Source organism: Pelodiscus sinensis, chromosome 31 (assembly GCF_049634645.1).
Source record: "Pelodiscus sinensis isolate JC-2024 chromosome 31, ASM4963464v1, whole genome shotgun sequence".
Taxonomy (NCBI): domain Eukaryota; kingdom Metazoa; phylum Chordata; order Testudines; family Trionychidae; genus Pelodiscus; species Pelodiscus sinensis.
In genome coordinates, this window is record NC_134741.1 from 313,882 (window position 1) to 446,815 (window position 132,934).

The following is a 132,934-nucleotide window of genomic DNA, read 5'->3' on the forward strand; positions in this document are numbered from 1 at the left end:
CACTGCAGCTGCTACAGGAAGCAAAAATTATCAGTCACAGCAACACTTGGGATCTCCAGTGTCAATCAGGATCCCACTGTGCTATCCAGGTGCTTATATGGAGCTGAGCATCTTCCCTATTGAATGTATATATCCTTCCATAGCCCCGTAGGACATACTATAATGCCTATTGCAGGGTATATCTACACTAGCCCCCTAGTTCAAACTAGGGAGGCTAATGTAGGCATTCGAAATTGTAAATGAAGCCCGGGATTAAAATATCCCGGGCTTCATTTGCATCTTCCCGGGCGCCACCATTTCTAAATGTCCCTTAGTCTGAACTCTGTGCCCATGGCTACACGTGGCACTGAGTAGGTAGTTTGAATTAGGAACGAGGTGTACCGGTAGTTCGAATTAGAGATCCCAATTTGAACTACCTATTCCATGCCGCGTGTAGTCGCAGGCACGGAGTTCAGACTAAGGGACTTTTAAAAATGGCGGGCTTCATTTGCAGCTTCAAATGCCTACATTAGCCTCCCTAGTTCGAACTGGGGGGCTAGTGTAGACATACCCGCAGAGACAGTGACTTGATGAAGATCACACAGGAAGTCTGTGTCAGGGCAAAAATTGAACACAGGTCTCCTGCCTTTCAAGCCAGACATTTATATAGGAAGAAAAAGTCCCTGCCCAAAGACATTTCACCCTAAAAAGACAAGACAGAGGAAGTGATTATCTCCATTGCACAGAGAGGCAAGAGAGCCCCAGAGAGAACAAAGCCAAACTTTTCAAATGGAACCCAGACCCTGTGCCTGGTTGCAAGAAGAGCTCTTCCCATGTTTATCTACTATGGAGCTGCCTCCACAGAATGCCCATAATGTATGAACTGCCTTATCAACCCTCCCTCAGCCCCAGCACCCAGCCCCTCTGGCTGACAGGAACCAGAATGTCACAGATCAACCACAGCCAGGAAAGGACTGTGGAAACCACACACTGGCACAAAGGGTACCCTACAGACATTAACAGCAGCTGCACCCAACCCCACAATTCTGGTACCTGCCAGGGCCCTTCCACTGACACCCTTGGCCAAGGCACAACAGGACAAGTTGGTGAGGAAACACACTGAAACCTTGGCTGTGGGAAGAACACCATTTGTTGTGGCCCTGAACTTGCTTACCCTGGGAGGGGGCATGGAGAGGACAGTCTCTCACACAGGAGCCAGGAATATTGGAGCTGATACTCCTGACATTGGGGGCAGGAGACAATGAGGGACCCTCAACCAAACCCAGCTCAGCTGTTCCAAAACCCATCAAGCTTCTGATGCCTGTGGAAGAAAACATTGTCTTCACTCTGAGTTTGTAAGCAACAAGTAGCTAGAGGCAGTTTTATTACGAGCTGCAGCAAGGGAAATACTGGTTCGGACAGGGGGGGAAGCTCTTCTCTTTCTCCGAAGCAGATCTTCGAATATATGCAATTATGAAGCAGTTTATATACTGTCTATTAGATATAATAACAATAACAATTAGTCTCTTTGGGTACGTCTACACTACAGCGCTAATTCGAACTAACTTAGTTCGAATTAGTTAATTCGAAATAAGCTAATTCGAACTAGCGCATCTAGAACTAAAAACTAGTTCAAATTAGCATTTTGCTAATTCGAACTAGCGCGTCCACACTGATTGGACGCAGGGGGGCATTTAAGGGCAGCTGAAACTGGTTCTGGCAGGGCATCAGCTCAGTAGTTGCTTTGTGTGGCTGCTGTCTGAGGCTATCTGAGGCTCGAGCTTAAAGGGACCCCCCTGGACAGCCGGTTCTCAGCTTTTCCTGCTTGCTTGCCAACCTCGCCGAGGGACAGCAAAGCGTTGGTCTCTGTGCCCGTCTGTGTCGGTGCTTCCCTTCGGGGGGGCTGCCACAGGTGGCAACATGGAGCCATGGCTCGCCCTGCACCTTCTGGTGCACGATCTGGACTTGCTGCTGCAAGCCTGCCAGCAATGGCTCGAGGCTGTCTGGCACCACCTGGTGAACGTCAGCCCCCTGCCTCTCCGCCTGGCTGCCCTGGGGGCCGTGGAGGAGCCGTGGCGGCGCCCCGGCACCGGCGTGCCCCGCCGCGTCTGGCGTCTGGACACCAGCACCGACTGGTGGGACTGCATCGTCCTGGAGCGCTGGGAGGACCGACAGTGGACCCAGAACTTCAGGATGAGGAGGGACACCTTCCTGGAGCTCTGCGAGTGGCTCGCACCTGCCCTGCGCAGAAGGGACACTCGCATGAGGCCCGCCATCCCCCTCCAGAAGCGGGTGGCCGTCGCCCTCTGGAAGCTCTCCACGCCGGACAGCTACCGATCCGTCGGGAACCAGTTCGGCATGGGGAGATCCACCGTCAGAGCGGTGCTCATGCAGGTACGGCGCTCGTCGGCCACCGAGCCGGGGGGGAGGGGGACTGCGAGAAGGGGATGGGCTGCCCCAGGGACAAAGGGGGGGTGGGAGGAGGCGAAAGCGCCCCGCACCGGAGGGGTCAGGCTGTCCCGGCCGTACTACACGCCGCCAGGGGGATTGCTTCCGGGAGTGGGGCGCGGGCCACTGCCAGGGCACGCACGCTCCCAGCCACCCGGGCGCCCCAGTGATTGGCGCTTTGCTGTGTCTCTCTCCGCAGGTGGTCAAGGCCATCAACCGGGTGCTGCTCTGCAGGGTGGTCCGCCTCGCTGACCCGGATGCCGTCATCTGGGGATTCGGCGCCCTCGGCTTCCCCAACTGCGGGGGGGCCATCGATGGGACGCACATCCCCATCCGTGCCCCGGAACACCAGGCATCCCGGTATGTCAACAGAAAGGGGTACTTCTCCGTGATCCTGCAGGCCGTGTGTGACCACCGGGGCCAGTTCACGGACATTAATGTGGGCTGGTCCGGCAAAGCACACAACGCCCGGGTGTACCGCAACTCCTCCGTGTGCCAGCGGCTGCAGGCCGGGACCTTCTTCCCCGACCGCCACATCAGGGTCGGGGACGTGGACATGCCCGTGTGCCTGGTGGGGAATGCCGCCTACCCACTGCAGCCCTGGCTCATGAAGCCCTACATGGGGCACCTCAATCCCTCCCGCCAGGCCTTCAATACCAGGCTGACCAAGGCCCGCATCGTGGTGGAGTGGGCCTTCGGGTGACTGAAAGCCCGCTTTCGATGCCTCCTCACCCGTCTGGACCTGGCTGAGCACAACATCCCTCCCGTGGTGGCAGCATGTTGTGTGCTCCACAATTTGTGTGAGCGAAAGGGGGAGGCTTTCCTGCCAGCCTGGATGCCTGAGGCTGACCGCATGGCTGGCCACTACGGTCAGCCCCGCACCGCCGCCATCCGGGAAGCCCAGCAGGGGGCCGTCCGGATCCGGGAAGCCCTGTGGGAGAGCTTCCTGGTGGAGGAGGAGGAGGACTGACCTCTCCCTGCATGCCCCACTGGGGCCTTCTTCCACCCTACCCCCCTTCCCCTTTCCCCTCCCTATCTACTGTAAAATAAAGACACCTGTTTTTGAAACAAAAACATCTGTTTATTTAACATAACTGGGTGCGGAAAGGGAGGAATGAGGGTTGGAGAGGGGAGGGGGAAACCTGGGACGAGGGAGCTGGAAGGGAAGGGGAAGAAAGGGAGGAAGGGAAAGTAAAGCTCAGGGGTGGGAGTCCGGCTGCATCTCCCGTCTCGCCACACTGCGGGTCCGGGGCCGTCGGTGGGAAATGGTTGTGGAGGGGGGTGCAGGAGGGACAGGGGGTGTGGAGGAAGCAGGAGCGGGAGCAGGGGAAGGAGGAAATGGGAAGTGGTCCAGCAGGCTCTGGAGGTGGCCTCGCAGGGCACGGCCCTGCTCTTCCAGGGCCTCCAGACTCCTCCGGCGCAGCCTCAGGTCCTCCTGGACCCAGTGGTCCTGGAGATGGAGCTGTCGATCCAGGAACGGGAGGTGCCGCCTCTGGTAGTCCTCCTGGTTCCTGGCTGTCCTGCTTGCCCGGGCGCAGGCGGCTGCTGCAGGCGGTGTGGTGTGCCCTGCAGGCCCAGGTGCTGCAGCTGTGGTGCAAGAAGACCAGCGGTCAATTACCCCAGGGGCCCAGGTGTGTGAAACTCAGCTCCCCTCTGCAAGGCCAGAGCCCCTGCAGGATCCCCAGCTGCTGCTCCTTGGTGGGCAAGGCCCAGGCACACGGTCCCGGGGCTCCCTCTCGCCCCAGCCCCCCGTACACATAAGGGGAACACGAGGGTACTCACAGGTGGACGCCTCCCCGGCCTCAGACGACGCAGGCGAGCGGTTCTGTGGCGTGCCTCGGGGGTCCCGGCTCCCGGGCAGGCTGGCGGCAGGCTCCTGGCTCTCAGAGCCCTCTTCCTCCTCCTCCATCACCAGGAGTGGTCCCTCTGCCCCGGGGTCAATCACGTCCCGGGGGGCAGGGACGGCATGAGCCCCCAGGAGGCGGTCCAGGGCATGGAAGTGGGGGCAGGCCTCCGGGTCGGCCCCTGGCAGGCAGGCCCGGGAGTAGGACTGCCGCAAGTCCTTAATTTTGCAGCGGACCTGCTCCCGGCTGCGCTGGTGGCCCCTGGCGGCCAGGCTGGCAGCCATGCGGCCATAGACGGCCGTGTTCCGGTGGCTAGTGCGGAGATCGTGGACATTGGAGGCTTCCCCCCAAACCTCGATGAGGTCCACGATCTCTGCACTTGACCAGGCGGGTGCCCGCCTTTTGCGCCCCAGGGCAGGCTCCTTGGAGCCACCAGGCTGGTCCTGGGGAGCAGTGGAGGGCTGGGAGTCCTCGGGTGGCTGGCTCATCGTGTGGCAGGTGCAGGCTGTGCAGGCACGGGTGCTGGCAGCCTTGCAACTGGCACAAACTGTGTAGTCAGCCCGTGGCCCTTCAAGGGCTCCGGGGCCGGGAGGGGGGCAATAGAGTTTCCCTGGTGTTGGCCAGAGTGGCCACCAGGGAAACCTGGGAAGCCTTAGCCTCCCACTAGTTCGAATTAAGGGTCTACACAGCCCTTAATTCGAACTAGCTAGTTCGAACTAGGCTTAATCCTCGTAAAATGTGGTTTACCTAGTTCGAACTAAGCGCTCCGTTAGTTCGAATTAAGTTCGAACTAACGGAGCGCTAGTGTAGCGCCTAGGAAAGTTAGTTCGAACTAACGGACGTTAGTTCGAACTAACTTTGTAGTGTAGGCATACCCCTACTTATTACAAACACTAATGGCTAACAGTTATTTAGTTCTACTTAGATGCTCTTTATCTCAAGGTCCTTGCCAGAGTCAGCATTCTATCTTTATCTCCATATGGAGGCGAGAGGCAAAGACAGCGTCTAATTACAGATCTTGCGTTGTCAGGCCACAGACTTAGCCTGACTTGCTCTCTTGTTAACAAGACCAAGATGGCTGCACACAAATTCTCTTATTCCCTTTTCCTGCCTCCACAATCTCCTTTTTTGTGCTTACAGCACAACTACTTTTCTAAACTTTTATTTTCATTAAACATTACATAATTAGTACAAACATAAAAGCTATTTCTATTACTACATCTTTTACAACAACAATCAAATATGAAACTTTTAATAAGCAAAAGCAATATAATCATTACTATCTTTAATATAATTTTATGATGGGGCTGTTCTATAATTTTAGTAACATAACACAACATATCATAATTAGTAACTAAATTAGGGAGGGCAGGTACATGCTAATGGTCTATGAGCACAGAGTCTAGATCAGAGGGAGAAACTTAAACTACTCTCACAAGTTTCTCCTTGGCAATATACAGTACTTCACTTCTTTTACTAAGGTCAGTTCTTAATGTCTTTTTGTAGTCAGAAATCTTTGGGCTTTGGCGGTGTCAGAGGAGCGGACTTTTCTTCTTTTTTTTTGAAACAGTCGTGGTTCAGCATGATGCAGGGGAGAGGTTACTAGCACATCACTTTGTAATATTTTGGTTCTTCTGGTGTCTAGCAGGTAGGAAAGCAGGACTAGAAGAGAGAGGCTTATCAGCAATCGGGATAAGATCATTTTGAGATGGAGGGATCTTTTTGCAGTGAGAAGCATTGGCTAACAATCAGTTCTTGGCACTTCACAGCGGTGTTAGTGGTTAGCAAAACTTGGTTAAGGTTTTTCTAGAGCGGTCTTTCGCTGATGGACATAAGAGTCTCTATTCTCTGAGCTAAAAGCTAGCTAGCTCTTTTGGAACTAAGGTTATTTTTTAGGAATAAAGCAAACTGTAAAAACAATCTTGCGCGGTTGTTTGGTACCGGCTTTATCAAAGTGAGGCCCTTTGGAATGTGGTTGCCAGGGGAACCAGGGTCACAGCAACTGCTGTAGCGCATGCTTCTCAGGCTGACCTAATGATTTGAGTTTGTCAATTCTCAGCAAGATACTATGGACTGCTTCAGTTTACTCTTATAGTTCCTTTCTCTTGACTTTGGGGTTCTCTTTAACCTACTAGGTTAAATACAATTTAAGGGGTTTTAATGTACTCTGGAAGTACAAGTACAGCACTAGCACTGTTATAAATGTTATAATCAAAACTTCTCACATAATTTGACAAACACTATTCAACTTTATCTTTAAGATATTTCATTGCTTTACTGGCGCTGCTCATGATTATAGGTTTGACTTCTACTGCTTGGTTGAGTGCTGCAGAGGTAGGTGTTTGGCATGGTCCACGGTGTTTCCCTATCTGTGTGTACCTCAGACGGCTAGCTTTGATATATCTTTGGGCATTGGCTACTAATTCCTCGATCTTTGCTTGCAGGGCTAGTAAACATTTTTCTAGGTACTTACTTCTGCTGTTCTACTCAGGATCTTATGTTAGATTACTTATCACTGCCGAAGTGCAATAGAGCCGCATTCCATTAACGGTCAGGATCGACCGGTGAGGGGCTGTTATGCACACAAATGGATATGTAGAGGGGCAGGATGGAGTGATCTGTCTGGGTAGTCAAACACCAGTAGGTACCGTTCATTTGGACCAGCTCAATGTTTTTGTTTCTCTGAGACAACCACATCTACAATGGGACAGGAATCCTTATCCAGCGGCTGCGTCTAGACTGGCAAGTTTTTCCGCAAAATCAGCTGCTTTTGCAGAAAAACTTGCCAGCTGTCTACACTGGCCACTTGAATTTCCACAAGAACACTGACTTCCTACTGTCTGAAATCAGTGCTTCTTGCAGAAATATTATGCTGCTCCTATTCGGGTAAAAGTCCTTTTGCGCAAAGCTTTTGCGCAAAAGGGCCAGTGTAGACAGCTCAGATTTGTTACAAGCATTTGCAGAAAATCATGCCAGTCTAGACGTAGCCAGCCAGCTCACAGCCTCATAATTCTCCTGCATCACATCCCAGTAGAGGGCTCTCTGACCTGGGTCCAGCAGAGCCCATTCCTCCTATGAGAAATACACAGCCATTTCCTTTTCCTGGCTCTGCAGGCCATAAGCGGAGCTGGAGCAAGACATGGATGTTCTGCAGCCTTTCATGGGGAGAAGGGCAATTGGAGACATTTCAAAAGGGGCTTTAATACCTTCTGTACCCCCCATTCACCCCAGATCTGTCCCTGGTGCTAGACTCTGCCATTTTGGGCAAATGCTTGAGTCTAGATATTCCATAAATAGCACACATAAGATAGATACAAAATCCACATTCACTTATCTTAATACTTGGCTTAAGTTTCAACATTACTGCACCTGTAACAATGAGATTCAATTTTGAGCACCATGTCCGATAACAAGCCGCATGTTCACCTACCCGAACATGGATGTAGGTGTCTAAATTTAGGCTGCTGTATTTAACACAAGAGTCTTCATCCATTTATTTGCAGCACAGATCTTGGTTCTCTCAGCTGAAAGAGACTTTGTAACCTCTCTCCACAACAGAGATTAAGCAAAGTTAATACAACTATTCAGATACTTATTATTATTAATCATGTGTGCTGAGTGTTTGCAGGATGAGATCCTAAAATTCATGGGATCAGAAGATATCCTTTGTCATACAGTCTGACCGCCTCTGTGGCACAAGCCATTATACTTAACCCAGTTACCCAGGCACAAAGCTTTATTTCCCCAAAGCATGTTTTCTAGAAAGTTGCCCAGTGTTGATTTGAAGACATTAATAGATGGAGAATCCACCACTTTCTTTGGCCATTTGATTCAGTGGATAATCATCTCCCCTACCAAACATTTGTGCCTCCTTTCTAGCCTGAAATTGTCTGTCTTCAGCTTTCAGTTATTGGCTCTCTGAGCTGTATCCCCTCGACCAGAGAAGGGCAATAATTTTTGATGGGGAGGAGGGGGCACTTCAAAATTTTGTAAAGTGCTTGAGGACTGCACTCTTCCATGACATTAATGGAGGAAATTCAGGGTCTGGGATGGAGGCTAGGTGCAGAAGGGAGCTCAGGGTAAGGAATTGGGATGCAGGAGGCAGTTGTGACCTGGGGCACTGAACCACCAACTACTCATTAGATTATTTAAAGTAATTTTAATTTAGAGAAGTGCCTGAACGGACAAACAAGGGACTGTGGGTTTCTGACTACTGAGAGTTCTTGCACATATGGATACAGGATGGGAGCAGAGGGTTTGGGTATGTGGAGTGGGGGGCAGAGGGTTGGGAGGGGAAGGAAGAGGTTGAGGTTCCAGAGGCAAGCTCTGGCCAAGAGACTTACCGGAGTGACTCCTAGCCAGCAGCCAAGCACATTTCTCAGGCAGGCAGGGAGCTGGACCTGCCCTTGCACAGGCTGCAGGACCTGTGCATGTGTAAATAACTATGAATTGGAAGGGAAAGGCGTGGTGCTTCACTTCTGGCCAGAAACTGGCCAATGGGATTGTGCTGGGGGGTGGTAGCAGTGCCTGAAGATTTTCCCCTTCCCCTCCAGACTCCCAGTTTTTAAATAGAAATGGCCCAGCAGTCGCTTTTCTGAGCAGCATGCAGATGGGGCAAGAGAAGCAGACAGCCTGCCTGGGGCTCCCCAAGCACCTGCAGGCCAGATCCAGTTTACTGGCCATATTTAGCCCAGGGCTGCACTAGACTGAAGAGCCCTTGGGGATCCAGCAGTTTCTCGCCATGCACAGACTGATACAGTGGAAGCCAGTCAGCTCTCAGCCTTTCAACCTTTTTATTGTTTGAAACCAAGCCCATGTTGAAACAGACTGAGCAGTGAAATCTGAGATCGAAGGTGTTGTACATTGTGTGCTTCAACTTCCAGAGGTGTAGCAAAGTGGGGGCAGGGAGGGACAGTTGCCCCTGGGCACCACGCTAGGGGGGTGCCAGGCCGGAGTAAGAGCAGAACGCATGCTGTGCAGGCCCACCTGATGCTAGATCAGTTTAGCCATGTGCTGCTGCCGCCTGGAACACACTAAGAGCAGAGGCAGCTGGCAGGAGCTACCTCTTTTAAAAGTAAGATAAACTTACCGGACTGGTTCCTCCGGTCCCTGACACTGCTGGAGGGAGATTTGGTTGGGGGGGAAGGGGCAGCGGTGCTGGCTGGGCTTGCGTGCCTGGCTCTGGCATCAGCTGGTAGAAAACCTGCCAATCTCCAGTGGCAGCCCCTGGTCGGGCAGGCCAGGGCCAGGGGGCAGGAGCAGGGGATGGGGGGCTAGAGGTGTATAAGGGCAGGCAATGGCAGGGGGAGAGTGCAAAGAGGGGTGGGTCTTGGGAGGAAGAGGTAGCTCAGGAGCATTTTTGGGGGAAGAAACAGTGTGTGGGTGGGGCCTTGGAGCAAGAACAGCAGGGTGGGGGATCACAGGTCTGGGTGCTTGTGCCCCACAACCCCACTTTTTGGGCACTTCTGTGATTCTGAGCTAGGAGAGCTGGGCCCGCCCCGGAGCAGTGCCCAGCCAAGGCAAGGGACAGCACATGTTAAGGACCCACAGTAAAGTGATGGCTTGGCTGGCGGGTAAGCGAGAAGAGCTTTGTAATTTATGAACTCTGCCTGCAATTGCTGGGAGCTGAGGTGTGGGGAGCCCCGTGCCAGTGACCCGTCACCTGGCACCTGGTTCCCTGCCCACTGACTTTCAGCCACTCACCTGCTTGTCACTGGACCACCTCACTTGATTTCGTATGGACACAACGTGCTGTCAAGCAACTGATGGCGCCATCCGCCCACTGGAACGGTACCAAGCCCACATGACCAAGGCTAGTCTAATCCTCACCAGCCCTTACTCAGCCCATTGGTAGCACTCAGAGGGCTTTCCCAAGGAGGCCAGCATTATTTCCATTTTACAGCTGGGGAAACTGAGGCACAGTGGGGGCTGTGACATGCCTGAGGTCACACACCAGGCTGGACTAGAAGCTCAGTTTCCAGTGGTTCAGGGGCTGTCTACACAGACAGCGAAGATGTGACCGCAGCACAGCCCCCGTAGCGTGCCTGGCTCACTGTAATCTGACGGGGGGGGGGACAACTGTAGGGTGGGGTGGGAAGCTTCAGCAATCACACCCTGACTAGCTTGCGCTGCGATCAAGCTGCCCCTGCTCAAAGGAGACAGTTCTGGGAGCTGCCCACCAGCCCATGGTGCAGCCCAACTAATGGCAATGAGAGAGAGAGACTGATACCCAGCAGCCGCCCCCTACCCCTGCTTCTCCCATCTGCTCAGCCCCATCCCCAGGCTTCCTGAGCCCTGTGGGAGGAATGCTTCGGACCTAGTCAATTCACTTAGGGTTAGCCTTTTTTTGAAAAAACTTCACCTGCGATTAGACTACAGCTGCGTTCTTTCGAAATTAAATCGAAAGAACGCGGCTTTTCTTTCGACAGCGGTAAACCTCATTGCATGAGGAAGAACGCCTTTTTCGATGGAGATCCGTCAAAAATAAGTGTGTGTGGATGCGGGGAGGCCATTTTTTCGAAAATAATGGCCTCCAGGAAGAAGCCCTGGTGGACAATCTGGGGCATGCCTTGCATGTCTCTGGTTCCTGTCTGTAGCCATTTGTTAAAGGGACAGGCACCCTCACAGCCACTTGTGGCAGCAAAGCAACCAGAGCACACGGCTGGTTAAGTGCAGCATGTCCCAACCCCAAGACCCTCCTGGCCCTTCTAGAGAGCCTTCTGGGGATCCAACCAGGGGCTCCAAACGCCGGGCACCGTCATGGTTTGGGCCAGAGCTCAAGACCCTTCTCGAGCTCTGGGGAGAGGAGGAGGCCTTACAAGCCCTAAAAAGCAGGTGGCGAAATGCGGACATTTATGGCCGCATGGCAGAGGCCCTGGCCCAGAAAGGACACTACCCCCGCACCCAGGACCAGGTGCACTCCAAAGTTAAGGAGCTGCGCCAAGGATATGTGAAGGCCAGGGAGGATAGCTCCCGTTCTGGGGCAGCCCCCCATTCCTGCCCCTATTATTCTGAGCTGGACCAGATCCAGGGTGGTGGTGAGGCACGCACACCACGGCGTCTCGTGCAGTCAGGCTTGGGGGACCCTGAGGTGGACGCGCCAGAGCAGGACCCAGAGCAGTCTGGAGACGGGGACATGGTGCCAGAGGAGGACAGTGAGGAGACGGCGACCCTCACCCTGGAGCCAGTCACACAGACCCCAGAGGCCTCCCAGGTGTCATCTGACACCGGAGATGAAGCAGCAGGTGAGTGCAGTGAGGTTGTGTAACACCCGGGGAAGGGGTGGAGGGGGGTGCACAGCGGGTGATGCACAAGGGAAACCTGTAATGCTCAGGCTGATGCCCAGGTCACACACGGTGTTACCTTCAGAATGTCTGATTCCCCTGTCTCAAGGAGAGGGCATGCCCTTTTGGACAGCTGTTGCACACATGACTGATAGTGATAGAAATGTAGCCGTGTTACTCTGATCTGAGGAAGTGGGTCTGGCCCACGAACGCTGATCCCCTAATAAACCATCCTGTTAGTATTTTAAGTGCTACGTAGTCCAGTTTTTTATGACTGATTGTGTCTTCCTCTTTTCCTCCACAGCCGGACCAGCCGTGCAAGAGAGCCACAGCACTCCAGCCCCACCTCCATCTCGGGGACATGGGAGCCGCAGACACAGGCATGTGTATGTGGACATCCTGAGGCAGCATGTGGAGGCCGTGCAGGAGCTCAACACCATCCTGCGAGAGAGGGCGGAGGCAGAGGATCAGTGGCATGACCGGCTGATGGAGGAGCTGGTCCAGCAGCGCACGTCCCTGTGTGCCACTCTCAGGGAGGTCTGCGGCTTGCCTGCTCCTGTGCCTGGTCCTGCTCTTCCAGCACCCCATGACCCCGCCCCACCCAACCCCCCCTTCCACATCAGCATCCCTTTCCCCCCTTGGACCTCCCTCTTCCCCAGCTCCCCCAGTTCCCCAGCCCCTCTCTCCCCCTTGCCCTCCTCTCCCCCAGGCCTCCCAGTCCCAAGAGCACCTACCCTCTGTTATCCAGCCAACCAACAGGCGCACCACCCAATCCCGTGGCCATGGTGGACCCCGAACACGAGGCTCAAGCAGGAGACTGAGCTCAGGCAAGCACCGTGCAACCTGATCCCCTTCCTCCTCCAGGTTTCAAGCACCCCCATTACCCCAGTTAAATGACAAGGAATGTGTTAAACAAAATGTTTATTGTACATAGTTTGGCATGAAAGTATATTTTCTACATAAAAAATGAACAAAAGCTTTTTTATTTTTGCAACAGTTATACTATTTTCCAGTGAGTGATATTTACAAAAATTAAACCAAACTTATTCTTTTGAGACAAACCCTGGTGTTTATTATTTCTCCAAACAGGGTCAGGAGATGGGTTGTGGAGGGAAGCTTCTATTGGGCCAGGGCCCAGTCCCCAGGCAGAAGCCCCTCAGTAGAGTCAGTGGCCTCCAATTGAGAATTGCTCCCGTAGGGCTTCCCATATGAAAACAGCAGACCGGTGAGCCTGGCGGATGGCAGCTTTCCAGGGCTGGGCAAAGTGCCTCTCCTGACCATCAGCACCTGTACCCCACACTGGTAGGAAGGCCTCCCCTTTCCTCTTCACCAGGTTATGGAGAACACAACACGTGGCCACCACCTCAGGGATGTTGCGCTCCCCCATGTCTAGGCGTGTGAGCAAGCACCGGAATCTCCCTTTTAAATGTCCGAATGCACATTCCACCTGGTTGTGAGCCCGGTTAAGGTGAGCATTAAACTGCTTCTTGCTCGCATCCAGGTGGCCGGTGTAAGGCTTCATCAGCCACGGCATCAGGGGGTAGGCGGCATCAGCCACTATGCACACCGGCATGTGCACATCCCCAACCGCAAAGTTGTGATGCGGGAAAAATGTTCCTGCCTGAAGCCTCCGGTAGAGGTACGAGTTCCTGAAGATGCGGGCATCATGTGCCCGCCCTGACCACCCAACACAAATGTCAGAAAACTGGCCACGATGGTCAACCAGGGCCTGGAGGACCATAGAAAAGTAGCCCTTTCTGTTAATGAATTGGGCTGCTCGATGGGGCGGTGCACGGATTGGAATGTGTGTCCCATCGAGCGCTCCTCCACAATTCGGGAAGCCAAGGGCAGCAAAGCCAGCCATGTCCAGATCTGCTAGACAGACGAGCCTGTTCAGCAGCTCCGAATTGATGGCCCTCACCACCTGCAGAAAGAGACAGACAACAAAATGTTAGAAGGGGTGCCTTATCTCTTAGGAGGAGAACCCACTACCCACCTTCCCTCTCAAACACCCCGGGAATCCCCTCCTCAGAACTCCCCCCCACCCAACAATTCAGGGTGAGTGGAGGAGTTCCCTCCCACTCACACTCCACTTTGCCCTTCCTGACAGTCTCCCTTCCCCCGCCCCAAATTGTGACTGTCCCCAGACAATGACTTACCTCCATCAGGATGTATCCAACAGTAGACATGCCCACTCCAAATTGGTGTCCCACGGAGCGGTAGCTGTCGGGAGTTGCCAGCTTCCAGAGGGCAATGGTGACCCTCTTTTCCATGGGGATAGCAGGCTGCAGGTGGGTTTCTTGCCGTTGCAGAGCCGGGACGAGCCAGGTACATAGCTATTGGAAAGTGGTCTTTCGCATCCGGAAGTTGCGTAGCCATTCTTGATCATCCCAGAGCTCCATAACGAGCCGGTCCCACCAGTCAGAGCTGGTGTCAAGCCTCCAAACACGCCTGTCCACAAAGAAGTTTGGAGGCAAGGGCAGTGGGGCTGCATGACGGACGATCCCTTCGTACCTCTGGTCTGGGTCCAGATGGGGAAGTAGCCTCATGACTGTGTCATGCAGATGCAGCAACACTTGCAGTATGATGGCGTGGGGCCATCGCCTGCCCAGGGGCAGCTCTGGCTCCATGCCGAAAAAACGGGTCTAAAACAGAAAAACCTCCAAAAAAAAACCTGCTGGGGTGTCCCAGGAAGCTGAGTACTCCAAACCAGCACTGCAATGCCTTGCTTCCCTCCTAGAGGGACAGCAAAGGCAGCTGCAGAAGCAGAGCAACGGGTGTTCAGGGGCGTCCCTTTAACCACGCGTCTCTGCAAAGGGCAGGCAGCAGCACCCAGAAGGAAATGCTGCCCCCATGCCCTGGCAGAAGCGGTTCCGGGTGCCTTTTAATTTCGAAAGAGCGTCCAGCAGTCAGGACACTCTTTTTCGAAAAAGCGGATCGATTTTCCGATCCGCGTATCTTGTAGTCTAGATGCGCTTTTTTGAAAGATACTTTCGAAAAAGCCTCTTTCGAAAGAGGCTTGCAGTCTAGACATAGCCCTATTATGGTGTCTTCTAAATTTCACATGGGGGCTTTGGTGTGTCTTTATAATTAAAATCCATTTCCCTTTATTCCAAAAAGGAGCAGCTTGACATGCCCAATAAAAAGGAGATACCATGCCTGTAGAATTCAGGGGAATCCAGAGGGTGGGTGATAGTCCCATCCAATGCCCTTTCTGCATATTGGTTCCTGTAAATATAGTTAAAATGCTTATTAATTCTTTTCTGCCTAATGCAGTCTTCTCCCTTTCCAAACACAATTATTAACAATGCTAGCAATAAGACAGACATCACAAGACAGAATAAAAACATAAAACACAATTTTTGTCCATGTTATTTTAGTTGCTCTTCAGCTGCTCTTTAGCTGCTTTCCAGCTGGTACCAACTTTTCTGATGTTCTGAAAGACAAAAGAAAACATTTTCTACTCCCATAGGGGTGGCACATCATATTTTAAAATACTTCTCTCTGTTACAACTATTCTTGCTGATTTTCTTATCAGCCTGCTGTTACCCAATAATTACTTATGCTTTTATTTTGCAAACCAGCCAAGCCTCAGTAATGTCCACTCTCTGTGGGTTCCAGGTAAATCATTTCACTGCTCATTTATTAAATTAATGGGGTAGCATGCCTCAGTTTCCCTTTTTATACAGCAGACCAGTAGGTCTTTAATAGTTTGTCTGTGGTAAAGCTTCAAATTATTCATGGGTGGTAACTTAGGAGCTTTACCATTATAGTAATTCTCCTTTACTTAGCCCTAAGTATTTGCCAATTACCATTTCAGCAAACCCTAAGGCTACGTCTACACTGGCAGCTTCGTGTGCAAGAACTGTTTTGCAGAAGAGTTCTTACACAAAAAGTCTTCCACAAGAGCGTGTCTACACTGGCATGTGCTTTTGCACAAAAGAGATGTGCTTTTGTGCAAGAGCATCTATGGCAGTGTGGACGCTCTCCTGAGCAAGAAAGCTCTGATGGCCATTTTAACCATAGGGGTTTCTTGAGCAAGAAATTCATGTTCCCTGTCTACACTGCCCTCTTGTGGAAGAGCTCTTGTGCAAGAGGGCTTATTCCTCGTGGGGAGAGGAATAACTTCCGGAAGAAGCCCTGTTTTACAACGCTATACTGTAAATTTACTTGCGTAAAAAAAATTTATGGGCAGGGTAGACAGCAGGCAAGCTTTTGCGCAAGAACAGCTGTTCTTGCACAAGAAGTTGCCAGTATAGACACAGCCAAAAACTTTTCCTTTTTTCTGAAAGAGAATCATATATATATATATATATATATATATATATATATAAAATGTTGCAGGGTTACTTATTAACACTAAATTTATTCCTATATTAAACAATAACATTGACATTTAGGTGCTTATGAATATCTGGTTATATACCATGCCTTTTATTTGGACAATTTACTTTAGAGGATGGTGTATGTTATACTCTCATGAATTCTTTGAATAACAGACTCCTTCTATAACAGCCAGGCCTGCATTCACACACAACTTTCTGGCTTGCTTTCAGATCCAAAGTTACCAGCAATCCAGAGATCCAGCCTTGAAAAGGGACACAGTGAATTTTGATTCTTTTCACTTTTAAGTTCTGCTTTTAAAACACACAGCAAAAACATATTGGGTCTGATTAGTTATCCAAAAATAAGAAATCCAGAATCCATCTTCATTTTGGGGGTTTTGGCTGTCCAAAATATTAGTTACAATTTGGCATGTAACAAGATTTTGAACCTTATAAAGCATTGAGGTACCTGAAGGGTTAAATGCCAGAAGACAAGTAGCTCTAGTTTTGTGTCTGACAAAAGTGTCTTGTCAGTTTGCAGCTTTAAATGAAAGGACATTATTTAACACAAAACCAAATTAATTTATTTTAAACCTACAAAACAGATTTACAAAGCATAGATTTTATTTCCTTTTATGCATTTAACCAATTAAGTTTCAGTAATTGTTTCAGTAATTCCTTATTTTCCCATTTAACTAATTTTAAATTAGATTGTTTCTTTACACATTGCTTAACGCAAAGAAACACGGAGGTTTTTTTTTAAAGCAGGTTTCCTTCTCACACATTACAATAATTGCTTAATTCCTTCCACAGTCCTACAGAAGGAGTTAACTTCTCACCTTCTCATACCTTTAATCACTTGCTTTGGTCCTCAAATGAAAACTTTCCTCATTCCCAGTAATTTAACTTTCCAATGCCTGTATTACTGATTTCTCTTATTCCTTTTACTATGCCTGCACAGGGCCCCAAACTCCTTACCCACTTTGTTACCCACCAGATCTGTGATTATTGGGGAACAAGAACATGGTCACTTGTCAGCCTTGTGCTCTTGGGGAGTCAGGGAGTGACATTCATGGAAAACCCTTCCCCTCCCTCAGGCCTCTGCTAGAATCAAAGACAAAGCAATGAAAAGGCCGGGGAAGACACACCTAAACTGCTTCAGACAAGGGTGATATAATTAAGGAAACACCCCAGCCTCATTTGCATTAAAGATGGAACAGAGGGACAGGGGAATTAGCTCAAGTGGTAGAGCGCTTGCTTCGCATGTGAGAGGTAGTGAGATTGATACCCACATTCTACCCGGTGAGAGTACAAGCTGTGGTGTGAGTGTGTGTGTGTGTGTGTGTGTGTGTGTGTGCCTGACTGTTTGAATTTTACAGTTTGAAGTGTGACTTGAGTCTGATTCCAGGTGAGTGCTAGCAGTTTCAGTTTCAGCTTCTGTGGAGAGTTGGGACTGAGAGCCTGCCATTGTTCCCTTGATTGCCTCTGATTAGCCTCAGGCTCAGCCTTCCCCTGTGTGACTCAGAAGGGGGCAGGCCTGACCTAGGCAAGCAGGCTTTAAAAAGCCAGAGCAGTGCGACCAGGGGACTGCAGACAGGGGAGTTGAAGAGGGAGTTGGGCAGAGGGAGTGACTGATGGTGATGAAGACCCGAAGCGCTTGTGCCAGTACTTCTCCTGTCTCCTCCACCTGTGCCTGTATCCAGACAGAGAACCTGAGCATGGATGCCTCTACCCAGGTCCTGGTGTGGTGTTGCTGTAGTTGTGGCTTGCAATTCCCACTGAGTGATCTCCAGGCTGTGGGAGACAACCGTTGTGAAAGGTGCCTGCTGGTGGAATCTCTCAGGCAGCAGGTGGGAGAGCTACAGGAGGAGGTGGCCAGGCTGAGGAGCATTCGAAGCCATGAGGATTTCCTGGACAGTATTCCTGTGGAGTCCACGGAGGTCACTGTCCTAGGATGTGGGACTGTTGACCAGCCACTTATGGAGGAGGCAGTGGTGCAGGGTGAGCACTGGCAGCTGGTTACTTCCGGCAGCAGGCAGTGTTCCACCCCTGCTCCCCTGCTCCTAACCCTCCCACTGTGTTGTTACATAACCGTTACACTTTACTTTCAGCAGGAGACAAGGAGTCACCCCCCACAGTGGAGGAGACCAGGCCTTGCACCACCAAGGTTGAGCAGTCTCCTGCCACCACTGCGAGGAGGAAACGTAGGGTAGTGGTGGTTGGAGACTCTCTTCTGAGGGGAACGGAGGCACCCATCTGTCGCCCTGACAGCTCATCTCGAGAGGTATGCTGTCTGCCAGGGGCCCGTATCCGAGATGTTACGGAGGCATTGTCGAGGATTATCCGGCCCTCTGACTACTACCCCATGCTACTCATCCACGTGGGCACAAATGATACTGCCAGGTGTGACACTGAGCGGATCAAGTGTGACTACAGGGCTTTGGGAGTACGGGTGAAGGAGTTTGGAGCGCAGGTGGTATTCTCTTCTATCCTTCCTGTCAAAGGTAGGGGCCCGGGCAGAGAGAGGTGCATCCTGGAGGTGAATGCCTGGCTGCGACGATGGTGTCGCCAGGAGGGATTCGGCTTCCTTGATCACGGGGTGCTCTTCCAGGAAGGACTGCTTGGCGGAGATGGAGTTCACCTTTCCAGGAGCGGGAAGGCCTTGTTTGGACACAGACTGGCTAACCTTGTGAGGAGGGCTTTAAACTAGGTTTGTCGGGGGCAGGTGAGCAAAGCCCACAGGTAAGTGCTGAATGTGCGGGACTGGGAGATGGGTTGGAAATGGGGGGGACTACGGCCTATAATGGCAAGGAGAAAGGAGGGTCAGGGCACAACAGGGAGGCAAGATCAAATCAGTATCTTAGATGCCTATATACAAATGCAAGAAGTATGGGTAATAAGCAGGAAGAACTGGAATTGCTAACCACTAAATACAACTATGATATCATTGGTATTACAGAAACCTGGTGGGATGGGACGCATGATTGGAATATTGGTATGGAAGGGTACGGCTTGCTCAGGAAGGACAGACAGGGAAAAAAGGGAGGAGGGGTTGCCTTGTATATTAAAAATGTACACACTTGGACTGAAGTGGAGATGAACGTAGGAGATAGCTGTGTAGAGAGTCTCTGGGTTAAGCTAAAAGGGGTAAAAAACGAGGGTGATATCATGCTAGGAGTCTACTACAGGCCACCTAGCCAGGTGGAAGAGGTGGATGAGGCCTTTTTTAAACAATTAACAAAACTATCCAAAGCCCAAGATTTGGTGGTGATGGGGGACTTCAACTATCCAGACATATGTTGGGAAACTAATACAGCGAGGCACAGGCTATCCAATAAGTTTCTGGACTGCATTGGAGACAACTTTCTGTTTCAGAAGGTTGAAAAAGCTACCAGAGGAGAAGCTGTTCTGGATTTGGTTTTAACAAATAGGGAGGAACTAGTTGAGAACTTGAAAGTGGAAGACAGTATAGGGGACAGTGATCACGAAATAATAGAGTTCATGATCTTAAGGAAAGGTAGAAGGGAGACCAGCACAATTGAGGTAATGGATTTCAGGAAGGCAGATTTTGATAAGCTCAGAGAACTTGTAGGTAAGGTCCCATGGGAAGCAAGACTGAAGGGAAAAACAACTGAGGAGAGTTGGAAGTATTTCAAAGGGACGTTGTTAAAGGCCCAAAAGCAAACAATTCCGCTGTGTAGGAAAGATAGAAAATATGGCAAAAGACCAGCTTGGCTTAACAAGGAGATCTTGCTTGATCTCAAAATAAAAAAGGAGTCATATAAAAAATGGAAACTAGGACAACTAACAAAGGATGAATATAGGCAAGCAACACGGGAATGCAGGGGCAAGATTAGAAAGGCAAAGGCACAAAATGAGATCAAACTAGCTACAGGCATAAAGGGAAACAAGAAGACCTTTTATAAATACATTAAAAGCAAGAGGAAGACCAAGGACAGGGTAGGCCCACTGCTTAGTGAGGAGGGAGAAGCAGTAACAGGGAACTTGGAAATGGCGGAGATGCTCAATGACTTCTTTGTTTCGGTCTTCACCGAGAAGTCTGGTGGTGTGCCTAAGGTAGTGAATACAAGCAGAGAGAGGGTAAGTTTAGAAGATAGGATACACAAAGAACAAGTTAAAAATCACCTAGGAAAGTTAGATGTCAGCAAGTCACCAGGTCCTGACGAAATGCATCCCAGGATACTCAAGGAGCTGATAGAGGAGGTATCTGAGCCTTTAGCTATGATCTTTGAAAAATCATGGCAGACAGGGGAGATTCCAGAAGACTGGAAAAGGGCAAATATTGTGCCCATCTATAAAAAGGGGAATAAGAACAACCCAGGAAACTACAGACCGGTCAGTTTAACGTCTGTCCCAGGGAAGATAATGGAGCAGGTAATTAAGGAAATCATATGCAAACACTTGGAAGGTAATAAAGTGATAGGGAATAGCCAGCATGGGTTTGTGAAGAACAAGTCATGCCAAACTAATCTGATAGCTTTCTTTGATAAGATAACGAGCCTTGTGGATAAGGGAGAAGCGGTGGATGTCATATACCTAGACTTTAGTAAGGCATTTGATACGGTCTCGCATGATATTCTTATTGATAAACTAGGCAAAAATAACTTAGATAGGGCCACGATAAGCTGGGTGCATAATTGGCTGGATAACCGTAGTCAGAGAGTTGTTGTTAACGGTTCTAAATCCTGCTGGAAAGGGATAACAAGTGGAGTTCCTCAAGGGTCTGTTTTGGGACCTGTACTGTTCAATATCTTCATCAATGATGTAGATATTGGGATAGAGAGTACCCTTATTAAGTTTGCAGATGATACCAAACTGGGTGGGGTTGCGACTTCTTTGGAGGATAGGGACATAATTCAAAATGACCTTAGCAAGTTAGAGAAATGGTCAGAGGTAAACAGGATGAGGTTTAATAAAGAGAAATGCAAAGTGCTCCACTTAGGAAGGAACAATCAGTTCCATACATACAAGATGGGAAGCGACTGTCTAGGAAGGAGCATGGCGGAAAGGGATCTAGGGGTCATAGTGGACCACAAGTTGAATATGAGCCAACAGTGTGATGCTGTTGCAAAAAAAGCAAATATGATTCTAGGTTGTATCAACAGGTGTGTTGTAAGCAAAACTCGTGAAGTCATTCTGCCGCTCTACTCTGCACTAGTTAGGCCTCAGCTGGAGTACTGTGTCCAGTTCTGGGCGCCACATTTCAAGAAAGATGTGGAGAAATTGGAAAGGGTACAGAGAAGAGCGACAAGAATGATTAAAGGTTTAGAGAACATGACCTATGAAGCCAGGCTTCATGAACTGGGCTTGTTTAGTTTGGAAAAAAGAAGATTAAGGGGGGACATGATAGCGGTTTTCAAATATCTAAAAGGGTGTCACAAGGAGGAAGGAGAAAATTTGTTCCTCTTGGTTTCTGAGGACAGGACAAGGAGTAATGGGCTTAAAGTGCAGCAGGGGAGGTTTAGATTGGACATTAGGAAAAAATTCCTAACTGTCAGGGTGGTCAAATATTGGAATAAATTGCCAAGGGAGGTGGTGGAATCTCCCTCTCTGGAGATATTTAAGAACAGGTTAGATAGACATCTGTCAGGGATGGTGTAGACAGAGCTTGATCCTGCCTTGAGGGCGGGGGGCTGGACTCGATGACCTCTCGAGGTCCCTTCCAGTCCTATTATTCTATGATTCTATGATTCTATGATTCTATATCTCATTAGCATACAGAATGGAGAGCAGCTCTTCCAAGGTAGGAACCGCACTGAACTATGGGACACCAAAAGCAGAGAAGCACTGCCTGATGGGAAATCCCTGCTCCAGATGCTAATGAACCTAAGCCTGCTCACACCCAAATTAGTCATTATCAGACCAATTCTAGTAACGATCCTATTGACATCTAAAATACTGAAACTGCCAAGTTGCATTGTGAGCTCGTTCAAGGAACATCACCTATAACCAGGTGTGATCTATCTCTATTGTCTCTCCTCTTTCTCTTTGAACTATCCCTATAAAAACTCCTATCCTTGCCCCAAGAAAACTGTTCTGATACCTGGACTTAAACTGCATCAGTTCCATTGAGACTTCTTCATCTCCTGTCTGATCGTACTGGGGGCTCTGTCCTGCTTTTCTCCTGCCCTCTGGACACCTGGCTACCATCATCATCTGGGAACCCCGATCAGTGCAAGCTCCGTGGAGTGGTGAGGTCTCTCTCTCTTTCTCTCTCTCTCTCTCTCTCTCTCTCTCTCAACTATCTCTCTAAGCATAGCCTCCTGACCCTGCCCTGTGTAAACTGTTATATGGTTACCTAACATTTGTAATCATCTTCAATTTAGATTTAATATTGTAACTGTCTGATCTCTATTCACTACTCAGAAATAAATCACTTTCATTGTTAAACTGGTTGCTTCTCTCTCTTTCTTTCTCTTTTGCTCACTCTTCCTTAAGGGGTGTTGTTTTGGCTTCCCCATTCGCTCTGCAACAACGCTTCTTGTACCCAAGCAAAAGATCCCTGTAGTGCCTAAAATCTTGTGGGGTTTGCTCATCGTGTGGTTTACCAGTGAATGACTGTGGTGTGAAAGTGGGGATAGGGGGTGCTGAACCTGGGGGCTTATGAGGATGGCAGCTTAAAGTGCTGTTTAATCCAGCCCACGGAGTCCAAAGGCACATGAGGGTGCAGTGTGGCATTGCTGTGAAACCCAGCCAGGTGAGTCCAGGGACATATGAGGGGGTCAGCTTGTGAGTGCTGAGTACCCAGTCCTCTCAGACGTGCTCTGATTAGTGGGTGTGAGTGTCTGTGTGTGTTGCTAAGGTGGGAAGAACCCCATCCTGAGGAACCTAGTTCCTGCAGGAGAGCTCCAGTGGGAGGGGGAATTGGCAGCAGGGAAAATTCAGCTCCATATGAGAGCCCAAGTAAGCACCAACAGCACACTGATAGAACTGTTAACCTTCCCCCAGTCCCATAAGGGTAACCCTGATAAAAGAGCATACCCCAGAGTATTGGGCAAATCTGGTAACTACTTGTACATGCTTTCCCCCCCCCCCCCCTTATCTGTCTGTACCTGATTCTGCTTTTCCTGCTAAATGGCTCCTTCCCAGGGGCACAGATTTGTCCACTACTAATTAATAAGAAGGGTGGGCTTTTCAGTTAGCCTCCACATCTTCTGGTTCCTTTCATCAGGTAAGTTCAAGTGTTTATTTCTGCAGTCAGCTAATAAAAAATTTTAAACTCCTCAGTACGGGTTGTTCATAACAGCCAGACAACAGCAGTATTTTTTTGACTAAGATTAAGGGTTTGTAAACCAATAAATATTTCACCAATTTGGTTTGCATGGTAAGCTAAGATACTGTCAGACCATGGGCTGTGCTTAAACTTTTGCAATATTTGTTCCAAAGATATAGTGTACCTTTTCTCCTTTTCATAAGGCTTTTTTTCTGAATTTTTGCACCAATGTGCCCAGTTTGTTTCACTAGCAATTTTAATCTTATTTGTCATGTACTCTTAATATTCTATATGAGGGAAGAACAGAAACACTAACACTAATTCTTCTGGGCTTGCCCCTCATATGATTGTGGTTGCAATGCAGTGAATCCCATTTAATCTTTTAAATTTGCCAGGGCCACCTTTCTATTTCTGTCCTCACTTTTCAGGCACACTGAACATGCTTGCAGTCTGTTGTTTACAACAGGGGACGGTGCTTCATTCCTTTTCCAGGTTTTTAACAGTTTCCTTGCTTAATTTCCCATTTTCCTGCTTTACTTGTTCAAGCTGCCTGCAGAGCAGCTTTCCAGTGCTTGACAGTCTATGTTGTTTCCTTTATGAGTACGTCTAGACTGGCTGTCTACACTGGCTGCTTGAATTTGCGCAAAATCAGAGCTTCTTGAGCAAATACTTTCATGCTCCTGCTCAGGAATAAGCCCTGTTGCGCAAGAATACTTGCGCAAGAGGGCCAGTGTAAATAGGCACCTTAATTTTTTGCGCAAGAAAGCCCGATGGCTAAAATGGCCATCGGAGCTTTCTTCTGCAAAAGTGCGTCTAGATTGGCACGGATGCTTTTGCGCAAAAGCATCCTTGCCAATCTAGACGCTCTTTTGCGGAAATACTTTTAACAGATAAACTCTTCCGTTAAAAGTATTTCTGCAAAATCATGCCAGTCTAGACGCAGCCTGTTTGTATAGCGGTATGCTGTTTAAGCCACCTTACATTAATTGCAAAATTCTAGCTTTTACTTTTATTCCTTTTATCTCAAACATTTGGCTATGGAGCCCTGGGAAGATGTGGTGCTAACATCAGCTCCAAGCTCTTTCCCTGAGCTATGCAGTGTGAGGAGAGAGCCACTTACCTGCTCAAGGTACTTCTGACCTCCTAGAACAGTGGTCTCCAACCTTTTTACACTGAAGATCACTTTTTAAATCTCAGAACAGGTGAAGATCTTCCTTGAAGCCCTGCCCTCTCTATTCTCCTCCTGTCCATCACTTGCTATTCCCAACCCTTACTTACACACTCTGATAAACAGTTTATTTTTAAATTATGCGATATATAAAATTAAAATCACGTGTTTATAGTTATGATATAAATGGTCTGTTTTTTATTCATGCTATTTAAATCTACAATGAAGCATTTATAATTATACATTTTGTGGGGACAGAGTTCTGCGGCTGGGGGCACGGGAGAGGGAACAGGGTGCTGGGAGGGCAGAGGACAGGGTTCTGCATCAGGGAACAGAGTGTCAGTGGGGATAGAGTTCAGGTAATGGGGACGGGAATGGGGACAGAGTTCTGTAGCTGGAGACAGGGGAGTAGGGTCTGGGGAGTGGGGACGGGGTGCCAGTGGCAGCAGAGAGTCCCCTGCATCTGCCTCATCCCAGGAATCTCCCACCCCCCCCAGAGGGAAGACAGCACATGCCTCCTCCAGGCCCGACTTCCCCTTCTCCCCCCCCCCCCCGCAGGGCAGGGAAACCCCTTGCGTGCCTGCCCCAGGGCCAACCCCCCCTCCCGTGGCGGGGCCAAACCCCTGTGGGAGCCTGCCCCGGGGACAACCCCCCCTCCCGTGGCGGGGCCAAACCCCCCTTCCACGGCATGGCCTGGCCCATCCCCTCTCCTCCTGCAACGCGGCCAACCCCCACGGGCACCTGCCCCGGGGCCAAATCCCCCTCCCGCGGCACAGCGCGGCCCGGTCCAGCCTGGCCCGGCCAACCCCCGCCGGCCAACCCCCGCCCTCCCCTCCTGCAGCATGGCCAACCCCTATGGGTGCCTTCCCCGGGGCCAAACCCCCCCTCCCGTGGCGTGGCCCAGCCAAACCCCAGGGCCAACCCCCGCTCCCATGGCACAGGGAAACCCCTGTGCTCAACTCACCCCTCCGGTGCTGGCAGCGCAGAGAAGCCTCCACACTCCTCCTCCGGGGCCAATGCCCCCTCCCCCAGCACGCAACAGAGCTGTGGGAGGGGAGCAGCCCGCGCACTTCCGGAAGTGACGCAGGCTTCAAACAGGACTTCCGTCCACCCCGCGGGAAGCCAGCACTACACTAGAGGTAGGTAGTGGGGCTTCTCGGGGGTGGTGGGAAAATGGGTGGGAAAATGGCCTGAACGCCTCGCGATCAACTGGTCGAGGCCTCGCGATCGACCAGTCGATTCCGATCGACGGGTTGGTGACCATGGTCCTAGAAAGAGAAAAGAATCTCAGCCCCATTGAACACATGTGGGATCCCAAGGAAGGGATTTTGCAAACATGGGGAAGAGAACTGATCCCCTGAGGGAATGGGGCTTTGCCATCTCTAAGATTTCTGTGCCTGTAACTGTGCAAAGCACAACAGTCACTCAGAGGGCAGTAATGCACGCAACGAATTACACCAAGATCTCATGGCTGGACCCATGTGCTTGTGATTCAGGAGCCTCCCTTCCCTGCATGGGGAACTGGGATGTTTCTCCCTCAGTCTCACCTGCAGGAGTTCACTCACTGGCATCTGACACATCCCAATCAGCTCACTGAGATGGGAAATCTTCATGGAGAATTTCCTGACTGTGTCAGTCTAGAGCCTCCCAATCTCCTCATCCAGCTTCTCCAACTGGGCCAGCAGGAGTCGTTTGTGTTCCTCCAGGAACTGCCACAGCTGCTGAATCTCAGCCACAATCTTCTGCCTCTCGGCTTGTGTCTGTTTCTGTATAAAAACAGGGAAAGGTCAGGGGCATGGATGGAGCCCGGGGCCCTTTCATGGGGAACTGAGTGCACAGCACAAAGAACTTCTTAGAAAACTCTACAATTTGTGACATTTGACTCTACTCTGTGGGTACTAGACAGCAGCATCTTCCAGCTTCCCCTTTGGCCCCTGTGTCCCTCTGGCATGGGCAGCATGTTCTGTTATTCATGGGCTTTGGGAATTCAGACTCAGAGCAGCAGGAAGCAGGACACTGGACTAGCCTGACAGATTTACCCAAGGAGGTAAAAGAAACAAAGGTGTTAATGCACAAAGTGAGCAGACACAGCAAACAGCCCTTCATGGGGACATTCAGCTCTCTTAGGGAGGATTTCTGGGAAAGTCACAGAGGCTTGACATTAACTCATCATTGACATGGAAGCGCAGAGTCTGTCTACACATAGATCTAAGTCAGCAATCCATGATCTGTGAATGTAAAGGATTCTGCCCTTTGTGTGAGCGCCCCTTGGTGGCTGAGGGGAATCTTTCAGTCTCTACTTGCCTGTATGTGTGTGAAGCAGCGTCCAGTAAATGATCTGAGGTCAGGCCTCTTATTTAACCACACCCAGGTGTGGTTTGCAGGGAGGTTGAGAGGGAGGGGAGAACCTAGGCCCACCCATTCGTCTGGGTCCCAGCCCAGGGACCCTATAAGTAGCAGTTACCTGCTGAGTTTCAAAGTCATTAGTTGCTGTCACGTCCCTGGGCCACTTTCCTGGGATGCTATTCTGTCCAGCCCTTCTCTAGGGCTTTATGGTTGAGTTCCCCTTGCCCGGGGATCTGCAGGGTTGCCTTTCGCTTCTTGGCTACCTTCAGCTGCAGGACCTGGCTCCGACCAGGTACAACACCCAACCCTCAGTCGTAGTTATCCAGAGTCCTGGTGTTCCCCAGTTCTGAGGTCTGCCTGGGTTGAGCTCCAAGAACGAACTGACTGGCCCTGGGTTCTGCAGCTCCTTTTATAGAAACCTGCTGCACCCTAAGGTTGTGTATAGACTGGCCAGTTTTTCCGGAAACTCAGCCACTTTTCCAGAAAAGCTTGCCAGCTGTCTACACTGGCCGCTTGAATTTCTGAAAAAGCACTGACTTCCTACTGTAAGAAATCAGTGCTTTTTGAGGAAATACTATGCTACTCCCATTCGGGCAAAAGTCCTTTTGCGCGAAAGGGCCAGGGTAGACAGCTGAGATTTGTTTTCAGCAAAAAAGCCCCAATCGCGAAAATGGCGATCGGGGCTATTTTGAGCAAAAGCATATCTAGATTGGCACAGATGCTTTTCTGCAAAAAGTGCTTTTGCGGAAAAGTGTCTGTGCCAATCTAGACGATCTGTTCCAAAAATGCTTTTAACGGAAAACTTTTCCGTTAAAAGCATTTCCGGAAAATCATGCCAGTCTAGACCTAGCCTAAGGGTATGTCTAGGCTGCATCCCTCTGTTGGCAGGTCGACATTGCAAATGAGGCAGGGATTTTAATATCCCATGCCTAATTTGCATAAAAATGGCCGCTGTGTTTTGCTGATTCAGCACTTTATCGGCAACAAGTGGCAGTCTAGAGGGAGATCTGTCAAGAAAGAAAGCCTTTTTCAACAGATCCTGTAAACCTCCTTGCAGGAGGCATAAGGGATCTGTCAAAAAGGCTTTCTTTCTCGACAGATCCCACTCTAGATTGCCACTTTTGCTGACAAAGTGCTGAGTCGGCAAAACGTAGCAGCCATTTTTATGCAAATTAGGCATGGGATAGTTAAATATCCCGCCAGAGGGATGCAGTCTAGATATACCCTGATTGGCTGCAGCGGAGGCTGCCCCTCTTCTTCTCAGAGGTGTCAGGCCTTGTCCACCCCACCACAGGGAGAAACACAAACAAGCACAACCTCACCAAGGCCACACAGGAGTCTGCCTCCTAACACAGCCTTCCCACTGCCAGTTCCTGCTGGTTCATAACCACAGGCACATACCAATTACTCCTGGTTCCTCCCCTCTCTGGTTGCTTTCCATCCCAGCAGCTTTTCTCTTTCTTCTCTGTGTCTTCAAATGAGCCTAAAATTTTTCCTTAAAAAAACAGAAATAAGCACCAGGGTAAACCCCATGAAATGTTGGAAGCCCGTTTGTCTGACTTTAAGCTGTACAGTCCCAGTTTTATGGAGCTCTGTTACTGTCCAGCAGGGACTCAGTCCTGGATGTGGCTTTGTCCCTGGAAAAAAGATAGGAGTCTGCGGATGTAGCAGGACACATGTGAGGGTGGGGGTATGGATCAGTAGTGCCACCTTTGTGAAAAATGTTGCAGGTGGAGATTAGGGAGGTAAAAAGGGTTAAAAATACTAATCATGTAACAAATTAAAATTTAATCAGTTGCAGTATTTTTTAACCTGCCAATAGGCAGGTATGGTAGCAGACGTGGGCTCTCCTGGGGGTGGGGCTCTCTCACGGGGTCTGCCAGGGATGGGCACAAGGACTGCCAGCGGGTGGGGACTCCCAGCAACTGCAGACTGAGGTTTGCCAGGGGCAAACGGGCACTGCCAGGGGCAGTGAGGAGTTTAACTGGTGACTGGAACCAATATGCATTAGCTCATCAGTTAACCAGTTTGAACTCTTGCTACAACCCATTTGAATCCCAGTAGTACCTGGCCTGGAGCCCTGTGGTGGGTGGACTCAAGGCGCTCGGGGCCCCACACAGCATCCCGCCCAGTGACCTCCTTTAGTGCCAGCTGCAGCATTTGAGTTTAACCTGTCATGGAGCAGCCCAATTCAGCATGCCAGTAGGAAACCTCCTCTCCCTGCTGGGCCTGGGACATTATCAAGACTTTTTCCTTCTTAAGGGCCACACTTCATCACTGTTCAGTGATACTGAGGGGCAGGGGGAGTGGAGCCTAGTGGTTAGGGCCTTGGATTGAGCCTGGAGAGACCAGGGTTCTGTGCTAAACTCTATCACTAACTTGCTTGGTGATCAAGAGCAAATTTGTTACCCCACTTTCCCTTCCCACTGTTTGTCTAACTAGACTATGACTTGTTCAGGGCAGGGATTGTCCCTTGCTGGGTGTTGTGCAGGGCCCAGATGCCATTGCAGGTCTATAAAGCAAATGACAGATTGGATGAAAAGTAATAACAATTAGTAACAGCTTGTAACCTCCTCCTCTGCAGTCCCAAGGCAGCTCACTCACACAGAGTGGCCTGCAGCTCCCGTGATCTAAACCTCTCTGATTGTTAACACCTTCCCTTGTGTAAAGCCCATCCTGTCACCAGTGGGGGCTGGGGTTTCAGGATTCAGAGTCTCAGAGAAACTTTTCCCACATCAGGTATCTGTAAAGACTTAACATAAGTTGGCACACAGCCAGAGTATTTATTTTTTACAGCACTTCTTGTATCATGCAGGCTTTACAGAACTGTCACACCTGTGCCAGGTAACAGTCAGTGAAATAGCCTGTAATTAAAACTCAAAGTTATTTCCCATTACACTAGACAGCAACCTTATACTCCTGGCCAGCTTTCTGTATGGGCACTACTATGTGAGCCCAGGATCTATCACAGATGGGTGTTGGATCCTCTTCACGGAATGGCTTCAAAGCCTCCTGGTGCTCCCTACACACCCCATCCCATCTGTTCTCTTTGCTGCCTCGAAACTCAGCCACTTGGCTAGTTCTACCACGTTTGCCAGCTGCCTGTTGGGCTGGAAGGGTCTCTGCTGCACAGTGTCTCTGCACTGCAGACAGGGGGCGTCTGGGTTGAGTGTCTCCCAGCACTGGCTGAGGCAGGCCTGGCAGAAATTGTGCCCGCACTCCAGAGTAACTGAGGCTGTGAAATCCTCCAGACGGACTGGACATGTCATTTCTTCCCAGAGACTTTCCACAGGGCTCTCTGCAGCCATGGCTGCCTCTGGGCAGGGGAACAGGAGTAGTTTCACTATCCTGAGCTCAGCATTGTAGGGGCAGGTCCAGAGGGCATGTGTGTGATTTACCAGCACTGATAAAAAAATCAAAATTAAAAGTCCAAAAGCTCTGTTCACCCACTGTCCATGCCAGGACCTGCATTTGGCACTCTCACTCAACTGCCCCAGCCAGAACTCCCTGCCTCTGCGCCACTCATGCCAGGGCCCCTCTTAATCCTGTGCTAAAATTCCTCCCCCTGCACACTCTGCAGTCTTCTTGCACAACATCTCTGTGTGCCCCCAGCCAGTACCCAGCTCCCTCTCAGCCACACACACACACACACACACACACACAGCCCAGTGTGAGCATCAGGAAGCACCAACAGAGAAAGAGGGACCAACACGCACTGAGCTGAATTTTTATAATTCAACAATAAAGGAGAAAGCAGGCAGCGCCAGGCCAACCCAAGGCATGGCCATTGCACAGCCAGAGCAGCCTCCCTAGATCCCACCTCCAGCTGGTACACCTCGATACTCAAAGCCTGACCAACAAACAGCACAGGATGGTGGGTCACAATCCCTCCTCCCACCCCAGCCCAGCTGTGCCAATCCCCCAAACTCCCTTACGCTGTGCTGCAGCCAGCCTTGCCACCCAGTCTCCTCCCCTTCTCTTCAGCTCAGCTGTGCCAATCCCCCTCAACTCCCACAAGCCAAGCTACAGCCCCCCCTGCCTTGCCACCCCATCCCCTCTTCCACAGCCTGGCTATGTCTACACTTGCAGCTTCTTGTGCAAGTACGGCCGTTCTTGTGCAAGAATCCGCAGAGCGTCCACACTGCCCGCCCGCTCTTATGCAAGGAAATTTACAGTACGGCGTGGTAAGAGAGGGCTCCTTGCGCAAGAGTTACGCTCTTTTTTTATCAGGTGTAAGCCCTCTTGCGCAGGAGCTCTTGTGCAAGAGGGCAGTGTGGATGCTCAGCAAGGATTTCTTGCGCAAGAAAGCCCTATGGCTAAAATGGCCATCAGAGCTTTCTTGCACAAGAGAGCGTCCACACTGCCATGGGAGCTCTTGCGCAAAAGCACAGCTCGCACATTGCAGTGTGGACATTTTCTTGTGCAAGACTTCTTGCACAAGAACCCTTACGCAAGATGTTCTTGTGCAAGAAGCCACCAGTGTAGACATAGCCCGTGTATGCCCCTCTGATAGACCACACACACACACTGATGCCCTGCAGGTGCCATGTGAGCTATGCAAGGGCAAGTAAATGGATGCCACCCTCCCACCTCAGAAACCCAACTCCCTTCTACTCTCCCACCTCACCAAACCACCCCCCTGCCATAAGCCAGGTGCAGCCATGCACCCACCAGCTACTACCCCACAAACAAGGGTGCCCCATCCTGGGCCAGCAGCCATGTGGGGGCGGAGCAGAAGTGAGACCAGCAGCAGCCATTGGGCCCAAAAGCTAACTGGTGCAGGTGCAGGAAAGGGCTTTCCCAGCTTTTTGGAACAACTGGCACATCAGGGAGGGAAATGAACAAACCCACCCACATACCAAAGCAAAGGGCAAAGCAGGAGCCCCGTCCCGGGCTGCCTCAGGACAGCCCCAAGCCATGACCAGGCAGTGGCTGCACAAAGCAGCTAGGTCAGCTGGGTCAGGCAGTCCATGCCTGCGGCAGCAGCAGTAGCATGTCCCTCTGGGGCATAAGCCAGGCTGTGTACAGAACTGGGAGCAGTCCCCAAGAACATTCCTGCATGCAGGGCACTGGGCCCATGTGCCTGTTGGGACCCCTTCACCAGGGCACGTCTCCCTGTTGAGAAGCACTGAAGGGGTAGAGTCTGTGGCTATGCACAGACAGCCAGGTCTGGCAGGATTCATTGATTAATGTAATTAATAGGTATAAGTAGCAGCACTGCTGGATTGAAACATTTTTTTCAGTAATTCTTGAGTTAACTTTTCACAATGGCACAAAAATGTGGGTTTGGGCATTTCTGTCCACTTGTTACCAATCTGACTTTTCACAGTTGCAGGAAATAATGGTCACTAGTGAGTCAGACTACAATGAATGTCAGCAGACACTGGGATTCCAAAAGTTAAAGCTTTATCGCCAGATTGCCAGCATCACCGCTGAAAAGATGCAGATTTTCAGGCAGCCTTATTCTTATCTTGCATCTTTGTCATTCTCATATATCATCAGTTGAAGTATTTTCCATTGGTTTGTATGTAGAGTAGGGTAGGGATGTTACATTTAAATTAACCAGCTAATCAAATAGTCCATGTAGCAGTGTTTCAAAGTGGCAGCACCACAAGAAGCCTGAGATTTGGTCCCCAGCTCCATGTGGCACTGCGGCTTGGAAATGCTCTCGCCAAGCCACTCTCTCCATTGCCTCTTTCTGACAGAGGCAGCAAGGGGAAGGGGCAAAGACCAGTCGGCTAGTGTGTCACTATGCAATAAGCGTTTGCTGATCAGATCCTGGACTAGTCATTCAGATCCCTAGATTAGGGATGGAAGTGACTGGTTCCCCCCACCTCCTAGTATAGGAGGCAGCAAAGTGGGGGAGAAGAACTAGTGCTAAGGTGAGGGGGCGGGAGCCGGCTACAAGCGCTGCCCCGTGGTACGGGCGGGGCTGCAGCTGCCAGGGGAGCAAACCGAGGCGGCGCTGCACTGCGATGCGGAAGGGACCATGGGGTCTGGCACGTGCCCAGCGCAGGCGCAGCGGGAGTCCCTCGGCCAGTTGTGGGTGTCAGTCACGTGCCTACTCTGCCGCCCCTCCCCCGCTGCATTTCCCACCCCGCGGCAGTTTGAACCTTATCACCAAAACACAAACATGGGCCGCGCGCAGCCAGAGATTTGGGCCCAAGGCCAACCCCCCCCCCGACACGTCACCTGCCCCACCGTTCACTCCTTGTCCCAGCCCCTCCCAGTTCACCGCGCTCCACTCTCACGCGATAGGGCCGCTGCGTCCCTCTGCATACGCGCGAAATCAGGTGTTGTGGCCACCGCCCAGGGGCCAATCGCAGAGCAGTGGGCGGGGCCTTAGCAGGGGCAGGGAGTGACGCACTGAAAACCCGGACGGGTAGGTCTGAAATGGGAGGGGATCAGGCCGCGCGCATGTGCAGAGGGTCAATGACTCTGGTCTTGGGCCAGCTGAGACCTGAAGCTACCTGGCCACGCCCCAGCGTAGCGGGGTTGGACTCCCTGAGGTGGGCCTCGGGCTGCAGGTAGACGGGGGACATTTACAGGGCGTGTTACAACGCGGAGGGGCCGGCGCGTGCTGCTGTTCGGCTGTTGCTAGGCCCCAGGCAGAGAGTAGCGCGCGGGCGGGGCTGGAGCCCGGCTGCAGGGCCCCGCCTCGTTCACACCCACGGGCCAATTGTCCCGTTTTCCGCTCCTCCCCTCCCCCCCGCAGGTCCCGCAGTGCAACCTCTGCCCCATGGCTGCGCAACCCCCCCCCCCCCGTTTCCCCCCCGCACTGACCCAGCGTCGGCCGGTTTGCAGGAGCGGGTGCCAGGTGGCAGCCGGTGGAGAGCTAAGGGGGGGGGGGGGTGAAGAGAGAGCTCAGTGGTTTGAGCATTGACTTGCTAAACCCAAGTGTCGTACCTCGGTACCTTCGGTGGTCTGGACTGTCAGTGTCAGCGTCTTCTGGTCAGGGTTGTCCTGGCGCGCTCCTGACAGGACCTCTACTCCGTTGTTAAACTTTCGGCTGCGTGCGTAACAATCGGTACTCCCTTTATCTAGAGTGTTAGACCCTGCGCACTTGGGTCAACACAAGAGATCTCTGAGAGGCCCCGGAAACGACAGATGCAGGCAAGGTTTGAAATCAATCGAGCAGGTTTATTGTCAAATGTGAAGCTCTACCAGTTGGTAACAGAGATCAGTACAATGTTACACCACTGGGCACTATGGCCCACGTTGACAAGGTACCAACACCAGGCAGGCCTATTGCCATATAACAGATATTAACAGCAGTTAGTCAAAGTTAAGCTACTGTGCACTCTGTAAGTTTAGGCAATGACACCTGCCGTTCAGGCGCCTAGTGCGCCCCCCCAAGGTCGGCCGGAGAGCACCCTCTGCAGTGTCCTTTTATAGACAGGTACAAACAACTTACATCATTTCTTTACGTACCAGGTTACCACCCTCTGTTGCCTAGTTACCACCCCTCACCTTATGGAAGGGGGGCCTACTTACTATCCTTCATGCTGTCAATCTCGACCCGGTCCTGAACCTAGGTCGATATGTGCATTAGTTTTTAGGGAGTTTTTGTACCAAGACATTTCTTATTAAGATGTTCCAATACTCCCCTTTGGCTTACTGTCTGTACCCAGTACCTCCCTGTGTCCTTCCATGCTCGACCTAACTTACACAATCACACAATTTATCAGTAGGGCCTCTTTCTTGGCTCCTGTTACTGAACCAAAGTCTTGCACACTAGATTGCAGGTCTGTTGCTGTTTGCATGTTATAGGCCTCTATTTAGGCCTGCTGACTCGTTACTGACCTCAATTTACTACACCAGGGTTATGAGTTCAATACTTGTAGAGGCCATTCAGGGATTTGGGGCAAAAATTTGTTAGGGATGGTACTTGGCCCTGCTGTGAAGGCAGGGGACTGGACTTGCTGAATTTTCAAGGTCCTTTCCAGTTCTAGGAGATAGGCAATCTCCATTAATTTTCTTCCCCATGCTGCCTCAGCCCTTTGCATCCTCTCCACCCTTGCTGCCCCCTCCCTTCTCTGCCCCTTCATGCCCTGCGGGGCACGACCCTGCCCAAGTGCTGCCTCAGGGAGATGTGATCCCAGGTTCCAGGAGAGGGGAGCACTAGCCAGGAAGGGCCAGGGCCATCAGACACAGCTGTGTAAGAGAGGCCTATAACTGGAGGGGGTGTTCCCATCTGCTGTATGAAGTCTAGAGATAAGGCTCCCGGTACACAGTTATAGGGATGTGAATGACTAGTCGAATATCCAATAAGCAAGTGCAAATGCTTATCAGATAGTCAACAGGCTAGGGCTGCGTCTAGACTGGCAAGATTTTGCCACCTGTCTACACTGGCTGCGAGTATTTGCGCAAGAACACTGACCATGTACTGTACAAAGTCAGTGCTTCTTGCGCAAATATTCTGATGCTCCCGCTCAGGGATAAGCCCTCTTGCACAAGAGCCAGTGTAGACAGCAACGTTAATTTCATGCGCAAGAAAGCCCGATGGCTAAAATGGCCATCGGAGCTTTCTTGCGTAAGAGAGCGTCTACACTGGCACGGATGCTTTTGTACAAAAGCATCCGTGCCAGTGTAGACACTCTCTTGCGCAAATACTTTTAACGGAAAAACTTTTCCATTAAAAGTATTTGCACAAAATCACGCCAGTCTAGATGCAGCCTAGTTGACTAGTTGCTTCCCCCACCCCTTGCTGCCTCTATCAGAAAAGAGGAGAGAACCAGGTACTTCAAAGCAGTAGCACAGCATGGAGCCTGGGACCAGACCCTGGGCTCCTTGTGGCACTGCCACTTTTAACACCACAGGGAATATGGGGCGAATGGGGGACTGCTCCCATTGGCCCCATGTTCCTTGTAGTGCTTTCACCTTTGAAATGTAGCAACAGCCCAGGGTAGAAGCGCCCTTATTGAATAGTGGATGCATTGACTATTTGATTAGCCAAATAATCAAAATTTTACATCCCTACACAGGAACTTAATCTATTTTGCTCAATTCTAATTGATTACCTTTGAGCTCATTTGAATATGAGCAATTTTACCACAAATCCAGTATTCAACATAGAGAAATATGGTCCCCTTAGGGCAGTGGTTTCCAACCTTTTTAATCACAAGGCCACTTTTTCAATTGAAGTGCAATGTAAGATCTACCTCAAACCCAAATACCCTTGCACTGCTTCCTTCCCACCTCTTCTGAAACCCTACCCCTGCTCCATCCCTTCTCTTAGGCCTCACGTCACCACACTCACTTTCACCAGGCTGGGGTAAGGTGTAGTCTCTGGTCTCAGCCCAAGGAGTTAGGAGTGTGGGAGGGGCTCTGGGCTTAGCTGGGGAGGTGGGGGGGATTGGAGTTGAGGAGGGGTTTCCAGGTGCAAGCTCTGGGAAGGAGTTTGGGTGCAGGGGGACTCACCTCTGGGGCAGGAGGAGGATCAGGACTGGCACAGGGGTTTAGGAAACAGGCTCTGGCTGGGTATAGTTTAACTGCGACAGCTTCTGGGTGGTGGAGCAGTGGGGTTAAGGCAGACTTACTCCTGCCCTAGCCCTGCACCACTCCTGAAAATAACTGGCTTGTACAACAATGGCTCAATGGCACCATGTGCTGGCCCTCATCTATAAATACTGAGCTCACAGCTTCTACTGGCCATGGTTCCCAGTTCTTGATCAATGGGAACTGCAGAGCTATGTCTACACTGGGGCGATCTTGGGCCAGAGCTATGCAAATGAGGCTAAGTGTGGAATATCGCAGAGCCTCATTTGCATATCTAATGAGCTGCCATTTTTGCGGAAGAGGCTCTTGCGCAAGAAGGAGCTGTCTACACTGCCCTTTCTTGCGCAAGAAAAACCCTCTTGCGCAATGCCGTTACGCTGATTATTTTCAGAAAGGACAGCATTGCGCAAGAGTGATTTTCTTGCGCAAGAAGGGGCAGTGTAGACAGCTCCTTCTTGCGCAAGAGCCTCTTCTGCAAAAATGGCAGCTCATTAGATATGCAAATGAGGCTTAGCGATATTCCACGCTTAGCCTCATTTGCACAGCTCTGGCGCAGGAAGCTGCGAGTGTAGACATAGCCCAGGAGTGATGTCTGTAGTCAAGGACAGCATGTGGAGACCCTCTCCTCTGCCTTTCTCAGAGACAGCAGGGACATGCCAGCTACTTCCAAGAGCACAACCAACCATGAGATAATTACTCCAGCCCTGGCAGGGTCAGCATTTTAGAACTCACTACTCAAAGAATTAAATTTAAGCATAAGAGAGAAATGAAAACTATAAAATTCACAGACAAGTCAAAACCCCAAAATAACCCACTTTGCAAGTAGTAAAAGTAGTAACAACTACCCCTCCTTCATGTATGTATTGGGTTGGGAAAGGAGAGTGAAGGATAATTGGTGTTTGTGAGAATGGCAGAGTGAAAGAGATTCATATTGCTAAACTCCCTTCATCCCCTTCTCTCTGTGTGGGAGTGGGGGGAGCAGGGACACCCTGACATTAATGTCCTCCCTCTTCTGTCTTCCACGCCCTGCACAGCAAGCAGGAAGCTCTGGGTAGAGGGTGAAGGGGAGGCTCCAAGGCAGAGGGCAGGAGCAGTATGACAGTGGGTGAAGGGACAACTGAAGTGCCAGCTGCTTGATAGCTTCCTGGCTAAACCAATCAGGATCACCTGTCAGAGGCTCCAAGATCTACTGATAGATCCCAATCTACTTGTTTGTGACCACTGCCCTGGAGGTTTTTCACATCACCAGCCACTTGTGTAGATTTTCCTTTATCATAGAATCATAGAACTGGAAGAGACCTCAGAAGGTCATCAAGTCCAGCCCCCTGCTCTAGGCAGGACCAATTCCAACTAAATCAACCCGGCCAGGGCTTTGTCAAGCCGAGACTTAAACACCTCTAGGGATGGAGACTCCACTACTTCCCTAGGTAACCCATTCCAGTACTTCACTTTCTGAATATTCACTTCAGATCAGATTATTAAATGTGACAGCACCAAGATACTTCTGAAAATAATGTTTTACTTGAAATCTTCTTACAAAAACTGTATTTCTATAAGTAATTCCCCATTCTGCACAGAAGTGCTCACTTTAATTTTCTATTACTTTTTTCATTGCATATATAAATTTTCAGAATTTTATTCATATAATAGTTTTAATCACATATTTCAGTTTCATAGATTCTATGTAAGCTATATCTATTTTTACAATACATTCCAATGGTGCACTTCACTTTGACCATCCTACTGTTCCGTGTTGCCAAAATCCAAGGTTTTTAAAATGAATTCTCTTCGTATTTTGTTTGTTTGTTTTTTGGGTGTTTGGTGTGTGGGGGGTGGGGCTTTTTGTTTTTGTTTTTGGCAAGGTCTGGGGCATGGTGCTGACTAGGGCTGTTAATTGACTAGTCGGCAGAATTTCCATCGACTAGTCAATTAGGCACCACTGGGGCTCTTGTACATTTCAAAGGAGGAATGTGGAACTCTGCATACAACCCGGGGCCAATGGGAAGTCCTGCTGGTTCTGGGCTGCACGCGTGTGTTTACTTTGAAATGTCCAAGAGTCCCCAGCGGGACACAGCCAAGGTCTCAGTGTGCTTCCCCACCATCGTGCCCATGTTGTGTCTTGGCCAAAGGTGTCAGTGGAAAGGCCCAGGCAGAAACGGCAGGCACCAGAGTTGTGGGGCTGGATGCAGCTGCTGTTAGTGCCTGCAGGGTACCCCCTGTGCCAGTGGGCTGAACCTGTGGAAGGAGGGTGTGGTTCCCAGCATCCTTTCCTGGCTGTGGCTGATCTATGACATCCTGCCAGTGAGAGGAGCTGGGTGCTGGGGCTAAGGGACAGTTGATGAGGCAGTTCATGCTCTGCAAGTGTTCTGTGGAGGTAGCTCTGTAGTAGATAAACATGAGGAGGACTCTAACTGCATTTCAGGTACTACATTTGGGAGACCTTTGTTCAATTATTTGCCTTGATACAGACTTCCTGTGGGTATGTCTACACTAGAAAGTTAGTTCGAACTAACGGATGTGGGCCCTGGGCCTTGCCCACCACGGAGCAGTAGCTGGGGATCCTGCAGGGGCCCTGACCTTGCACAGGGGAGCTGGGTTTCACACACCTGGGCCCCTGGGGAAATTGACCGCTGGTCTTCTTGCACCACAGCTGCAGCACCTGGGCCTGCAGGGCGCACCACACCGCCTGCAGCAGCCACCCGCGCCCGGGCAAGCAGGACAGCCAGGAACCAGGAGGACAACCAGAGGCGGCACCTCTGGTTCCTGGACTGACAGCTCCGTCTCCAGGACCACTGGGTCCAGGAGGACCTCAGGCTGAGCCGGAGGAGTCTGGAGGCCCTGGAGGAGCAGGGCCGTGCCCTGCGAGGCCACCTACAGAGCCTGCTGGACCGCTTTCCATTTCCTCCTCCCCCTGCCCCCCCTCTTGCTACCCCTCTTGCTCCCCCTCTTGCTCCCCCTGCTCCCCCTGCTCCCACTCCTGCTTCCTTCACACCCCCTGTCCCCTCTGCCCCCCCCCCCCCACAACCATTCCCCACCGACGCCCCCGGACCCGCAGTGTGGCGGGACGGGAGAGGCAGCCGGACTCCCACCCCTGAGCTTTCCTTTCCCTTCCTCCCTTCCCTCCCCTCCCCTTGTAAAGAGGGTGCATAAAGAAAAGTTCTTCATTAGTTCCCATAATATAAGGACTAGAGGACACCAAATGAAATCAATGGGTAGCAGGCTTCAAACTAATAAAAGAAAGTTCTTCACAAAGCAAATTGTCAACCTGTAGAACTCCTTGCCACAGGAGGCTGTGAAGACTAGAACTATAACAGAGTTTAAAGAGACGTTAGATAAATTCATGGAGGTTGGGTCCATGGAGTGCTATTAGTCAGGGGGTAGGAACGGTGTCCCTGGCCTCTGTTTGTGGAAGGCTGGAGATGGATGGCATGAGACAAATTGCTTGGTCATTGTCTTCGGTCCATCCCTTCCAGGGTAGCTGGTGTTGGCTGCTGTAGGCAGACAGGCTACTGGGCTAGATGGACCTTTGGTCTGACCCAGTACAGCCGTTCTTATGTTCTAAGCTCAGGGTCGGGGGTCTCACTGCACCACCTTGATTTTCATGCAATCCTGCTCCTGGGTTTGCATGTGGCCTTTGGTGGCCAGGTTGGCAGCTATCCTGCTCTAAATGGCCACTTTCCTGTGCCTAGTGCGGAGGTTGTGGATGTTAGAGGCCTCCCCCCAAACCTGGATGAGGTCCACGGAGATCCGCACTAGGCCAGGCGGGGACCCGCCTCTTGTGGCCCCAGGCAGGCTCCTGGGAGCCGCCAGCCTGGTCCCAGGAAAAGGCGGAGGGCTGGGTGTCAGCAGGTGGCTGGCTCGTGCCTTGCCAGGTGCAGGGTCTGCTGGCTGGGTGCTGGCAGGCTTGCACCTGGCACGGGCACCGTAGCCAGACCGTGCCCCTTTAAGGGCTCCGGGGCCAGGAGGGGGGCAGAAGAGTTTCCCTGGTTGTGCCCAGAGTGGCCACCAGGGCAAGCTGGGAAGTGCTAGCCTCCCATTAGTTCGAACTAAGTGGCTACACACCCCTTAATGCAAACTACTTAATTCGAACAAGGAGTTAGTCCTCGTAGAATGAGGTTTACCTAGTTCGAATTAAGCGCTCCACTAGTTCAAATTTAATTCATTTGCATGTTTAGTGCCTATGAAAGTTAATTTGAACTAACAGCCAGTGTAGACATACCCTTTGATGTTAGCAAAGGTGTAGACTAACTGTAGACTAACTTTGTAGTGTAGACATACCTTTTGATGTTAGCATCTATTGCAGCTCACCAGTCAGAGCCCATCACATCCAAAAGTCACAGATTGTGCCTATGTGTCCCCACTTAGCTCCCTTCTTCATACCTTTGATTTTCTTCAGACTGTCCTGGAGAGCTGATTCTTGTCACCAGTAACCCACATCTGATGTATAGATCAGGAGATGTGTCCCTCCAGCTGCTGAAACTTTTTAGATTTTCCCTTAATCATTAATTATTTTATGGTCATATTTTAATCTGAATTTATTGTTGTTAGAGAAGAAAAAGGCAACCCAGGAGCAGAATGGATAAAAGGAACTGCTTTATTGCCTACGCTAGTGTTTCTCAATTTTATTTGACCGAGGAACCCTTTTCAGTATTTCAAGGAACCCCTAGGCTTGTCAAGCCAAAAAAAAAAAAAAAAGGAGGAGTTTCCTTGCACCAATGCAGCTGCCCCCGTGCAAATCCCTAGTGTAGCCATGTGGGTGTGAATTGCGACTGGCCCCCAGTGCAGCTTCTCCCAGGAGGAGGGGGCAGGAAGTGGGGAAATGGCCCCTGCCCGGTACGGCCCTCATTGGCAACAGCCCATTGGTTTGCAATTGCCCCCCCCCCTCACATCCTCTGCTGACCTGCCCCTACTAGGAGCCCTGGGGGAGGGGCTGGGCCAGGGAAGTGACGGCCTGTCCTGCATCTACCCTCCCCTTCCTATGTCTGTCCTTATGCTCCACCCCCTCGATCTCCCTGGCACCTGCCCTTTCCCTTCCCCTCCCCACAGCCTCCTGGTGCCTCCTCCTTCCCTCACTGCCCTCCAATGCCTGCCCCCTGCTGCCTCGTTCTCTGTGCCCCCCAATACCGCCCTCTGCTCTGGTTCTCCTCACACCCCTCTGCCACCTCACATGTGACTTGCCCCACCCCTGCCTTCCTCATGCCCCCCCTTTCACCCGCTCTGCCCCAGCACCCACCTCTCCCTCCCCTCCCCCTTCCTTTTGTCTGCCCCTCCCTTCCCCCTTCTGTTCCCTGGCACCTGCCCCTCCCCCTGCCCTCTGGTGCCCTCCCTTCCCTTGCCTCCTTCAACCTCCAGTAGCTGCTTCACACCTGGCCCCTTGTTTGCCCTGGTGCCTGTCCCACTCCAGGCTGCACCCCTGAGCCTCTGGCACCTGCCTTTTCTCCTGCCCCTTGTGCCCTCTAGCCCCTGGCATCTGCCCCAGCTAGGCCTCAGCATGAGCCCTTCCCTCCCCCCGCCTGTGCCTGCCCCTTGCCTCACACTCCTGCCCCTCTCCACCTTCCCCTTAGTTCTGCCCCTCCCCCTCCCCAAACCACTGGTGCCAGCCCCTTTGTGCTCCCCTCCCCTGGCCTCCTGGGCCCGTCTCTCCCTGCTGCCAGCCCGGTGCAAGTCCCCACCCTTGGCCCCTTTGTGCCCCCTGTTGTTTGCTCCTTCCCCCTCCCTCCTCCTCTAGCCCATTGGCACCCTACTCTCCCCTCCACTCTCCTTCTCACCTCCCATTCTCTGGGTTCTGCCCCTCTATTCACTTTCCTCTGCCCCCCTTGTGCCCTGTCTTCTCCACACCAACTCTCCCCTCCTGTGCTCCCCTGTTCCCTTGTCCCCACTCTGCCCCCTGGTGCCTGCCCCTCTACTCTCTGCCCTGCTTACCTCTGCCCCTCTGCTCAGCCCCTCCCTCCTGAGGGACTGCTCCTTCCCTTGCCCATCTCTGTTCTCCTGACACCTGCCCCTCATGCCCCTCCCCCTTGATAACAGCCCTCCCGTTGCTGCCCTTTTTCCCCCTTGGGTCTGCCCCCCACCCCTTCTCACCTCTCTCTTTCCCCTTGTCACCTGCCCTGTCTCTCCCCCCCCCCCCCCCGCCACCCTTGCCCCGCGGCCATGTGAGGCCAGGAGAATGTGGGCAGGTGAGGAGAACGTGAGTCAGGAAGTGTCATTTCCCCTTCACTGCACACAGGAGCCAGGGGCACCCAGTGACGTGACCAGGCAGCGAGACTGACCCACACACAAGGCAGCGTTTCCTCATGCAGCGCAGTGGGCCGTCGGAACTCTGCCAGGGGTGGGGTGAAGGCCAAAGTGACAGCATGGTCAGAAGGGCAAGATCCGTTCACCGAGGGTCGCTCCGCCAGTGGCTCTGAGCCAGGATGGGCAGGGATGCGCCAGCCGGTTCTGAGTGTCCCCAACCTCTGTGCGCCGGACGCTGGGAGTGGGTGACAGGTTGGATAGTGGGGGAGCTCTGGAGAAAAGTCTCTGAAACACAGTCCCACAGACCCATGTTCTGGCTGCTGATATTTCTACACCACCGTTCCCTCTACTGCTCCATCCCCAATGGCCCAGCACCGGCACCTTCTGCTCCCCTCCCTCCCTCCCCCCAATGCCCTCAGCCCATCCCTCAAGGTCCCACCAGCTCTGGGAGAGGGCAGTTCTGAGTGGGGAACCTTGTGGCTAGTGCAGCCCGGACTGTCCCTCTCTTCCTTCCCCCTCCCCCACACACTGTCCCCAAAAGTGCTCAGCTCTGAAAGCTCTGTGACTGCACCTCCAGCCATCACTGAACCAAGCCAAAGTCTCTATCTGGCCCAGGTGACAAGGAGTCCTGTGGCACCTTATAGACTAACAGAAGTATTGGAGCATAAGCGAAGGCCCACGAAATCTTATGCTTATGCTCCAATACATATTAGTCTATAAAGTGCCACAGGACTCCTTGATGCTTTTGCAGATCCACACTAACATGGGTACCCCTCTGATATCTGTCCCAGGCAGCTCTGTCTCCGCACGGGAGAGGGGGCCAGCAAACCGGGCCTGTGGCGCTAGCAAACCCCTGGGTCCACCCATCCTCGCTTCACCAGCACCCGGCAGCCCCACACCTACTCCCCAGTGCAGGGCGTGTGGGGGTGGCCAGGGCTTAACCTGTCACTGGAGAGGGGCCGGGCTCCAGCACGTTTGTTACTTTCCCAACTGATGAGTCAAGCCCAGAGGTGCTGGGGCTGGGAGCCGCCAGGCCCAGTGGTCTCAGGGGGGGCAACATGAGTTGGTATCTTTAAAAAGCCTCAAAAACCAACGAGTGGTCTTGTAGCACTTGAGAAACCAACAACCAATCCAGCCATCTCTCTGTTAGTCTGTGGGCGCTGCAGGACTTTGTGAGCCCAGAGGTGCCAGGGCTGGGAACAGATGAGCCCGGATTTGGTGCTGAGGGTCCCTCACCAGGCAGGCCCAGCCCAGCTCTGCTGCTGCCCATCACTCAGACACTAAAAGGGTCCCAACATTTCCTGACCCACATGGCACCTCAGTGGTTTGTGCCCAGCCCCAGGCAGAACGGATCCCGGGCAGCCCAGCTCTGTGGGCCGGGCCCCAGGCAGGGCAGGTGTGTCCCTGGCAATATAAGCTGGGCCTGCGCCTCCCCCACCCGGCTCCTCACAAGCTGTCAGGAGTGGAGGGGCTCCCTCAGATCCTGCTTACACACTAGTGGGTTGGCCAGAGCAGCCGGACCAGCCCCATTGACACCGGCACAGACAGCAGCCGGGAGAGCTCATCCGGGCCCTGCTGTCACACCCGCCCTGCACTCCCAGGGATGATTGAGGAGCCACCCAGCGGATTTGCAGAGCATTCGCATGGCCACAGCCCGTGTGTCTCCTGGGCGTGCCGCAGTGCACGTCATAAAATGTATTCCGCACACGGCTAGGAACAGTTGGAGGGAGCACTGGTGTACACCCCCCGGGGGTCCTAGGGAAACCCCAGCTGGAACCTGCCCCTCCCTTCACCCCCTCTGTCCTCATGGTGCCTGGTCCTCTTGCCCCCATGGCCTCCCTTCTGCTCCTGTCATCTGCCCCTCCCCTAGCATCATCCTGTCCCCTACCGCTCACCCCAACCCACTGACACCTTCCCACCCTTCCCCCGCTCCTCCTGCCCTTTCCCCTCACTGTCTCCCCTTGGCTCCTGTTAGCCCTGGTTCCTGCCCCTCCCCCTACCCCATTGCTGCCAGCCCACCTGCCCCTCCTCTGCCTCCTGCTTTTCACCCCTCCCCCGGTACCTCTTTAGCCCCCTGGCACCCACCCTTCCCCCGCCTTCCCACCCACTGAGGATCAAACCTGCCACCACCATCCCCATCTGCCCTGGTGCCTTCCCCATCCCTGTCCCCCGGCATTTGTCTCTCCCTCACTCTGCCCCTTGGTGCTTCCCCTTTCTCCTCCTGCCCTGCCCCCTCCCCTCAGCACAAACTCCTTTCCCCTCCCCTACCCCCACCCTGGTACCTGCCCCCACCCCTCACATTCCCCCCTCCTTCTGCTTAGTTCTCACCTGCCCCTCGCCCTCCGCCCCCCGATCCTGCATCTCTCATCCCCTCTAGCCCCTGGTACCAGCCCCTCTGGTCATTTCTCCACCTCCCTGAGGCCCCTCTCTGCCTTCACCTCCATCAGAATCACAGAACTGGCAGGGACCTCGAGAGTCATCGAGTCCAGTCCCCTGCCCTCACGGCAGGACCAAGCACCATCCAGACCATCCCTGACAGGTGTGTGTCCAACCCGCTCTTCAATATCTCCAAGGATGGAGACTCCACAACCCCCCCAGGCAACTTTATTCCAGTGTCTCACCCCCGACAGGCAGGAAGTTTTTCCTAATGTCCAACCTCAACCTCCCCTGCTGCAGTTTAAGCCATGCTACCATGTCCCCTCTCAGTCTTCTCCTTTCCAAACCAAACAAACCCAATTCCTTCAGTCTTCCCTCTTCTCTCATGTTGTCTCGATCTTGCATCACTCTTGTTGCTCTTCTCTGGACCTTCTCCAATTTCTCCACCTCTCTCCTGAAATGTGGGGCCCAGAACTGGACACAAGACTTCAGCTGAGGCCTGATCAGCGCAGAGCAGAGCGGAAGGACGACTCCTCGTGTCTCGCTCACAGCTCTCCTGGGAATCTGCCTTCCTGGTGCCTGCTCTTCCCTTTGCCCCTCTGCCTGCCTGGGGTCTCCTCCCTGGGCCCCCCTTTGGGTCCTGTGGTGTAGGCCCCACCCCATCTCTGTTGCACTGATGCCCACATCTCCTCACTCTCTGCCTCCCTAGGGCCTGCCCTTCCCCACACCTCTCTGTCTGTGCCCCTGTGCCCCTCTGCTCTCTTCCTCCCCCTCTGCTCCCTTCCTCCCCCTCTGCCCCCTGGTGCTCGCCCCTCCCTCTGCCCTCCTTGCATCTGCCCCTCCACCCAGCTCCCCAGGGGACTGCCCCTTCCCTCACCCCTCTGTCCCCTTGTGCCTGCTCCTCTTGCCCCACATTGGCCCTATGGTTGCTCCCTCCCCTCTGCCCCTCCCCCTCTGTCCCATCATCTGCCCCTCCCCTTTCCTCTCCCAGCATTATCCCACCCCTCCCCTCTCTGACAGCTTCCCACCCCTCCCCCGCTCCTCCTGCCCTTTTCCCGCTCTTTGTCTCTACACCAGCAGAAGGGCCCTGACTCCCCTCAGACAATAACACCCCCCTCCCCCGCACAGCGATTAACCGGGGAGGGGGCAGGTTAATTTCCCGCTGACCCCAGGGACCCACCCCTGCCCCTGGCGTTTACTCTGTGACTCTCTCCCCAGTGGACGTGACGCTGGATCCAGATACAGCTCATCCCAAACTCGTCCTGTCTGATGATCGGAAACGTGTGAGATGCGGAGACACGCGCCCGGATCTGCCCGACACTCCCGAGAGATTTGACACTTCTGCCTGTGTGCTGGGCGCCGAGGGGTTTGTGGGCGGGAGGCGTTACTGGGAGGTGGAGGTGGGAGACAAGACACGCTGGACTCGGGGGGCTTGCAGGGAATCTGTGAGCAGGAAGGGGAAGGTCACACTCTCACCTGGGAGAGGATACTGGGCTGTGTGGCTGAGGGACGGGGGATACGAGGCCCTCACTTCCCCCTCCACCCGCCTCCCCGTGAGTGCCAGGCCCAGCCGAGTAGGGATTTTCCTGGACTACGAGGTGGGCGAGGTCTCGTTTTACAATGTGACTGACAGGTCCCATCTCTTCACCTTCACCAGCACCTTCTCCGGGACGCTCTGCTCCTATTTCTATCCCGGTAACAACGCCAGGGGCACCAACGCGGCTCCCCTGACCATCTGCCTGGTGCCGGCCCAGGCAGGAGGGTATCCCTGCCCCTGACAGTGACCCCGCGGCACTGACTGGCCCCTCCCAGCGTTGCGGCTCTTCCCCAGGGCAGGGCTGGTTACTGCAGGTACCTGGATGTTTTGTGCCAACCGGTCACTGCCCCTTTCCCTTTGCAACTGGAGCCTCCAGTGGAAAACCGGACACCTGGCAGCCCAGGCCGGGTAAATGGGACCCCCTGGCTGGAAAGAACCCAGGCTGCCTTTCCCCCCTGCCCCGTGTTTGCTCCACCCCAGCACAGGGTGAAACTAGTACAAATCATGGCCAGAGAGCGGGTGGGGTTTGCTCCCCTCACCTTGCCCCATCCTCTGCTGTGAAATCTCAGTGTCAAATATGAAAGAAAAAACATCTTCTAATTTAGAAACCTGTCATTGTAACAAGATGTCAGCACAAGAACATTTTCCTTTACAGTTCAACAGCTTTTTATTAAAAATCTATGTTTAGAAATGGAATTTGTGTCCTTTTTCTTCCCTCACATCAATATCGATATTTCACTTGTTTACAGAGCATTGTGTGTATTTCAGCTGTGGCACTTCAAGCAATCCAAAACCTTTCGCTGAATCCAATTCATTATGGCATTGTCAGACTGTTCAGTGACAATGTCCATGTGTCATATCCAGAGCAGCCACACACATGTGCAGCTGCTCCCTTGGTCGCTTGCCTTGACTTTCTCTAGAAAGCAGGGCTCATACATCCCATACTGCACTTCACCTTTGAACATTCATAGGTGAAAAAAACCACAGAATGAATTAACCAATCTCATTAGATCCATGTGATTTTGTAATATTCTGTAAACTTCTGGCTGGATTAAAATATCCTGGGCTTCATTTGCATGTTCCCGGGCACTGCCATTTTTAAATCCCCCTTAGTCTGAACTAATTGCCCGTGGCTAAACGTGGCACTTAAACGTTAATTCGAACTAACTCCTTAATTTGAATTAACTGTTACTCCTCATTCCCTTGTTCATTTAGTAGCCACAGAATTCTCTCCACAGTCATGAACATAGAGCTCCATCTTGTCTGGTTTGGCCAAATGAACTGTGTGTATTCTGCTTCCACGTTGTTTTATTCCACAGTGCTTGGCATTTGGCAAAAGTGGACCTGGCCAGCAATTGAGGCCTAATCAGCGCAGAGTAGAGCGGAAGAATGACTCCTCGTGTCTTGCTCACAGCATTCCTGTTAATGCATCCCGAAATCATGTTTGCTTTTTTTGCAACAGCATCATGCTGTTGACTTTATTTAGCTTGTGGTCCACTATAACCCCTAGATCCCTTTCTGCTGTCCTCCTTCCTAGACAGTTGCTTCCCATTCGGTGTGTGTGAAACTGATTGTTCCTTCCTAAGTGGAGCACTTTGCATTTGTCCTTATTAAACTTCATCCTGTTTACCTTAGACCATTTCTCCAGTTTGTCCAGATCATTTTGCATTATAGCCCTGTCCTCCAAAGCAGTTGCAACCCCTCCCAGCTTCATATCATCTGCAAACTTAATAAGCGTCCTCTCTATGCCAATATCTAAATCGTTGATGAAGATATTGAACAGAACCCAAAACAAACCCTTGCAGAACCCCACTTGTTATGCCCTTCCATCATGACTGAGAACCATTAATAACTACTCTTTGAGAACGGTTATCCAGCCAGTTATGCAACCACCTTATAATAGCCCCATCTAGGTTGTGTTTCTCTAGTTTATTGATGAGGTCTTGTGAGACCATATCAGATGCCTTACTAAACTCTAGGTGTACCACGTCCACTGCTTCTCCCTTATCCACAAGGCTTGATATCTATGGGTATGTCTACACTACAAAGTTAGTTAGAACTAATGGATGTTAGTTCGAACTAACTTTCATAGGCGCTACACTAGCGGTCCGTTAGTTCAAACTTAATTCGAACTAACGGAGCGCTTAGTTCAAACTAGGAAAACCTCATTTTACGAGGATTAAGCCTAGTTCGAACTAGTGGGAGACCCTGTGTAGACCCTTAATTCGAACTAGTGGGAGGCTAGCCCTTCCCAGCTTGCCCTGGTGGCCACTCTGGCCAACACCAGGCAAACTTGTCTGCCCCCCTCCCAGCCCCGGAGCCCTTAAAGGGCCACGGGCTGGCTACACAGTTTGTGCCAGTTGCAAGGCTGCCAGCACCCATGCCAGCACACCCTGCACCTGACACCCATGAGCCAGCCACCCGAGGACACCCAGCCCTCCCCCTCTTCCCGGGACCAGCCTGGCGGCTCCCAGGAGCCTGCCCGGGGCCACAAGAGGCGGGCGCCCGCGTGGTCTAGTGCGGAGATCGTGGACCTCATCAAGCTTTGGGGGGAAGCCTCCAATGTCCACGATCTCCACACTAGCCCCAGGAATGCGGCAGTCTACGGCCGCATGGCTGCCAGCCTGGCCGCCAGGGGCCACCAGCGCAGCCAGGAGTAGGTGCGCTGCAAAATCAAGGACCTGCGGCAGTCCTACTCCCGGGCCTGCCTGCCAGGGGCCGACCTGGAGGCCTGCCCCCACTTTCACGCCCTGGACCACCTCCTGGGGGCTCATGCCATCCCTGCCCCCCGGGACATGCTAGATCCCGGGGCAGAGGGACCACTGCAAGAGACCGAGGAGGAGGAGAAGGGCTCCGAGAGCCAGGAGCCTGCCGGCAGCCTGCCCAGGACCCAGGACCCCCGAGGCACCCCACAGAGCCACACACCTGTGTCGCCCGAGGCCGGGGAGGCGTCCACCTGTGAGTACCATCGTGCTCCCCTTATGGGTACGGGGGGCTGGGGCAAGAGGGAGCCCCGGGACCGTGCACCTGGGCCTTGCCCACCACGGAGCAGCAGCTGGGGATCCTGCAGGGGCGCTGGCCTTACAGAGGGGAGCTGGGTTTCACACACCTGGGCCAATTGACCGCTGTTCTTGTTGCACCAGCAGGAGAGCCAGGAACCAAGAGGAGTACCAGAGGCAGCAGCTCCAGTTCCTGGAGCAACAGCTCCGTCTCCAGGACCATTGGGTCCAGGAGGACCTGAGGCTGCGCCAGAGGAGGTTGGAGGCCCTGCAGGAGGAGGGCCGTGCCCTGCGAGGCCACCTCCACAGCCTGCTGGACCGCTTCCCAATTCCTCCTGCTCCCCCTCCCTCCACACCCCCCGTCACTCCTGCCCCACCCTCCACAACCATTCCCCACCAACACCCCTGGACCCACAGTGTGGTGAGACAGGAGAGGCAGCCGGACTCCCACCCCTGAGCTTTCTTTTCCCTTCCCGCTCCCTCGTCCCAGGTTTCCCCCTCCCCTCCCCTCCCCTCCCCCACCCTTCTTCCTCCCACCCCAGTTATGTTAAATAAAGAGACATTTTTGTTTGAATGTCTCTTTGACAGTAGGTAGGGAGGGGAAAGAGGAAGGGGGGTTGGGTGGAAGAAGGCCCCAGTGGGACATGCAAGGAAGAGGTCAGTCCTCCTGCTCCACCAGGAAGCTCTCCCGCAGGGCTTCCCGGATCCGGACAGCCCCCTGCTGGGCTTCCCGGACGGCGGCGGTGTGGGGCTGACCGTAGTGTCCAGCCATGCGGTCAGCCTCAGCCCTCCAGGCTGGCAGGGAAGCCTCCCCCTTTCGCTCACATAAATTGTGGAGCACACAACATGCTGCCACCACGGGAGGGATGTTGTGCTCGGCCAGGTCCAGACAGGTGAGGAGGCAATGAAAGCGGGCTTTCAGTCGCCTGAAGGCCCCCTCCACCACGATGCGGGCCCTGGTCAGCCTGGCATTGAAGGCCTGGCGGGAGGGATTGAAGTGCCCCGTGTAGGGCTTCATCAGCCACGGCTGCAGTGGGTAGGCAGCATCCCCCACCAGGCACACGGGCATGTCCACATCCCCGACCCTGATGTGGCGGTCGAGGAAGAAGGTCCCGTCCTGCAGCCGCTGGCACACGGAGGAGTTGCGGTACACCCGGGCGTCGTGTGCTTTGCTGGACCAGCCCACATTAATGTCCATGAACTGTCCCCGGTGGTCACACACGGCCTGCAGGAGGATGGAGAAGTACCCCTTGCGGTTCACGTAATGGGATGCCTGGTGTTCCGGGGCACAGATGGGGATGTGCGTCCAGTCGATGCCCCCCCCCCCCCACAGTTGGGGAAGCCGAGGGCGCCGAATTCCCGGATGGCGGCATCCGGGTCAGCGAGGCGGACCACCCTGCGGAGCAGCACCCGGTTGATGGCCTTGACCACCTGCGGAGAGACACAGCACAGCACCAATCAGTGGGGCACCCGGGTGGCTGGGAGCGTTCATGCCCTGGCAGTGCCCCGCACCCCACTCCCGGAAGCAACCCCACTGGCGGCGTGTAGTACGGCCGGGAAAGACCGACCCCTCCGGTGCGGGGCGCTTTTGCCTCCTCCCGCCCCCCCCTTTGTCCCTGGGGTGGCCCATCCCCTCCTCGCAGCCCCCCTCCTCCCCGGCACAGTGGCCAATGAGTGCCATACTTGCATGAGCACCGCTCCGACGGTGGATCTCCCCACACCGAACTGGTTCCCAACGGATCGGTAGCTGTCTGGCGTGGAGAGCTTCCAGAGGGCGATAACCACCCGATTCTGGAGGGGGATGGCGGGCCTCATGCGAGTGTCCCTTCTGTGCAGGGCAGGGGCGAGCCACTCGCAGAGCTCCAGGAAGGTGTCCCTCCTCATTCTGAAGTTCTGGGTCCACTGTCAGTCTTCCCAGCGCCCCAGGACGATGCGGTCCCACCAGTCGCTGCTGGTGTCCAGACGCCAGATGCGGCGGGGCACGCCTGTGCCGGGGCGCCGCCGCAGCTCCTCCACAGCCTCCAGGGCGGCCAGGTGGAGAGGCAGGGGGCTGACATGCACCAGGTGGTGCCAGGCAGCCTCGAGCCATTGGTGGCAGGCTTGCAGCAGCAAGTCCAGAAAGTGCACCAGAAGGTGCAGGGCGAGCTCTGGCTCCATGTTGCCACCTGCGGCGGTGTCCCCGAAGGGAAACACCGACACAGACGGGCACAGAGACCAACGCTTTTCTGTCCCTCGGCGAGGTTGGCAAGCAAACAGGAAAAGCTGAGAACTGGCTGTCCGGGGGGGTCCCTTTAAGCACGAGCCTCAGATAGCCTCAGACAGCAGACACACAAAGCAACTACTGACCTGATGCCCTGCCAGAACCGGTTTCAGCCGCCCTTAAATGCCCCCCTGCGTCCAATCAGTGTGGACGCGCTAGTTCGAATTAGCAAAACGCTAATTCGAACTAGTTTTTAGTTCTAGATGCGTTAGTTCGAATTAGCTCTGTAGTGTAGACGTACCCTATCAGATTGGTTTGACTTAATTTGTTCTTTACAAATACCTGCTGACTGTTACCTATCATCTTATTATCTTTCAGATGTTTGCAGATGAATTCCTTAATTACTTGTTCTATTATCTTCCTTGGCCCAGAAGTTAAACTAACTGGTCTGTAGTTTTCTGGGTTGTTCTTATTTCCCTTTTTATAGATGGGCACTAGATTTGCCCCTTTTCCAATCTTCTGGAATCTCTCCTGACCTCCATGACTTTTTGAAGATGATAGCTAAAAGCTCAGTTACCTTCTCTATCAGCTCCTTGAGTATTCTAGGGTGCATTTCATTAGGCCTTGGTGACTTGCAGACATCTACATTTAAGTAATTGTAATTAATCATTACAATGATAAAATGTTAGAAATGCATGCAGGTGAATGTGGACAAAATAAATACATTTCTGTAATTTGACTCCTGCATTAAATTTGGTCACTCTTCAGCTTTATAAATTAAAGCTTTGACTACATTTAAATTCCTGATTTGAAATGTCACTGTATAGTATATGCATGTACAAGTAGATATGCATATATAAAAATGCACATTATATTTGTGTGTGTGTGAAAAATATGCCCTATGATAACTTGGGGGGGTTAACAATAGATTTCCATAGGGTGCCCTGCATGCGCAGCTGGTGCAGCTGTGGAGAAAGAAGTGGTCAGTTCTCTCTGGAGGAACAGGGGTGAAGCCCCCCTTCCTCCTGCAAGGTGAGGATGACCGTGCCCTGCACCGTCAGAGCCGCTGTGCTTGCACAGAGGCCATGGTTGGAATGCTCGGCTATCTACGGGAGTGGGAGCTGCCCTGAGACCCCACCCATGCCCCTGTGCTGTGTATAGTGTGGGTGAGGTGGGGGGGAAGATGTTAGAGGGTGCATGTGAAGGGAGGGCATCCTGCCTTGTCACACCAAGGTAAGGAGCATGTCAGGTCTCTTCACAAACACATGTGGCTATCAGGCCAAGGCCCCTGTGTGTCATGCAGCTAGAGCCACCTGCCCAGGGGTGGCACAGCACATACTCGCACGTGCACAGGTTGCTGCCTGATCTGTAGTAAGCAAGGCCCACACGTTTGGTCCCTGGTTTCCCTCCCCATCACCCTGGGAAGGTGTGAGGGGGTTCACTCACCACCATAGCACCCCCTACCGTCTGTCCTAGGATTTAGCTCCTTCTGCTGGCAGGGTACCATCCCTCAGGTGGCGTTTCCCCTCTTTCCTCCAGGCCACAGCATTCTCTTCAGGACACTGCCCTCCGGCAGTGCCCACATCAGTCTCTGAGCCCTCCTTCCAGGGGTTGTTTCTTCAGTGGGCCATTCTTCAGGCCCTGCAGTCTGGGGGTTTGCTTGGCCAGAGCTCAGCTCAGCTCCAGGGAGCCTCCTATTCCCCCAGCAGCCAGGCTCTCACTGCTCTCCCCGGGAACAGCAGCCCATCCTCTTATATAGCTCCCAGCTGGGCCCTAATAAACTAATGCAGCCTCAGCTGGGGCTAAACTCCAAGGCCCTGCTCCAGGCTGGGATTTACATAAGAACATACATAAGAACATAAGAACGGCTGTACTGGGTCAGACCAAAGGTCCTTCTAGCCCAGTATCCTGTCTACCGACAGTGGCCAGCACCAGGTGCCCCAGAGAGGGTGGACCGGAGACAATGATCAAGTGATTTGTCTCCTGCCATCTCTCTCCAGCCTCTGACAAACAGAGGCCAAGGACACCATTTTATCCCCTGGCTAATTGCCTTTTATGGACCTAACCTCCATGAAATTATCTAGCTTCTCTTTAAACTCTATTATAGTCCTAGCCTTCACAGCCTCCTCTGGCAAGGAGTTCCACAGGTTGACTACACGCTGTGTGAAGAAGAACTTTCTTTTATTAGTTTTAAACCTGCTACCCATTAATTTCATTTGGTGTCTTCTAGTTCTTCTGTTTAGGGAACAAATAAACAACTTTTCTTTATCAGCCCTCTCCACACCATTCATGATTTTATAGACTTCTATCATATCCCCCCTCAGTCTCCTCTTTTCTAAACTGAAAAGTCCCAGTCGCTTTAACCTCTCCTCATATGGGTCCCGTTCCAAACCCCTAATCATTTTAGTTGCCTTTTTCTGAACCCTTTCCAAGGCCAAAATATCTATTTTGAGATTTGCCCTTAAAGGGCCAGTGCAGGGCAAATGCTCTGTCACAGAAGGGGAAAGTGATGGCACTTACATGGTGTGGCCTCCCCGGATGACACTGGTGACTCTGCTGCTGGGACAACTCGGGGGTCCAGCTGGTGTAGCACCCTTCATGGCACCCTCTGTGGCAGCTCCTCCTCCATACCCTGGTCAGGGCTCTCTACTCCTGGTTCGCTGCCCCCTAGGTTGGCACAGACCATCCCGCCCTCTAGGATGTGGTCCAGGACCTTGAAATAGGGGCAGGTGTGTGCCCGTGTTGGGGTGCTGCCTCATGTTGCCCTGGCATATCCCTACCTCAATTCTTTAATTTTCATTCACACCTGTTCTTGGGTGCACATGTGGCCTTTAGTGGACACGGTGCCAGCTATGCAGCTGTAGACGGCCATGTTCCTCTGTCTAGTGCAGAGATCATGGACAGTGGAGGCCTCCCCCAAACCCCAATGAGGTCCATGTTCTCCACCCAAGTCCAGGATGGTGCTTGCTTTCTCCAGCCCCTGGCTAGCTCTTGGGAGTTGGGGGACTGGGCAGTGGAGGGCTGGCTGGATCTGACTGCCTGGCTCATTTTGGGGCTGCTGTGTCAGGGTCAGGAAGGTGTAAAAGGAAGCAGGGGATGCTGGGTGGGAAGAAAGCCAGGGGAACGGGGTGGCTGGAGTCTGGGCATGAGGTGGGACATTGTGGAGTTTTCTGTCCCCGTGCGGCAGAAAGCACCAGCCACACTGCCCTGAAGGTGCACAGCCACATTAGTGGCACTTCCAGGGTGGGCCCTGGACTGTGTGGCCGCAGCCACCTGGTCTCAGGCAAGGCATCACTGAGAAGTCTCAGCCCCAGCCCTGCCTCCTCCAATCTCAGCCTAACCTGTTTAGCTGTCTCCCACATGCTCCTGAAAGCCAGCACACAGGCCACCAATCCCTGCACCAGAGGGCAGAGCCTGGAACTGCCTTGTGGGCACCCAGGGGAACCGCAATAAGAGAAGATCCCGTGTTTCTGCCTGGTTTTGAATCAGAGATCTTTTGCATGCTGGGCAAATATGATAACCACTACACCACAGAAACACATTTCTGCTGCTGCACTTAAACTCGGGCAAATATTCGGTTGCTAACCCTTTGGCCAACAGAGATTGCTGCAGGGCAAAGGAATTCCCTGTTGTCAGTTTTGTGCCCTCAGGAAGGGACCATACTGAAGGAGGCCGGGCCCCAGCCTGGGGACTCCAAACTAACCCCTGAGAAGCTGCTGTGCCTGGCACTGGCAAGGCAAGGCTCTAACTGCAATTGCTGGACAGGTGAGCCAGCGCCAAATGCCCTTGTGATTCCCTGGGGGTGTCAGTGCCCAGAGACCCTGTAAGTGCAACCTCTGCAGCTCCTGCAACCATGGAGAGTGACTCTCGTCTACCCTCCCTTGGGATGGGCAATGGCAACAGGTGGAGCTAGGGGAGAAGTCCCAGAGAGCAACCCTGTGACTAAGCTGGCCAAGCAGCTGCTGGGTATCAGGGAGGTGATGGAGGCAGCCCCCAGTGGTGCCTGGCCAATGTGTCTGCTCTCCCTGCCATCCCTCCCTACATAGCTGGAGTTGGCCATGTCCCCACAGCAGGAAGCCGAAAGGGGGCAAACAGCAGAAGTGCTGGAGGCTGGTGGGGGTGGCCTCTGGGTTTGATTTAGTGAGTCTTAGTTGGACTTGCTAAATCAAATGCTGTAAGATTGATTATGGCCATTCATCCCCAGCTGGACATGATCCTTGTTCTTCTGCAGAACACAGCCAAAGGAGAGTAAGGACGAGCCAATGGGCATCCAGATCAGATCACACCCTTGTTGAATGGATGGAAACAGAAACCAGACACACACACACAGAGCGGGTTTGAATTGGTTCCAGCTGAGGGATGGGTTTGTCTGGTTTATGTGCATTGGCACTAGAGCATGTTAGGGGTTTGTGGTCATTTGAAGAATCCCTGTTCAATAGAAATCCAAAGTGTGACACACCTGGAGATGTAAAAGTTTCATTTAAATTGATGAGCTTTTTAAGGGGCTGGCATATGGGGTGGCTCCTCCTGCTGCCTCCCTTGTGTGACTTTCCCAAGGAGGAAGTGAGGCGGGAATGGGGCAAAGGAGGGAGGCCAAGCTGAGTGGGGCAGGACAAAAGCTCAACATCTCAGTGGGACTTAGTGGGGTGAGCAGAGACCCCCGCCCCTTGTTCTGCCAAAGCCTGTGAGGGTGGGGCTGGCTGTGGGGAGGCAGAGCCCTGTGCCTGTCTCAGGGCATCCCAGGGAGGCTCCTTGAAGCCCAGGAGAAGGAGGGGGCTCTGGGTGGAAGGAAAACAAGCAAAGCTGGTCCCAGTGAGCCTGGGCCTGGGCCAGGGCTCCAGTTTGGCCCAGCTGAGTCTCAGGTGTCTTGTGTAGGTCCCATGGTCTAAGAGGCAGCATATGTCAACCCTCTATCTATGCTGCACCTAAACTTGAAATAAGATGTTACATCAGGGCTCTGTCTACACTACAGAGACAACGCTTTAGTCCAGAGAACACATCTGCAGAATTTTTTTAGGAAGAGCAGACATGCGTTTTTGGTCCCCCTGTGAACCTCATTTTATGAAGAAGAAGGGATGTTACAAAAAAAGATTTTTTTCCCACATTTGGCCCAGTGTAAACAGGCCAAATGTTGGAAAGGCTTCTTCCAGAAAAAGCTATGCAAACTAGGGTTCACAATTTACCGAGCTTTTTCAGAAGAACAGTGTGTGTAGACATAGCTTGAGTGATGCACAGCACTGGTAGGAGACATGGAGGGACAAAACAGCCTGTGGGCACCTGCAGCCTTTCAGAGAAGCCCTTGCCGTCACCCTCGCTGGGGTCCCCTGGGAACTGTCTGGACTAAAGCCCATCCTGGTGTCAGCCTAAGGATTTCCTGTTCTGTAAAAGCTGCTCTGGAAATGAGAAAGCAGCTAAAGTGACTATAGTGGGATTTGAACCCACAACCTTTGAATGACTGATCAAGGTCACAGTGCTCACTAAAGCTTAGAAGTCCAACATGCATTCCATTGCACCACAGAACCTCATGGAGCACTAACTTTGCAGTCTCTGATATCTGCTTTGCAGCATGCCAATTGCTGGGGGAAAAGAAAGGGGAGCCAGGTCTGTCTCTTATGGGTGAGCAAGTAGGAAGAGGGAGGGGCCACTGAGTCCCCTGACAGTGAAAACAATTGGGCTATGTATATGCTGGCAGGTTGTTGCACCAGAAATATGCAAATGAGGCTAAGCATAACGGCATTGCACAAGAGGGTTTTTTGTGCACAAGAAAGGGCTGTGTACATGCTCCTTCTGGCACAAGAGCCTCTTCCACAACAATGGTGGCTCATTAGATATGCAAATGAGGCTCACACACTCCCTTGGCCACTTGCCACTGCTTCTACCGGCCACCCGCCAGCCACTCCGTCCAGCCACCCCATCCATGCTGCTGTGGGTGCCAGTGTCTCACCACACTGTGAAATCAGATCAGAGACGGACACTGTCAGTAAACACTCATATCGGAAACGCTCCTCTGGATGCTGGGCCCACCAGAGCTGTGTGCCGCTGCCATCTGCCTGCTACGTAGACATCTTCCCATTGTAGAGTGCGCGCCGAGCCAGACTTTGACTAGACAGCCCCTCTCTGGGCACCCAGGGGCTACGTCTACACTGCAGGCTTCTTGCTCAAGAATGGCTGTTCTTGTGCAAAAACTTGAGGAGCATCTACACTGCATTCATGTTCTTGAGCAACTAAATTTACGGCAAAATGTAGGAAAAGAGGGCTTTTTGGGCAAGAGTTATTCCTCTCCCCATGAGAAATAAACCCTCTTGTGCAAGAGCTCTTGCACAAGAAGGTAGTATGAATGGGCAACAGGTTTTTTTTGTGCAAGAAATCCCTATGGCTAAAATGGTCATCAGAGCTTTCTTGCACAAGACAGCCTGCACACTGCCACGGACATTCTTGCGCAAAAGCACGTGGAAGTGTGGACGTGCTCTTGCACAAGACATTTTGCACAAGAACTCTTGCACAAAACAGTTCTTGTGCAAGAAGTTTGCAGGGTAGATGTAGCCAGGGGGTGTTTGAGTTTGTTACCAGCCCTGAGCTTTGTACAACAGCCCACAGAACATTGTGAAAAGCCAAAACCTTCCAGCCCTGGGTGTCCCTGGCCAGCCTGCGAGTGGCACAAAGGTTCCTGGCTGTGCTGGCTTTGGGTAATTGGTAACAAGTTCCAGCATCTCAAATGAGGTGGCCGAGTGGTTAAGGCTATGGACTGCTAATCCACTGTGATCTTTGCGGCCATTCCTCTTGCTTCTCCCAGATCTCTCTTCAGTTCAGTGCCAGCCCCTCCTGTACCCCTGCCTTCCCCAGCCCCCTCCCACTGCAGCCTAGGGAAAGGGGAAATCTCCACAGAGACACTCCCAGCTGGGACCTTCAATCTTTTCTGCCGTCAGGGGGAAATCTCACAAAGGAGATTCCAGGCAGCCAGGCCATGGGAGGGGGTCTCTGAGATGCCCCAGCCCTGCAGCCTGTCCCACCTGGCCATTGCCATGGACCCTCTGTGAGGTCACTGCCTCCCAACCAATGAGCTGAGGTGCTGTACAAAGCCCTTGTGATGTCACTGCTGCCACCCAGGGCTCATGTCCTGCCCCTGGACAGCCCCTTGGCATGTGTGAGCTGCTCCCCCTTTTCCCCCATCACTCAGAGCTGGTTCTGGGGCTCACGCAGGGAACATCAGAGGCTGCTCAGGGTGCCACATGCCCCCAAGGTCACCTTTTAAATGTCAGGGCAAGCCAGGATCTATCCTGTCCCTTCTGCAACACCCCACCCCTTTGCTGAGCCCCTGCCCTCCCCAAACCTTTCCATGGACTATCCATTGCTAGTGGACACTCGCCACTAATGACATAATTACAGGTGGGGAGTTTAATTTAAATTATTACATAGATTAAGTGTTCGAACGGTCTCATGTTAGCTGATCAAACTTCATTTTAAAGAAAGGAAAAATTATGACCAGCACAATAAGTTTCAGTGTTGTTTTATGTATGGCAGGGGTGGGGAAATTTTTTTGGGTTGGAGCCACTGACCCACCGAAAAATCAGGGGCCACAAAAGTGAGGAACAAAAAAATTCTTCAAAAGGCCCCTGCAGTTCCATGGGTGGCCAGGGGAGGCATCTTCTGTGTCCCAGAAGGGCATAAGTAAATGTGAGCAAAGGTTACAACAGGGCACCACTGGGACTTGAATCCAGGATCTCCTGTTTATGAGTCAGGGGCTTTACCCAACTAAGCCATGGTGCCCTCCTGCAAAGTCCCTTTAAAAGAGTTCTTAATGTTTCCAGACAATACTTTTGACTCCCAAAGAGCAGCCATTCCCCATTTCCCTCCAGCCATCGAGCGAGTATGTGGGCATCAGATGCTTCTCACCTGTGAGGGAGAAACCTCTTGGTGCTTGTGGTTTCCTTCTTCCCCACACACCTCTCCACTCAGTCTTTTCCTGAACCAGCAGTTCCATGGGTGGCCAGGACAGGCCTCTTCTGTGTCCCAGAAGGGCATAAGTAAATGTGAACAAAGGCTGCAACAAGGCACTCCCAGTAATTTAACCCAGGATCTCCTGTTTAGTAGGCAAGTGCTTTAGGCAGCTAAGCTATGGTGCCCTATTCAGAGCCACCTCTAAACTGTTCTACTGTATGGTCCCAGACAACACCATTGTCTCACAAAGTTTGGTCATTCCCCATTTCCCTCCTGACTTCCCACCCTAGTGGTGTCTGGTTCCCTGGGCACAGAAAGCTACAGCTCAGTGGGCAGAGGCTCTGACATGCACATCTCCCCCAGCCGCTGGACTGCAGAGTTGCCTTTGCGGTTTTGCAAGGTTTGGGGAGGGCAAAATGGAGCAAACTTTGATTATCTGGCTTGTAAACCCCTTGGTCTCAGGGTCTAGGTTGGAGTTCCCAGGTGGGGGCCCGGCGTCCTTCAGTTTGGTCCCTTCCTGAGGGCACAAAATTGACAACAGAGAATTCCTTTGCCCCGCAGCAATCTCTGTTGGACAAAGGGTTAGGAACCAAATATTTGCCCAAGCTTAAGTGCAGTAGCAGAAAACAGTGTTAAATGTGTTTCTGTGGTGTAGTGGATATCACAGTTGTCTATCATGTGAATGGTCCCTGATTCAAAGCCAGGCAGAAACCCACCATCTTCTCTTATTGCAGTTCCCCTTGGTGCCCACTCCCCTTGGTGCCTGCAAGGTAGTTCCAGGGCCTATCCCCTGGTGCAGAGTTGGGCAGCCTGTGTACTGGCTTTCAGGAGTATGTGGAAGACAGCTAAACAGGTTAAGCTGCGATAGGAGGATGCAGGGCTGGGGCTGAGACTTCTCAGCGGTTCCTTGCCTGGGACCAGGTCATTGCAGCCACACAGTCCACTGAGCTATCCCTCCCCCCATGGGCACAGAAGGCTACAGCTCAGTGGGCAGAAGCTCTAGCATACACATCTTCCCCCAGCCGCTGGCACTGTAGAGTTGCCTTTGTAGGGTTTTGGGTGGGACAAATGCAGCAAACTTTGATTATCTGGCTTGTAAACCCCTTGGTCTCAGGGTATAGGTTGGAGTCCCCAGGTAGGGGCCCGGCCTCCTTCAGTTTGGTCCCTTCCTGAGGGCACAAAATTGGCAACAGAGAATTCTTTTGCCCTGCAGCAATCTCTGTTGGCCAAAGGGTTAGGAACCAAATATTTGCCCAAGTTTAAGTGCAGCAGCAGACGAGACCATTAAGTGTGTTTCTGTGGTGTGGTGTAGTGGTTAGCACATTTGCCTAACATGCAGCAGGTCCCTGGTTCAAAGCCTGGCAGAAACATGGTGTATTGTCTTATTGCGGTTCCCCTTAATGCTCACAAGGTAGTTCCAGGGCCTGCTCTCTGGTGCACGGGTGGGTGGCCTGTGTGCTGGCTTTCAGGAGCATGTGGGAGACAGCTAAACAGGTTAGGCTGAGCTGAGAGGCACCAGGGCTGCTGCTGGGGCTGAGACTTCTCAGCAGTGCCTTGCCTGGGACCAGGTTGCTGCAGCCACACAGTCCAGGGCCCACCCTGGAAGTGCCACTTCTGTGGCTTTGCACCTTTGGGGCAGTGTGGCAGTCCCCTTTGCTGCAAGGGGACATAAATCCAAATAACGTCCTGCCTCATGCCGACCCCAGCCACCCCATTCCCCTTGCTATCTTCTCACCCAACACCCTCAACTTGCTTTGACACCCTTCCCTTCTTCCTGCTCCCTCTATCCTGGCCAGACACCCCACCCTGCTCCTTCATCCACCTTCCTTCTGCACCCTCTCTCTTGGCCACACATGGCTCCTTGGCACTTCTCAAGCCAGGCCCTGCAAGGAGCCACCAGGGCAGGAACCAGCCCTTGGAGCACGGCTTGCACCGGAACTGGCAGTTTCCCACCACGTCGCGCTTGAGAAGAAGTGACTTGTTCTCCTTCCTTCTTACCTTATGTCTCTGTTCCCTTCAAAGCTCTCCTCTGCCTCAGGACCCGCCTCCTCAGGGCGCTGCCCCTCTGCCCCTGGGCTGGGAGTGGGAGACTCCACAGTCTCTGCACTTGGGCTGAGAAGTCTCACGGGGACTCGTCTGTTGATGGCGTTAGTCAGCCCGATGGCCAGCCGGATCCATTCCGTAGCGCTGCCTGAAAGGGAGCTTTACAAGTGCCCAGTATCCATTGGTATTTTCTGGGGCTCTGTGTAGGGGATTGGGCTTGGCCATCTTCTCCACGGGAAATGCCTCTTCTTTGGAACAGCAGCTCCAATGAGTTCATGGAACTTCTTCTCAGCTTGGGAAAGGGACGACTAAGGGGCAATGGGACAGAGTTTTGTGTAATGATGACAGGGGTGCAGAAAGCAAGAATAATTTTTTTCTCCTACTCAAGATCCCGGGTGACAGAATGAAACTGGTAAGTAACCAAATAAAAACTAAACCAAAAGGAAGCATTTTTGCACCCAGTGGAACTCCTTGCTAGAAGGTGAAATCTACAAGAAGGTCCAAAAAAGAACTGGATAATTTAATGTAGGAAAGGTCAATCAATGGCATTGAACCAGGATGGACAGGGCAGGCGTCCCTAGCTGGTGTATTCTAGAAGCTAGGAATGGGCGACAGGAGGGATCACTTAACAAGTGTCTGTCTCAAGGATTCCCACTGGACAATGAAATTGGTTGCTGTCATGAGACAGGATCCTGGGCTAATTGGGCAACTGGCATGGCCCCGTCTGGCTGTTCTGATGTTCTGTTTGGTCTCTGTTCTTGTCCCCTCTGGGCAATGGAAAATGGACCCTCGTCCTGAAGGGGACAGAAAATGTAGGTAATGAAAAAGGCATTTTCACGTGTCCCTGATGGTCTAGTGGTTTGGATTCAGCACTTTCCCTGCTGAGGCCTGGGTTCAATTTCCAGTCAGGGAAACCAGCCTTAGTTATTACAGACAATTGAGTATTTATTCATCTTACCTGATAGTTACAGCAGCTGTGGCCCAAGAGGTTCACTCAGAGCCCCTCTGCCATTTTCAGAAGGGGCAGAGCTGGGTGACTCAAACTGCCCCTCCTCTCTCCCATGTGGGCAGCCCTGCAGGAAGCTCTGTGGCACACACAGCACTAGCCCAGTTTGGTTGTTGAAGGACACAACACAGAACTGGCTCCAGCCCCCACTCAGTAAGCTGGGGAAATGACCCACCAGGCCTGGGCACCATGGAGCCTCCCTCTGACACAGTCATGGAGCCTTCACTCAGCTCTCACTGCTCGGTGCTGCCAGGGAGGGGCCTCACTGCGAGAGCCACCTGGGCAGGTTCCTGCCACAGAGACGCAGAACAGATGCTCAGATGGACACTGAGTATTGCTCAGTGCTAGGGTGAGACAGGGAAGGACAAAAGGGTCTAATGGCACCTGCTGCCTTTCAGAACAGCTGATGGCCCCACCCAAGTACCAGCCTTTCTCTCTGCCCCTGCTGGACTTCACTGGGCACTGTCTGGACTCAGGCCTCCCTGGCCTTCCCAGCACCAGCCTAAGGGCTCTGGAGAAGACATGGCAGCTCTATGGGCAGAGTCCTGAGCCTGAGCCCCTGGCTGGACAGGGCTCATTAAGCAGCTGGGGAAGGCTGGTCTGCTGCAGAGCTTAGGGCTGGCATGGACAATGACTTTTGCTGGGGAACCGCTCCCAGGGCTGCACTTTTCCATGCTATTAACGGAGGAGGTGGGGGTCTGGGATGCAGGTTGGATGCAGACAGGAGCTTGGGGCAGAGGATTGGGGTGCAGGATCTGGGAGGGATGCGGTTTCAGGATGGGCGCAGAGGCTTGTGTTTACATGGGGTACCAGCCAACAGCCCAGCACATTTCTCAGGCAGCCTGCCCTGCCCCCACACAGGCTCTCAACCTCCATTAACCAATAAGCTGAGATGCTGCAAAAGGCCCTTGTGATGTCACTTCCACACCCACCCCTGCCTTCTAGGGCTAATGTCCTGCCCCAGGCACCTTTTTGCATGGCTGAGCTGCTCCCAGGGGTGAAAGTGACATATTTCTTACAGGGCCTGTTCTATTGGGCACCACCCCTTGGGCCGGGGGAGGCTCAAGGCAGAAACGAGGGGGGTTTCAGTAAAGCTGCATGTGAATGGATCCATCTAGCAACCACTGCCAGCCACACGCACAGTGGGAGATTTTTGTGCAAGCACAATATGCAGTGGAGACATACTGGGAGAGAAGTGGCAGGCCTAGAAAGGAGGCATTGCTTCAGGTGCCAAAGCAGCTCAGTGGGAAGAGTGTTAGACTGAAGATCTAAAGGTCCCTGGTTCAATCCCAGGCTTTGGCAAAAGCCTTTGTTCTTGAGACTTGTCCCTTCTTTGGCTCCTCCGTGAATAGCCCAGCAGTGCCTCCTGGAAGGGCCTTCTCTGCCCTGCTCCTCCACTTAGGAGCCAGCAAGTCCTGCCCCTCCTCTGCCAGGGAAGGGAAAAGGAGCTCTCCTTAGAGCAGCATCAATCTAGCCCCCTAAGAACACCTGCCCTTGCTCTGCCAGCTGAGCTATTGAAGCTCCTCTCTCCCTGCTGCTTTGTCCATCCTGGCAGGAACAGAATCCGGGACTCACCCAATCAGGCCAGTGCCCAGTAACCCCAGACAGACGTGCACATCCGCACACTGGCAGCAGCTGTTGTGGGACTAGACGTGAGTCCCCACATGCCAGGCAGCCCAAGGGAGGGCTCTGGGATCTCAAGCAAACAGAGTCTCAGGCAGCAGCAGGGGGAGGGTCTCAGCAAACTGGGTACTCGGAGTTTGGGATCTCTGGAGGGGTGAAGCATCAAACCAGCCCCCTCCTGTGGGGCCTGTGAGTGTTGTAGAATCTGGGCCCCTGCAACTTGGCAACAGCAAACAAAAGGTCTGGGGACCACACAGAGACCCTGCTGGGCTGAGCAGGAAGTGGCTAGGACTTTGCTTTGTCTTTGGGCTTGTCTGTCTGCAGCCTGGAAACCTCCTGGCTTCTCAGACCACTGGTCTGGATGAAGCGTTACCGAAGTCGGAATAATGGAATTGCTGTGTAGACACTCCCATTGTTATTGCAGTATAACAGCCGTCATTCCCAAGGAACGCTGCTGTGTAGATGCAGCCTCAGAGAAATCCTAAGCAAGAGCTTCTACAATAGCAGGGGAGACCCACATCTCCATTCAGAGACCAGAGCACCCCACTGAGGGATGGTTTGAGTCTGGCGCCTTAGACCACTCGGCCATCCTGACACAACTGAAGTTTTCTTATATGTGTCAGTTGCTCGGTGAGACCAAGGGGGCCCCTCTCTTTCCCATCTAACAGCTGCTCTGCAGCACAGATGGGTTTATCCACACTCACCCTCACTCACCGTTGTGAGGTGTTTTGCAGTGAGCTGATAAGAAGGCTATGTCTATACTCGTGGCTTCTTGCATGAGTAATATGCAAATGAGGCTAAACGTGGAATATCGCCGAGCCTCATTTGCATAGCTAATGGACCACCATATTTGCGGAAGAAGCTCTTGTGCCAGAAGGAGCTGTCTACACTGCCCCTTCTAGAGCAACGAAAACCCTCCTGCAGAATGCCTTTATGCTGATTATTTTCAGGACATCACAAGGGCCTTTTGCAGCCCCTCAGCTTATTGGCCTAAAGGAGGTTGGGAGGCGATGACCTCACGGAGAGTCCATGACAATGGCCAGGTGGGACAGGAAGCAGGGCAAGGGCCATCTCAGAAATGCCCCTCCCCCCCCATTGCTTTTCTGCAGGGAGTCTCCTTCTTGAGATCTGCCCTTGAGGCCAGAGAGAGAATGAGGGTCACAAGCACGAGTGTGAGGAGGAGCCTCATTGGAGCCATCTCCTTTCCCTTGACTAACTGACCTGGAAGACAGACATCCCTGTGGAGAAGGGCAGAGTCACCAAGAGATTTGGTACTTGCATAGCAGGGGAATTAGCTCAAGTGGTAGAGTGCTTGCTTAGCCTGTGAGAGGCAGTGGGATCCTTACCTACATTCTCCAATAATGTGTGGTCCCTATTTTTTTCACAAACAGAGCCATCCAGAGGGCCAAGAGCCTCCAGTGGCCCCTCTCTCTTCCTACTCACGCACCCCAAAAGCCAGCCGCAGCTTAGTTCCAAATCAGTACATCTTATTGCACAAGGGATAACACCTCTTCCGAAATAGCTATTTTGAAATAGTGGTAGTGTGGATGCTCCACTGCTGCTATTTCAAAAAAGTTCCTGCGCAGGGCCATTCAAAGTCATTACTCCCCAGTGCCTCTTGTGGCTCTAAGTTGAGGTAGAGCAACCACTGGCAGCTTCTTGTGCAACAACTCTTTTGCAGAATAGTTCTTGTGCAAAAGGTCTTGTGCAAGAGAGCGTTCACACTGCCATGTGCTTTTGTGCAAGAGATGTGTTTTCCGCAAGAGCATCCATGGCAGTGTGGACGCTCTCTTGTGCAAGAAAGCATTGATGGCCATTTAAGATACGGGATTCTTGCGCAAGAAATTAATGTTGCCTGTCGACACTGCCCTCTTGTGGAAGAGCTCTTGCACAAGAGGGTTTATTCCTCGTTGGGAGAGGAATAATTCTTCCGGAAGAATACCTGTTTTCTGATGCTGTACTGTAAATTTACTTACACAAGAACATGCATGCAGTATAGACGCTCTGCAAAAAGCCTGCAGCATAGACGTAACCCCCAAGATGGATTGCAGCATAAATCAGAATGGTTTTAGAGACACTTTTCTTTTTTCAGAAGAGGCTTTTCTGACATTTGGCCCATCTACATGGGCCCAAATATGGGGAAAACCTTCTCTTTGGGAAGAGCCTTATTCCTAATACAATGAGGAATACAGGGCTTCCAAAACAACACGCCCACTGTTTTGGAAACTGATCTCAAAAAGTTGACCCGTTCCATGGATGCAGCAGAGATTTTCCCAGATACAAAAGGTATCCTGGAAAAGCTCGATAATTGGTATATAGCCAAGAAGGGAATTTGTCTTAGGGGTAGCTCAAAAGGGCACTATGGCTTAGCTGGCTAAAGCGCCTGCCTTGTAAGCAGGAGATCCTGGTTTCAAATCCCAGTGGTGCCTTGTTGCAGCCTTGGCTCATGTTTTCCTGCATCCTTCTGGGACACAGAAGAGGCCTCCCCTGGTCACCCATGGAACTGCTGGTTCAGGAAAAGGCTGATTGGGGAGGAGTGTTGAAAAGATGGAAACCACAAGCTTGGAGCAGGTGCAGAGGTTGCTGTGAGGCAGCAGGCAGGGCTTTGACTGCAATTGCTGGGACAGAGGAGCCAGTGCCACACACCCTTGTGATTCACTGGGGGTGTCAGTGCCCAGAGATCCTGCCAGGGATGTGAATGTAGACACATGAAATTGTAAATTAAACTGGGATTTAAATATTCTGCACTTCATTTGCATATTCACACTCCAGTGCTATTTGAAAATACTTTATTTTGAAAATATAGTATTAAATATGAAATAAGCGTATCTCAACAGCCTTTTGTATTTCAAAATAAAGTATTTTGCAATACAAAATGCTGTTGAGATATGCTTATTTCGGGAGACAACCCTTCCTCAGAAATAACCCTTAAACCACATTTTATAAGGAGTAAGGGCGATTTTGAAAGAAGGGTTTTCTTTCGAAATAACTGCGTCTAGACAGTGCCTGTTCTTTCAAAATAGGGTATTTCGAAATAGCGGCCAGATGTGATTATGCAAATCCCTGCTTTATTTGCAATTTCATTCAGCTGAATTTGCATTTCTCTCTCAAAAGAGGAATGACGAGTAGACAAACCCTCACACAGGAGATGCAGAGATCAGAATTTTCCTGCCTCCCTCAGCTTGTCTGGCTCCTTTGCCCCATTTCCTGCCTGCCTCAGCTGACCCAATGGCTGAAAGGGACAGCAGCTGCTGATTGGTTGGGGGGGGGGGGGAGAGAAGATGGGCAACAAGACCCTGGAAGCAAGACAGGCCAACATCCAACTCTTTCTGTGCCACTTGGCCTTAGATCCTAGCCACCCAGCATTCACTCTGATGAGGCCATAATCTGTAAAGGGGGAATTTTGACTGAATCTCCTCTGAGCTGGAATCCCAGCTCCCACAGGGTTCACTGGAAGGGGACAGCCCAGTAGGGACTGAAAAGCGGCAGTCTGGGTGAGGTATGAATTTACAACCTCAGCATGTCTCCTATGCACACTGCCTTATAAGTATTGTGCACTGACCCATTGCGCCACTGGAGTAGATGTTTGAGAGTTTTCTCCAAAGTCCTTACATTGAGAAAGTTAGCACAAAGTAGAACTGAGTGAGAGAGGCAAGAGGATCAATATTCAAGGATTTACACAAACCAACATTTCCCCAGTAGGGCCCACTGAGATTTGAACTCAGCTCGCAGGATTTAAACTCCTGAGTCCTGCCCCTTACACTATGGGACCAACACACTGCTTTCTGTTTGAGGTTCTCAGCTGGTAGCTGGTACTCTACTGTCCTTGCTTTTTCCATTCAGCTGCTTCACCTCTCCAGACCCTGCTCCATTTGTATGCAGCCTCATGGGAATGAGCTGGCTCCCTCTCTGCAGAAGAAGGAGAATCATTGCCCTGTCCCTCCTGTTTAGCTGGCTGGCCCCGGATAAGGTCACATGAGATTATCCAAATACATCCCCATAGCCACTGTTCCATATCTAGGGCCAACAGTGGATGAGCATTAATCAAGGAGGCAACAACTCACAGGAAGAAGTCAGGGAGAGCGACAGGGCTAATCAGATTATCTTGATTTGTCTTTGCCAAGCTGTGGCCATAACCAGCCTGGTCCCTGCTTGTGGCCAATGGGAGCTGCCTGCTTGAAGCCCTGGCACCTCCAAGCCAGCTCTTATTCACCCAGGCATACAACCTGTGTTGCCCATGCAAGGAAGGAGCTGCCTGAGAGTTGTGCTCTGCAGGTCTCCCAGTCAGAGCCTGCCTCTGGCATCCCCCTTCCCTCATCCCACTGGCACTCCCTGTGATAGGAAAGGGCAAAGACCAGGCAGGTTTCATGACAAGGCTGGTTTCCCTGATGGGGAATTGAAGCCTGGCTGCAACAGACCCTGCAAGCCCAGGGGGTCCTCTATACGGGGTAGGAGCCCCCAAGCAGCCTTCCTCCCGTCTTTGGCCTTCCCACCCCTCTGGCAGGAGTCACAGGACCAGCAGTACCACTGCACAGCTACAAATATCCCTGGCCAGTAGAAGTGTTGGAGCAGCCTCAGCCGGGTGCTCTGAATTCTCCAGTGGTCCCCAAAGGGGACGTCGTGGGCCAAATACAGCAGCTTGAGGTGATACTTTTGGGGGACTACCAGCTGCCACTGGACCCCCCATACCCTCATCTTCCTGGGGGGAAGCCATTACCGGAACAGGAATCCCCGCTCCCACAGGAATCTCTCTTGCCCACCTCTCCCCAGGGCCTGAGCTGCACGGATGCCAGCCTGGTCCCTCAGCCTCTGCAAGGAGAGGTCTGCCTGCACTTCAGCCTGGAATTCAGCCACTGGGGCAGGGATCGGGACCTGTTCCCCACCTTTGCCTACGTCCGGAGTCCCAGCTTGGCTGGACCCCGTGTCCACTGTGATGGGACCCTGAGGACCCTGCTGGGAGTCCTCCCCTGGATCCAGGTTGCCAGCCCCTTGCTGGTTCTGGCTCTGGGTGGTGACTAGAGCCCACTGGGATTCATGGGTCCACTTCTCTAGGTCATTCCCCATCAGCACTTCCGTGGGCAAGTGCGGGTGCACCCCCACTTCCTTGAGACCTTCCTTGGCCCCCCATTTCAGATGCACCCTGGCTACAGGCACCTTAAACAGGGACCTGTCTATGCCCTTCAGGGTCAGTTGAGTGTGGGGTAGTACCTGGTCTGGGGCCACTATGTCGGACCAGGCCAGCGTCACCTCCGCCCCTGCATCCCAGAAACCCGTCACCCCCTTGCCGTCCACCTGCAGAGGTATGAGGTATGAGATATTCGCTCTGCAGGGGCTGTCCTGCCCCCACCTGGTACATGGAGAAATCTGCCTCCCGAGGGTCAGACCTCCAAGGGGAGGTGCACTGAGCATCCTTCCCCCCTCTCTGAGGTTTGCCCGCTGGCCCCAGCCTCTGGGGCAGCCTGCCCTTCCTTCAGCTCCAGCCAGTTAACCCTGGAAAGTCCCAGGTCATGGGACCTGGTGCACTGAGCCCTCTTGTGGCCTTTTTGCCCACAGCAATGGCAAGTTAGGCCCTGCAGGCTCTTTTGGGTCAGCTCTGCCCTGGCCCTGGCTGGTTTTCTGGGGCATCGATTACTGGTCCTGGTCACTGGGGCTCGCCTCGGAGGTGCCTCTCTCCATCACTCAGCCGAGAACTGGTCTCTGAGCAATTCCCTTTCTCTCCGGGACTCCCGTTCACACCCAGACCGGCTCTCTGTGAACTCATCCACCAATCTCCCGGCCTCCTGAGGGTTCTCTGGTCTTCGGTCCTTGAGCCATAGCCTCAGTCTGGGTGTGCATGCTTCATAGAACTGCTCCATCATGACCAGCTTTAGCAGCTCCTCTGTGGTCTGGGTTCCGACTCCAGACACTCACTTGTGGCAGTATTGCACCACGCAGGAGGCCAGGTCCACATAGGTCTCCCGTGGCTCCTTCTGCACCCCCTGGAACTTCTTCCTGTACATCTCAGGGGTCTGCCTGAACTTGTGCAGCAGGGCCTCCTTGACTCAGTTGTAATCCCCTGGCTGTAGGTCCTCCAGCTGACTGATCACTCTGGCAACCTCCTGGTTCAGTGCGGGGATGAGCTCCTGCAGCCAGTCAGCTGGGGGGACCCGTTGCAGTCCACAGGCCCTCTCAAAGGAGCTAAGGAACCCGTCTATGTTGCCCATGTCCTTCAATTGGGCCACCACGAGCCTCTCCAAGTGTCTCGCAGCCCTGGGACCCATCCGCACTTGGTGCAGTCGGGGCCCTGCTGGTTCTCCATTCTGCCATGGCGAACTCATGCTGTCGCTGCCTCTCTCGGTCCTGGCGGTCCCTTTCTCGATCTTGGCGCTCCTTCTCTTGGTCCTCTACTTCCAATTCCTTCATCCGCAGCTGGATCTCCAGCCGCTGCAGCTCTGCTGGGCTAGACCTTGCCCTACGTGGACTACGGCTTGCAGGGCTTCCCTGGGAAGCTGTCCCATCTCTCCAGTGGGCTCCAGTGCTCCGCCCCCTCTCTGAGCCTGAGACTTTCCCAGGTGGGGTCTGGCTGCTTCCCACAGGCACAAGAGCCTGGCCCTGTGACTGGGCATTCTCCTCCAGCCTGGCAATCAGCTGGGCCTTGGTTGCTTTCCACAGAGGCAAGCCCCTCTCTCCGCACAGCTTCACCAGCTCTGCCTTCAAGAGTTGGGCATAAGCCATCTCCCCGCTGGTCCCCTCAGTGCAGACTTACCAGTCTAGTGCTGCAGTGCCCCACGATTCTCAGGAACCACTTTGCTCTGTCTCCAGCATGCCTGGCTCCAGGGCTCTTGCTTCTATTGTGCCTTGTCGCTCGCCGTTGAAAGCTCCATCCACGGGGTGCAGTGCATCCCACTTCTGACACCAGTGTGACGATGCGTTGGGGTTTTCCCGTCTCCTGCACCCCCGTAGTGGCATGAACAGACTCCACTAGCCAGTAAAATAGAAGGAGTTTATTGCTCCTCCAGGATACAGCACAGCATAGGTCTAATCTGGTTACAGGAACTGGGGCTAGGATGCCTCAGTCCCCCTTAAGATGGGGGAGACTGGGCCCCTAAATTCCAGCCCCTTTCCCTAGGCTGTCTCCTCCATGATCCCAGACAGAAACTAACTAACTCTCTTCTAGCCCTGCCCCCCAGCCAGGGGCGGCATTCCACCTTCCTTTGTTTCTCTCCCTGGGGGGTAGCTGGTCGGACAGGTTGAGAGACCCTTTTTGCATGACGACTCACCCACTACCCTGCTGGGCTGTACTACAGACAGCAGCCAGTGGAGGTCACCCACAGCCCACTGCCCAGCATAGCAACCAGCAAGGTATCCCCACTACGTCACAGAAGTGTTGGCCTTAGAAAGCTGCAAACAGTTGCCAAAGTAGTTCAGTTGGGAGCGTGTTAGACTGAAGATTTGAAGGGTCCTGGATCAATCCCTAGCTTTGGCAGAAGCCTCTCTTGAGATGGCTTAGTCTATTTTGGCATCTCTCCATCTCTGGTAAGCAAACATCTGGGCTATGTCTACACTTTTGGGTTCTTGTGCAAGAAGTTTTGTGCAAGAACATGTCCACACTGCCATGTGTGAGCTGTGCTTTTGTGCAAGAGCATCGATGGTGGTGTGGATGCTCTCTTGTGCAATAACTTTCCAATTGCCATTTTAGCCATAGGGCTTTCTTGCACAAGAAACCCCTGCCGAGCATCCACACTGCCCTCTTGTGCAAGAGCCCCTGTGCAAGAGGGCTTACACCTGTTAAAAAAAGAGCATAGCTCTTGCACAAGAAGCCCTCTCTTACCACGCCGTACTGTAAATCTTCTTGCACAAGAGCAGGCAGGCAGCGTGGACGCTCTGCGGATTCTTGCACAAGAACAGCCATTCTTGCACAAGAACCTGCCAATGTAGACATAGCTCTGCAGCCGAGTTCAAAGGCTGTATCAAGAGGCCAGGAATGACATCATAAAGACGATGACATTTCAGGGTTAGAAACCGGAGAGGGGATTTTATGCCACCTCAGAGATTGTTGACACAGTAGAACAGGGCACTTGGCTTCAGCTGCTCCCAGCTGGGGGGGGTTGTCACAGATGGCAGGGAGTCACCCCTTACCAATACAAGCCCCTTCCTCACACTCAAATGCCTGAGATATTTATACCTTCTTACAAAGTCACAGTGGAAATGTACAGAGAAAAGAGGAAGTAAGGCACTTTATCCTTAAATGGTAATCTCTGCTTGTCCCGATAAATTGCAAGCAGTGCAATTTTTTGTTTGTTTGTTTAACAGCATTGTGGTTTCTCGCTCAACTTGCTTAGGAAGCTCGCTTCTGACACAGGATGCACTACGTACGGTTCAGTCTTTGGCCAGGCTAGTGAGGCCTACCTCCAGAGCATGTATTGGACATAAATATTTTACTTCATTTAAAATAAAGTTTGATTAACTAACATGAGAAAGTTAAAAGGTTTAATCTCTTTAATAATTTAAATGCAACTGCCCAGATGCAGTCCTAGCAAAATGGCTTGACTATGTAATTAACAGTGAGTTTCCATTAGCAACAGTAATCTACAGAAGGTTTGCAGAGGGCAGGGCTGTGATTAGCCGGGCCGGGCCGGGCTTGAGCACCACTGAGGGAATCCACTAAGGGAAAATTGCTCATAACCAGGACTGTTGACAGCCCCTGACTGGAGACCTTTCCAAAATAGGCCACAAACCAGTCACACTGAGCACTTCAGCTGCCAATCCAGCCTGCCGGAAGCCTCATGAGCAAAACCCCTCAGATACCCCAGCTCTTCTTATGCCACAATCAGCCCTGGACTTATACACAGGTGAGGGGTTATAGAGCCCAATCTCTCCAATCCAGAACAGATCCACCCAGTTCCAAAGAAAAAGCCATGAATCCCTGGTCAATTTATACTTTAGATCTTACCCACCAGATCACAGTGGACCAATCCTTTAGAATCTAAAGGTTTATTAATAAAAGAAAGAAAAGGTTGAGAGTAAGGTTGTTAAGGAGAATACATTATATACATCAATCAGCAAGTTCTTGATGCAGGATCTTAGCGGAGATGTTACAAACTGCTAGCATAAAAGTCTTTGGTGTACATCGTATGTCAGGATGGGTCAGCAATCCTTCCCCTTGTCTCTGTCCTTAGCAACGCTGCATCCGGGATAAGTAGCAAGACGGAGCCCCCCTCATGGCATTTGATATTCATTTCTGGTGTCTCTCAAGCTAGAGCTAATCACACAGTCAAGTGACCTGTTTCATATGGCAGTAGTCATTGTGCCCTGGCTGCTTTGCAGCTTTCCACACGCATTCCTCAGGTGTGTATTGGCCACCCTGAGAACCATTGTCCTTGGAACCATACTGATTAGCATAGTCACTCATTGGAAATTCCTTCCTCATGACAAGCAGTCCATACACAGCATCAGCAGAGCCCATAGTCATAACTCCCCATACAAACTCCAAAGAAGTACATGAATACCACATAGAATCAGCACAATATCAGCTTTCATTTGACACCTCGCACGTCCCACTCTGTACCAAATTTGGGGCAAACAGTTCCCCGTGATCACAGCAGTTATCTGTATGCTCACCTTAAAATCCAATAATGTGACAGGGGCCTCAAGAAAGGGTTGGGGTCTTGAAGAAGGATCTGGGATGCACAAGCAGGCAGGTGTCTGGCCTGGGGGAAGGTTCAGTGTGTGGCCAGGAGAGAGGGTGCAAGAAAAAAGGAGGGTGTCAGTGCAAGCTGGGGGTGCTGGCTGCTGGAGGGAAGGGAATTGAGGAGATTGGGAAGGACAGCAAATATTACCTGGATTTGGGCCCCCTTGCAGCAACATCTCCAGTCACACTGTCCTAGTCACTCCAGAGGGAGGCTCTACTGCAGCAGCAGCCACACAGACTAGAACCAGCCCCGGACACCAGAGGCACCACTACCGCACCCATTCAGTCTAGGGCTGGAGGTGTTGCTGCTGCAGCCATGCAGCCCAGGACCAGCCCCAGAGGCACCCCTGACATGGTCATGTGGCCCTGGAGGCAAGCAGTGCAGTAGCAGCAGTGCCTCTAGTGCCGGCCTCAGGTTGTGTGGAAAAGACTGGGCCTACTGCTGCCTCCTCTCTAGTGGCTACAAAGCATGAAGAGGGGGTGGGGCTAAGCTCCTTCCTTCTCAGCACATGCTCATTTGGAGGTGAGGCCTGGCACTGCCTTATGGACAGGATTAAAGTCTTAGGAAGGCTGGATTCTGCTAACCGAGAAAATTTTGCTCACCACCACTATAAGGTTTCTCACCTATGTGGGTTTAACTATATGCAACAAGGCTTGAACTCTCGCTATAGCAAATCCCAAACTCAGAGCAGTTAAAAGAATTTCACTCCTGTGAGAGTTCTCATGGATAACAAGGTGTGACCTCCGACTGCAGCATTTCCTTCAGTGAAAGCAGCTGAATAACTTCTTCCATATGGGTTTTCTTATGTCTAACAAGGGTTGAGGTCTGACTGAAGCTTTTCCCACAGCCAGAGCAGCTGAAGGGTTTCTCCCCTGTGTGAACTCTCCTATGCCTAACAAGCTGTGACCTGTCACTGAAGCTTTTCCCACAGTCAGAGCAGCTGAAGGGTTTCTCTCCTGTGTGAATTCTCCTATGGATAACAAGCTGTGACCGGTCATAGAATCTTTTCCCACAGTCAGAGCAGCTGAAGGGTTTCTCTCCTGTGTGGGCTCTCCTATGCGTAATAAGGTATGACCGCCGACTGAAGCTTTTCCCACAGTCAGAGCAGTTGAAGGGTTTTTCTCCTGTGTGGACTCTCCTATGTCTAACAAGGTGTGAACTGTGACTGAAGCTTTTCCCACAGTCAGAGCAGCTGAAGGGCTTCTCTCCCGTGTGAACTCTCCTATGGATAACAAGCTGTGACCGGTCATTGAAGCTTTTCCCACAGTCAGAGCAGCTGAAGGGTTTATCTCCTGTGTGGGCTCTCCTATGGATAACAAGGTGTGACCTGTTACTGAAGCTTTTCCCACAGTTAGAGCAACTGAAGGGTTTCTCTGCTGTGTGAACTCTCCTATGGATAACAAGGTGTGACCTCCGACTGAAGCTTTTCCCACAGTCAGAGCAGCTGAAGGGTTTCTCTCCTGTGTGGGCTCTCCTATGTATAACAAGGGTTGAGGTCTGACTGAAGCTTTTCCCACAGTCAGAGCAGCTAAAGGGTTTCTCTCCTGTGTGGGCTCTCCTATGCCTAACAAGGGTTGAGGTCTGACTGAAGCTTTTCCCACAGTCAGAGCAGCTGAAGGGTTTCTCTCCTGTGTGGGTTCTCCTATGGCTAACAAGGTATGACCTGTCACTGAAGCTTTTCCCACAGTCAGAGCAGCTGAAGGGTTTCTCTCCTGTGTGGGCTCTCCTATGGATAACAAGGTATGACTGCCGACTGAAGCTTTTCCCACAGTCAGAGCAGCTGAAGGCTTTATCTCCTGTGTGGGCTCTCCTATGTCTAACAAGGTGTGCCCTGTGACTGAAGCTTTTCCCACAGTCAGAGCAGCTGAAGGGTTTCTCCCCTGTGTGGGCTCTCCTATGGATAACAAGGGTTGAGGTCTTTCTGAAGCTTTTCCCACAGTCAGAGCAGCTGAAGGGTTTCTCTCCCGTTTGGGCTCTGTCATGTTGAATAGGAATTGCACAGTCACTGCAAGCACAAGGTGAATGTTGATGGGGGATTTTCTTTTGAACAGTTTCTGTGTTTGTTTTTAACCTTCTGCTCCTGTGACTGGATTTATCCTGTCCTGCTCCTGGATGGTTTCCCTGCTGCCTTTGTAGACTACGCTGACTCTCACAAGTCTCTCCTTGCTCAGGACTTTGAGAAACATGCCCTTCAGATCTTTCCACTAACACCCCACATGGAGCCATTTGCTCAGGTCCTTCCTCCTGAAGACGCCTCTCACTGTATTCATTCAGCATCCCATCACCTGCTGGGATGGAGAGAGAAACCACAGAGGAGTCATTCCGTGTACTGAGGTGAAAGAAAAATTCGTAATGGTGAACAGAAAATGTGGAGGGGGGGGGGACGACACCCAAAGAATGGCTGGAAAGATACAATAATCATGAGCTGAGTTCACCCTGCTCCCCCATCACTCTTTCCCCACACAGCACTCTCAGACTGGATTTGAAGACAGGCTGAAGGGCCAATCAGATTTGATGAAAACATACAATCAACATCTGCTATGAGAACACAGTTTGAGTCAGGTTAGCTGATTTCTCACCTGTGTGGGTGTCACTGATGATCTTCCCTTCCTCACAGCCTTGGAGATCCGGGATCTGCAGCTCTTCCCTTTGCTCCACCCAGGAGAGCACATGAGCTTTGGGGACTGGAAATCCTATTCGGGGAGCAATTAACTAAGTGCTGATTTTGTTCATTAAGGTCTGTGCCATTCCTGCTTCCAAAGCCAGGATCTGAGTCTCCTACCCAGAGAGGCTCCTTCCCCACCTTCCAGAGACTGGTCTCTGGCTGGTACAAGATCCCAGGACACACTAATTCCATACAGCCTCCGCCCCACTACAATGTTGGGAATAGCCCAGCTGACTCCCATGGGGAACTGAGCACTCTGCTGCACTTTGCAGGATACAACTCAGTCTCCCTTAGGGCTTGTTCCATACTTGGGCAGGACAGGAACACACTGCTCATAAGGGGAGAGCTCTAGGATGCTCAGAACTGACAGACACCCCTAGCCAGGACTCATATTTGAGCTGACACATGTCAGGTCTCCAGGGCTGGGAGGGAAAGGATCCAGCAGAGCTCTAGAGCCCTATGGGCTCTGCCCACAAAGCTCTTGGCTGGGGGCTGGACTTGCCCTGCTCTTGGGCTCAGATGCTCTACTTGAGCCAGAAGGAGGCAGGGGAATTGTCTGATCAGGAAAATGAATCCTTGGCTGGCCACTTCAGGCCCTGTCTATGGTCCACACTCCTGATCCTAACTGACTGTGCCTGGGTGGGCCCTGTCAGCGGCCCACAACAGCTGTCAGTCTTGAAGACAGCCAGGGCAGTGCTGGCCTGTTCCTGTGGCCAGCCAAGGTGGAGACAGGATGGGCTGCTTCTCTGCTGCTCGTAGATGCTCCTGCAGCTCAGCTCCCCTTCTGCAGCCTTGGTTCTACTCTGCCAGCAGCAGCAGCCTTCCTCTTGTGGCCAGTCGGGCTTGCCGTTTGGTGCCTCTCTGGGTTACACAGAATCTAACAGAGGCAGGGAAGGACTCTGAGTTGGCATCTTTCTTCCAGGGGCTCAGACAATAGCACAAGGTGACCCTGCAGACACTAAGAGCAGCTACATCCAATCCCACACCTCTGGCCAAGGCACAACATGGGCAAGATGGTGGGAACCGCAATGAGACCTTGGCTGTGGGAAAAGCAGTACCGCTATTATGTCACTGAACCTCCTCTCACACAGGAGCCAGGATTACTGGGGCAGATACTGCTGATATTGGGGGTTCGGGCAACAAGGGACCCTGAACCAAACCCAACCCAGCTGCTCCAGAGCCCACCCAGCTTTTGTTACACAAGGGGATAGGAATCCTCACCCAGCCAGCTCAAAGCCTCGTAATTCTCCTGCATCACATCCGTGTAGAGGGCTCTCTGGCCCGGGTCCAGCAGGGCCCATTCCTCCTCAGAAAAATACACAGCCACCTCTTCGAAGCTCACCGGCTCCGCCACGGCCATTTCCTGTCCCTGGCTCTGCAGGTCAGGGGCTGAGCTGGAGTCAGACATGGGTGTTCTGCAGCCTGGCAGGGGGAGAAGGGGAACTGAAGACATTTCAAAAAGGGCTTTAATCCTTTCCACACCCCAATTCTGCCCAGACTCTGTCGCTGGTGACACACACACTGGACTCTGCAGATTTGGGCAAACGCTGAGTCTAGATATTCCATAAACACCACACACGGAGTTAGATCTGAAAGCTGTATTTATTTCTCTAAATACCTGGCTTCAGTTACATTACCTTGCCTGCAGCAATGGGATTCAGTTCTCAGCACCCAGTGTTTCTGCTAACAAGCCACATACAGGTAGTCCCCGGGTTACATACAAGATAGGGACTGTAGGTTTGTTCTTAAGTTGAATCTGTATGTAAGTCGGAACTGGTGTCAGCCGCTGCTGAAACTGATCAGTTTCAACCGCGGCTGAATCTGGACGCCAGTTCTGACTTACATACAGATTCAACTTAAGAAACCCAGGCGTCCCCAAGTCAGCTGCTGCTGAAACTGATCAGCGGCTGATTCCAGGAAGCCTGGGGCAGAGCAACTCTGCCTCGGGCTTCCTGTAGTCAGCCACTGGTCAGTTTCAGCAGCAGCTGACTTGGGGACACCTGGGGCAGAGCAGCTGGGGTGCTGCTGGGTTGCTCCAGTAACGCGGCTCCTCAGCTGAAACTGACCAGCAGCGGCTGAATCAGGACGCCTGGGGCAGAGCAGCTGGGGTGCTGCCAGGTTGGTCCGGAGCGGCGCTGCGGGACCTACCCGGCAGCCCCCAGCTGCTCTACCCCAGGGGTAGGCAAGAAAAGCCTGGTCTGCTGGGGGGGCACTAGCTGCACCCCCCCCCCAGCAGACCAGGGAGAAGGGGGTGGCGGGATGCCCAAGTCTTCCACGGCTTTGCTCTGTCTCCCTGGTCTGCTGAGCTGGGAAACACGGAGCAAAGCCGCAGAGCACGCGGGCAGCGGGACAGTCCAGGTGCGCCGCGGCTGTCCCACCGCTGGTGTGCTCCGAGGCTTTGCTCCCCATCTCCCTGGTCTGCTGGTCAGACCAGGGAGACGGGGAGCAAAGCCTTGGAGCACGCCCGCAGCGGGACAGCCCAAGCGTGCCTGGGCTGTCCCGCTGCCCGCATGCTCCAAGGCTTTGCTCCCCGTCTCCCTGCAGACCAGGGAGACTGGGAGCAAAGCCGCGGAGCACGCCTGCAGCAGGACAGCCCGGGCGCGCTTGAGCTGTCCCCCTGCGGGCGTGCTCCACGGCTTTGCTCCCCGTCTCCCTGGTCTGCTGGTTGGGAGACGGGGAGCAAAGCCACAGAGCATGCCCGCAGGGGGACAGCTCAAGCGCGCCCGGGCCGTCCCACTGCGGGCGTGCTCCGAGGCTTTGCTCCCCGTCTCCCTGCAGACCAGGGAGACGGGGAGCAGCTTTTTATTCAAGGATTGTCCAGCCTCTCAATCTCCTGAAGGGTGCTGGTGGACTACATGAGGCAATCGAATGGACACTTGACTGTGAACAGGCATTTACCACATTGAAACAAAGGCTAAGTACTGCCCCAGGGTTGGGACTTCCTAATCCATTAATGCCTTTTACATTGTCCATGCATGTCAGTGAGGGTACGTCTACACTACAACGTTAATTCGAACTAACTTAGTTCGAATTAGTTAATTTGAACTAAGCTAATTCGAACTAACGGATCCAGACAAAAAAACTAGTTCGAATTAGCATTTTGCTAATTCGAACTAGCATGTCCACATTAAGTGGACCCTGAACCAGGCTTAAGGATGGCCAGAAGCAGTGCCAGCAGGGCATCAGAGGAGGACTTAGAGCGTGGAGATGCTGTCTCAGGCTAGCCGAGGGCTGTGCTTAAAGGGTCCCGACTCCCACCCCGGACAGACAGTTCTCAGGGGTGTCCCGCTTGCAAAGCAGTCCTGGCTTGGATTGCCCAGAATACCCACACTGGGCACATCACACCACTCAGCCATCAAACCGGCTGCACTTGCTGCAGGCTGCCATCTGGGGAGAGGGGGCAATTCGGGGGGCTGCAGGAGAACTTCCACCCCCAGAAGTCTGCAGAGCCAGCCCAGTCCTCCCCATCGGGGGCGCGTACCCCATTCCTCCCTCACCTCCTTCCACTTACCCTTCCCTAGCCCCCCTTCCTGATGTACAAAATAAAGGACAACTGTGTTCAAAAATGGAATCTGTCTTTATTGAACAAAACTGGGGGTGACTGGGAAAAGGAGGTGGGAGAGAGGAAGAGAGAGGCTGGGAGAGGGGAGGGCAACTAAAATGATCAGGGGTTGGGAACAGGTCCCATATGAAGAGAGGCTAAAGAGACTGGGACTTTTCAGCTTAGAAAAGAGGAGACGGAGGGGGAACAGGACAGAGGTCTCTAAAAGCAGGAGTTGGGTGGAGAGAGTGCATACAGAAAAGTTCTTCATTAGTTCCCATAAAGAAGGACTAGAGGACACCAAAGGAAAGGAAAGAGTAGGAGGCTTCAAACTAGTAACAGAAAGTTGTTCTTCACAAAGCAAAGAGTCAACCTGTGGAACTCTTTGCTGCACGAGGCTGTGAAGGCTAGAACTAGAACAGAGTTTAAAGGGAAGTGAGATCAAGTCATGGAGGTTGGGTCCATGGAGTGGTATTAGCCAGGGGGTAGGAGTGGTGTCCCTGCCCAAGGTTTGTGGAAGGCTGGAGAGGGATGGCACGAGACAAATGGCTTGGTCACTGTCTTCGGTCCATCCCCTCCAGGGTCCCTAGGGTTGGCCGCTGTCGGCAGACAGGCTACTGGGCTAGATGGACCTTTGGTCTGACCCAAGACGGCCATTGTAAGCTCAGGGCTCAGTGTCAGGGGTCTCAGTGGACCCCCTTGATTTTCATGCACACCTGCTCCTGGGTGGCCAGGCTGGCAGCTCTCCTGCCCTAGACGGCCACTTTCCTGTGCCTAGTGCGGAGATCATGGACAAGGTCCACGATGTCCGCACTAGCCCAGGCGGGTGCCCGCCTCTTGCGGTCCCGGGCAAGCTCCCGGGAGCCGCCAGCCTGGTCCCGGGAAGAGGCGGAGGGCTGGGTGGCAGAGGGTGGCTGGCTCGTGCCGTGCCAGGTGCAGGGTCTGCTGGCTGGGTGCTGGCAGGCTTTGTGGGGAAAATCAAATAACTCCAATTGTGTCTAAGGGGGGGACTGTGCAGAAATCAAAACACTCTAAAAGAAAACTGCTGTAAGGGTTAAAAGTTTTCCAGACCTCTCTCCCTGTATCAGAGTGAAATCAAATCGTCCCTGCAATTCTGTGTTGGTTCAGTATGTTGATGATGTGCTAATTGCTAGTAAAACTGAGGGAGGATGTAAAACTGATAACCTTGTATGTGTTAAAGTGTCTTGCTAATAAGGGTCACAAGGCTTCCAAAGCCAAATTGCAGTTTGTAAAACAAAGAGTTCAGTACTTAGGACATTTACTTTCAGGAGATGGCCGCCAGTTAACATCTGAGCGAATCTCACATGTTCTTTCCATTCCTCACCCTTTCACCAAAGTACACAAATTTCTGGGTACTGCAAGATATTGCAGACAATGGATTCCTAATTTTTCTGGACTCACCAGACCCCTTACTATTCTACTCTTAGACTTAGCTCCTGACCTAGTGACCTGGTCCCCAGAATGTGAATCTGCTTTCCTTTCCCTTAAAACTCTTCTCTCACAGCCACCTGCTCTAGGCTTACCTAATTATAGCAAGCCTTTTACTCTGTTTTGTCATGAACAGGATGGAATTGCAGCTGGAGTTCTCTGTCAACCCCTTGGACCCACACCTCGTCCAGTAGCTTATTTTTCTGCAACACTGGACTCAGTAGCCCGTGGGTTCCCACTTTGTCTGAGGGCAGTTGCAGCTACTGCTAAATTACTTTAAAAAGGCCCAACCTGTCACATTAGGCCACAGCATTATCTTACAGGTCCCTCATGCTGTCTCTGCTCTCTTACAGCGACACCGCACCCAGCACCTATCTGTTCAGAGACAAACCCTATATGAGAATGTTATCCTCTCTTCCCCAAATGTGGTAATTCAAAGATGTAATGTACTTAACCCAGCTACTTTTTCTCCTTTACCCTCTAATGGTAAAGCACATACCCATAACTGTGAAGAATTGCTTGAGCACTGTGTAAAACCTCCCCAAAAATTTGTTTGATCAACTGGTGGAAAATGCAAATCTTGTATTGTACACTGATGGCTCATGTAAAAGAAATTCAGTTGGTAAACTAAAGGCTGGATATGCAGTGGTCTCAGATAATGATGTTTTAGAGGCCTTTTCTCTTCCAGGAATCAAAATCAGCTCAGTCTGCTGAGCTCATCGCTTTAATTCATGCTTGCCTTTTAGCTTCCGGACAGTCTGCTGCCATTTATACTGATTCAAAGTATGCTTTCTCTGTCATGCCACAGGACAAATTTGGAAACAACGAGGTTTCCTTACCTCTTCGGGCTCTGCTATCTCTCATGGTCCCCTTATCTCCCAACTCCTTGATGCTATTCAGCTACCCACATCCCTCTCTATTACCCATTGCCCGGCCCACACAGGTGCCACTGATCCTGTTTCTCTGGGTAATGGGAATGCTAATGCAGCAGCCAGACATGCAGCAGCACATGGACCTCTGGCTCCCTTTCAGATTCTGGTCTCTCTTTCCCTCCCTGTTTCTTTGCAGGACCTGATAGAACTACAGCAAGCTACTCAACCCGCAGAGAAAATCCTTTGGGAGAAAGCAAGCTGCTCCTTATCCCCAGCTGGGATAATGGTTACACCTGATGGCTGCCCAGTCGCCCCAAAAATCTGTGAAAGTAGAAAGAATTATACTGTAAGAGAAAGATGAATTGTACTGTAATAATTGAATAAGTTGAAGGAATTCTGTTTGTCTTTTAAGAGGAAGAAGAAAAGTATGTTAATGTTGATTGTAGGTATGCAGATCAAGGTGCTAGCCAATTTGGGCCTGAGTTTAACAGGAAAAGGAACATTAGGTGTTAGACAGAAAGCAATTCCAGATAATCAGGGAGATATAGCCAGGAGCTTGCTGTGTGCTTGATATTGAAATGAAGATACTTAACCACACTAATAAAGTGAATTTTTGCCACACCCTTTCATCTTGTTAACTTGGCCTTTTGACTATATAAAATCAAGGGGTTTGAACCTTGTATGGTACTCACATTTTCTCCATGCATTTTAGCAAAGCTTTGCTGAATAAACAGAGCAGTCTGCCAAATCTGAGAGTCCTGTCTGACTTTGACAAATCTCTCACACGACAGCTTGCTCAGGTGTCTCATCAAATGACACACACGAGCAAAAGGGGGGTGGCCTCACAGATCCCAAAACAATGGTACGGCCCAGGCATGCACCTAGAAGCTGTCAAGAATATCTAATTCATATTTAATTCATGTGTGATTTGTAAGCAGTTTAATGTTGCAGGAGGCCCACAGGCTAGAGGCCACACAGAAAGAAGAAACCTAGACATAAAATGACGGTTAGGAGAGCTTGCACCTGCAGGTAAAGGAAGCCCTCCCAGTACCTACTGATGTACCGTGCCACAACATCCAACCAGGCGACTACGTGTTCGTGAAGAAACATCGCAGAAAGAATTCCCTGACAGCCCGGTGGAAAGGACCGTTCCAATTGCTGCTCATCACCCACACAGCAGTAAAGGTGAAGGAGCGCCCCTCGTGGATCCACGCAAGTCATGTACACCAAACTGCAGATCCAACAGAGCTGATTGACCCCGTCACCCAGGATCCCTCCCCGGAGGAATCGCCTGAGGACGAGGTTCAGCGGACCAAGGTGGCAGACTCTCAAACCAGACTGTTACCAAACCTTCCTCCACCAGGAGCTTCGAGGTACAACCTGAGAGGTAGGATTGTACCAGCAAAGACCTACAGGTGAGCCTGGCGCCCCGTAGCTCTCACAAAGAGGAATCCATTCCAGTATTGAGTGAACTAAGAGACTACGAAATCTCGAAGAGTGCCTGCAGAGGCAAGCCAAACAATACTAACTGATTAAGCTTAGTTAAAGAGACTGCTTTGCTAGTGGACCAGACCCCTAAAATTCAGATTTACTGGTAGTCAGTACTCTACAGGAGAGCGGGAGTGCGTAGATGCCCAGAATGATAACGCTGTACCAGGAATACATAGTCATGGGGAAAACAGGCAGATTTGGCATAAAAATCTAATAGCCTCAAGAATTCCCCTAACTCAAGCATTACATCCATCAGGGACTATGTTTCCCTTATGTTTTGAAAACAAATTTGGCACTGGTAAAGATCTGGGGTGGATCCCAGAAAATACCTGCTATCGTAAAGTAAGGTTAAATCCAAGAATGGGATCCCTTGAACTGGCTCCCAAATATTGGAGGGTGGTTTGGAGGAACCTTAAAAGCCTTGCTGAAATATCTGATAATCATTATTGTCATATTTGTGATAATATATGTGCTCATTAACTATTGCATTACCTGCACCAAAGGTACTTTGAGACAGTGCAATCACAAATCCCAAAGATCTGCTCACAACCAAACCAGAGACGTATTGAGGACGGAAAATTTGGGAGATGGGGATGGGCTAAGCATCCTAGCAGAAGAAGAATACCTAAGAATGTCCAGGATAAACTATGAGTAATACTCCAATAGGAGTATTAAAGGGGGGAATTGTGGGGAAAATCAAATAACTCCAATTGTGTCTAAGGGGGGGACTGTGCAGAAATCAAAACTCTCTAAAAGAAAACTGTAAGGGTTAAAAGTTTTCCGACCTCTCTCCCTGTATCAGAGTGAAATCAAATTAACTCTAATCAAAGACCCTTACAAATGCCTATCTCAAATTCAAGGATACTCCTAGTCTGTCACAAATTATCATGTATACTCTTATCTTTGTCAGTTTGGCTTGTAAGACCACTCACTCCACATTCTCATGTGCCTTTGTTCTGTAAAACTTACTTCTAGCACTCCTGGGTGGACAGAAGTCTCAGAGTACTTCTGCTGAGACTTTGAAATGTTAAAGAATAACAATCAACAACTGAACTGTCTAAGCATTCTGTATATAGGATACCTAAATCTGTCTCTCAGTGCTGCTTTCACTCTTGATGTGACAGCCTGCATGCATACATCATAAAGTTTTTCCTTCTAGATTTCTCTCCTGCCTCACTGATTTGACCTCCGGCCTAGGATCCTTCTGGGGGCTCTGTACCCCAGGGGAGTGAGATTTCCCCCTCAGCTTGCACCTGGCACGGGCATCGTAGCCAGCCCGTGCCCCTTTAAGGAGTCCGGGGCCGGGAGGGGGGCATACGAGTTTCCCTGGTGTTGGCCAGAGTGGCCACCAGGGAAAGCTGGGGAGGGCTAGCCTCCCACTAGTTCGAATTAAGGGGCTACACAGCCCTTAATTCGAATTAGCTAGTTCGAACTAGGCTTAATCCTCGTAAAATGAGGATTACCTAGTTCGAACTAAGCGCTCCGTTAGTTCGAATTAAATTCGAACTAACGGAGCGCTAGTGTAGCGCCTATGAAAGTTAGTTCGAACTAACGTCCGTTAGTTCGAACTAACTTTGTAGTGTAGACATACCCCCAGGGACATATGGCAGCAGTGTTAACGCAAAATCATGGGGACAAACAGCACCCAGTAGCATACTACTCTTCTAAACTAGATGCTGTCGCTCAAGCAATGCCACCATGCCTTCAGGCAGTGGAAGGAGCTTCTATGGCTCTAAATCAGGCCACACCACTTATTGGTGCACAGGATGTAAATATTGTTGTCTCTCACACTGTGCTTGCTATTTTACCAGGGAAGAAATCTTCAGCAGTCCATGTGGCAAGATGGACTCGATGGGAAACAAGCTTGCTAATGCCTTCGGTACACCTGCAAAGAGCGTCATCGTTAAACCCTGCCACCCTCATGCCTACCCCAGATGAGGGACACCCACATCATTGTCGCCTTGAGGAAGAGCCCATGGGCCTTCCATTGGTAAAATAAACTGAAATACCTGGTGCCCCTTGCCTATACGTAGATGGTTCTTCCTTCTATGTGGATGGCAAGTGACACACAGGATGGGCTGTTTGTACTCAAGATGGACAGCTGGTGGCACACAGCAGTTTGTCTGGGGCATCTGCACAAGTAGCAGAACTGCAGGCATTAGTTGCAGCATGTGAAGCTGCAAAAGGTCATGCTGCAAACATATATACTGATTCTAGATATGCATTTGGGGTTGTACGTGATTATATTAACTTATGGGTAAATTGGGGATTCCTGATGAGTACAGGATCCCCAATACAAAATGGGGGAATAGTGGAGAGACTTCATGCAGCCATGCAGAAATCTACCAAATTAACAGTGATAAAAGTGAGGGCCCACACAAGAGGGACAGACCCTCATAGTAACGGGAACCAATGGGCAGACAAACTAGCTAAACGAGCAGCTGTGGAAGGTAAAGAGATGCAATTGATTGCTACAACACAGCCTCTCATAAAAACCCCAAACTTTTTTGAATTACAGGACATCCAACACGCTGCACCAAGGGCAGAGAAGTGGTTATGGATGGATAATGAGGGCAAACTGTGTGATGATAACACTTGGAGAGGCCCAGGAAACACATTAGTGTTACCAAATGTGCTGATGGGAACTATGATACAAATATATCACATGTTGGGACATGATGGAGCACGGAGGGTGATCCACCGGATGTCAGACACCTGGTGGCATCCTAAGCTTAATGCAAATGTGCATGATTATGTGAGGAGGTGTGTAACATGTGCTCAATGTAATTCTGCTCCCACAGTAAAAGTAAGAATGCGACATCAGCCAAGACCAACACAGCCCTTCACACAGTTACAAATAGATTTCATTGGACCCCTGCCAAAGTGCAGAGGGAAAGAATATGTTCTGGTGATCGTGGATCACTTTACTAAGTGGGTAGAAGCTTTCCCAGTGGCCAAGGCCACTGTGTCTGATGTAGCTAAAATATTGATGACCGAAATAATTCCCCAATGGGGATTTCCATGCTTCATTGATAGTGACCAAGGTACCCACTTTACAGGGAAGGTGATGATAACGGTATGCATGGCACTGGGGATCAAACAGAAATTCCACTGTCCCTACCATACCCAGAGTTCGGGATTAGTAGAAAGAGTTAACCGAACTATTAAAAACAAACTAACCAAACAGATGTTTTCTGCTACAGGGAAAGACTGGGTCACCAATGTACCAGTGGTTCTCATGTCTATGAGATCCAGTCCTACTAATCCACATTCCTTATCTCCTTTTGAAATGCTGACAGGGCGGGCGATGAGGACACCAGGAAATCTGTGCATTGGAGCGGGGGAGTTGTATGTCATGGGTGACCAGCTTGCTGAATATTGTAAATTATTATCTCAGTGTGTCTCACAGGACCCCCGAACTGAACCAGACCCAAAGGCTAGCGAAGAGGACATATGTGAGGTGCAGCCCGGTGATCAGGTACTGGTGAAAGCCTATAGAAAATGAACCTTTGAACCAGCCTGGACTGGACCTCACATGGTCCTCCTGGTAACTCCTTCAGCGGCCCAGGTCACTGGAATTCCAGTTTGGGTGCACCTGTCACGAGTAAAATTATACAAGGGTGACACTCAACATAGGGCACAATAATCTCTGTTTACTCTATGGACTCCTTGAGGGCCATTCTCAATATTGTTAAGTGTTTTAATTTGATATTCCCAGTTTAAAATTGATGTAGGAATTTTTTTGTGATCTACTAATTGTTTTGAGTGGTTTCTGAGACTTGAAAGTTCTTTTAGAGGTCTCATCTTAATAATACTGCTGTGGCTTTCAGTGTTTTATTGATGTCACCTGGGGAGGAGCCACTGGATCAGTTGTAAATGCCATTACTCAAGCTATCAAATCTCATAATAGAGACTGGGTTAAAAATTTGTTAGTGGCAGGGATGACAGTTTATTGTGGTGAGAATAGGGCTCATGTCTAATCAAGTTAGATATCACCTTAACTCAGCAACATAGTTGGTTAGGTCCTCACTGTTGTACTCAGCCATCTATTAAAAACTACTAAGATGTATGAGCAAGCATTGGTCTGGAATGGTGTTATCATACTGGCATGGTGTTCAACATGAAAGTTGCAGCCCTGATAGGAGACTTGCTCCTGTCACAGGTGCCCTGTTGGGTGAGAGCCGCAGTTCTCAAAGACTGAATGTCTTCACCTTGGATGATGGCAGGGGAGTGGTCTCTATTGATAACAGGCATTTTGGAATGATCATTCCATCTTTGGAGAGGTGTTAATTCCTGTGGGTTGGTTTCCTGGATTGGAGGCTCAGCCCTTCCACCCACTCCCATTCTCATTTCATAGACACCTGTGTAGCTGAGTATGTAATAATGGCTGGAGCTAACTATATAGCTTTCCCATGGGACCAATGTTACATCCTGGGAGGATGGGTTTTGCATATAAGAAACATGGAGTCAGGACAAGCCCTATCTCAAATGTTGGGACCTGACTTAATGGTGCATGTAATGTTTAATTTAATGGATGATATAACAGTGAAGAAAGACTCCACTACCTGGTGTGGATTTGGGTATTTAGCTTTGGAAGGTAAGCCTGGCTTGAACATCTCGTTCTTCTTATTGTGGAAGATATTATGAAAGAAGTGGTAAGGCAATTACAGTGATTCAGTGGATAGAAGAGTTTGCTATTGTGGGAACAGAGATTCCCTGGGGATGGATTTCAGTTGTGTTTTCGCAATGGATATGGGGACTTATTACTTTTAGTGTACATATCATTATGTATTAAAGGTTGAATGTACTGTTTAATTCTGTTACCAAAACTGCAGTTAAGTGTTGATAAGGTCAATTATAGCTCCTAATAAATACAAGGAAGTGGTGTTAGTGGGGTCTAAGAATTGTTCTTAGCCCCAAAACCAAATGGGGGAGCTGAAGGGTATGCATGTGTTCATTTTAAACAAAATGTGGTTTGGAAAGTAGATATGCATAAAAAAGCATACTGTGGCTCACCACCCTAGGAACAGTCTAGAAAAGGCCAAGGGGAGGGGAGTGAACTCAACATGTGGAGTGGAGAAGTACAAGCATGTGACAAACAAAGCCATATATGGAAAGGTTGAATCTGATTGGTTTAGAAGTTTGTGTTATGTAACCTGTAACTGCCATATGCTATAAAACAGCAAGGGGAGGAGCTCCTTACTCGAGGGGCTCTGGCTGATTTTAGTACCAGGAGCTCTCCCTTTGTGCACACTGAATAAGGTCTTGTTGAATGGAACTGAATTGAAGTATCGAAGACCCTTGATTCTGCCCAGCACCTGACTCTCTGGGAACCACAAAATCCCAACAACATCAAGAGATGGGAGAACCCACCACTTCTTTGCTCATTTGTTTCAGCAGCTAATCTTCTTACCCATCAAATATTTGTGCCTCCTCTCTAGCCTGAAATTCTCCGGCTGCAGCTTTCTGTTATTGACTCTCACTGAACTATATCCACTAGACCAGGAGTGGGCAATTCATTTTGATGGCGGGGGAGCAGAGGAGGGAACCCCAAGATTTTGGAAAGTGGTTGAGGGCTGCACTCTTCCAAGACATTAAGCAGGAGATTCAGGATATAGGATGGACACTGGGAGAACAAGGGAGTTTTGGGTGAGGCTTTGGGATGCAGGAGGGAAAGGGGTCTGGGAAGGACTTTGGGTGAAGGAGGCAGGTGTGATCTGGGCACTGAATTAGCCAACTACTCATGAGATATTTAAAAAAAAAGTTAATTTAGAGAAGTGGTTGAGTGGGCAAATAAGGGGCTGAGGGTTTCTGGCCATGAAGAGCTTCCTGCATACTTGAATACAGGAAGAGAACTAAGAGTTTGGGTATGTGAAGTGGGGGGCAGGAGTGGGAGGGGGCAGAGAATTAGGAGGGGAAGGGAGAGGTAAGGGTGCCAGAGGCAGGCTTTGGCCAGGAGACTTACCTGAGTGACTCCCGACCAGCAGCCAAGCACCTCTCTGAGGCAGGCAGGGAGCCTGCCCAACCCTTGCAAAGGCTGCAGGGGCTATGTGGGTGTGTGAATAACTATGAACCGGAGGGGAGAGGGCACGGTGCTTCCTTTCTGGCCAGAAACCAGCCAATGAGATTGTCCTAGGGATGGAAGCAGTGCCTATAGCCTTCCCGCTTCACCTCCGGGCTCACCTTCACTTTTAGTGGCTTGGAGGTGGGAAGTGGCAAGTACGGAACTAGCCCATTGCTCGCCAAGCATCAGTGAGCCAGATCCGATGGCCTGGCGAGCTAGATCTGGCCCATGGGCTGTATTTTGCCCAGGCCTGCACTAGACCGAAGAGCCCGTGGGGATCCAGCAATTTCTCACCATGAACAAACTGATACCGTGGAAGCCAGACAGCTCCCAGCTTTTCAGCCTCTATATTGTTTGAAACCAACCCCATATTGAAACTGACTGAGCAGTGAAATCTGAGCCTGAAGGTGCCGTCTGTTGTGTCCTTTAACTTCACCCATTTAGCATCACACCTCATAGATCAGTGTTTCTCAAAGTGTCTGCAGGTCCCCATGCAGTGCCCAAGGGGCTCCTCACTGATCAGTGGGTGAGGTTTAGGGCTGTGCTCGCCGGTAACTTCTGGCTGGTAACTTCAATGACAATCCCATGAAGATGTTATCACAGGAATTTTCTCATCATTTAAAGAATTTCCACCAGCAAACTCACCCTGTCTGAAAGCTCCCAGGGATTTTCCTCTTGCTCTCTCCAGTGCAGAGGGGAGAGTGTGTGGTGGAGAAAGGGATAAGAGAGGTGAGATTCCAGGCTCTCCTATGTGTAATAATGTCCCTGTGCTGAACTCTGCGTTTCAATTGTATCAGAGACCAGACAAGTGTTTAGCATGAAAAGGTCTGAAACCTTCTGTGTCCTCTCTCACTTGGGCACCTCCCAGCAATGGAGCCAACATCTCTGCAGCCTCATCCCCGCACCAGGAGACACAAACTGAAAGTGAGATTTACTTTTCCCTCCTCGTACCCTCCCACCTGGTTTCTCTCAGTCACTTACCACCTCTTGGCATAACCTAGAGGTGCGCTGGGAGAAGATATTGCCATGACATTCACTTTAGCTATTTGGATCCCTTGACACTAACAGGAGGCTCAGAGTTTGCAAACCCCTGGCTCTATCTGCAAGCACTTGACTCTGTTTGCTCAGTGCCTCTAAGGAGAGCAGCATGATGGGGCCGTCATTCTCCACGTGGGAATTGAGGTAGGGGAAGGTTGGCTTCAGAGGCCAGATTCAATAGTTTCTAATAGTTAAACAACTTTCCCCTCATCCATCCCTTCTAGGTACCTTTGAATTCCCTCAGTCTCCGACAGAGCAATTGTTTTCTGGGAGAAAGCATTGACTTGTTCTTCCAGTTCAGGGGAAATCTCCTCTGGCAGCTGGAACTGCCCCGTCTCACACCTGGACAGAAACAATTCCATTTCATTTACAGATTATAAGATTTGGCTAGCGAGTCTCAGCTCTAACAGGCCTGGAGTTAGAATTCTTTGAATTCCCCCAGCCTGAGAGCAGGGGCAACACAGTCCATGGCTGTGCAACCTTCCCCTGAAAAGTCCCAGTGCTGTTCTTCACCTCTGGCCCGGAGAGACCAGCTGGTGACAAAAGTGGAATTGAGTTTCAATGGCTAATTCACTCTTTAGCTTCCAGGCGATGAGGGACAGGATGTTCCCAGGTGAAGGAATCTGCCCACTAGGAACCAGACTGAGACACCAGTTTCTCCCTCCCCTGCTCCTTCCACACAGGTCTCTAAACAGCCCTCAGGTAGGACAGACTCTGGGTCCCTGCTGCCCTGGTCTAAATGTGCCCAGTGCCCAGCAGTGACAGACCCATATTCCAGCCCCACAGTCCTGAGGCAGCTAGTCCCCAGGGAGGTGACAGCCATAGGAAATATCTGAAGTCAGACTTTGCCCCTGAATGGGGAATTCCAGAGTCTGCTGTGTAAGGGTGAGACCCTCAGAATTAAGTGAGTCAGAGACATTTCTATCCAACATCTGGCTGTAGAGCCCTGGCGAGATGTGGTGCCAACATCAGCGCCAAGCTCTTTCCCTGCGCTGTGCAGTATGACAGGAGTGCGAGACACCTACCTGCTCAAGGTGTTTCTTACATCCTAGAGAAAAGAGACAGAAAAGAATCTCAGCTGCACTGGACACACACAGGGAAGACATTTTGCAAATATGGGGAAGAGACGCACTGACCTGGCCCCAGGGCCATCGATTTTGTGACCTAATGGGGCTTTGACATCTCTAATAGCTCTGTGCCTGTGACTCTGCAAAGCACAAAAGTCACTCGCATGGCAGCAATGCATGCGCCAAGTTACACCCAGATCGGATGGCTGGACCCCAGCGCTTGTGCCTGCATAGTGGGTCTCCCTAGCTGAGGGGCAGAAGTTACGAGGGGTAGGAGAGGGGAGCTGTGAGGGAAAGGGGGCAGGGTGAGAGGGGGAGGGATGAGGGAGGCAGGTGTCCAGTTTGGGACTGGAAGCCCCTGGCCCAACAGGCTCCTGGAGATGCCAGGCAGCGCCACTGTCCCAGGCTATCGAACACACAGTTTGCGGTTCCACAGGCTCCCTACCAGCCCCTGTGCAGACCGTGGGGAAGTCCCTGAGTCAGCATATCCTGCTCTTAGCATTGGAGCAACTGGGGGGGGGGGGGTGTGAATCAGCTGGGCCAGGGCAAGGCAAGAACCACTCTTGGGCAGCACGGTGAACAGGGTTGGCCACTGACCAGGCTCCCTAACTTTAATACAAGCCCCTTCCCTTCTGCCGCCTCTCGCACCCAGTTCCTCCAGTGCCTGGCTGGAACGGCTGCTCCACTGCCAGCCCCAGTGCTTGTCATGGTGCAGTTATGGGGCCAAGGGCAGGGGAATCCTCAGGTGTGGAGAATAGCTGGGGGCTAGATAGGCGGCCTGGAGTGCAGGGGGCAGGAGAGAGGGATGGACCAGAGGATGTCTGGCTGGGGGGTGGAGACACAGCTTCCCCTAGGATCCCCTCCATGTATTGTTCCCAGCATGGTATATCAATTGGGGGACATTAATGTGGCTTGGGTTTTTTTGGGGGGGGGGGGGAGGGGTCTTTCAACCGTGTTTTCAACTACAGGGTTTCATGTTGATAAGCTGAATTTCAGAAAACTGAAGACGTCCCTGACAGCAATAACAACCGTGAATAAATTATACCAAAACACCAACATTGAGCCTGCCACTTGCAGAACCTAGTTTCATTTATAGATGTGGTAAAAGAAGAATCAAATGTCCCCTAAAAAAAGATGGCCAGGCCCACTTTTGCCAGATACTAAGCACTATAAATTAAAATTGAACACTCAGCAATTGGAGCAAAAATGGTGGAAGCAGAATGCAAGCCACAGTTCATTCGGCCAAGCCAGAAAGGATGGAACTCTGTGTTCATGGCTGGGGAGAGAATTCGGTACATACTGAATGAACAAGAAAGGTCCATGAGAAATGTGTTCCCAGAACATCAAATTAGTATGCAAGAAACAGTTCTTCGCTTTATGCTTTTCTTTTTGTCAAAAAAAAAACAATCCCGCTGATCATTCTGTATTTTTATTAACATTATGTATTGGCTGTTCAAAAGGCTGAATCTAGCAGAGCTGGTTTTATTGGCAGAATATGCCATGGTTATGAGTCCATTGGTGAAAGCACTAAATATTATCCAAGCACAGATAAGTACACTAATGGAATGGAGTGCAGCTGCATAAATTATACCAGCTTCAGGGGGTAGCAGAGATTTTTTTTTCAGTTTATCCTGTACACACTAACAGTCTGGTAGCACTTTATAGATTAACAAAACATATATGTGGTATCACGAGCTTTCGCGGGCACAGCCCACTTCTTCAGGTGACTGGAATTTTTAGTTTAGGCTGTGCACAGCCAAAATAAATACGTCTGTACAGCCTAAACTCAAAACTCCGGTCATCTGAAGTAGTGGGCTGTGCCCACGAAAGCTCATACCACCATCTATATGTTTTGTTGTCTATAAAGTGCTACCAGACCATTTGTTGTTTTTTAAGTTTCAATTATACTTGATGGTTTCAAAACTGCAAAGGAACAAGATGCTCTCGAGGCCACTGGTAGATGAACTTCAGTGCACCATTCAGAAATGTTTTGGTGAAATAATTGAGGACCTGGAGCTAATAGCAACTGACCTCTTGATGCCAAATGTTAGGACCACTTGGAACAAGCATGAAACTGGGATTAGAAAAGGTAAGAGACTATGTCATTTTAGACAAATGAAACTACAAAGAAGCTTGATGGGTATTTGGCATCTTCAGAAGAGACCATGGAGCTGCTACACTCTTTTTCTAGAATTAGGGAGCTGTGCACCAGGGCCAACAGACCTCTGTCTCCATCAGCTGCCTGTAAGAGATTCTTCCATGTGATGGACTCATTTTTTCCACAGACAAGCAAGGATTGGTCAATTTGAAAAAAAAAATGCTCCTATGGTTGAACAAACATTTTGGACATGAATCATTACAATGGAAAAATGCACACCATGAATGTGGACAAAATAAATACATTTCTGTAATCTGACTTGTATTTAATTTGGTCCCTCTTCATCTTTATAAATGAAGGCAGTGACTATCGTTAAATTCCATCATTGAAAAATGTATAGTATAGGTGTACATATAAGATAGAATTATATTATAAGTGTTTATATAGCGTGTGTGTGTGTTAATGGTGACCTGCAAGAACTCGGGTGGTTAAGCATATGGTTCCCTAGGACAACTAATTTTTACTTTTGCATACTTAAGTACAATTAAGATAGAATACTTTTGTACTTTCACTAAGTAGTTTTACAAAAGATTACTTGGATTTTTACTTACATTTGTTTCGAAGTAGCAGGACTTTGAGTTGCATTGCACAGAGTAGTGACAGTACAAGGCATTGCATTTGCACAGAGGAAAACAATGAAAATGGGTTGCAGAGACGGGAGAGCAATTCTGAGAGTCCCAGGAATAAGACAAGAAAAATGTTATGAGACTCTGTCCTGTCTTTAGCAATCTTTTTACATTTTAAACACCTTTAAAATGCAGCAGCACAAACATACACTCGAGTGGGCCAGGCAAAGTGCAGGGGCGTCTGCCGCCCTCCTGAGCCTGCTCAGCGCCTCCCAGGTGAATAAGGGATTAAAATAAATGTTGAAGCAAATAAAAAGGTCCCTTGCCCGTCTCTCTGACTCGCTCTTCATCCCCCTGGGGAAGCTGCTTTAACCCTCCCCCCCCGCAGGCCCTCAGCGCTGGGGCTTAGCTCTCGGTGTTGCAGAGTTTACCTGGCGCCCCTCTCCCGACCAGACCTGAGTCTGCCCAAACCCCGCCCACTGCCAAGTCCACGCGAAGCCGCCTCGGGACACTCACAGCGCGCGGACAGAGAGACTGGCAAGGACTGCGCCAGAACCGCCGCGCATGCGCAGTGCCCGGGCAGGAGCCCACAGGGGCACCACCTCTCGAGTGAGCATCCCCCCGCCCCCCTCCGCTCGCCGCCCCGGGACCAACCAATCGCGCTGGGCAGAAGCCGGGACTGGCCCACGTGGGCATCTTTTGCCCCCCCAACAAAGGGCCGGTCCCAGCGCTCCGCGCGCGCACCCGCCGCAGCCTCCCCCCGCCCGCGCATCCACGTGGGGCCCAGAGCGAACCCTGCAACCCCAGCAGCGCGCGCCGGCCCGCCCACCTCGGGGCGCCCCCAGCTCCCAGCCCGGCAGGAAGGGAATCTCCCGGGTCGCTACACGCGCTGCAAAAGCCCCGCCCCACCTGCGAACCGGCCCGGGCTCCGAGAAGCGGAAGTAGCCTCCGGCCGGGGGGCGTGGCCAAGCAGCGCCCGGTCTGAGCTAAGCCCTGGCGCCGGAGTCTGATCGGAGTCACGGACCTACTGCGCATGCGCGGTCTGACGGGCCGCCCCATTCTACTCCGCCGCGGCCGGGTTTCCGGCGGGCAAGGAAAGGGACCAGACTTCGCCGCGGTTACTGCGCATGCGCTGCGCTCGCTGAGCCGGGAGCCGTTGTGAGGGGCCGTTGGGGTCGTTATTCGCTGCGGGGCGGGGGAGGTCGCATCCCGGCGTGAGGGAGTTGGGGGGACGGGCTGTGACCCGCTGTCCTGCGCTGCTGGTGGGTCTGGCGCTGGGTATCGGGGGGGCGGGTCCGGCTGGGCAATGGCCTCCCCCGCTGCTGCGTCGCCCCCTCTCTCTCTTGGGCTGTTGGCGCTTCCTGATGCTCGGAGGGGGGAGCTGGGTGGTACCGGGCGCACAGCGGAGCTGTGAGGGGAGCTGCAGAGTGCGGGGGGGGGGGGAATTTGAACACAGGGTGGGGAGGGGCCCTGTCCTGAGGGGCGCAGTTCTGACAGGGGCAGTTAGCGGGGGAGGCCCAATGAAGACCCTGCAGGGGGGGGAGCGAAGCTTTTGGGGCTTTTTGGATTTTTAATGTTTATCTTTTTTTTTTTTTTTTTGTCCTTAGTGCTGGTACCTCATGCCTCCGTCCCCCCCCGGACCTGCCCCTCCGTTGCTGAGCTCAGGAATGTGACACGGCCCCGGTCCCCCAGCCCAGAGGCAGCCATGGCTGCAGAAAGCCCCGTGGAAAGTGTCTGGGAAGAAGCGCCGTGTCCCGTCTGTCTGGAGGATTTCACAGCCCCTCTCACTTTGGAGTGTGGGCACAATTTCTGCCAGGCCCCCCTCAGCCCTCAAGGCAGAGACACTGAGCAGCAGGGACCCCTCTGGCCCAACCGGCAGCTGGCAAATGTGGTGGAGCTAGCCAAGCCGCTGAGTTTCCAGTCATCAAAGAGAGCAAAATGGGACGGGGTGTGTGGGGAGCACCAAGAGGCTCTGAAGCTGTTCTGTGAAGAGGATCAAACTCCCATCTGTGTGGTGTGTGACAAATCCCAGGCTCCCATGGTGCTGCAAATAAAGGAAGCTGCCCAGGAGTACAAGGTACAGAGTTGCTGTCCAGTGTGATGGGAAATAACATTGGGTTTTAATTACAGGCTAATTTCACTGACTGTTACCAGACACAGATGTGAACCAACCAGTATAAAGCAGTGGTCTCCAGCCTTTTAAAGTATCACTTTTTGAATTTAAGTGCAATCCAGGATCTACCTCAAACCCAAATACCATTGCCCCACCTCCTTTGTGACCCTTTTCCGAGGCCCCGCCTCTGCTCACTGCATCCCTTCTCCCTCCCCCATCCTTTCTCCCTTTCATCAGGCAGGGGCAGAGGGTTGGGGTGCAGGAGGGGGTTCACACTCTGTAAGGGAGTTTGAGTTCAGGGGGCTCAGGGTTAGAGAAGGGGCTTGGAGTGCAGAAGAGGTACGTGGCTAGAAAAGGGATTCAGGATACAGGCTCAAGCTGCACACTGCTTACCACAGGTGGCTCCTCTGTGGTGGTGCAGTGGGGCTAAGGAAGGCTCACCCCAGCACCACTTTCAAAAGCAGCCTACAGACTCCCTCTGTTTGTGGAGATGTGCAGCAGCAGTGAAAGGGGGCAGCTGAAGTGCTGCACTTGATAGCCTCTTAGCCAAACCAGTCAAGATCACCTGTCAGAGGCTCCAAGATCTACCTGTAGATCCCGATCTGCTGGTTGGTGACCACTGCTGTAAAGCCTTCATGATCCAAGAGATGCAGTAAAAAGTAAATGTTCTGGCTTTGTGGCAATTTATGTCAACTCTTTACAGATACCTGATGTGGGAAATGTTTCTCTGAGGCTCTAAATCCTGAAACCCAGCCCTCACTGGTGGCAGAGGGGTTTTTGCACAAGGGAAGGTGTTAATAATCAGAGAGGTTTAGATTACAGGAGCTACAGGCCACTCTGTCAGTGAGCTGCCTTGGGACTAGAGAAGAGGAGGTTACAAGCTGTTACTGATTGGATAAACAGGAATAATAATCTGTCATTTGCCTTATAGATCCGCAATGACATCTGGGCCCAGCACAATCACCAGCACGGGAAAGTCCCTGCTCTGAGCAGGTCACAGTCCAGTTAGACAAACTGTGGGAAGGGAAGGTGGGGCTCATAGTTGCCGAACACATCAGGGATAGAGTTCGGTCCTGAACTCTGGTCCAATTGTTAGATTACACAGCTCCCTGTCCCTCAGCATCACTGAACAGTGATGAAGTGTGGCTGTTAAGAGAGAAAGATGCCTTGATAAAGCCCTAGGCTCAGCAGGGAGAAGAGGTTTCCCACTGGGATGCTGAACTTCTGGGCTGCTCCATGAGGGGTTAAACTCTAATGCAGCAGCTGGCACTAGATGAGGTTGCTGGGCTGGATGCTGTGTGGGGCTCCGAGCGCCTTCACTCCACCCATAGCAGGGTTTCAGGAAGCACAGGTCTATGCCAGGCAGAACTGGGATTCAACTGGATTGTAGCAAGAGTTCAAACTGGTTAACTGATGAGCTAATGTTTCTGGGTGCCAATTACTGCTTACACTCCTCACTGCCCCTGAAGTTCCCACTTGCCTCTGGCAGCTAACTTCAGCCTGCAGCTGCTGGGCGTTCCCATTGGCCAGCAGTTCTTGTGGCCACCCTGGCAGACCTCGCAAGAGATCTCTGGCTCCAGGAGATCCCATTTCCGCTACCAACCCTGCCTGTCAGCAGGTTAAAAAATACTGTCACTGATTAGTATTATTAACCACCTGCATCATTCTTTATGAAGGTGTCACCACCCATCTGTCCTCCACACTCGCAGGTGTCCTCCTGCATCCGCAGTCTCCTTCTGTGTATTTTTCTATGGACAAAGCCATGTCCAGGGCTGAGTCCCTTCTGGACAGAGGCAGAGCCCCAGAAAACTGGGACTCTCTTAAAGGCAGACAAATAGGTTCCCAACATCTAATGTGGTTTGCCCTTGTGCTTATTTCTGTTTCTTCAGGAAAAACTGGAGACTCATTTGAAGACTCTGAGGGAGGAGAGAGAGAAGCTGATGAGAAGGAAAACAACAGCAGAAGGGAAAAGCCAGGAGTATCTGGTAGGTGCTTGTGGCTATGGACCAGCAGGGACAGGCAGTGGGAGGGCTGTGTTAGGAGGCAGACTCTTGCGTGGCCTTGGTGAGGTTGGGCTTGTTTGTGTTTCTCTTGGATCATGAATTGCTGGGTGAGATCCATGTGTAAAAAGGCCTTGAGCATCCGTGTCAGTGCATGAGTTAATGTCCATCCTTTGTGGCTTTCCCAGACATCCTCCCCAAGTGAGCTGAATGCGCCCCTGAAGAACTGTCTGCTCACTTGGTGCATTTATATGTTTGCTTCTTTTTCCTCCCTGGTATCTCTGTCAGGCTGGTGCTGAGTCCTGCCTCCTGGTGCTCTGGATATGAATTCCCAGAGCCCATGAATAACAAAAGATGCTGCCCATGACAGACATGGGAACATCCCTTTCAGAGGGACACGGGGCAAAGGAGATGCTGGGAGAGATGCATCTGCCTAGTAATCATAAAGAGTCAAATGTCGCAAATTTTAGGGTTTTCCAAGAAATTCTCCCTACTGCGCACTCCGCTCCCCGTGAAAGGGCTGTGGGCTCCATCCATGCCCCTGACCAGCCCTTTCCCTGTTTTCACACAGAAATGGACCCAAGCCAAGAGGCAGATGATTGTGGCTGAGTTTCAGCAGCTGCTGCAGTTTCTGGAGGAACAAAAGCAGCGACTCCTAGCCCAGCTGGAGCAATTAGATGAGGCAATTAGGAGGTTCCAGATTGACACTGTCAGGAACCTCTCCGTGCAGATTTCCCGTATCAGCGAGGGGATCGGTGAACTGGAGGGGACATGTCAGAAGCCAGCAAGTGAATTCCTGCAGGTGAGACTGAGGGACAAACATCCCAGCTCCTCACACAGCGAAGGGAGGCTCCTAAATCACAAGTGCTGGGTCCCAGTTGTCAGAACTCAGTGTAACACCTTGTGCATTGCTGCCATGTGAATGACTCTTGTGCTTTGTAGAGTTACAGGCACAGATCTATTAGAGATAACAAAGCCCCATTCAGTCAGAGGATCCATGTTTCTGGGGCCACGGCAGGGCCTCTCTTCCCGGGTTTGCAAAATCCCTTCTCAGAGATCCCCTGCGTGTGTCCAGTGGGGCTGAGATTCTTTTCTGTGTCTTTTTTCTAGGACGTCAGAAGCACCCTGAGTAGGTACGTGGCTTTCACACCCCTCAAACTACACAGAGCAGGGAAAAGTCTTGGAGCGGATGTTAACGCCACATCTCCCCCGAGCTCTACAGCCAGATGTTAGGCATGAATATCTCTGATGCATTTAATTCTGAGAGTCTCATCCTCGCACTTTAGACTCTGGAATTCCCCATTCAGGGCACAGTCTGACCAAGTGTTTCTTAGAGCTGTCACCTCCTTGGGGATTGGTTGCCACAGGACTGTGGGGTAGAACATGGGCCTGTCACTACTGGGCACTGAGCACATTCAGCCCAGGATAGCAGGGATCAAGAGTCTGTCCCACTCGAGGGCTGTTTGGAGACCTGTGTGGAAGGAGCTGGGTTGAAGGGAGCTGGTGTCTCAGTCTAATCCCTACTGGACAGATTCCTTCAGCCCTTCACATGGAAACCTCCTGTCCCTCAGCATCTGGAGACTCTATTCCCCTTTACTCCCCCAGCCAGTCTCCCCAGGCCAGAAGTGAAGAACTGAAATGGGATCTTTGAGAGGAAGGTTGCATGGCTATGGGATGTGTTGTCCCTGCTCTCAGGCTGGGAGAATTGGAGGAATTCTACCTCCAGGCCTGTTAGAGCTGAGACTTACTAGCCAGAACTTATCAGCAGTAAATGACATACAATCACGTTGAATTGTTTCTGTCCAGGTGTGAGATGGGGCAGTTCCAACTGCCGGAAGAGATTTCTCCTGAACTAGAAGAACAAGTCAGAGGTTTCTCCCAGGAAACGATTGCTCTGTCGGAGACTCTGAGGGAGTTCAAAGGTACCTAGAAGGGATGGATGAGGGGAAAGTGGTTCAAGTATCTGAGCCTATTGAATCTGGCCTCTGAAGCCAACCTTCCCCTTCCTCAATTCCCACATGGAGAATGACAGCCCCATCACACTGCTCTCCTTAGAGACACTGAGCAAACAGACCCAACTGCTTGCAGATAAATCCAGGAGTTTGCAAACTCTGAACCTCCCATTCCGAGATCAAAATGGCTAAAGTTACTGTGATGGCCACGTGTTCCGCCACCACAGCTCCAGGTTATGATAAGAGGCAGTAAGTGAATGAGAAACCAAGTGGGAGGGGATGAGGAGGGAAGAGTAAATTTCATTTACCGCTTGTCTGTCCTGGGACAGGTGTGAGGCTGCAGGGATATTGGCTCCATTGCTGGGAGGTGCCCGAGTGAGAGAGGAAATGAAAGTTTCAGACTCTTTCATACTAAATACCTGTGTGTGTCTCTGATAGAATTGAAACTCAGAGTTCAGAGTGGGGACATTATTATAAATAGGAGAGCCTGGAATCTCACCTCTCTTATCCCTTCCCCCACTAGACACTCTGCCCTCTGCACTGGAGAGAGCAAGAGGAAAATCCCTTGGAGCTTTCAGACAAGGTGAATTTGCTGGTGGAAATTCTTTAAGTGATGTGAGAATTCCTCTGAAAACATCTTCATGGGATTGTCATTGGAGTTACCAACCAAACCCAGCGACCACGGTGCGCAGAGCCGTGAATCACCCAGTGATTAGTGAGGAGCCCCAAGGGTGCTGCATGGGGACCTGTGGACACTTGGAGAAACACCGGTCTATAGGTTTGTGATGCTAAAGTGGTGAAGTTAAAGCATAAAACGGACGGCACCTTCAGGCTCAGATTTCACTGCTCAGTCAGTTTCAATATGGGGTTGGTTTCAAACAATAAATAGGCTGAAAGGCTCCTTCACCCAAACTCCCTCCTAGACCCCTCTACCTGTCCTGCATCCCATACCGTTACCAGAAGCATCCGCCTCCTCTCAATGCCCATCCTAGATCCTCCATTTCCTGCATTTATGTCATGGAAGAGTGCAGCTCTCACCCACTTTCTATTTGGCCCCTCCATGAAAATTTGGCCCACCTCTTCGAATGGATACAGCTCAGTAAGAGCCAATAATTGAAAAAGGCACAAATGTTTTATAGGGAAGCGGATTAGCTGCTGAAACAAATGAATAAAGAATTGGTGGATTCTCCTATCTCTTGATGTCTTCAAATCACTGGGGGACTTTTTAGAAAATATACTGTGGGGAAACACCTTTGTGCCCGGGTAACCGGACTAAGTGTAATGGCTTGTGCCACTGAGGGATGACTTGTGCATGACTGAGGATATCTTCTGATCCCATGAATCTTAAGATCTCATCCTACAAACACTCAGCACCAGTGTTTACTAATAAGCACACGTATTTAATAATACCACCACCATTCAGATGCTTAATTTCACTGATTCTCTGTTTTGAAAAGGGTTTATAACGTCTCTGTGAGATGAGAGCAAAGTTTGTCCTGCAAATCTGTGAATGAAGACTAAGGATTTTAAATACAGCAGCCTGCATTTAACCTATGTCCATGTTCAAGCAGATGAATATGTGGCTTGTTATCAGAAACACTGGGTGCTGAGAACTAGATCCCATTGTTGCAGACACAGTAATCTTGTAACTCAAGCCAGGTATGGAGAAATGAATATGGATTTGGGATCTAACTCCCATACGCTATTAATGGAATATCCAGAGAGAGTGCAGCAGAGCGCTTAGCTGCCCTGGGGAATGAGCTGGGCCATTCCCAAGGTGGGGGAGTGATGCATCTTTACTGCAGGTGTGTGTGTCCTGGGATCTTGTACCAGCCAGAGCCCAGTCTCTGCAAGGTGGGGAAAGGAGCCTCTACTCAGATCCCAGCTCTGGAAGCAGTAATGGCAAAGACCTTAATGAACAAGATCAGCACTTGGTTTTTTGCTCTCCAAACAGCATTTCCAGTCTCCAAAACTGATGGGATCTCCTGGGTGGAGCGAGAGGAGGAGTTGCGAATCCCAGGTCCTCCGAGCTGTGAGGAAGGGGAGATCATCAGCAACACCCTGACAGGTGAGCAATCAGTTAAACTGACTCAGAAACCAATTTCTGTCTTCTTAGAGCAGATGTAACTTGTGTGTTTTCATGAAGTCTCACTGTTTATTCAGCTTGTCTTCTTCTCCAGTCAGAGTGTGGTGGGCGAGGAAAGGCTGGGTTCTCTTCTCTGTGGAAGGGTTGTGTAGGAGGACAACGAACTCAGCTCATGATAATTTGACCATTATTTGAGCTTGTGTCCCCTTTTCTATTCCTCTTTTAGAGTTTCCTTGCAGTTCATCGTGGAGAATAACTCCTGTCTGGATCATTCCTCTATTCCAACAGGTGACGGGACACTGACCGAGAACCATGAAAAGAGTCTTCAGCTGGAAGGACTGGAGCAAGTGTCTCCATGTGGACTATTACTGAGACGATCTGAAGGACGTGTTTTCCAGATATGTGAGCAAGGGGAGAGCTGTGAGAGTCAGTATACCCCAAAAAAGCAGCAGGGAAATCATCTAGGAGAGGGACAGGGTAACTCCAGTAGCAGGAGCACAAGGGAGAAAAGAAACACAGAAACCGTTCAACAGGAAATCCGCCATCAACAGTCACCCTGCACGTGTAGTGACTGTGAAACTCTTCCTGAACATCAAAGGGTCCATATGGGAGAGAAGCCCTTCAAGTGCTCTGACGCTGGGAAAAGCTTCAGTGAGCACTCACACTTTACAAACCATCAGAAAATAAATACAAGAGACACACTCCATAACTGCTCTGACTGTGGGAAAAACTTCAGTACAAACTCACACTTGGTTATCCATAGGATGGCTCACACAGGAGAGAAGCCTTTCAATTGCTCTGTGTGTGGGAAAAGCTTCAGTCAGAAGTCAAACCTTGTTACCCATAGGAGGACCCACACAGGAGAGAAACCCTTCAATTGCTCTGACTGCGGGAAAAACTTCAGTAGTAGCTCATACCTTGTTACCCATAGGAGGAACCACACAGGGGAGAAACCTTTCAATTGCTCTGACTGCGAGAAAAGCTTCGGTCAGATTTCACACCTTGTTAGACATAGGATGACCCACACAGGAGAGAAACCCTTCTACTGCTCTGACTGTGGGAAAAGCTTCAGTAGAAGCTCATACCTTGTTACCCATAGGAGGATCCACACAGGAGAGAAACCTTTCAATTGCTCTGACTGCGGGAAAAGCTTCAGTCACCGCGCAAGCCTTTTAAACCATAAGAGGACCCACACAGGAAAGAAACTTTTCAATTGCTCTGACTGCGGGAAAAGCTTCAGTCAGTGCTCCTGCGTTACTAGCCATCAGAATACATACAAGAGAGTTGCTTTATAAAAGCTCTGATTACAGAAAAAGCTTCAAACACAGGTCAAACTTTGTTAAAGATTAGACAGTCCACAGAGGGGAGAAAACCATTCAGTTATTCTGACTATGGGGAAAGCTTCAGTCAGAGCTCAAATCATCTTAGCCTTTGGAGGACCCACACAGGGGAGAAACGTATAACCTGACTTCCCTTTAAGCTGCCTGGCCAGGTGGCTGTGGTCCCAGAAGACCCTTTGGGGAGGGTCTCCTGGGGTACTGACCTGGCCTCTGCCACTCACCTTTCTGCTCTCTGGGGCTTCTCACCACCCAGTCCTGCTGGGGCAGCTTTTTAGTCTCCCCTGGCCAAGACCCCGAGCTGAGATTCCCGCCCCCACGCCTGCCTCTGAGCAGTGGTACAGAGACTGAACCTCTTCAGGTCTGAGGAGAGAGCAGTTTAGGGCCCAGCTTTCTGGGATAGCACTCCCCAAATGGGATCAAACCCCGAAGAATGGGGTAAGCCCCATTTAGCAATGAAAGGGGAATGTCCACACCGATTGCTCCCATAGGTAGTAATTGTTTACACTAGGCTTGATAGTAAGTAAAAGTGGTTTTATTAAGTACAAGCTGTAGGATTTAAGTGGTGATAAGTGAGAACAGGCAGAGCAAAGCAGATTACAAACTCAAAGGTAACAAAAAATGCTTTGTTAATGCTCCACTGAAACTTCAATACAAACTTTTACAAACTCCCCCTAAAACCTCTTTTCCAGCTGCCCCTCCAAACCAGGGCGCTCCCCCAACTGTGGGGTCTTTGGCTCCTCCCTTCAGATGCTGCCCAGCCAAAAGACCAAGTCCTCCAGGTGGATGTTATTTCCAAATAACGGCTTGCTGTGTAGACACGCACTGTAATTCCGAAATAAGGCTGCTGTGTAAATGCACCCGAAGGGTCACTGAGCAGTGGCCTGGGCTCCCCATACTCAGGAATCCCAGTGTGGTTTCTGTGGTCCTAATTCTGGCTTCTGAGGGCTGCAGGAGAAAGACCTGGTGTGGACAGGGAAATCCCAATGAACCTCCCAGCAGAGCATGACTGGTCCCATCTCAGAGCCCTGGTTCCGTCTCTGGGTTTAGTTCCTGCTGGGCTTTTCTGGACTACTCCAGATCACTTGTTCAGGTGAACTTGTGTTTTTGTTTTAGTACAATGACATATAGAACTTTTTAACTAACACAGACATGTAATGAGGCAAGAAATAAAGCAGGTTTATCTACTGCAGAAGAAAATGAGTAAGTTTATTTCCTAGATTCTGAGGCTTAAAAGATTTCCTTATGTTTCACTCTTAAAAATGTGAACATGTTGAATAACCTACCCTGTGTTGTGGGTTTTCTCTCTGTGAAGGCCTTCGTGTCATGCACTTTGATCTCTGGTTAGTTAGATGTGCAGACAGCACAACACAAATGAGAACTTACCAGAATAAAAGCAGTAAGGAGTCCTGTGGCACCTTATAGGCTAACCGAAGTGTTAGAGCATAAGCTTTCGTGGGCAAAGACCCACTTGGTCAGATGCATCTGACGAAATGGGTCTTTGCCCATGAAAGCTTATGTTCCAACACTTCAGTTAGTCTATAAGGTGCCACAGGACTCCTCGCCGCTTTTGCAGATTCAGACTAACGGCTATTCCTCTTACAATGAACATTCTGGTAAGTTATATTTTAACCATATGTTAGCCTTTGCCACAAGCTCTGTGTGCAGTTTAAGCAATGATAATGGTCAGTATGTCTCAGCAGTGGGGCTGGAGCAAAGGAAGATGGGGCGGCATGACTGTTGCCCTGACACTGTGACATCCACCCTCTTCCCCCCAGAGATGCCCCTGTCTGCAGGTTCCTAATCTCCCAACCCAAGCCCTCCAGGCCAGGTACAGCTGAGCTGGGCCAGCTACAGCCTGGCCACGGGGCTGCTATCTCAGTTTAGACATATCCAAAGTGATTCCTTTTGAGTTGGTGTCTCAGGGAGTCTCTCCACTTTCTGGCCCCCCATGTGTGAGTACTGCTTTCTGGGGGTGTCTGGGAGAATTGGGCTGGGGCCAGGGCCGGCCCAAGCCTTTCTTGCATCCTAGACAGCGGGTGCATGCTGCCTGCACCCCTCTGCCCCAGGGCGGCAACCTATGGGGGCACCTGATGCGGTGTCCCTTACCACTTCAATCAGGTGCCTCCATAGGTTGGCACCCCTGCTAGCCTGTGTGTTAATCCAGCCCTGGCTGGGGGTGCAAGTGCCAGGCTGAGCGGGGTGGGGATGGGGACAAGAGTTTGTCTTTGTTTCCCCTTTGCACATAAAGCAGATGGTTAGTTTCTCCCACTCCTGAACTATGTCTACACTCGTGGCTTCTTGCGCAATAAGAGTCCCTGTGAGACTTCTCAGCCCAAGTGCAGAGACTGTGGAGTCTCCCACTCCCAGCCCAGTGGCAGAGGGGCAGCGCCCTGAGAAGGCAGGTCACGAAGCAGCAGAGACCGTTGAAGGGAACGGAGACGTAAAGTAAGAAGGAAGGAGAACAAGTCAACTCTTCTCAGGTGAGATGTGGTGGGAAACTACCAGATCCGGTGCAAGCTGAGCTCCAAAGGCTGGTTCTTGCCCTGGTGGCTCTTTGCATGGCCTTGCTTGAGAAGCACCAAGGAGACATGTGGCCAGGAGAGAAGGTGCAGAAGGATCGTGGATGAAGGAGCAGAGTGGGGGAGCAGGAACAAGGGAGGGTGTCAAAGGAAGCCAGGGGTGCTGATTGGGAAGAAAGTGAAGGGAATGGGGTGGCTGGGGTCTGGGCATGAGGTGGGACGTTATGTAGATTTGTGTTCCCGTGTGGCAAAAGCACCAGCCACACTGCCCCAAAGGTGAACAGCAACAGTAGTAGCACTTCCAGGGTGGGCCTTGCACTGCGTGGCTGCAATGACCAGGTCTCAGGCAAGGAATCACTGAGAAGTCTCAGCCCCAGCCCTGCCTCCTCCAGTCTCAGCCTAACCTGTTTAGCTCTCCCACATGCTCCTGAAAGCCAGCACTCATGCCACCTAGCCCTGCACCAGGGGGCAGACCCTGGAACTGCCTTGTGGGCACTGCAGTAAGAGAAGACCCTGTGTTTCTGCCTGGCTTTGTACCAGGAACCTTTGGCATGTTAAGCAAACATGATAACCACAGAAACACACTTCAGTGATTTCTGCTGCTGCACTTGGGCAAATATTTGGTTGCTAACCCTTTGGCCAACAGAGATTGCTGCAGGGCAAAGCAATTCTCTGTTGTCTGTTTTGTGCCGTCAGGAAGGGACCAAACTGAAGGAGGCCCGGCCCCAGCCTGGGGACTCCAACCTAAACCCTGAGAGGCTGCTGTGCCTGGCCCTGGCAAGGCAGGGCTCTGACTGCAATTGCTGGGACAAGTGAACCAGCACCAAGGGCCCTTGTGATTCCCTGGGGTTGTCAGTGTCCAGAGACCCTGCAAGTGCAACCTCTGCAGCTCCTGCAACCATGGAGAGTGACTCTCGTCCCCCCTCTCTTAGGATGGGCAATGGCAACAGGTGGAGGAGCTGGGAGTGAAGTCCCAGAGAGCGGCCCCATGACTAAGCTGGCCAAGCAGCTGCTGGGTATGGGGTAGGTGATGGAGGCAGCCCCCAGTGGTGCCTGGCCAATGTGTCTGCTATCCCTGCCATCCCTCCCTACGTAGCTGGAGTTGGCCATGTCCCCACAGCAGGAAGCCGAAGGGGGCAAAGAGCAGAAGTGCTGGAAGCTGGTGGGGATGGCCTCTGGGTTTGATTTAGAGAGTCTTACTTGGACTTGCTAAATCAAATGCTGTCAGATCGATTGTAGCCATTCGTTCCCAGCTGGACATGGTCCTTGTTCTTCTGCAGGACACAGCCAAAGGAGAGTAAGGACGAGCCAATGGGCATCCAGATCAGATCATACCCTTGTTGAATGGATGGAAACAGAAACCAGACACACACACAGAGCAAGTTTGAATTGGTTCCAGCTGAGGGACGGGTTTGTCTGGTTTATGTGCATTGGCACTAGAGCATGTTAGGGGTTTGTGGTCATTTGAAGAATCCCTGTTCAATAGAAATCCAAAGTGTGACACACCTGGAGATGTAAAAGTTTCATTTAAATTGATGAGCTTTTTAAGGGGGCACTTGTTACACCCCCATAGCAACCATGTGTTTGCATCCAGTGTTGGGAACGGAGCAGGAAACGAGGCTTTTGTATGACTCACATCTCAGGTGGGAGGGACCCTCACTGACCCCCAGAGTGTGACTGGTCCTAACAAGGGATTTGCCCTGAAAGCAGCAGAGCTGGGGCAGGACAGGGAGTCCTGGGAGATGAAGCAGCTGGAGGGAAGCCAGGAGAACAGAAGCCAGCCTGAGAGCTGAGAGTCAGAGGTGCCCACTCCACTCTCACACTACAGGTCCCATGGTGTAAGGGGCAGCACTCAGGACTCTGTATCTTGCAAGCTGAGTTCAAATCTCAGTGGGACCTGCTGTGACTCAGCTGGCTGTTACAAGGTTCAGGTGCTTTAGCTTCCATGCACTGAGGTTCAATAAAGAGACTTTTGTTCCTTTTGCTGGGTGTCTAAGGCCCCCTGGAGCTCCATCTCCAGACTGAGCAGGTGGGCAGGAAGGGCCTGATGCCATCACAGTTGCAGGGCAGGTTACCCACCTTGGCTGTGAGCTCATCCCATCCTGGAGGCAGCCAGACAGTGTAAGCGGGTCAGAGGGAGTATTGGGGGAAGGGTCCTGAGTCCTTGCTCCCAGTCACGCACCTTGGCACAAAGACCAATGGCCCCTGCACAAAGTGCATTGTGGGAATAAGAGTGGGCAGCAGGAAAAGGGCTGGCCCTTCAGAACCAGGGCATAGGCAGGGTAAGATGGGAGTAAATCCTATTACCTCTGCCATGGCTTGGCCCAGGAGGGCTGGGGTCCAGCAATTTTTCACCCCAGCTTTGTGGGAGGCCAAGTAGGAAGGGGCCACTGTAGGTGCACAACCCCCTGGCCTGCTGTGTCTATGGAAAGGCGGGGGAGGACACATACTTGTCACTGGGAAACAGGACGCATGGATCCCACTCGTTCCTGCAGAAAATGAAACAGGCTGAGCATTTTGCAGAGAACAGGCCAGAGGCCTTCTCCTGTCCCTGGAGAGATGGAAATGGGGCCGTTCCGTGTGGGGAAAGAAGTGGGTGTGTTGGGAGTGGGGTTTGAGTTCAAACCTCTCCACAGACCAGAGCCCCACATTAGGGGCAAGAAAGAGCCTTGAGTCAAGCAGTGGAAAACACTTGTCTCCTGTTATGCTGAGATGGGATATTAGAAAGCTTTTTTGCACACAGCCTGGCTAGCTCAGTTGATAGAACATGAGATGCTTACTCTCAGGATCATGGGTACAAGCCCTATGCTGGGCGGAGCCCTTCCTTAACTCACATTCTCAGCCTGCAAGCAATTGGCTCTCAGTTTTCACCAGGGTTTTAGAAAGAAAAAGTCTAGTCCTGGGTCCAGCTTTAGTAGAACCAGAGAGAGAACCAACTGCAATTTCCATCTTCTGAGGAGAAGGGAAGAGGATTTTCTTCTCCTCAGTTCAAGCCACATCAGCTCAGGGAGGAGAAAAAATAACCCTCTGCCCGCTGATTGTCCCGTCAGCTTCTGTAGCTTCACCTCCTTCCACAGCAGCTCCAGCTTTGAGGTACAAATCTCAAGGGGCTGGTGAGGAAATGAGGAGCCGGCAGCTCCGGTTAGTGGCTTCCGTGAGAGCAAGAGGTGGAGTGTTCACAAGGTGCATTCCCCTCCCCTGCAGAGCAGGGTGTTAGAAAGAGCTAGAAACAGAACAGTCAGCCAAGTTCTATTGCCCTGAGGTGTGTTTCTTTGGTGTAGTGGTTATCACATTTGCCTAACACACAAAAGGTACTTGGTTCAAAGTCAGGCAGAAACACAGGGGCTATGTCTACACTGGCCCCTTCTCCGGAAGAGGCATGCTAACTTTGGAATAGGGAAATTGGCGGGGGATTTAAATATCCCCTGTGGGATTTAAATAAACATGGCCGCTGCTTTTTTTCCAGCTCGGGGAAAAGCTGGAAAAGAGCATCTAGACTGGCGCGATCCTCCGGAATAAAGCCCTTTTCCGGAGGATCTCTTATTCCTACTTTTAAGAAGACCCTGGCTTTTAAGTAGGAATAAGAGATCCTCCGGAAAAGGGCTTTATTCCGGAGGATCGCGCCAGTCTAGACGCTCTTTTCCAGCTTTTCCCCGAGCTGGAAAAAAAGCGGCGGCCATGTTTATTTAAATCCCGCGGGGGATATTTAAATCCCCCGCGGATTTCCCTATTCCAAAGTTCAAAATTAGCATGCCTCTTCCGGAGAAGGGGTCAGTGTAGATGTAGCCAGGGTCTTCTCTTATTGCTGCTCCCCTGGGAGCCCGGGTAAGTGCAGCTCCTCCTACCTGGGATAAGCCCAACTCCCATGTGACAAAGGGGGGTGACATCAGATGAGAATGCCCCTTGGTGCCATCCTTGGGAAGCCAGATGGGTCAGGCCAGGCACCTGATGAACACTTGTATCTCAGCCTCCCCTGCCCTCTGAAGCTGGCGTATGGGGCCGGCTCCTCCTGCTGCTTCCCTTGTGTGACTTGCCCAAGGAGGAAGTGAGGCGGGAATGGGGCAGAGGAGGGAGGCCAAGCTGAGGGGGGCAGGACAAAAGCTCAACATCTCAGTGGGACTCATAGGGTGAGCAGAGACCTCCCCCCTGCCTTGTTCTGCCAAAGCCTGTGGGGTGGGGCTGGCTGTGGGGAGGCAGAGCCCTGTGCCTGTCTCAGGACATCCCAGGGAGGCTTCTTGCAGCCCAGGAGAAGAAGGGGGCTCTGGGTGGAAGGAAAACAAGCAAAGCTGGTCCCAGTAGGCTTGAGCCTAAGGGCTCCAGTTTGGCCCAGCTGAGTTACAGGTGTCTTGTGTAGGTCCCACGGTCTAAGAGGCAACACTAAGGATTCTGAGGGTGTGTCTAGACTACCTAGTTTTGTCGACAAAAGTGGACTTTTGTCGACAAAACTATACCAGCGTCTACACTACCACTGAGTTCTGTCGACATAACGTCGACAGAACTCAGCATCTTTGTCGACGCTGGTAAACCTCATTTTACGAGGCATAACGTCTTTGTCGACAGAGTTCTGTCGACAAAAGGGTAGTCTGGACGCAGGGGTTTCTTTTGTCAACAGAAGGAGACCTCCAGGGAAGCCCCCTGCTGGAGAGTCCTTCTTTAGGAAAAACCTCTTCTTGGTCCTGTCTGTAGCCATGTTTTAAAGGCACAGACATCCCTGGCAGGCATTGTGGCAGGAAGCTGGCCACAGAGAGATCCATTCAGCTCAGAGCTCTCCCAGCGTCACCTGCACGTGGCCATGTGTGCAGCTCCAGCGCCACGAGGCCCCCAAGGATCTTCGAGGGAGCCAGCCCTGGTGACCACAGGCGACAAAAGGAGATCCCCAGCCTGGTCAGGGACAGAGGACCTGACCCTGCTTGAACTGTGGGGGGAGGAAGAAGCGGTCCAGGCCCTGCACACCCGGCGCAGGAACGCCAGCATCTATGGCCGCATGGCTCAGGGGCTGGCCGATAAAGGGCACCACCCACGGACACTACAGCAAGTCCGTGCAAAAGTTAAGGAACTTCGCCAGGGATATATGAAGGCACGAGAGCAGAGCTCGGCGTCAGGTGCAGCCCCAGTGCACTGCACCTACTACCAAGAACTGGACCGCATCCTGGGAGGCCAGGAACCAATGTCTGCATCGGTGCTTGTGCAGACAGGCTTGCACACACCGGTGCAGCATAGCCAGCAGGAGGTCCCCATGGAAGATGTTCAGGAGGAGGAGGAGGAGGCACAGGAGCAGACGGAGGACACCCTGACCCTGAGTCTGCAGCCTGTCCCAGATTCAGGGGAAGCCTCGCAGGCACCGTCCGACGCTGAAGAAGGAACATCAGGTGAGTGCAGACACAGAACAGGGGAGGTGGGAGCAGAGAGGATGTAGAGCAGTGTTCACATCTTGGTCCTCCCTCCTGGACAGCTTGCATCTCTCTGTGCATGTACAAGCAGGCGGGCGGGTGGGGGGCATGGGAGACCCAAGGTGCAGCAGGCCCCTGTCCTACTGTGGCTGCACACTGATCTGGCCTGGACAGCCACAGTGGAGGGCGGAAGGATCTAGGGGGTGGAGGTGGACATTGTCCTAGCCACAACGGGTCCCCTGTGCAGCCGAGGCGGCTGGCAAGGCCAGACGTGGCCTACCAGTAACAACATTCCCATCCCTTGTTGTATGGACTTGTGTGTGAATTGCTAACACTGATCGGTTCTCCCTCTTCTTCTCCACAGCCGGACCTGCTGCTGCTGTCCGCCGCGCAACCCCTGTGCCACCACCCACCCGGTCCCACAGCACCCGCCGGCATTGGAGGACCTACAACGACCACCTGAGGAGGCATGTGGAGGCCATGGAAAAAATGGAAAGGACCATGGCCAGCATGCACGAGACCGTAGCAGAAAGAGCAAGGGAGGAGGCTCGGTGGCATACTTGCCTGCTGCAGGACTTCCTCCCAGAGTGGAGGAGTATGTGTGCCACCGTCCGGGAGTCCCTGGCTGTGCCAGGTCCTCTCCCCCTGGGGACTCCTCCTGCCCATCCCGCTCCAGCCCCCTCTGACCCCCCGTCCTCCCCCCCAGCCCCCTCTGACCCCCCTTCTTCTCCCTCCACCCCTGCCACCCCTCCAGCCCTGCCCCTCCCCCCCACTGCTAGGGAAGAGTCAGTATCAGCCCCCACTCGAGCCCGAGGACGGCTGGGTCCACGGATCAGGGGTGGCAAAGCCTTGCGGCCCAGGCAAGGCCGCCATTACCCTTAAGGTATCTGCCCTCCCTTCCCTCCCTCCAGGTTGGAAATCCATCCTCCCTCCGTCCCTCCCTCCAGGTTGAAAATCCATCCTCCCTCCAGGTTGGAAATCCATCCTCCCTCCCTCCCTCCCTCCTGGTTGAAATCCCCCCTACTACCTCAGTTATAAACACATGTTATTAGTTAAAAAAAGAACTTTATTTTTTAATGTTGTGGAACAATTCTATTTTGTATTACAGATATAATTTCTAACATTACTTGTTTATAAACATATTTTTGAAGTTTAACATGGTGTGTGCCCCTTAACTTTTCAGAGGCTGATGCAGGGATGGATTGTGGGAGGGAAGGTTTTGTGATGGGGGGGAAGGCCCACAGACCCCATTGGGGATACCTTGGGGAGTCATAGGGCTCCAGCTGAGAAGTGCTCACGCAGAGCCTCCCAGATGCGAACCCCTGCCTGATGGGCTTGGCAAATGGCAGCTGTCCGAGGCTGCGCAAACCGCCTGCCCTCCACTTCAGCCATTGGCTCCCAACCTGGGAGGAAGGCCTCCCTTTTGCTCTCCACCAGGTTGTGGAGGATGCAACACGCTGCCACCACCTCTGGGATATTGTGTTCCCCCATGTCAAGGCGAGTTAGCAGACACCTAAACCTTCCCTTCAACCGGCCAAATGCGCATTCTACCTGTGAACGGGCACGTGTCAGGTGCGCATTAAACACTTCCTTGCTCGGGGTCAGATGCCCTGTGTATGGCTTCATAAGCCAGGGCATGAGGGGGTACGCTGCATCGGCCACAATGCAGACCGGCATCTCTACGTTCCCAATAGCAACGGTTCGCTGGGGGAAGAAGTTTCCTGTCTGCAGCCTTTCGTACAGGTGTGAATTGCGGAAGATCCGAGCATCATGTGCCGGGCCCGACCACCCCACACACAGGTCCGTAAATAGTCCACGGTGGTCAACCAGGGCCTGCAGCACAATGGAAAAGTACCCTTTCCTGTTGATAAACCGGGCGGCTCGATGGGGTGGTGCACGGATGGGAATGTGTGTTCCATCAAGCGCTCCTCCGCAGTTTGGGAATCCCAGCTCTGCAAAACCAGCCATGATTGTGTCTAGGTCTCCGAGGTGGACAATCCGATTCAGCAGCTCTGAGTTGATGGCCCTCACCACCTGCAAAAATAGACACATACAAACACACACAGATTATGAAGTAAGAGGGGTTGCCTAAGTCCTTTGGCGACCCCCCCCCCCCCAGTGATTGCTCCCAGTAGTATGATGGTGTAAGGCACAGGAGCCCTCCACCACCTCCCCTCCATTGCCCCCCACCCACCCTTTTTTGGTTACAGTCCCCTTATGGACTGCCCTCCCCCCATCCCCAAGGGACTTACCTCCATCAACACAGCACCAACAGTTGATCTCCCCACACCAAACTGGTGTCCCACTGACCGGTAGCTATCAGGAGTGGCCAGCTTCCAGAGGGCAATAGCTACCCTCTTCTCCAGCGGGATGGCAGGGCGCAGGTTGGTGTCCTCTCGTTGCAGCGTGGTGGCAAGCCAGTTGCAAAGCTCCAGGAAGGTGGACTTCCGCATCCTAAAGTTTTGGAGCCAAGCCTGATCATCCCACTGCTCCATTACGAGCCGGTCCCACCAGTCCGTACTTGTTTCCCTCCTCCAACATTGCCTGTCCGGGAAAAAGTTCGGAGGCAGGAACAGTGCTGCTGCATCCTGAAGGAGCGGCTCCAGTCTGGGCTCAGGTTCCTGACCAGGCATTAACTGCATGATAGTCTCATGCAGTTGCAGCACCATTTGAAGCACCGTGGAGTGGGGCCAGCGCCTGGCCAGGGGAAGCTCTCGCTCCATGGTACAGAAAGGTTTGGAAAAACCTTCAAAAAAAAAACCCCACACTGCTGTGCTGTGCCAGGAAGCAGGGCACTCCAAACAGGCACTGCAGAACCTTTGCTATCCCTGCAGGCAGCTGCAGCAGCTGAGCAAGGGCTAGTCGGGGGGGGGGAGGGGTGCCCCTTTAAGCATGCAGAACAAGGAAGTAAATGTTGACCCTGTGACCTGGCAAAGCAGTCCCTCTGTCAACAGAGCGTCCTGTAGTCTGGACGCTCTCTGTCGACAAAGCAAAAAGTTTTGTCTATAGCTTGGTCTATAGCTTCAGTAGTCTGGACGCACTTTGTCGACAGAAGTTTTGTCGACAGATACTGTCGACAAAACTTCCGTCGACAAAACGCGGTAGTCTAGATGTACCCACAGTCAACCCTCTTTCTACGCTGCACCTAAACTTGAAATAAGATGTTACATCAGGGCTCTGTCTACACTACAGAGACAACGCTTTAGTCCAGAGAACACAGCTGCCGAATTTTTTTCGGAAGAGCAGACATGCCTTTTTGGTGCCTCTGTGAACCTCATTTTATGATGAAGAAGGGATGTTACAAAAAAAGTTTTTTTTTCCCACATTTGGCCCAGTGTAAACAGGCCAAATGTTGGAAAAGCTTCTTCCAGAAAAAGCTATGCAAACTAGTGTTCACAATTTACCTAGCTTTTTCAGAAGAACAGTGTGTGTAGACATAGCTTGAGTGATGCACAGCACTGGTAGGAGACATGGAAGGACAAAAGGGTCTCTAGACACCTGCAGCCTTTCAGAGCAGCCCTTGCCTCCACCCTCGCTGGGGGCTTCTTGGGCAAGAGTTATTCCTCTCCCCATGAGGAATAAACCCTCTTGTGCAAGAGCTCTTGCACAAGAAGGTAGTATGAATGGGCAACAGGGTTTTTTTGTGCAAGAATCCCCTATGGCTAAAATGGCCATCAGAGATTTCTTGCACAAGAGAGTGTGCACACTGCCATGGACATTCTTGTGCAAAAGCACATGGCAGTGTGGACATGCTCTTGCACAAGACATTTTGTGCAAGAACTCTTGCAAAAAAAAGTTCTTGTGTAAGAAGCCTGCAGGGTAGATGCAGCCAAGGAGTGTTTGGGTTTGTTTCGAGCACTGAGTTTTGTACAACAGCCCAAGGAACATCGTGAAAAGGCAAACCCTTCCAGCCCTGGGTGTCCCCTGCCAGCCAGCAAGTGGCACAAAGGTTCCTGGCAGTGCTGGCTTTGGGTAGTTGGAAACCAATCCCTGCAGCTCAGATGAGGTGGCTGTGTGACTAAGGCAATGGACTGCTAATCCATTGTGCTCTGCATGCATGGGCTCAAATCCCCTTTTCATCAGATGTTTGCAGCTGTTCGAATCCCATCCTCATTGGGTGTTTGCAGCCCTCCCTATTGCTTCTCCCAGATCTCTTTTCAGTTCAGTGCCAGCTTCTCCTGTTACCCTGCCTGCCCCAGATCCCTCCCACTGCAGCCTGGGGAAAGGGGAAATCTCCACAGAGACACTCCCAGATGGGACCCTCAATCCCTTCTGCCCTCAAGGGGAAACTTCACAAAGGAGACTCCAGGCAGCCAGGCCATGGGGGTCTCTGAGATGGCCCCAGCCCTGCAGCCTGTCCCACCTGACTGTTGCCATGGACCCTCTGTGAGGTCACTGCCTCCCAGCCAATGAGTTGAGGTGCTGAAAAAGTTCTTTGTGATGTCACTGCTGCCTTGCAGGCTCATGTCCTGCCCGTGGCCAGCCCCTTGGCATGTGTGAGCTCCTCTCCCTCTGCCCCCGTCACTCAGGGCTGGTTCTGGGGCTCACACAGGAACATCAAAGGCTGCTCAGGGTCCCCCAAGGTCACCTTTTAAATATCAGAGAAAGCCAGGATCTATCCCGTCCCTTCCCCAAGACCCCACCCCTTTGCTGAGCCCCTGTCCTCCCCAAACCTTTCCATGGATTCTTGGTTACTAATAGACACTCGCCTCTAATGACATAATTACACTCCAGCCATTTTGCTAGGGCTGCATCTGGGGAGAAAAGTTTAAATCATTAAATGATTAAGCATTTGAACTGTCTCATGTTAGCTGATCAAACTTCATTTTAAATAAAGGAAAACATTACGGCCAGCACAAAAGGTTTCAATGTTGCTTTATTTGTGGCAGGGGTGGGGAACCTTTTCTGGGTCGGGAGACACTGATCCACAGAAAAATTGGGGGCCACAAAAGTGACACACAAAGAAATGCCTCCAAAGGCCCCCAGCCCTCTCTGATGTGGCCCCCAACTAAGACACCTCACTCCTCTGGCGTTCCAGCCCCCATGGCGTGAGGGGAAGGGACAGGGAGGACTGAGGTTCACATTTACTTTTCATGGGCTGCAAAACTAGTGGGTTTTGTGGACCTGCTTAGTCTTTTGGTTTTCTAATCAAAATCCTGAACCACTCAGCCACCTCAGTATTGATCTTAGCAGTGTCAGAGGGCCAGGGAAATTGGTAAATAATCCCAGTGCCCAGGCTTGATGGCATCTGCCCCACAGAATTCACACAGCGTAACGGCACTGTGCAAGAGTGTATTTCTTGCTCAAGAAGGGGCTGTGTAGACAGCTCCTTCTTGCGCAGGAGCCTCTTCCGCAAAACGGTGGCTCATTAGCTATGCAAATGAGGCTCAGCGATATTCCATGCTTAGCCTCATTTGCATAGCTCTGGTGCAAGAACGCACCAGTGTAGACATTGCCCAGGTGTCCTAAGTGAGCGCCAAGGGGCCTACCCTTCTATTAGGCCCAGGAGTCAGACAGAGCAGAGCCTGAGGATGAGAACCCCCACCAAAGGCAGAGGCTCCAGAGGAGGGAGGGGCTAATTACTTGCTTGGGTAAACTGACAGAAAATCCCCAGGCTGTGAAGACACGGTGCTGCCAGGGAGGGGCCTCACTGCTAGTTGCTGTTCCTGTTCTAGGAGCGGAGCGAGTTTTGCCCTGGGCACCAATATAGAAGGCGTGTGCACCTGTGTGTGTGAGCCCCCATGGCACCCGTGGGCTCTTGATAGGGAGGGGTGGCAGCTCCCCTGGTCTGGTATTTCCTGCTGGGGAAGATTGGAGGGACCCCAAGCCCTATAGCTCCTGCCAGTGGGGATCCTGACCCCTTATCTCCTGACGCAGTTTCAATTTTTCCCAGGTGGGATGCTCCACACAGGAGGGATGCCAGCGCACTGGCCCAGCCCGGGTCGGCAGTGATGGTTTTTATACATGCAGGAAAATGCCCCAACTTGTCCCCCTCACAGAGCTTCTGCCACTCCACTCTTTCCAGCTCTCCTCTCCAATCAGCCTTTTCCTGAACCAGGAGTTCCATGGGTGGCCAGGGGAGGCCTCTTCTGTGTCCCAGAGGCACATAGGAAAATATGATCGGAGGCATCCAAAAGGCACTCTCCTGAGGCAGCTTAGTGAAACTGTTCTATTGGACGGTCCCAGACAACACCTTTGGCTCCCAAAGTGCGGCCATTCCCCATTTCCCTCCAGCCCTGCTGCTGTCTGGCTCTCTGGGCCCAGAAAGCTACAGCTCAGCAGGCAGACGCTCTAACATGCACATCTCCCCCAGCTGCTGGGACTGTAGAATTGGCCTTGAGGTTTGGCACAGTTGAGTGGAGGGAGAAGTGCAGCAAACATTGATCATCTGGCTTGTAAACGCGTGGCTGTCAGGATTTGGGTTGGAGTCCCCAGGAGGGAAGGGCCTGGCTTCTTTTGGTTTGGTCTCTTTCTGAGGGCACAGAATTAACAAGAGAGAATTCCTTCCCCCGCAGCAATCTGAGTTGGCCAAAGGGTTAAGTTTAAGTACAGGCAGTCCCCGGGTTACGTACAAGATAGGGACTGTAGGTTTGTTCTTAAGTTGAATTTGTATGTAAGTCGGAACTGGTACATATTGTAGGGGAAACTCTAGCCAAACATTTCTCCAGAGCTCAGTTTTATTCTCCCACACCTCACTTCCCTCAGTCCTTTATTCTCAAGCTGAGGTGTCTGCTGAGAAAAGCCGCTCCACATATCCCTGGTTTGCTGGGGGGGGGGGGGGGGGCGCTAGCTTCGCGTCTCCCTGGTCTGCTGGGGGGGAAGCAGCTAATGCAGGGTTGCCTCACCCCGTTTGTAAGTAGGGATCTGATGTAAGTCGGATCCATGTAACCCGGGGACTGCCTGTACAGGCAAGAAAAGCCTCTGTGGTGTAGTGGTCATTGTGTTTGCTTCACATATAGTAGGTCCTTAATTCAAAGCCAGGTAGAAACACAAGCTCTTCTGGTGTCCCTTCTAATGAGACAGGCATGTTCTACTGTGAGATAGGGGTCTTAGTGCTTGTGTAGCTTGTTGCCCTGCTCAGGCTTGTGCAGAGGTGTCCTGGAAGCTCTGGTCAAAGGCTCTTTCACAGGTGAGTTCTTGCTGATCTCCTTCTTGGACCCCAGTTTATATAGTGAAAATTGAGTCCTGCTTAGCAATATCTTAACCAATTATTATAATATAATTTTGCTAACCAGTCATAAGATACTATTATGATTTACCTAACCAATCGTACTCCACAATTTACATCTAGAAAAATTAATTATACATCAGACAGAAACAGATCCAAACCAGACAGCGACCACACAGACAAACAATAAGAAAGGGAGGACAAGAATCATAGAATGCCCATTGCACAACCACAACTATTGATAAGCAGTTTCTTGCCAGTCAAAATGGTGTTTAACTAAGTTTTCTCTACCCATCTTGAGGTCTGTTTCTTATCTGGTACCAGTGGGTGCCATTAGGACAGGATCCCATTCTCACAGCTAATTGCTGCTGCTCTTCAGTCCGGCTGCAGAAGAAGGCTTTAGTTTAGAACAGTGGTCACCAACCTTTTTACAGCCAATTTCACTTTTTAAATCTCCGAACAGGCGAAGATGTACTACCCCGCCCCTTCTGTGAAGCCCCACCCCTTCCGTGAAGCCACACCCCTTTCTTGAAGCCCCGCCCTCTCTATTCTCCTCCTGTCCATCATTTGCTATCCCCAGCCCTTACTTACACACTCTGATAAACAGTTTATTTTTAAATTATGTGATGTATAAAATTAAAATCACGTGTTTATAGTTATGAAATAAATGGTCTGTTTTTCATTCATGCTATTTAAATCTAAAATGAAGCATTTATAATTATATATTTTGTGGGGACAGAGTTCTGAGGCTGGGGGCAGGGGAGAGGGTTCTGCAGCAGGGGACAGGGTGCCAGTGGGGATAGGTTTCTGCAGCTGGGGACAGGGTGCCAGTGGGGACAGGAATAGGGACAGAATTCTGTAGCTGGGAACAGGGGAGTGGGGACAGAATTCTGTAGCTGGGGACAGGGGAATGGGGACAGAGTTCTGTGGCTGGGGAGTGGGGTGCCAGTGAAGGCAGAGAGTCCCCTGTATCTACTTCCTCCAAGGATTCTCCCACCCCCAGAGGGAAACCAGCACGTGCTTGCCCCGGGGCTGGCCCACCTGTGGCACAGGGAAGCCGCACGCGTGCACGCCTGCCCTAGGACTGACCCCACACAGGAAAATCCCGCATGCACCTGTCCCGGGGGCCAACCCCCTCCCCCTGGTGCAGGGAAGTCCCGCACGTACACGCCTGCCCCGGGGCCAACCCCCCGGTGCAAGGAAACCCCACGCGCGCACCTCCCCCGGGACTGACTCACCCCTTCTGTGCAGTGCAGGGAGCCAATGCTCCCTCCCGCAGTATACCCGGCAGAGCAGCTAGTGCTACTTCCAGAATCGCTAAACTGCGGGACTTCTGTCCATCCCCAGGAAGTCTACACTACCTCCATTTTCACTGGAGGTAGGTAGTGGGGCTTCTCGGGGATGGGAGGGAAATGGGGGTGGGGCGGACAGGACCTAGTGAATAGCTACAGGCCTGCCAATAGGATTACACAGAAACCACATTGTTACAGAAGACCTTTCCAGGCCAAAGATAGAAGGAAACCCTCAGGGGTGTTTCTAGCCAACGTTCATTCAAGCGGTTTGTTTTTTTGTGGATCTGCCCCTACTGCACCCCTAGAGACTCTGGAACAAAGAAGACACATGAGAAGAACCCAGCTTTCTTCATTTTGCTGTGACATGGATGGATCTAGCTCAGGTTTCACTCAAGGGTGTCTATCTGCATGTGAAGTACCTGTGACAGCCCCTGTGCTCCTCTGCCCCTCATCAGCAATGCCATCTACTTGGGGGAGCAGTTGCCCTGAGACTTGCAGAAGGGACAACCTGGACAAATAAGTGTTATTCAGGCAACCTTTGATAGCTCAGCTGTCAAAGCAGCGGCCTGTAGTGTGTGTTTGGCATGTAATCCTCAGGTTGCTGGTTCAACTGCAGCTTGAAGGAGCTGCAGAAAGCAATCAAGGTGGTTACCTTGAGTCCATGTCTTCAGAGCCCTGCACTTCAATTGACAAAATGATTGTGTGGAGGAGCTACCCATCATATTTCTTGGGCTGCGCAGGTTCTGTCCACACACAAAAGTTCTCTTAGAACAATGGCCGTTATTCCACAATAATAATGCAAGAGTCTACACAGCAATTCCGTTATTTTGAAATAATTCTGAAGTAACAGACAGCCTATTCCGACTTCTGCAAAACTCATTCTATGAAGAATAACACCTATTCCAAATTAGCTATTTCAAAATAAGGCCTGTGTAGATGCGCCACTGCTGCTAGTTTGAACTAGCCCCTCCCCAGGGGCATTCTGAGTTATTCTTCCCAGGGCTCTAAATCGAGGTAGCTCGTCTACACTGGGGAGCCTGCCTTGGACTATTCTGAGGTTTCCCTGCAGTGTAGACGTGCTAGTTCGAAATAAGCTATTTTGGAATAACTATTCGAGACCAGCTTATTCCAAAATAAATGTGCCGTGTAGTCGTAGCCAAAGGGGTGAACCAGCAGGAGGGAAGCCAGAAGTGCAGAGGCCAGCTGGAAAACTGAGTATCCCAGGTACCCACACACACTGAGCCATATTGGTCCCATGTTGGGGGCAGCACTCAGGACTTTGAATCCTGCAATCTGAGTTCAAATCTCTGTGTGACCTGCTGGGGTGGGCTTATTGTTGTGAGGCTTTTCACACTGCATGTCTATGGTCTCTGCTGTGGGCTTTTTGCACAAGAATGGCCATTCTTGTGCAAAAACTAACGGAGTGTTTACTCTGCATGTGCATTCTTGCACAAGAAAATGTACAGTAAGCCATTGGAAAAGAGGGCTTCTTGTGCAAGAGTTATTCCTCTCCCCATAACGAATAAGGCCTCTTGCACAAGAAGGCAGTGTGCACAGGCAAGAGGGATTTCTTGCACCAGAAACCCCTATGGCTAATATAGCCATTAGAGCTTTCTTGCACAAGAGAGTGTCCACAATGCTCTTTATAAGGAGATAAATCATCTCATAGAGCTGAAAGGAGCCTTGAGAAGTCAGCTAGTCTTGTCCCTGTGCTCATGGAAGGGTCAAGCACCCTGCCTGATAGATTTGCCCCAGATCCCTACATGGTTATCTCAAGGATGGAGCTCACAACCATTGGTTTAGCAGGCCAATGTTCAAACCACTGAGCTACCCTGCCCTCTTGAGCCAAAGCACTCAGCAGAGTGGATGTGCTCTTGCACAAGAACTCTTGCAGAAAACAGTTCTTGGGCAAGAAGCCTGCAGTGTAGATGGAGCCTAAAGTCTACACTGCATGAGCATTCTTGCAGAAGTACATTTAGGCTGTGTCTAGACTGGCCAGTTTTTCCAGAAAATCAGCCGCTTTTCTGGAAAAACTTGCCAGCTGTCTACACTGGCTGCTTGAATTTCCGCAAAAGCACTGACTTCCTACTGGAAGAAATCAGTGCTTCTTGAGGAAATACTATTCTGCTCCCATTCAGGCAAAAGTCCCTTTTGCGCAAAGCTTTTGCACAAAAGGGCCAGTGTAGACAGCTCAGATTTGTTTTCCGCAAAAAAGCCCTGATCGCGAAAATGGCGATAGGGGCTTTTTTTCGGAAAAGCGCGTATAGATTGGCATGGACACTTTTCCACTTTCCCACTTAGACACAGCCTAACAGTATAGAGTTGTAAAACAGGGCTTCTTCCGAAAGAGATACTCCTTTCTCCATGGCTGCGTCTAGACTGGCATGATTTTGTGGAAATAATTTTAATGGAAAAATTTTCCGTTAAAAGTATTTCCACAGTAGCGCGTCTAGATTGGCACGGATGCTTTTCCGCAAAAGCACTTTTTGCAGAAAAGCATCAATGGCCAATCTAGACGCGGTTTTCCGCAAAAAAGCCCCGATTGCCATTTTAGCCATCGGAGCTTTTTTGTGCAAAACAGTTCTTCCCTGTCTACACTGGCCCTCTTGCACAAATATTCTTGTAGAAGAGGGCTTTTTCCCGAGCTGGAGCGTGAAAGTATTTGCTCAAGAAGCACTGATTTTGTACAAAGTCAGTGCTCTTGCACAAATTCAAGCGGCCAGTGTAGACAGCTGGCAAGTTTTTGAGCAAAAGCAGTTGCTTTTGCGCAAAATCTTGCCAGTCTAGATGCACCCTATGGCTACATCTAGACTGGCATGATTTTCCAGAAATACTTTTAATGGAAAAGTTTTCCGTTAAAAGCATTTTCGGAAAAGCACGTCTAGATTGGCAGGATGCTTTTCCGCAAAAGCACTTTTTGTGGAAAAGTGTCTGCGACCAATCTAGACGCGCTTTTCCGCAAAAAAGCCCCGATCACCATTTTTGTGATCAGGGCTTTTTTGCAGAAAACAAATCTCTGCTGGCCCTTTTGCGTACAAGTTTTTTGGAAAAAGACTTTTGCCTGAACGGGAGCATCATAATATTTCCGCAAAAACACTGACAATCTTACATGAGATCGTCAGTGTTTTTGCGGAAATTCAAGCGGCCAGCGTAGACAGCTGGCAAGTTTTTCCGGAAAAGCAGCTGCTTTTCTGGAAAAAGTGGCCAGTCTAGACACAGCCTATGAGGAATAAGCCCTCTTGCGTAAGAGTTCTTCCACAAGAGGGCAGTATAGACAGGCAACATGAATTTCTTGCGCAAGAAGCCCCTATGGTTAAAATGGCCATCAGAGCTTTCTCGCGCAAGAGAGTGTCCACACTGCCATGGATGGTCTTGTGCAAAAGCACATCTCTTGTGCAAAAGGACACGGCAGTGTGGACACTCTCTTGTGGAAGAGTTTTTGCAAAAGAGCTACGTCTACAATGGCGGGTTCTCACACAAAAACTCTTTTGAGGAAGAGTTCTTCTGCAAAAACTTTTCCAGAAGAGATCATCTACACTGGCATGTGTTTTTCCACAAGAGCTGTGCTTTTGCGCAAGAGCATCCATGCCAGAGTAGACACTCTCTTATGCAAGAAAGCCCTGATGGCCATTTTAGCCATTGGGCTTTCTTGCGCAAGAAATTCATGTTGCCTATCTATACTGACCTTTTGCACAAGAACAGTTGCTCAAAAGGGCTTATTCCTGAGCAGGAGTGTCAGAGTTCTGGCACAAGAAGCCCTGATTTCATACATGAGAACATCAGTTTGCTTGTGCAGGAACACGTGGCTACTGTAGACAGGCAGCAAGTTTTTGCGCAAGAGTGTCCGCTTTTGCACAAGATCACGCCAGTGTAGACACAGCCAAGGACCGTTCCACAAAAGAATTCTTGTGCCAGAAGTCAACACTGTAGATGTAGCCTCACAGTTTCTAGACAAATAAGAGCAGAGAGCTCCTATGCACATAAACTGACAGAAAAAAAAATAAATGCTGTAAAACAGCACTAACAAAACCTTAGACAGAAAACATCCATGACTTTCTTTCACAGCAAATAGCAGAGAAAAGCACAAATGCAATCCCCCACTACCAAAAACTGTGCAGTCAAGTCTCCCCTTTCAGAGGGAAATTGCAGGAGTCAGTACCCCCAAAGTGCAATGGATGAGCTTCAGCCTAGGAAAACCACCTTTATGATCATGGTATTTCCCCTGCCAGGTAAGTATAAGAACCCCAGGCACACCCACTGCCTGCCCTTAAGCTCCCAAACACTCTCACCTCAGGGTGGTCACAGCCTCTCAACCCCACATGACCATCCTGCACCACGTCCCTCCTGCCTGCACCTCCCTGATGCTGCCCTGATGCCGCAGTCAGACCCCACTCGAGATTTAGGACCACTCACCAGACCACTTCCACTCCCACAGGGCTCTGCTTGTGACAACATCTGCATATGGGCTCTCACGGCTCCACCCCTCTCCAGGAAGAGCTGCCTCCTCCACTGTTTAGATTCCGGCTGTACCACTGCACCATTACCGCCGACCCCTTGAGCACTCGCTCTGTCCAGCTGCAGCCCACACTGAGGAGGGCCTGGCTCTGTCAGGGGCTGCCATTCAGGAGGCACCAGGCAATGTGGCTGCCAGTCTCACCCCCGTCACTCCAGCCCAACCCAGCCAGGCACGTCACCCTTTTGACCCAGGCCCAGCAGCCCCTCAGCAGCAGAGCAGGGAAGGTACAAGAAGGAAGAGGGGGGAGGCAGGAGCCCTCCACAAGCCAATCTGAAAGGGGGCACAGGGAAGCACAAGAACACACATGCCCTCCCTCCGCCTAAGAAAAAGTATCTGTCCCCTCTGTCCCTCCCCTGCACAGAACTTCTCCTGGCTGACTCCGGGCACGTTGCGCCACCTCTTGTGGGCCTCCCTTCACCCATTGGAAAATGGGGCTGATAAGGGTTCCTACCCTGGCATGAGCCTTAGGTCAAGAACGATGCTGAAGAGCAGGAAGAGGCTCAGGCAGAGGCTCCCAGGCTGAGGTGCCATTAATGCAGGTTTAAGCATCAATTGAGAAACACCAGCAAGTCACCAGGGCTATGTCTACACTGGCGGGTTCTTGCACCAGAAATATGCAAATGAAGCTAAGCATGGAATATCACTGAACCTCATTTGCATATCTAATGAGCTGTCATTTTTGCAGAAGAGGCTCTTGTGCCAGAAGGAGCATCTACACTGCCCCTTCTTGTGCAAGAAAAACCCTCTTGTGCAATGCCATTATTCCTGAACAGCAGCATAGAACAGACTTGATAGTCCAGGGACCAGAGGTGCACAATGCGTAGCTGGATTCGGCTTCCCTGGCTGGTCGGCATTTTACATCCCTCAAGCCGACCTGCCCAGCCTAGTACAGAGCAGGCCTCAGTGAGGCACACCCAAAATTCCAATCCCCATTTACATAGTGGTGCGGTGCCCATGGAAACTGAGGCACATGCAGAGTTAATACAGAACAGCACAGGACAGCAGGGATCACACGCGACATAGTGGAGTGAACAGAGCCGTGTGCTGCTGTCATGTGACTGCCCCACGGGCATCTTCCCACTGCAGAGATTGCTCCGAGCCAGACTGTGACTAGCCAGCCCACCTATGGGCACCCAGGGGGTGTTTGAGTTTGTTACCAGCACTGAGATTTCTACAAGAGCCCAGGGAACATTGTGAAAAGCCAAAACCTTCCCACCCTGGGGCTATGTCTACACTTGCGGTTTCTTGCGCAAGTGTGGCCATTCTTGCGCAAGAATCCGCAGAGCATCCACACTGCCTGCCTGCACTTGCGCAAGGAAATTTACAGTACGGTATGGTAAGAGAGGGCTTTTTGCGCAAGAGCTACGCTCTTTTTTAACAGGTGTAAGCCCTCTTGCACAGGAACTCTTGAGCAAGAGGGCAGTGTGGACGTTCAGCAGGGATTTCTTGATCAAGAAAGCCCTATGGCTAAAATGGCCATCAGAGATTTCTTGTGCAAGCGAGCGTCCACACTGCCATGGATGCTCTTGTGCAAAAGCACATCTCCCACATGGCCGTGTGGATGTTTTCTTGCACAAGAAGCCACCAGTATGGACATAGCCTGGGTGTCCCTGGCTGGCCAGCCAGCGAGCGGCACAAAGGTTCCCAGCAGTAATGACTTTGGGTAGTTTGAAAGAAGCTTCTGTAGCCCAGGTGAGGTGGCTTAGTGGTTAAGGCAATGGACTGCTAAACCATTGTGCTCTACACGTGTGGGCTCAGATCCCATCCTCACTGGATGTTTGCAACCTTGCCTCTCTGAGAGCTCTCTTCAGTTCAGTACCAGCCCTGCCTGCTGCAGCCTGGGGAAATGAGCTAAGTTGCAGCAAAAGGCTCTTGTGATGTCAGTGCTGCCTTGCAGGGCTCCTGGCCAGCCCCTTGGCATGTTTGAGCTGCTCCTCCCTGTGTCACTCCCACTCAGTTAGGCTGTGTCTAGACTGGCAAGTTTTTCCGCAAAAGCAGCTGCTACACTGGCCGCTTGAATTTGCACAAGAGCACTGACTTTGTAATATCCAACATCAGTGCTTCTTGTGCAAATACTTTGACGTTCCCACTCGAGCAAAAGCCCTCTTTTGCAAATGCTTTTGTGCAAGAGGGCCAGTGTAGACAACACGGTATTGTTCTGCGCAAACAAGGCCCAAAGGCGAAAATGGCGATCAGGGCTTTTTTGCGCAAAAGCGCGTCTAGATTGGCCACGGATGCTTTTCCGCAAAAAGTGCTTTTGCAGAAAAGTGTCCATGCCAATCTAGACGCTCTTTTCTGCAAATGCTTTTAACAGACAACTTTTCCATTAAAATCATTTGCGGAAAATCATGCCAGTCCAGACATAGCCTCAGGGTATGTCGACACTACAAGGTTATTTCAAAATAATAGCTCCCAAAATAAGTATTTCAAAATAGCTCGTCCACACAACAGGGAAGGCTAGAAATTAGTCCAAGGTTGGCTTCCCTAAGGTGCATGCACTATATGGCTGCATCTAGACTGGCATGATTTTGCGCAAATACTTTTAACGGAAAAGTTTTTCTGTTAAAAGTATTTGCACGAAAGAGCATCTACACTGGCATGGATGCTTTTGCGGAAAAGCATCCATGCCAGTCTAGACGCTCTCTTGCACAAGAAAGCTCCGATGGCCATTTTAGCCATCAGGCTTTCTTACGCAAGAAATTAACTTGCCTGTCTACACTGGCCTTCTTGCGCAAGAATACTTGCACAAGAGGGTTTATCTCTGAGGGGGAGTGTCAGAATATTTGCGCAAGAACCACTGATTTCATACATTAGAATGTCAGTGTTCTTGCGCAAATTCTCATGGCCAGTGTAGACAGGCGGCAAAATTTTGTCAGTCTCGATGCGCCCAATGAGTTTAAAGTCCCAGGAAGCACTAGGTATTAATTACATGACTCTGGGGAGTAATTTTTTAAAAATAGCAGCAGTTGAGTGTCCACACTGGTGCTATTTCAAAATGGCAATTTTGAAAGAAGTGTTTTTCCTCATGAAATGAGGGCTTATTATTTCTAAATAATTCTGAAATAACAAAATTGCTGTGTGTAGATGTGCCCTTACCAACTGTAGGTCAACTCTTCTCCTTCCTTTTCATCATTAACGCATCTCCTTCCCTGCTCCTCTCACCCCCAAAACAAGCAGCGTCTCATAGAAACCTTGCCCCCTTTCCCCCCGCTACATCCCCATTTCTCAGTTATTGCACCCTATTGCTCTAATCATCATCAGTCACTGATGGTACGTCTGCACTGCACGACTATTTTGGAATAAGCTATTCTGGAACAGTTAATCTGAAATAGCGAGTCTACATTGCACGGAATCCTCAACATCTGTCCAACGCAGGTTTCCCTAATGTAGACGTGCTATCTCGACTCAGAGCCCCAGGAGGCACTGAGGAGGAATAACTGAGAATGGTCCCTGGTGAGGGGCTATTTCAAAATGGAAGCAGTGGAGCGTCGACACATGCCACATTCCAACATAGCTATTTCAGAATACCCGTTATATCTTGTAGAATGAGGGTTACAGAAGGCAAAATAAGTCAGCTGTTATTCTGAAATTCCTTCAAAACAACGGAAAGGCTGTGTGGACGCTTCCAGAGTTATCTCAAAATATCTCTGCTGCTCTTCACTTTCCCCTCTCGCTCAAGGAAATCATCTCTGCCCTGTGTAAGGGAGCAAGGCTGAAGCCCCACACAATGCTCCTAGGACTTTCCAAGGCAGAGACACTCCAGAGCATCATGTCCTGGTGACATTCATCTTCCTTGCTGAACCCAGCATGTCTGTGAGGCTCCGTGTTTTCATCTCTTCTTGTGAAAAGAAAATGACCAGGCCGTGCAAACCCTGCCAGTGCTTGTGGAAGGCAGAGGGAGCCCCACCTTGTGGCTACATCTGGGCAAGTGACTAATGATGAATAAGGAGCAAATGGGAAGGTTCCCATGGCCCAGAGTTGAGCCAAGTTAGTTGCAAGTGACACGCTGAACACCAGCCACTCTACAGTCCCACTGGCTGGGGGAGATGTGCATGTTAGAGTCTCTGTCCACGGAGCTGTAACTTTCTGTACCCAGGGAGCCAGACACTGCCAGGGCTGATGGGAAATGGGGAATGGCTGCACTTTGAGACTCAAAGATGTATGAAACCTTAAAGTAGAACAGTTTTAAAGCACTTTCACAAGTGGGTACCATGGCTTAGTTGGCTAAAGCACCTGCCTCATAAACAGGAAATCCTGGGTTCAAGTCCCAGTGGTGCCTTGTTGCAGCCTTTGCTCATATTTTCCTAGGCCCTCTGGGACACAGAAGAGGACTCCCCTGGCCACCCATGGAACTGCTGGTTCAGGAAAAGGCTGAGTGGAGAGGAGTGTTGGTAAGAAGGAAGCCACAAGCCTGGAGCGGGTACAGAGGGTCCTGTGACTGGCATAGAGAAGGCAGAGCTCTGACTGCAATTGCTGGGACAGGAGAGCCAGCCCCACACACCCTTGTGATTCCCTGGGGATGTCCGTGCCCAGAAATCCTGAAAGTGCAACCTCTGCAGCTCCTGCAGCCATGGAGAGTGACTCTTTCCCATCTCCTTTGGGATGGGCAATGGCAACATTTGCAGCTGCTGGCAGAAAAGTCCCAGAGAGCGGCCCCATGGCTAAGCTGGCCAAGGTACCTGCCAGGAATGGCAGAGGTGAGGGAGGAAGCACCCAGTGGTGCCTGGCCAATGTGTCTGTTCTTCCCCCCATACCTCTTTATATAGATGGATTCAACCTCTTTCTTCAGCTTTGTGGTGTCCCCACAGCAGGAGGACAACAGTAGCAACTGTAGCAAAGAGCAGGAGAACTGCACACCAGGGCTATATCTACACTTGCTCAAGAACATGTCAACATGGCCATGTGCTTTTGCACAAGAGCATTCATGGCAGTATGGATGCTCTCTTGCGCAAGAAAGCTCTGATGGCCATTTTAGCTATAGGGCTATCTTGTGCAAGCAACCCCTGCCATGTGTCCACACTTCCTTCTTGCATAAGAGCTCTTACACTTTTTAGAAAAGAGTATAGCTGTTGTGCAAGAAGCCTTCTCTTTCCATGCTTTACTGTAAATCTTCTTGCACAAGTGCAGGCATGCCGTGTGAACACTCTGTAGGTTCTTGCGCGAAAACATCCGTTCTTGCACAAGAATCCACCAGTGTAGACATAGTCCAGTTGATGCGCTCTCTGAGTTTGATTTAGTGAGTCTTAGTTAGACTTGCTACATCAAATTTCAGAAGATTAAACTCGATAGTGACACCTCCCCAGGAGTGTAACTGCAATAAGTTAGATGACAACATTAACAGCCCTATTGGTAGTAACTCACAGAGACTCTGCTACTGATCATAAAATAGAAGCACATTATGTTTAAACAGCTGTCACAGGAATGCCTCTGAAAGTTACAGGGATCAATGACCTGTGTGAAAGACAGGTGGCCATTAATTAGAGCCCGGAGGTATGTTGTGTTCACACAGAAAGGTAGGAATGTGCACTAGACAGGCTTATAAAGGTGTCTCCTATATGTGTGTAACAGGCTTCTGCTCATCTCCAGTCACATGCTCAGTCCCGTGTCAGAACAATTTCTCCCATAAATTCAACACAAACTAGGCCATTCCTCCTCTGCTGGATCTGTTTTTTGTTCTTCTGCACAGCACAGCCCAAGGAGTCCAAAGACCTGCCAATGGGCATTCAGATCCCACCCTTGTTGCAATGACGGGAATAGAAACGGACACACAGTGGGTTTGTGCTGGTTCCAGCTGAGGGACGGGTTTGCCTGGTTTATGTGCATTGGCACAGGACAGCATTAAGGGTCTGTATTCATTTAAAGAATCCACAGACACCAGAAATCCAGAATGGGATGGAAATGGAAAGGCAAATGTTTGTTAGAGGGAAAAGTTTTTTAAAGGGGGCACTTGGCTCTGAACCCAGCATTACTTGAGGTACAGCCAAATACTCTGCCACTGAGCGTCACCCCCACATAGAACAGCTGTTTGCAGCCAGTGTTAGGAACTGGGCAGAGAACAAGAGGCTTCTGTGTAACAGACAGCTCAGGTAGGAGGGACTCTCCCTCATCCCAGATTGTGACTGGTCCTAACAAGGAATTTGTCCTGAGAGCAGCCAGGCTGGGGCAGGACAGAGAGGAAGTGGCTGGGGGGAAGCCAGGAGCGCAGAGGCCAGACTGAGAGTTGAGAGTCACAGGTGCCCATCAACAGCACCAGTTGTAGGTGCCATCGTGTAAGGGGCAGCACTTAGAATCTACAAGCTGAGCTCAAGTCTCAGTGGGAGCTGCTGGGGCTGGGCTGGTTTGTTAGGAGGTTTTTCATGTGCTTTGGCCTTCCTGGCCTTAGTTTCACAGGAGGCAATTCTGTGTCTCTCACTGGGTGTCTGATGCTCCTTGGAACTCTGTCTCCAGGCCAATGAGAGGGGGGTTGATGCCATCACAGCTACAGGGCAGATCACCCACCTGGCTCCTGAGCTCAGCCCATGCTGCTCTGCAAACAGTGTCCCCTTTCTCCTGGGGAAGAAACTGGGACTGGACCAATTTGGTGCCATGAGGGCAAAGCTCCTGAAGGGGTTTGAATTCCTTCCCTCTCCCCTTGCTGCTATGCTAAGAGGAATCCTGAACATGGGCCCTTCTCCTGTCACTTGAGAGACTGAAATGGAACCATTTCTTGTGGGAAAAGAAGTGGGCAAGTCAGGAGTGGCATTTGAACCTTGGATTCCACATGGAGTCCAGGACCCCCCACTGGGGATAAGACAGAGCCTTGAGTCAGGCATTTGAGAACACTCAGCTCCTACTACTCTGTGCCTGGCCATTAGTGGGGTATCTACATCTGGCTAGCTTGGATGGCAGAATGTGAAAGTCTTAGGGTCATGGGTTCAAGCTTCATGCTGGGTGATGCTGTTCTTCCAATTATATTCTTAGCTGACAAGCAATTTGCTCTTGGCTTTCACCAGTTTTATGAAGGAAAAGTCTTGTCCTGGGATCCAGCTTTAGTAGAGCCAAAGAGAGAACAAACTGCAATTTCTATCATCTGAGGAGAAGGGAGGAGAATTGTGAGAACAAGGGGGAGACATTCCTGCCAGGGTGGGGGCCTCCTAGACATATTGAGCCTCCCCTGGTGAGCCTGCCCCCTGCAGGGAGCCTTGGGGTAGCCACTGTGGCAGCAGGAAGTTGGGTATCAGGTCACTCCATTGGGGACAATGGAGGGAAAAGAAGAGTTTTCCTGCTATTGGGGAAAGTAGGACAGGCCCAGGACCTTTTAACCACTGGGTCTGTGCAGGCTAGAGCCTCCTCTCAGTTTTCTAGCCTGCTTCCTGCAAATCTTGTTTCTACTTCCTTGTCCACACCAGGGAACAAGTCACCACTCCAAATATCCCTCTGGCCAGCATGTGGCTTGAACCCATGACCTTGGCATTATTAGCACCATGCACTAACCAACTAAGCTAATCAGCCTACAGGAACCCAAGTCACAAGTGGCCCTTTCCAAAAGGTGCCTCAGGCAGCTGCAGGGATGTGTCTGCAGCTGCCAATGGCTCTTCTCTGACAGGGCCACTAGCAACTCACTGTGAAGTGGGCTGGCTAGTCCAGCTGGTTTGACGTTTGGTGCTAATAACATCAAGGTGGCTGGCAGCGGGCATGGCACACTGAGACCCAGGGTGTAGGGTAAACTGAGGCTGAGAACTCAGTACTCAAATCCTAAATTATTAGGCCAGGCTGTTATACCAATAAAAGCAAGCAGGATCTTATGAGGGGGATAAGGCAAAAAGCCACATTTACTGTAAAGATAATAATAAAGAAAAGATAGAAGCAAACAACGTTGTTTAACTACTTATTCCTATCACTACTTATCCCTTATA

General features: G+C 51.4%; 2 protein-coding genes and 4 non-coding genes across 18 annotated transcripts; 4 read left to right on the top strand and 2 right to left on the bottom strand.

The window, feature by feature from the left end:
* The first annotated feature begins 62,293 nt into the window (after window positions 1–62,293).
* TRNAE-UUC (transfer RNA glutamic acid (anticodon UUC)) lies at window positions 62,294–62,365 on the top strand. Its single transcript has one exon. It is a non-coding gene; the product is annotated as a tRNA-Glu (tRNA).
* Window positions 62,366–63,687: 1,322 nt separating this feature from the next.
* Window positions 63,688–63,760, top strand: TRNAF-GAA (transfer RNA phenylalanine (anticodon GAA)). The gene has a single exon. It is a non-coding gene; the product is annotated as a tRNA-Phe (tRNA).
* Window positions 63,761–66,436: 2,676 nt separating this feature from the next.
* TRNAT-UGU (transfer RNA threonine (anticodon UGU)) lies at window positions 66,437–66,510 on the top strand. Its single transcript has one exon. It is a non-coding gene; the product is annotated as a tRNA-Thr (tRNA).
* A 5,925-nt stretch (window positions 66,511–72,435) lies between these two features.
* On the bottom strand, window positions 72,436–95,649 carry LOC142821565 (uncharacterized). 7 transcript variants are annotated; one of them, XM_075912865.1, is made up of 7 exons: window positions 95,573–95,649; window positions 94,649–94,765; window positions 91,898–91,920; window positions 91,101–91,214; window positions 77,639–77,839; window positions 76,332–76,445; window positions 72,438–76,040 (listed from the first exon to the last, which is right to left on the bottom strand). In XM_075912865.1, exons 4-7 carry the CDS (start codon window positions 91,150–91,152, stop codon window positions 74,473–74,475), a joined length of 1,935 nt encoding a protein of 644 aa, XP_075768980.1. In that variant the 5' UTR covers window positions 91,153–91,214; window positions 91,898–91,920; window positions 94,649–94,765; window positions 95,573–95,649; the 3' UTR covers window positions 72,438–74,472. The 7 variants fall into 7 exon arrangements, with proteins under 7 accessions (XP_075768977.1, XP_075768976.1, XP_075768980.1 ...); XM_075912866.1 differs by lacking the exon at window positions 95,573–95,649 and adding an exon at window positions 95,180–95,449; XM_075912867.1 differs by lacking the exon at window positions 95,573–95,649 and adding an exon at window positions 95,095–95,111.
* Window positions 95,605–104,254, top strand: LOC142821564 (zinc finger protein RFP-like). Of its 7 annotated transcripts, none has more exons than XM_075912852.1 (9): window positions 95,605–95,925; window positions 96,271–96,740; window positions 98,666–98,761; window positions 99,348–99,578; window positions 99,887–99,909; window positions 100,583–100,698; window positions 101,252–101,311; window positions 102,683–102,796; window positions 103,041–103,263. In XM_075912852.1, the coding sequence occupies exons 2-9, from the start codon at window positions 96,369–96,371 to the stop codon at window positions 103,115–103,117; spliced, it is 1,089 nt and encodes a 362-aa protein (XP_075768967.1). In that variant the 5' UTR covers window positions 95,605–95,925; window positions 96,271–96,368; the 3' UTR covers window positions 103,118–103,263. The 7 variants fall into 7 exon arrangements, with proteins under 7 accessions (XP_075768967.1, XP_075768968.1, XP_075768966.1 ...); XM_075912851.1 differs by having other exon boundaries at window positions 95,608–95,925; window positions 101,252–101,506; XM_075912848.1 differs by having other exon boundaries at window positions 95,625–95,821; window positions 101,252–101,506; window positions 103,103–104,254.
* A 20,341-nt stretch (window positions 104,255–124,595) lies between these two features.
* LOC112546926 (U1 spliceosomal RNA) lies at window positions 124,596–124,760 on the bottom strand. The gene has a single exon (XR_003090651.1). It is a non-coding gene; the product is annotated as a U1 spliceosomal RNA (small nuclear RNA).
* Window positions 124,761–132,934: the final 8,174 nt, after the last annotated feature.

Coding starts and splice junctions, on each gene's coding strand:
- LOC142821565 (XM_075912862.1), bottom strand. CDS start 94,715: ATGCAATGCCTTGTACTGTCACTACTCTGTGCAATGCAACTCAAAGTC. Junction 77,840..91,100: donor GAGACTGAGGGAATTCAAAG/GTACCTAGAAGG, acceptor TCCCCCTGCCAG/GCTGCAGAACACCCATGTCT. Junction 76,446..77,638: donor CGAGGCTTTGAGCTGGCTGG/GTGAGGATTCCT, acceptor CTCCCCGAATAG/GATTTCCAGTCCCCAAAGCT.
- LOC142821564 (XM_075912848.1), top strand. CDS start 96,369: ATGGCTGCAGAAAGCCCCGTGGAAAGTGTCTGGGAAGAAGCGCCGTGT. Junction 100,699..101,251: donor GACTCTGAGGGAGTTCAAAG/GTACCTAGAAGG, acceptor TTCCCCCACTAG/ACACTCTGCCCTCTGCACTG. Junction 101,507..102,682: donor GGAGAAACACCGGTCTATAG/GTTTGTGATGCT, acceptor CTCTCCAAACAG/CATTTCCAGTCTCCAAAACT.